Source organism: Pinus tabuliformis, chromosome 2_2 (genome assembly GCF_031772625.1).
Source record: "Pinus tabuliformis cultivar Carrire ecotype Pingquan chromosome 2_2, CPIR1, whole genome shotgun sequence".
NCBI lineage: Eukaryota > Viridiplantae > Streptophyta > Pinopsida > Pinales > Pinaceae > Pinus > Pinus tabuliformis.
Genome location: NC_142300.1, coordinates 1,111,157,804 through 1,111,301,982, shown reverse-complemented (window position 1 = coordinate 1,111,301,982; position 144,179 = coordinate 1,111,157,804). Strand labels below are relative to the sequence as shown.

At 37.9% G+C, this 144,179-nt stretch overlaps 1 protein-coding gene across 1 annotated transcript; it reads right to left on the bottom strand.

Annotated features, from left to right (window-relative positions):
- Window positions 1-59,224: 59,224 nt before the first annotated feature.
- Window positions 59,225-129,122, bottom strand: LOC149197294 (selenoprotein family protein). Its single transcript, XM_089405807.1, has 4 exons — window positions 128,767-129,122; window positions 115,399-115,457; window positions 60,106-60,287; window positions 59,225-59,682 (listed from the first exon to the last, which is right to left on the bottom strand). The coding sequence occupies exons 1-4, from the start codon at window positions 128,921-128,923 to the stop codon at window positions 59,607-59,609; spliced, it is 474 nt and encodes a 157-aa protein (XP_089261933.1). The 5' UTR covers window positions 128,924-129,122; the 3' UTR covers window positions 59,225-59,606.
- Window positions 129,123-144,179: the final 15,057 nt, after the last annotated feature.

Sequence of the window (144,179 nt, the reverse complement as noted above, 5' to 3'; positions counted from 1 at the left end):
TTGACTGGATCTATAAAATACCATGGGCAGAAAATCATCATGCCCAAAACCATGTGCAAACCCCATGCACAAAACCACAGGTAGGTCCTCCCACCATATTTGGTTCCGCCCCCATCCTTGGTTCCACACAACTATCACTGGGTACGCATAAAATAAAATAAAAAAATTTGAGGCATTGCCCCGAACTCCATGCCGCATGGAAACAATATAACCCACACCCAACAATGTGTTCCTTTCTTTGATGATAAGTATAATTTAAATGAGATATTGAATTGTATGTGAATATGTTAACATTAATTCAATTAAATTTTTAATTGAATTAATCATCTTAGATTTATTTAATTAACGTTATAGGTTGTAAATCTATATTTTCAGTCACACGTTATCTTTCTAATTCACATAATTGTGTGAATACCTGGGTTATTTAGTATATAGCTTAGTTCAATTTCTTTCTTATTTATTCTGCATATTGTAATCAGTCAACCCAACACCACTCACTCCATATATATTCCATACCACTTAACTCTCCAGTTTTTGGAGTATTTCCTTTTTTATGGGTAACTGGACCCAGTTGAACCAGTGAGAACCACCATTACAAACAAAAAAGAGTCTAATTTATAGCTCTAACTAGGTGTTCTCCCTAATTTTGATGGTCATTTTTGGCCATCTACATAACTGAGGGAGACAATATTGGCATGTTAAGATAACTCGCCGGGAGAATATATTAAAATCCATGGACACACTTTTTTTACCATTGAGAACTCAACAAATAATTACTAGCCATTATTAATGCAAGAAATAAGAAGCAATGATCATATATAAGTTACATCCCACACATGAATTCACAAAATCTTACTAAAGTAATAATGTCTATACTATTGAGAATTGCTACATTGGACCTCTATATAACAAGGATTAGATTATTTCATCAAACTTCAAGGTAGTTGTATTCCTACCTATAACAACAACTAGGATATCCCACGAGTCAAGTAGAGAACACAATAGATTGATGCATTTATCTTCGTCTGAAATTTAATATCAACATATTACAACTACCTTACCATAGTATTAAAGGCATTCATATGTTGTCGCTGAGTCTCCATTCTTCATCCTAAGATTATACAAATTTTTCCTTAGGAAAAATTTGTTCACTGGAGACTTAGATTGATACAAAGTCCCTAACTTGTCCCATAAAGACTCTGTCATAGCTTCCCCTGATACATTTAACAATACTAAACCTAAGAGACACATTCATATTGTGCTCTTCACCTTCTAATCTAAATTCACTCAGTCTTCTGTTGACATTCTTGTTGGTGTCATACCTGGATCTACAATGATCCAGTATTGATCTCTATCCACCAACAAATCCTCCATCTTGAGCTTCCACAGCTCAAAACTTTCTCCATTGAATTTATCAATCTCTATATTTACATTATTCGCCATTTCCTTTCACTGCAAGAATCGATCCCACTGATTGTTGAGAATTCAATAGGGCAATGAATATGTCAATTCTCTTAACTTGATAACTGCTTGAGTTAACGTTTTACTTATTATCTTTGTTCTTTATTATTCCAATGTGAAATACATCAAACAACTACCAAAATAGTAAGAACACTGACTCAATATATAAGCTGCAAGACAGGGCCAAAACCTCTCCTCTTGAGGGGAAAAACCGAAAATCTCTTCTTTATTTTTCATATCTTTCAATTGATGAATACCATGACCTAGACTCAGACAAATACCCTCCAAGATCAAATCTCCCATGGCCTCTTGCTGCAATCTCTTTGACCTCCCAGTAGTTATGAAATTTTGCTGCCTAGCAACTGTTGCAACTATTGATGCTTCTCTAGGAGACTTCAATCTCCCTCTAATAGTCTTCCTCTTGAATTCGCTTGCCTTGAGTTGAGTCCTAGGGCTATTAATATTCCATAAGAGACCTTCGCTTTCCTTCCCTTCTCTTTTTCTTCAGAAATCGAACCACCATAGATCCCAACGCAGAAACCCTAACTTTGATATTCCCAGAAGAATAGAATAGACCTAGAAACACTTCGACTTCTTCTTCTTCTGATTATTCACATAAGAGATGAGTGGCTGACTGATACAAATGGAGGACGAGTTACTCTTATATAAAGGCTTATTCAAGGTTATACGTGGATCTTCATGTAGGTTGACTTGACAGCTCATTAGGTCGATTTATCTTGGACGTATTTTGACACTTTAAAGACAAAATAATTTTTTCTTTACAATTTACAATGTGCCCATAGGGTCTTAAATATATGACAATGAATCTTATGCCTAGGAAAAACACTAAAAGCGCTCAATGGGTTCTTGACCTATAAAATAAAATAACTTGAGCATGAAACCCATGCTCCAATAATAATAATAATTTCTTTTCCATTTTATGTTTACAGGAATACATTTCATACTTATGAAGACCGAACCTAGTTACACATTTTTCAATACTCCCTCTTAACTAGGGAGGTATTCATAAGAGGGACATGGTAATTCTCAATATGAAGAGATCTCATAAGAATATTCGTATTGGTAACCCATCTGTCTAGCATCATATTAACCAGCATTGGCACATAGCAAGGCCTTGACTAACAACTCTATCTCTCCGCAAGATCAAAGCACAATGTTGGCAAGACCAATGATGTTTAGACACCATCATCATTGTCTCCCAAGGTACAAACCCCACTCGGGTGTTCACATAGAATGACCTCCCATTAGACTATTCTTATCTTGGGTAGATAATCCTCAAATAATATCAGTCAATGACTACTCTTGTCTTGAATTCCCTACCACATTCTAAAAGAGTATTGAATTCTAGATAGTTACCCAATCCTCCATTCTTTCTTCCCAAGTGAAGACAAGAATGTAGTGTCTATCTCTCCCTCTCAATTAGGGAGGAAAAATCTACTAAACCAAGTTTTCCTCTTAAGCATACAAGCTTCTTGTTTGGAAGTAGTTTTGTCAATATGTCAGCTACATGTTCATCAGTGGGGATATACCATAGCTGCAACACACCATTTTGTACTAGCTCTCAAATATAGTGATATGTGTTGTTGATGTGCTTTTCTTTCCATGGAATATTGGATCCTCAGACAAACGAATACAACTAGTGTTATCATAAAGTATCATTGTAGGGTTCATCGGTTCTTCAAACAAGTCGGATAGTAGATTCCTTAACCATACTGCTTCTCTGCTTACTTCACATGCTACAACATATTCAGCCTCAGCACTACTCAAAGCAATGGTGCCTTTCTTTCTGCTCATCCATGAGACCTTGGAGGGTCCTAAACTAAAACATCCTCTCATAGTGCTTCTTACACTGCCTTCCCAGTCATAATCTATATAACCAATCAATTGGACATCATTCCTTCTATCATATTTCAGACAATAGTTGATGGTTCCTCACAGATATGTTAGAATATGCTTTGTTGTTTTCCAATGATCATGTTTCGGCTCCAATTGGAATTAACTGAGTACATTTACTGCAAAACATATGTTTGGTCGAGTATTCACCAAGTACATTAATGAGCCAACAAGTTGTCTATACCTAGAAGGATCCACATGGATTGATTCAGAAATCCTTAGTCTCTTTAATTTTTTGACCATTGGAGTGGTCATAGCTTTATAGTCCATCATGTTGAACTTCTTTAGAACCTTGATCACATACTTTCCTTGACCCAAATAGATTTCATCCAGTTCTTGCCAGACTTATTGTCCCAAATAGTGATGCATCAGCCCAAGATCCTTCATGTCAAATTTTGCTACCATTTTCTTTTTACATTCTTCCATTCGACCTCCTACACCTGTCAATAGAATATCATCTACATACAAAAGAATAATTACAAGTTCATTATTTACAACCTTAATATAAAGGTTCGAGTCAGCAGAACTTTTTGTGAAGCCTATTATTTATAGGTATGCATCCATTCTAGCATACCATGCCCTTGGTGCTTGCTTTAGGTCATATAATTCTTTCTTCCATCTGAAGACATATGCCTTCCTATCTTTGACTTTGAATCCCAAGGGTTTTTCTATCTAGACTTATTCATCTATATTTCCATTTAGAAACGTGGTCTTGACATCGATTTGGTGGATGTCCCATCCCTTCGATGTTGCCAGAGAGATTAATGATCGAATCATTGCATATCTTTTTGTTGGAACAAATGTTTCTTCATAGTCGATGCCTTCAAGTTGAGAGAACCCTCTAGTCAAAAATATTTCTTTATACTTATCTATACTTCCATTAGTTGCATGCTTGATCTTATAGATCCACTTAGAAGTAACCAAATATTTGTCTTCGGGCCTAGGTATGATCTCCCAAACTCCATTCTTCATTATATATTGGTACTCTTCATTCATGGAATCCTTCCATTCTCAGTGTTCTACAGCCTCTTCAAAGGTGGATGGTTCTTATTTATTTTGTAAGGTATGTAGCATACCTAGAATATTTCTTGGGTCTCTTAATTTCTCTAAATAACCCTTCCGTTGCCCCATGACCTTCTACATCAAGTAGTATGGATTTCGACCAATTAGGTATTTTCCTTGTTTCGGGAATGACCACATGTTGAACAGGTTCACTTGTCCCTTCTTCTTCATGGTGTGATCCTTCTCCTTCCTTGTCAACTTCCTCTTCAAATATTGGAAGTTCTTCATCATCAGAGTCTATGGAAAGTTATTTTGACTTCTTGAATGATATACTCTCATCAAATATGACACTAGGACTAACTTCAACGTGATATCCATATTTCATATAGATTCTATAGGCCTTTGATGAGTTACTATACCCAACAAATATTCCCTTCATACCAGAAGGATCTAACTTCTTTCTTTTGTCCTTTGGTATATGAATATATACAAGACACCCAAATATTCGGAGATGATTTATAGATGGCTTCTTCCCAATGAACACGTCTTCCCGAGTCTTTTTATCTAGAGATCTGTGAGGACATCGATTTTGAATGTAGGTCACTTTCTTTGTTGCCTCTCCCCACATAAACTTAGGTAGATCTTGATCGTGTAACATTTCTTTTACACTTTCTTCAATGGATATGTTTTTTCTTTCTGCAACTCCATTTTGTTCGGGATTGTATGGGATTATCAGATCCCTCTTAATCCCAAACTCCTTACAGAAGTCTATAATCTCTTTGGATGTATATTCTCCTCCATTATCAGATCTCAGTATCTTGACTCTTCTTTCTATAAGGTTCTCTACTTCAGCCTTGAATTCCTGAAATTTGTAAATACTTCATCCTTGGTTTTCATTAATTAAACCCAGGTTTTTCTTAAATGATCATTTATGAATGTGACATAGTATAAATTTCCTCCAAGTGATTTTGGATTCATAGGGCCACACACATCAAAGTGAATGAGATCCAAGATTTCTTTTGACCACGAAGCACTGCTTCCAAATGGTCCCTTGGTATTCTTTCCCAATGCAAATCCCTTGCAAACACCTTCATGATCCTCCTTCAAATTCGGTGTTCCATCTACTATGGAGTTTAAAATTGGAAGTATTTTAAAATGTAGATGAAAAAACCTTCAATGCCAAATTTCACATGGACTAATCTCAATGTGAACTAGGGCTTGGTTTACAGGATATATTAATTTGTAAAGCCTTCGTTATCAAATACTAATAACTTGAGCTTGATCTATGCTTGATTATTTTCCCCAAACAACTACATTTCCATTAATGAAGGCTACTCTATCTCCTTTATCTTCTAAACTTGAAATAGAAAGTGAATTTTTATGCAAACCTGGAAAAAATAGAATGTTGTTGATGTGGATGTTGCTTCCATCATCGAGTTTTATGGAAGTTGATCCAATTCCCTTCACCAAATAGCTTTTGTTGTCTCCAAGTTCCACAAAGTAAGCGTATTTTCCTTTAGATAAGGCCTTCAATTGGTTGGAGTTACCAGTGATGTGCCTTGATGCACCACTATCAATTACCCATATATCTTCGTCTTGGAATGTACCAGAGAGAGCCGAGAACAAACCTTCATCTCTTTCATTGATTGGTTATTTCTTTGAAGAGAATAAGAAACTATCTTGATGAACTTCTTCATTCTGGATTTTAGACATCTGTGGTTTATATTTTCTGAGTTAGTAACCGGAGAACCCACAGTAATACCCATATTCTGTCAACGTTTCAAATCCCAACAGGGATCCATCATCAGGACTATTTTTGAATGTTGATAGTAGAAGAGCTAAATTGCGAGATTTAAAACATTGTATTTTGAAACGTTGATAGAATATGGGTATTACTATGGATTCTCCGGTTACTAACTCAGAGAACTTCTTCATTGTAGAGGAGATCTTCATGATTCCCTTAGAGAACCAAAGGTCTGATACCATGTTGAGAATTCAATAGGGAAATGAATATGTTAATTCTCTTAACTTGATAGCTGCTTGTGTTACCTTTTTACTTATTAAATTTGTTCTTTATTATTTCAGTGTGCAATAAATCAAACAACTACTAAAACAGTAAGAGTAGTGATACAGTATATAGGTTGCAAGCTAGGGCCAAAACTCCTCTTGAGGAGAAAACCCAAAAATATCTTCTTTATCTTTTAGATATTTCAATTAATCAATACCGTGACCTAGACTCAGTCAAATACCCTCCAAGATCAAGTCTCCCACCGCCTCCTGCTGCAATCTCTTCGACCCCCTAGTAGATCCGAAATTCTGCTCCCTAGCAATTGTTGTTGCTTCCTTAGGAGACTTCGATCTCCCTCTAATAGTCTTCCTCTTGACTTCACTTACCTTGACTTGAGTTCTAGGGCTAGTAAAATGCCCTAAGATACCTTTGCTTGCCTTCCCTTTTCTTCTGATTCAAAAATCAAACCACCAGAGATCCCAGCGCAAAAACCCTAACTTCGATGTTCCCAGAAGAATAGAATAGGCCTAGAAACACTTCGACTTCCTATTCTTCGCGCTTCCTTCTTCAAATTTTCATCTTCGCATAAGAGATGAGTGAGTGAGTGATCCAAATGGAGGACGCTTTCCTCTTATATATAGGGTTCTTCAAGGTTGGACGTGGCTCTTCATGTAGGACGACTTGAAAACTCATTAGGCTGACTTGATCTTGGAGGTATTTTGACACTTTAAAGACAAAATAAATTTTTCTTTACAATTTACAATGTGCCCATAGGGTCTTCAATATATGAAAATAAATATTATGCCTAGGACAAACCCTAGAAACACTCAATGGGTGCTTGACCTATAAAATAAAAGAACTTCAGCATGAAACCCATGCTCCAATTATAATAATAATTTCTCTTTCATTTCATATTTACAAGAATACATTTCATACTTATGAAGATCGAACCTAGTTACATGTTTTTCAACACAAATCTCCCATTGTAACATGGTCTACCACAAGCCTGAGCAAAAACCCCTCAACAAAAACGATGTCCCATTGAAGTTGAAATTGCTCTGATACCAAATGTAAGTTTTAACCCTATAAAGAAATTACCTGTAGAACGAATCCTTAAAACAAAAAAAATATACAATGGCGAGAACATAAAAAAATATACACAGAGATTTTTCCATGGATCCCAAAACCGGGAATATCAGATTGAATTTTCACTATATTCCTTTAAATGTTACAATACATATATATACATGTCAAAGTATTCATAAACCCCCAATCCATTAGCCCTGGATTAGAACATAACCGTAGTTCCCTTGACTGGATCTACAAAATACCATGGGAGGAAAACCATCATGCCCAAAACCATGTGCAAACCCCATGCACAAAACCATGGGTAGGTACGCCCACCATAATTGGGTTTGCCCCTCATCCTTGGGTCCACCCAACTATTATTGGGTCCGCATAAAATTTAAAAAAAATCTGGGGCGTTGCCCCAAACTCCATGATGAATGGAAAGAATATAATACACACAAAGCAATGTGTTCCTTTCTTTTATGATAAGTATAAGTTAAATGAGATGTGTAAATTGTATTTGAATCTGTTAACATTAATTAAATTAACTATTTAATTGAATTAATCATCTTATATTGCTTTAATTAACATTACAAGTTGTAAATCTATATTTTCAATCACACTTTATCTTTCTAATTCACATAATTGTGTGAATACCCAGGTTATTTGGTATATAGCTTAGTTCAATTTCTTTTTTATTTATTCTACATATTGTAATTAGTCAACCCAACTTCACTCACTCCATATATCTTCCATACCACTTAAGCCTCCATTTGTTGGAATAATTCCATTTTTATGGGTAATTGGACCTAGTTGAACAAGTGAGAACCATCGTTCCAAACAAAAAAAAGTCTAATTTATGGCTCTAACCAGGTGGTCTCCCTAATGTTAATGAAGGTAATTTTTGGCCATCAACATAACCGAGGGAGACAATATTGGCATGTTAAGATAACTTACTGGGAGAATATATTGAAATCCATGGACACACTTTTTTTACCATTGAGCACTCAACAAATAATTACTATCCATTCTTAATGCAAGAAATAAGAAGCAATGATCATATATAAGTTAAAACCCACACATGAATTCAAAAAATCTTACTTAAGTAATAATGTTTATACTATTGAGAATCGCTACATTGGACCTCTATATAACAAGCCGAGAAATGAATTATCTTTGAGAGAAGATGTTAAAATGACCATAGTGCAATCATCATCCCACATTATGACATATTGTTGGGTAGGATAAAGGGTAATGTCTATAGATATTTATATGTTTTCACTAAGACATACAAAATAGTGGTTCATTTGTGGAAGCCCATAAGAACAACAAGGAAAAACAAAGTTTTGTTAAAAAAATGTTTAAAAATAACACAATAGTGAGTTGTTGGAACAAAAATAATGGTCTCCATAGATGAATAGCATCATATGGGCATGGTCATCAAAGGTAGGATGAAAAGGAGAGATAATAAAAGTAAATTGGAAGGGAATTGAGGAAAATGAGGTACAATGAGAACAATTTGAATAAATTTGGGGAGTGATAATGATGTCAACAAACGAAGCTTTATTTGAACGAAGAACTAAAAACCTCTACACTTGTCATTTTTTAATGCCTTATATCCTATAAGAACTCATAAATTAGTAGTTAGTTTTAATTAATACTTGTTGCTTCATGTAAATATTGAATGTTGATTGCTCTCTTCTCTTTTGGGATACAATTTTTGTCAATATATTTTCCACAATTAAAACAAGTTATAGTGTTTTTAGCTAAGGTGAGGAAGCTGGTAAAAATAACTAACTCATGGTCATAATTTTGTTTATATGGAACCTTATTGTACATTGCCTCAAATATTTGTGAAAAAGGTACAACTCTGGAATGAAATGATTGATATACTTGTTTTTACTTTATTATGTCTCTTTAATCGTAATATATTTAGCAATGTATGTTATTATGATGTTATTCATACAAAAAAAAAATGACAATTATACATGAATCTTGGATTTAGATATTTTATACACATTAGAAAATAAATTCAAAATATTGAAATCAAAATATGCATTGTAACAATTCAGTATTAACACTTTTGGAATCAAAATTTATAATTTCATAATTGGAACTCACAATTTTGGGATCAAAATTGATACTTTTGAATTTCAAAATTCACACTTTCAAAATTGAAATTCATAATGTTGGTATCAGAGCTACACACACCAATAGCCTTATTTTATGTGACCATGTTGGCCATCTTCGAGAAGTATTGTTCTACAACAACAAAAGCTAAATCATTATGATTTTTTTTTCATGGGGATCCTAAGAGAAAATCCTCATTAATAGACTCTCAAGTCCTATTAGAATTAATAGATGTGTACACAAACTTGAATGATTGAAATACTGAAGTATAATTTCTTGATGAAGATTGAATAAAGGCTAAAAGAATAAGAATCCTCACAAGTAATTATCTTGTATTAGAAATTCATGCTTGCAATTGAATTTCCAACATGGTATTAGAGCTAGGCTATAGGGAAGTGAAATCTCTTGCCCTAGTTCAAGTCACAAGAAGCCTTATGATGGACCTAAAAAGCTCTAAAGGTTAAATCTCCATAGATCTCAAACCCAAGTTCTTTGTCTATGGTCAAGGTCATTTAGAAGCATATTCGAGTTTTGATGCAGAGATAATAACACATCTCTGTGATAATAATATTGGAGAAAAGTTTTGTGACATTAACCCTATGGAAAGGCAGTGAATCCTTGTGAGAAGAAATACCATCAAGCTTGGCATCCATGTGACAGAGTTCACTCAAACATTTTTTCAAACACTTTGATGGCACACTCAAACAAAACTCAAATTCAGAGTTACAAGGCAGATCTGAAGTTATAAGGTTTGTATTATAGCCACCCAATTAATGGTATCAAATGTAATATTTCCTTCGTGCAACCATGGGAAGGACTCCATACAAATTTGTGGCTTATGGTATCTGCAACTGTAAATCTAACCAATAAACTTGCATGGCAACTCAAAGAGAAAACAAACTAGCACCCAGTAGTATATTGGCTCTAATGGATAAGCATTGTCTTGGGAAGCAGCAGACCCTTTGAATGTATTTATATATTTCAAGGGCCAGATTTAGCCCCATTGCCTACCAAATTTAGCGTTAAAAGGTTAAACTTGTGACTGAAAAGAAAGAATACAAGTGCCTTGTTTTTTGTCTTGGGTACATGGAGTCCAATGTGCGAAAAGAAGGGAGTTTGTGTAGTAAAAGGAAGGTGCTCTAGGCATACCTCTAAAGGTAAAATAAACCCTATTTCTAGATCTCTAAAGAACTCAGAAAATCTCACCAACAATCATTATAAAAGAGACATGAAATGAAGGACATAGAAGTTAATAAAAATAACTAAATAAGAACATGAATTGACTACACAAGAATGAGGACCTGCATAAGAGTTTTGAGTCCAATTTGAACAATTTAAAAGCTTGAAGAAACCAAATTTCCATTTTGTTGCTTTGTTGCTCAGCCTTTTGTTGTGGCCCTAGCAGATCAATGTCTCCTTGATGCGACCCTAGTAGATCATTGTCTTGGTGCTCAAACAATCAAGGTTTATGTTGACCAAGAACTGTAGGGGAAGTCTCACCACGACTCTGTAGTGATTCAAATCAAGAATCGATGGTTTGGTCGTGAGGGAAGGAGAACAAAGGGGGAATGAAGATTATGGCACGAAAGAAGCCTTGGTGGAAGATAAAAATAATATGTATAATATATTATATATAATTATTCTTATATATTATATATAATATAGCCTAGGTGAAGAGGTAGCCTACCAAAAGGAAGTCGAATAAACTATCAACTTTTATTCACGTAGGAGGAGTCAAAATGCTTCACAAAGGTCAAGAAAAATGTCATTTTTTTTAGTTTTGGCAGTGAAAATTCCTTTTGTTCACCGCAATTCCGACGACCTATTTCTAAGAAGTCAGAGTTATGACGAAGTACTTCTAGACCATCGCAATCAAGATGAAAGATACTATTCATCGCAATTTTGACTCCTACGAAAGGTTGTCGGAATTGGGATGACCTAGAAATAGTCTGTCGCAATTCTGACTGCCTGGAAATAGGACAACGGAATTGTGACAAACATGGGAACTTTCTCACTGCCAAAACTAAAAAAAAAAAAATACATTTTTCTTGACCTTTGTGATAGTATGGGCCATATCATTAGACTATGTCGTCGAAATTTAGTCCTATAAGTAGTAGTGCCAAAAATTTGGGGCTCAAACTTTAAGATGGAATATCTCCTCAACCATGAGGAGCCACAAGGCATACCACCTACCATTAGAAACAACATGGCGATTATTATCAAATGATGGTGGTCTAGCATGCATTCTCAAAATCATATTCCATAACAAGAGTGGGGAAAATGGGGGTTTCTTCTAGTTTCTAGTGGAGTTAACATTGATGACAACTAATTTTCAACACTTTCAATAGCCCATAAACCTCTACTGAGTTATTTGTGAGTTTGCCTAGCACCAAGCTATACTCTATTTAAAATTTTCCCACTAGGGTTAAGAATAACTCCTCATGTTCCTGCTCCTGCCACCCCTATAAAATTATATATATATATATTTTTTTTTCTCGGTAAAAGACTAAGCTATTATATTATGTACAGGATTCAAAAATACATCATGGTGAAACAAGAGAGAGTCAGGCTCTGGGTATGTCACCCGAGAGCAGAAGAGGCATCCAAAAACTAGCCCACGTAGGGGCGCCAGACACAAAAGCCAGGCTTCCATAAGAGCATGCCCACGCAGGGGCACCAACCATCTCGTCCCGCGCAGGGGACACCGACCTTACCCAGATCATTAACACAAAATTGAACATGGACATTAAACCAGACACGAAAGAGACCAGAAGCATTGTTACTTTAACAGAGGCAAAAAACAAATAGCAGAAGACCAAACAGAAAGCCATAGAAACCTTGTGTGCGGGGGTCATCAGTCGTCCATTTGTACCTCCTCTACCTGGCACCAGCCATAGGCCTCTCTTTCAACCGCAGTGGGAAAGGTGTCTTCCTCCTCGCTAGTTCCCGGCTTCTGATCTGGCTTGCGTTGCATTACGTTTTCCAGGTCTGAGGCCGACCCTTTAACCTCTTGCTCCTCAGCAGCTTCAGAGGCCGCTGCTCCATGCTTCTGATTGTCATTCGTCCCCTGCCCCTGTTCATCCAGGGCGTCCTCATCTTCCCGGGCATTTTCTATGAACAGGACTGAGACATGCGCACTGATCCTCGGATTGTTCATGGCGCTGCTGAAATTGAAGATAGCCGAACCAAAGGCAGGCAAGGCATTCGATCTAGAAGCCCCTACATCCATGAATTGGCTGGAGTGGAGAGGGTTGGCGCCAGTGGAGCGAGCAATGTTGTAGAAGTGCCTCGGAGGCTAAGCATGCGCTGCCGAGGTCTCACCATTCTCGTGGGAGGCAGGGGAAAGAAATTCCAACAGACAACAGGGTAGTCCAGACCCCCTACAACCAGACTTCCTGCAACCAACGCCGACTGAGGAATGAACCAGACAGACGGAGAAGAAATCCCGACAGAGACGGAGAGGCCAGGCAACTGCCATACCACAAACATTCTCTGATCCCACGCATCGATACCTCTTATGACTTCACCGTCTCTGCTTTGGAGCGCCCCCGCCATAACTGCTGTCGTCGCCTGAGCCAAATTACCTCGCGGAGCATTTACTCTCGCCTGCCAATCCACCTTATACCATCTGCTCTCGCTGGCTGTATTACCTACGGCTGCCACGTGATGGCCACGGGCCGGCAGGTGGCCATCCTTCGTCGCCTGTCCCATCTTAGTTATCACCCGCATCCGGGGAAAATTATATATATTAAACTATACTTATATTTCAAATTATTTATCAATTGCAAAATTTATTAAAATTACTTTATTCTTGACTGGAAAATGTGACTTTTTGCTTTTATTTTCAATTTTAATTTAATTTATTTCATTTTTTATTTTTATTTATTTTAAATATGGTATATATTCATATTTAATTCACTTTATAAACATAACGTATATTGTTTTAGTATTATTTATTGTAAATGATAATTTTATTAATAATTTTATTATAAAAATGAAATATTTTGAATATTTATTTTTTAAATTAAAAATTTGGAAAAAAAAAAATTATATATATAGAGAGAGAGAGAGAATCAATATATATATATATACAGCATTAACAAAAATAGAATAAAATCAAAAAATAAAACAATAATTTAAAAAACAATAAAATATAAAATTGATTTTAAAAAATGATTATTCCAAATCAAAAATCTCAAAAACAAAACCCCCTCCCTTTCAATTTCCCCTATTCTCCTTTCTCCTCATTCCTTCTTTCCACATGGCCCACTCCATTTTCCATATCTCATCCTTCCCCTCCATACATCCATCATCACTCCCCTCTTTTTTTCATCCATGTCCCATCTTACCTCCACGCTCTCAAAATATGAGTGGCCATGTACTAATGTCCTCCACCTCATCCTACGTCATCTCACAATTCTCCCCCATCTACCAATGTAATTGGTTGGTTGGCCAAATTTGGGATATGGGGTATGGAGTGAGACAAGGCTAGGGTGGAATGGGGTTAGTGCTCCATGGAGTGGGAAAGGATGCCACATATGGAGGGGAGGGAGGGAAGGAGTGAATTTGCTTTTGGTATTTCTTTTTTAATTGTTTTTTAGTCCTTATGACTATTTATCATGTAGTAAGATTAATTTTCCTTACAGTTATAAAATTAGGATTTTTATGTATAATTTTTGCAAACATTTATCTTCATTGTGATTGTATAAGTGGAGGTGACCAAACAATTTTCCTTTATGGGGTGGCAATGTGAGGTCGCAAGAGAAATTAGGGAAGATATGGGGAAATTGCAAGGTGAAACCTAGACCAATGACATCCAGAGATAATACATGGTTTACGGTATATATTTCTGTGATAGAAATATTGCAAGTTCCATTCATGCATAATATTAAATTCCTCATGTGTTTTCGCCTTGGAGTCTTAAATTCTCTATAGCAAATTCCTTTCAAGGATCACATTGCCTAAGCCTCACATTTAGTCCCTTTTGGTTTCTCATTGAAATCATGGAGTCTAATGAAGAACATCTCAAAGAGAGAGTTATTGTCATTAGGGTACATGGTAGCTATTTCAAGGTTGTGGGTGTTTTCATTCTATATTTTTGAGGTTGAGGGAGTAAACACATAGGACAGCATCAAAACCACTTTGGAAGCTGGGATCTAGCCCTCCCAGTGTTATCGGGAATCTAGTGTCTATGCAGAGCTGCTAGTCCCACTAAGGCTGGTAGCTACCTTAGAAACAAACAAACTAAAACCACTTCCGTTTTCCTTTATAAGAAGTAGATAAGAGGGGAACAAAGGAGACCAACTGGTGGGCCCCAGTATTGTAGCAATAATGCCACAACTCCTGGAACTCCCTTCTTTAATTTTATCAACCCGGTAGTTCGTAACAAACTTGGAAGCGACGGTGCTGTATGCACAAGTACTAGCTCTTGCCGCAGCTGTCACTTGGTCAGCTGGCACAAGTCCGCTAGGGGCTCAAGCCAACTTCTATGAGCTCTTAGAAGAAGCTTTTTAACTGATGGACGAAAGCTAACTCAAAGGAAGCTAATCTACTTGCGGAAAGAAACTGAAAGCCAAAAAGAAACGCAAACCCTAGAAAACCCTAATTCTACCAACTAGTCCTACTGATGCAAAGGAAAGAATGCAAACTACGAAAAGAGATGCCATTACTTCTAGGAAGGTAAAATGCATGTGTCTAAGTTATCACTATCTGAAGAAAACATCTTTTTGTATTTTTGCTTAAGTTGTTGAAATTATCATGCATGTGCTTCTAACTAGTTTTCCACTGTGCAGGGATGGATCAAGGGATGAAATGCTTGGGGAAAGGTTGGGATGGTACAGAGAGGGTCTAAGGGATCCCTAACATTCTTTCTGAGAGTTTCACAAAGTCTGGATGCCATGCAACCGTGTTTATGAACTTCTACAGGAAGTCTGCAGGGGTTTCTACAGGAAGTTCTGTAATTCTTCTACAGGATGTTTCGTGATTGGGTTTTTGACTGGTAGGTGAGTGGGAGAGAATGCATGAATGGGTAGGGAGGTAGGGTAGGGGCCTGGAATGACCCAATGACTGAGGGATGAGGTGATGAGAGGGTGTGGAAGTCTAGCTTGCATCAAAGAAGGTTTAGGCAATGGAAAGGCAAGAAGGTAGGGTTACGTGGCAAAAGAGTAGATGGGAGATGAGGAAACAGACTTGGTGATGGAGGAGCTGATCTGGACGAGGCTTAGATGAACGAGGAGGTGATGAAGGTGCCCTGCATAGTGTTTACCTTATCAAACCAACTACGTCTTGCATACAATCAAAATATTAGATGATCTATCTAACAGTTTAATGAGATCAGTGAACAGCGACCTTATTCATGACAAAAATTACGTACAGCACGTGAACAAAACATTATCAAAGAGATATAAACGCATGACTAACTCCTACCAATCCATCCTAAACATAAAAAGCTACTTTAACCAACAAAAACAACCAAAATAACAAAGCAAGATCTAAAGAGCAGATTTTATTTTAAGAACGCAGCAACACATAAAGATAAACAAGGGAGGTATTGGGTGCTTGAGATGGGCCCAACCCCAAGAGCTACAGCCTCCCAAGAGAGATTTAGAGCTGGTGCAAAGCTTAATTCATCTTTATTAATCAAGAATGAAGAGTTACATCAAAACTGTCCACAAGGAGAGCTTGAGAATGAGCTGAAAGCAAAGCTAATCTTTTGCATACAAATCGAATTACAAAATGACTACAACAAGGCTATGAAATGACTAACTACTAGCTACTATCTACTTGGCTAACTAGCTAACATCCACTGGCTACACTGGCTAACCAAAATGAGGCCCTAAGCCTTCTTATTTATACAATTTTGAGGACCTAACAGTCCTCCTAAAAGTTAGGGACTCGGCTGCCCAAAACTTGGAGTTAACAGCAGTCCTACTTGACTTGCTTGGCTGCCCTTGTGCTGATTGATTCGGTGGCCCTTGAACTCCGAGCTGATGGTGGAGAATTCGAGGTAAGGGCCCAAAAATGAAGGGGACACCTTCCTACAAATCCTCTCCCTTGTCTTCCCACGAATTTGGCTGCCAAGTGCTCATTAAGACCTTCAATTTTGTCTCCAAATTGACCAAAAAGGCTACACAAAGCACCCATTAGACTCGTTGGCATAATGACTAACCAAATTCACTCTATTAACATAAATGTAATCAAAAACATGCAATAAACTAATGAGAATGGTGGATTAAGTCAAATTAGGAGGTTGAATGAGCCCAAATAATTGTCCATTTTTGGGGCTCATCATCACCCCCTACTGAAAGTGTTGCTCATCCTCTGAGCAACCAATCTCTCTCCTCATCTTTGATGGCCCTGGTGGCCTCCTTGGCTAAAATCTCGGCCGATTTCTCCTTTGGCTTCCCTCTTTTCAAACTTCTTGTAGAAACAGTTCGTTGGCTTCCTGTAGAAACAGTTTGCTAGCTTCCTGTAGAAACAGTCTGCTAACTTCCTGTAGAGCTGTCTTTGAGTCCATCCTTTCAATCCTTTCTCTCCAGGTGGATGTTTTCAGGCTCCGTCGTTCATAGGTGATGTATATCTTTGGGGGAGACTCCTCCTTTTGTTTAGTTGTGGCGTCCTCAATGATAATTGGCTCTTTTGACTGTGGTTGGGGTCTGCCCACTTTTATCCGTGTGCTCCTTTTTGCTTTAAAGTACATGGATGTTCACCTTTTTCACCTCCCATTTTGCTTTGGAGATGTGCTTAGGGAAGCAAGCACAGTTGCTGCCTCCCTAGCCAATATCTCGGGTGATTTCTCCTCTTGCTGCTCTTTTTCCCCGCTTCCTGTAGAAATCCCTGTGCCTGTTTTTGCCTGTTTTGCTGACTGTGTTTTCTCCTTTTGTTTTTGTGTGGTTTCTTTGGCTGTGACACTCTTCAGTTGGACTTTCCCGGCCTTCTTTGTTCTGCGCTGCATCCTCTTTTCCCTTGGTGTTTTTGTTGTTGTTTCTTCCCCTGTTTTAGGCTTAGCAATCTGGCCCGTTTCTCCTTTTCCTCTTTGTTCTTGCTGTGCCTGGATGTCTTGCGGTTTTTCACCATCGATTTTCTCACCTTTTTCAATGTGTTCTTCTTCCTCACTGCTGGATGGGGTGATATCTTTGGCCAAAACTCTGATATTGTCATCCCTAGACATGTTTTGGAAGATTTCCCATGATATGGGGACAATGTAGGTGTGCAGGGCATCTTCTACTAATAATTTGATGAGCCCATGATGGGCCATCTGGTCTGGAATCCCTTCATTCATTTTTGTCCCACATTCAACCAGTGACTGAAGAAGAAAATAGGGAATGCTGGTTTCAAGACTGCTGTGACTCAGCTCTCAGCGATCTGGTTATGAAAGGAAGAGTTTTTCTTCTACAGACAGAGGACAGAGACCAAGTTTTCTTCTCAGGGCACATTCAGATATGCAAATTTTAAAATTTTCATCCACAGGCTGGCTCTCACAGCTGCATATGCCTTCCTTATAAGAGATTTTTAGAAACAGGAAACGTGGAGAAGAATCTTGATGCAGACACAACTGAGAAACTCAGTGCAACACACAGGCAAACTTTCTATTTCCAATACACAGGCAGATTTTCACTGATTGTCCAATCCGATGCCATGTTTAATTCACCACCTTGCACAAACAAACCATGCATAGAGGAGTTTTTTTCGAGCCTACCTCGTCTGGAGCTCCAAATTCAACGAAAATTCTGGGTTTTCCTTCCGCAGAGCTGTTCTCTGCCTTTCCTGTAGACGCCTTCCTGTATGCGGCTCTCGTTTCCTGTAGAACGAAACAGTGCTCCCTGTAGAATGCGGATAAGCAGGAGGGTTCTGAAAAATGGCCGAGAAAGATTGGTTTGCTACTATGGAGGTGGTATGGAGCTTGTTGCAGCTGCAAGGACGATGATAAACTGGAAACAATGGAGGTGAGAGTTTGATTGGCTGTTTATGGAGACTTCCGTTGATGGAGGGTGAGCTGGCCAAGTGCACGTTGGCCCCATGCAGACCGTTTAAACAACCACCACTAATCACGTCCATCACATTCACCAGACTGTTTGTTCTCTGCCTGTAATCACGTCCATCAATCACGCTGGAGTTTTACTACCTGTTTCCAGTTTTCTTCCTGAGATGGCTGAGCACGCGTGTCGTATTCACCCACCGAGCGTTGTTTGAACTCGATGAGGGTGGCCAGTTAGCTGGCCACCGGTTTTTTTAATCACAACCATCTCATTGTTCACGCAGTTCTCAAATTACATTCATGCAACAAAGGAATTAGTTTCAGTCACGTACCTGGAAGTCGAACGGCTGCTTGTGAAGCTTTTTGCTGCTGCATGCTTGGATCCTTTGATTGCATGAGGGCTTGGCTGATGATTTTTTATTTCTTTTCCTTGTGCAGGTGTCCTCTGGCCGGATCTGAGCTGCATGCCATTGTTTCCACGTTCAGATCTGCACCTTCAAGCTGCTGCTGCTGCATGGTCACAAAACCAGAACTTGTTTTCGCCATTTCTCCCAAGCGGAAAAGCGGATCGATCTGAAACTTGTTGAGCATGTTTCTAACATCATTATGCATCTCCCATAGCAAAATCGTGATCAATGGATGCACGGATTTCGAGAAAAATGGAAAATGGCTGAAGATTTCAAAGCTCGATTTCTCGGAAACCGTGCATCGGAATCGGCTGAAACTTCTTGGGTAGGTTACCATCACTCACATGCATATCCCCATGAAACAGGTTTTGAAACGGATGCACGGATATGGATAAAATGCAAAAATGGCTGATGGTGATGGAGGCTGATTTCTTGGAAACCGTGCACCAGAATTGCATGGAACTGCTCACGCATGTTGCCATCAACCTTGTACAATTCCCCATAAAACGGTTTGTCAAATGGATGCATGGTTCTCAAGTTATGGCAAAAACAAATTTTGTTCTATGTCTTTTTGCTTCAAGGCACTTTGCATGTGTTTGCATGGAAGGGAAAACTGAGCTTGGGCTGTGATGCAGGTATGGATATGATGGAGGAGGAGTTGGAAGATTGCATGAGGGCTTCTGAACCCTTGAGAAAGCTACAATGTTCGCCAAACCACTTTTTGAGATCCATGTCTAGTTTCCCACAATTTCTACAGGAAGTTCCTGTAGAAGCACAATGAGAAGCACAAGGAGGTGGAAAAAATGATGGAGAAAGGCAAGGGATGGACACACAAGTGCTTGTAGGCCTAATCAATAGATTCCCACCATTAGATTCACTTTTGAAATTGGATTTGGCTCGTCCAAAGGTTCTACAGGATGTTTCCTGTAGAAATACAGAGCTTCCTGTAGAAGGCACAAGAAAAATTCCTTTAACCTTGATTTGAGTGCTCCTCCTGTCATGAAACGTCCTTCTTGCAACCTGCAATTAGCCAATGGAAATTAGTTTTATTTTTCTTTTTCTTTTTCTCTTTTTTTTTTGAAAAACAACTAGGGCGCCTCATGGAGGTTTTCACCCTAATTGCCTGCCCTGGGCGCCTCCAAGGAAGGTTTTCACCCTGGGATCTTATTCCATTTTTATTTTCTCTTTTTTCCAACCCATTGACCGCCTCATGGAGGTTTTCAATCAATGAGCCAATCTAAGGTGCCTCCAAGGAGGTTTTCACCTTAGATTTTTATTTTTCTCTTATTTTCATTTTTTTCTCTTTTTTTTTCCTTTTTTTTTTCTACCCTACCCTACTTGAAAAACAAAATCATTTTCAAGTATAAGAATACTTCCAATGGAGCCATGTGCACATCGAGATTAGAGAAAAAATGATGTGAAGGCTCGAAATTCATGCTTGGACAAGTATCCAGATCTCAGAGACCAAATGATCTGGCGTTGAAGGGATCAAACAAAGCTGAGGAAGAAAGTACTGCTGCAACTTAGTGACCTTCTGAAACCACATCTCAATATAGCTTTGATATCCTTGGTTCTTTTGCTGATCTGGATCATTCTTCATGTCACCTTCTATCATGACCTTCTGATCTTCCTCTTTTTGTTGATCTTTCTCTTGAATACATGGAAGATTTGATGGTAACCATGAGGGAACTCTCTCGATCTCTGATTCTGATCTCTTCTCTTCATCAAGTGCAGCCCATGGTTCCTTGATCTCCTCTTTTGAATCTTCTTTTGCCTGATGTGGTCCTTCAATGCTTTCAATAAGATCTCTACTTTGCAACACTCTTCCTGAGCTATGGCGAAAATCATTGAGCTCAAGAGGAGTCATTTGGACATGTTGTGTCTCAGCATTGCAATTTTGCTGAGCTACTCCAATGGACAAGTTTGGAAATGGTGGTATGGGTAGCTCAGTGGGGGTGTATATTTGAGATGGATGCGGATGGGGTTGTGGTTGGGTAGGCATTTGGGGTTGCCTTGGTGGAGGAGGAGGTGATGGTTGTGGATGAGCAGGTGGTGGAGGAAAAGAAGCGGGAGGAGTGTTGTATTGGGGCCTCCACCCCTGATGAGGTGCATTCCACTGACGCTGTGGCTGAGCATAAGAGTGAAATGATGGAGCAGCTGGTTGGGCATAATATGGATCTATGAAGGAACAAGGAGGAGGTGTGAACCAGGAAGGATGAGCAGGGGGACCCCAAGAAGGCATGAAAGTGGCTTGATAGGGGTCATAATAGGTCTCGGGTGTCCCTTGCAGTTCCTGCTGGTAAGATCTAGGTCCATGTGGCCTCCTTTGGTTCATATAATAGAGTGATTCAGTGGCTCCCTTGGCTCTTTGATATGCAGCTTTGATTCTGGGCAAGGAAGGGCACTGATCTGTAGGATGGTATTCTTCACAGATGAAACACACTTCTAGGGAGTGCATTGGACATTCGTTCCTAGGATGCTTTCTAGTGCACCTAGGACAAAAAATGGCCAAAGCCCTCTTGGCTTCTTCTTACTTCTTTTGGATCCGCAAGGTATCCAATTGCATGGCAAGAAACTGCCTCATATCACTCTTGAAATCTTCGATCTGATTTTCAAATTCATCTTTGACCAAGGTGCTGCTCCCAACGTTTCTGCTTGTAGCCATTCACTCCAGAGGAATGTTTTCTTCTTCTTCTCCCCTAGAGGTTCTTTAAATATGCCTTGATATCCACCCAGGGGTTCTTTAATCACAGCCATCGAAGAAGAGATAACGTTGGTTGTGTGAAGTAGTGGGGGGTTGTGCAATCATTTTTCTAACTTATCTCTACTCCTACAAGGCATGAAATGAAATCTTTTTGGTTGATTTTTTCTTTTTTTTACTTCTACATGCAAAACTGAAATAGATTGAACTGCAACTAACTATCTTGCTAAAATGAAAATGCGAAATTGAAATGAAAGCAGGAAAGGACTAATCTATTTTGCTCAAATGAAATTGCAGGAATGAAATGCTAGTCTATGCTTGCAGAATTGAAATGCTAATCTACGCTTGCAGAAATGAAATTGCGGAATTGAAATGCTAATCTATGAAAGCAGGAAATGAAATAAACTACTTAGCAGAAGATTGTAGTGGAAAATAGAAGAAAAGCGACAATCACCAATACTCTGACGCTTCCCCGGCAACGGCGCCAAAAAGATGGTGGGCCCCAGTATTGTAGCAATAATGCTACAACTCCTGGAACTCCCTTCTTTAATTTTATCAACCCGGTAGTTCGTAACAAACTTGGAAGCGACGGTGCTGTATGCACAAGTACTAGCTCTTGCCGCAGCTGTCACTTGGTCAGCTGGCACAAGTCCGCTAGGGGCTCAAGCCAACTTCTATGAGCTCTTAGAAGGAGCTTTTTAACTGATGGACGAAAGCTAACTCAAAGGAAGCTAATCTACTTGCGGAAAGAAACTGAAAGCCAAAAAGAAACGCAAACCCTAGAAAACCCTAATTCTACCAACTAGTCCTACTGATGCAAAGGAAAGAATGCAAACTACGAAAAGAGATGCCATTACTTCTAGGAAGGGAAAATGCATGTGTCTAAGTTATCACTATCTGAAGAAAACATTTTTTTGTATTTTTGCTTAAGTTGTTGAAATTATCATGCATGTGCTTCTAACTAGTTTTCCACTGTGCAGGGATGGATCAAGGAATGAAATGCTTTGGGAAAGGTTGGGATGGTACAGAGAGGGTCTAAGGGATCCCTAACATTCTTTCTGAGAGTTTCACAAAGTCTGGATGCCATGCAACCGTGTTTATGAACTTCTACAGGAAGTCTGCAGGGGTTTCTACAGGAAGTTCTATAATTCTTCTACAGGATGTTTCGTGATTGGGTTTTTGACTGGTAGGTGAGTGGGAGAGAATGCATGAATGGGTAGGGAGGTAGGGTAGGGGCCTGGAATGACCCAATGACTGAGGGATGAGGTGATGAGAGGGTGTGGAAGTCTAGCTTGCATCAAAGAAGGTTTAGGCAATGGAAAGGCAAGAAGGTAGGGTTACGTGGCAAAAGAGCAGATGGGAGATGAGGAAACAGACTTGGTGATGGAGGAGCTGATCTGGACGAGGCTTAGATGAACGAGGAGGTGATGAAGGTGCCCTGCATAGTGTTTACCTTATCAAACCAACTACGTCTTGCATACAATCAAAATATTAGATGATCTATCTAACAGTTTAATGAGATCAGTGAACAGCGACCTTATTCATGACAAAAATTACGTACAGCACGTGAAAAAAACATTATCAAAGAGATATAAACGCATGACTAACTCCTACCAATCCATCCTAAACATAAAAAGCTACTTTAACCAACAAAAACAACCAAAATAACAAAGCAAGATCTAAAAAGCAGATTTTATTTTAAGAACGCAGCGACACATAAAGATAAACAAGGGAGGTATTGGGCGCTTGAGATGGGCCCAACCCCAAGAGCTACAGCCTCCCAAGAGAGATTTAGAGCTGGTGCAAAGCTGAATTCATCTTTATTAATCAAGAATGAAGAGTTACATCAAAACTGTCCACAAGGAGAGCTTGAGAATGAGCTGAAAGCAAAGCTAATCTTTTGCATACAAATCGAATTACAAAATGACTACAACAAGGCTATGAAATGACTAACTACTAGCTACTATCTACTTGGCTAACTAGCTAACATCCACTGGCTACACTGGCTAACCAAAATGAGGCCCTAAGCCTTCTTATTTATACAATTTTGAGGACCCAACAGTCCTCCTAAAAGTTAGGGACTCGGCTGCCCAAAACTTGGAGTTAACAGCAGTCCTACTTGACTTGCTTGGCTGCCCTTGTGCTGATTGATTCGGTGGCCCTTGAACTCCGAGCTGATGGTGGAGAATTCGAGGTAAGGGCCCATAAATGAAGGGGACACCTTCCTACAAATCCTCTCCCTTGTCTTCCCACGAATTTGGCTGCCAAGTGCTCATTAAGACCTTCAATTTTGTCTCCAAATTGACCAAAAAGGCTACACAAAGCACCCATTAGACTTGTTGGCATAATGACTAACCAAATTCACTCTATTAACATAAATGTAATCAAAAACATGCAATAAACTAATGAGAATGGTGGATTAAGTCAAATTAGGAGGTTGAATGAGCCCAAATAATTGTCCATTTTTGGGGCTCATCACCAACCTCTGTCTTGCGCTTGGTTCCTTGCTTGATTCCTCTCCCTTCTGATAGATCTTTGCCACTCGCTTCCTCGTCTACCCAGCTTCAAAGAGCACCTGTAGAATCAAAGCAGCATAACACTATCCAAGAACAGATATCTACTATCATAAACAATATAGGACCAGATATATATTGACCACACAAATGCATATATCATCAATCATACAAGAATGTGGAGGAAAACTTGAATAGCTTTATTAATAATCAAGAATAGCGAAGAGGATTACAACCAATTGTTCTGACCCAGCGTCATCCTCTCAGCAAGAAAGCCCTTCTTCACCTCATGAAAAGCTTAGATCACCCAACACTATGATGTTACACCAAGAAATCAGCAGCAATTCCTTATAAGATACAAAATTCCAGCCTCTGGATCTCTAGGATGAGGGATCCATATATAGATGTTTGCAAGGGGGGTGAGTCAGCTTTTGAGATTTTATTAGTGTCCTCTCTCTAATAGTTCTTGATTCCACTTGGAGATTGATGATATCTTACTCATCCCTGGGCGAATGCAGAGAGGCAAGTGTCACAGGAGAAGTTTCTAGAAGATTCCATGATCCTCCACCTCACAGATTGACCCTGCCATTTGTCCACTCTCGCCCATCACACCCCATAGAAGGGCTTTTCAGTATGCATCGCACCTCCCGTGTGCATTTAGGTGGGATGCAGCACACTTTGACCATGGAGCAGGTGAGATGGTCCAGTTTTGACCAGTTCTGAGTAGTTTTTCATGGAGAACTTCTAGGAGATGTTGTAATCAGTTGACCTTGTTCTTTTAGGGATTGGAACAACACTTTTAAGGACTTAGGAGCCCTTGGTTTATGGACATTTATGATTGTGGTTGCAGTGCCCAAAAATGTCTATAACAGTTGCCCCCTAAAGCATGAGGTCGTTAATCTTTTGATGTCGGGTGAAATGCTTTATCTTGAGGATCCAAAGCTTTTTCAATCTGGAAGGCGACCTGTAATAAGATACAATACAATACATTATCTTCATAATATTTTCATGATCTAGCTGAGGCGGGTATTCCCATGCTCAGCTTTATAAATTCATTTTCATGTACATAAGACAGACAATCGTCTAAGTGCAGACTGATGATTCTGGTAGAGCCATCATCCCTTGGATTGGATGATTATCTGTGCAGCAATGATGTACATTTGATGTCTTTATTTTCCTGTATATATATCGCAGCCCGGATGGATGAAACTAGATCTGGGGTCTTCAATCTCGTTCTACTCAAAGTACAAGTCGATCCATGTGAGAGATGTTCTGGAGTCGAACATGGAAAGACATCGCCTGATTACCAGCCAATGATATAAGTTGTTAACAGGTGCAAGAGGAATCACTGATAATGATGATGACCCTTAAGGTACTACAGTACAATTCACGTGGTGTGAATAAGAGACTTGGCGTCGAACACCACGCAAAATCTTTCGGTCGAAGGCCATTGATGTAAACCTGTCACTGAAAGTGAGAAACTTGCCATTGAGGCATGAAAGCTTCAAAGTACTGAAAGGGTTGTTCCTAGATCGACTTCCTGGATAATAAGCTGGTGTCGACAAGAAGTGATCCATCATAGGATGGCCTTAGTGAATCCCACATCAATGACACGGAACAGAGCAAATGATTTTAATGGAGGTGAAAACGATCTGATTACATAAGGTTCAGGGTGGCGGTCACGAAAGGATGGAGCGTAAATGTATTGCAGTGGATGAGACACAGGTGAATTCTCTGAGCGACTTCTCTTGAACATATCGGCGACACTGACATGATGGATTGGTAGCGTTAACCCCAAATATGGATGGTGTGATGGACCAATGGTGATATGACCGGTGAACGGAACAACCCAACCCGACTCGGATGCGGAGTGAAAGTGTCATGTTCAAGAGCGACTTGCTAGCAACAAAGTTTCTTCAAGTTTTCTTCCCAATTTTTCCCCAGGCATTGCTGACCAGTACCTCTTTATTTTTTTCAAGCTTGAGGAGGATAACATATGCTTGTTCTATAATTTTCCCTTCGGGAAAACCCATGGCTATGTTTTAACGAGCCTAGTGATAGTGAAACTCGTTCTTGTCTGTATGGACAAGTTTGTCGCTATTTGGTTTTAACGAGTTTAACGACAAAGATAACTCGGTCCTTTTCAATTTTAGAGAGTCTGAAAAAGGACATAAAGAAAACTCCAATAATCCTTTTTCGTCATATAATCCCTTGAGTCCAAAAAAGTATAAAACAATACAAAAGGGATGAATTTTCGGTAATTTTACCAAGCTGAACAAAACAAGCACTCGATCTTTTTGTGTAATAATCCCTCAAGTCCAAAAAGGTTAAAATCTAAAGGAGGGATAGCACTTTCGGTCACTTTAACGAGTTGGAGAGGCCAATTTCTCAGCAATCTTTTCGTATTTTACGAGTCAGATGAAAATAGCTTAAAGGAGACTCGTTTTTTGAGGAACGAGTGATAAGTTCGAGTAGCAACTAATTCTAGGTAAGGTTTGGAATTTTCAAATCACGGAAGTGTCACAAGGATGGCTAACAGGATCACTCTTCGCAGCTTTTCCTCAAAAAGGGCAAACAATCAAATGGAGGTGAATGATCGGCCAATACAGAGTGGAGGTGATGATGAGAACACGACCAAGGCTTAAAAGGCTGATGATAATGCATTCACGATGGTTATTTACCAGAAATTGGTTCATTTTTTAATGAGCTTAAACTCTGGGGGAATGTTTGCTCATTGCTTATGTTTATTTTTTAACGAGCTTGAATTCTGCGTTAAAACTGCTCGATCCAGTCGTATAATAAGGATGTCTCATTTAAAATGGCATTTTTTCAAAGCTTTGCCCCACATCCTTTCTTTATGCAAGGTAGGAAACAACCAATCCTACGAGTTTAAAGGGTTAGAGGACCTACAAATTTAAAAAATAAATGGTCGCTCTTTGCTTGCACGCCAAAAGGTTTGCATGCCCCCGGGTATAGCGAAAAATCTCCAGGTTACCAAGGATTGTTCTATCCATACTTCAGGCAAAACACTTCCTCGGCGATGTCTACCGAAATAAACAAAGGTGAGTGGCGCAACTGGCTCCACTCACATAACTTTGACGAAGGAATCTTATTCCAGTCTAATCTCATAAACCAGTCATATATCCTTCGCGGAAACCTACCCTATACCCAAGGTTTTCCTGTTGAAACAGGCCAGGGTGCATGCCCCCTGGGTTTCAGTCATGTCCTCCGAATCACTCGTGCTCATCAGGTGGACGGACTGGGGATTGATGAGACATTCCTTGCATGAAAATACCATTCAGGGATGGTATTCGACTATTTTCTACGTGTGAACCGGGGAGCGAAAGCTGGTCTACGAGCTTGACCACTCTTCCTTCATGCGGAAAACACATTACTCTAAAGAGTGAGGAGACAATGGCTCCCATGCAATAAATATAGTCACGTCCAAGGAGTAGATTATAATCCAGGGGTCCTTGGACTACCATTACGTTCATGTGAACAGTTTTCCTTCTCAATGTTATCGGCACATTGGGGAGGATCCCTAACAATCGACTGGTTCCTTTGTCAAAGCCTGTTAGATTTCTCATTTCAGGCAAAAGCGATGGCGAACCAAGTGCTTTCCAAGCAGTTGAGGAAAGGATACTCACAAAAGCCCCTTCATCTATGATGGTACCGGCCATGACCATTCTATATATTTGAGCAATGATTCGAAATGGTACACTAGCCGGTAAACGAGGTCTGCCTAGTAGATTCCAATCGAAGGAAACAACTCGGTTGCTTGGAGGTGGGACTGAATAGGCGGTCGGATATGACTCTGACGAACTTCCTTCCTGCGGTAAAGGAACGGGTAGACTGCCCCCATGTTCATCGGAGTCTGTGCTTACGAAGAGAATTTGAACGATGTCGTTCTTGTTCTCTCCGATGACTGTATCATTTGAAGATGGACCTTCTGAAGGTAAGACCGGGTCAACTGCCGCCTCGACCTTTTGACTTTCATCTGGTGTGGATTCAGAGGGTTTATCTTCAATGATAGACGCTTCAGCCGACCACAATGGCGTGTCAGCCGAATTTTCAACTAGTGATGGACTCGGCAAGAGTTTCTTATATCCAGGAGGAAGCCGTAACGGTGAAACCGGACGGTCGTCCAAAACTCTTTTAGCCTCGTCTAAGAAGGGACAATGGTGGACGGCATGATCGCCTTCACACAGTTTACAAGGAAATTTACATTTTCCTTTTTGTCCAGGGACTTCACTTTCACTAGTTGACGGTGTATCCTCAACATGATCGTCAGAGGTTGATGACACCGGATTGTGCAAACGAGGAGACCAGTCCCTTAAGATCCGAGGGATGCAAGGACAATCTCGATGATAGTGGTCTCCTTTGCAAATGACACATGGCGATTTAGGCCTGGACGGTGCAGTGTGTGGATTTTCGCTAGACGGTGCCTAGTTGCCCCTTTTCGCCTTTGGCTCCTTCTTCTTCTTCTCTTTCTTCTTCTTCTCCTTCTTCTTCTCAATTACTTGATTTTTGGCTTTACCAGCTTCATCAAGCGAAGAGGAAGGAGGAGAGGGAGAATTGGACGAAGTAGAAGGTTGGGGGGTAACTCTGGTATCGTTTAGTTTCTGACTTGATTGTTCAGGAATCACGGTGTTCTGAACAATAGAGGTCGAGAAGAGCCATACGGGCAAGCCGATTTTTAATCCTGGAAGTGACAATGTGGCCATATGGGGTGCACCAACATCTCCCCAAGAGGAGAAAGGACTAGGATTTCCTCCAAGGGGAAATCCTTGGTTGGTGGACTCCATTTTTCTCAACCTAAGACCAATGTAGGAAAGGTGATGTTTATTCCAATTAAAATAAATTTTAGACGCTTTGACACAACTTTTTTTTTCAATTTTTAAGAGTCGAGAAAAAACAAAATATGACTCTAGTCGCCTTCGATTTTTAATGAGCTTGAAGTGAGAAGCGCTCAGATGGACCTTTTCCTTTAAGAAGTCTGAAAAGGAACGAAAGAGACTACTCTGGAAATCTAGACAGAGGGATTACCAAACCAATCGCAAAACTACAGGATACTTTTTATGGTACGGCAGTTAATCTTCCTGAATGCTGTGTTCAATGCATTGCGATCGATAGGGCAGCAGACACGACTTCCTATGGATAAAGGATAAAGCCTATTGTGGTCTCCCAATATATACTCGACGGTACGTGGGAGCACAAGTCCGTACTGGCATTTATCGTCTCAAAGTGGAGGAATCACCCAACCAGCAATGAAAACAACAGTTACCAGGCTTTACGACGCCGGAATACGTCTCTAACCTAGACTTCTAAATGTTGTGCGTTAGGTTCCAAAGCGTTTTTAGATTCATTAAATTTATTTACAGTTGATCTTGCTTAAGAAATTTGCCTTTCAGGTTCACCGCGTGATGTAGATATACAATTTTTAAAATGCAATCTAAGATGATAAACAATCATTTCAATGAAAATCCTAGCTACTAAGGAAAGAGAGACGATATTCTTTCAACATAGAGCAGAGAGCACACACTATATGCACTATCCTAAATCAAACCAACAAACAGTCTAAATGCAAATGCACATGCATGTATTTGTTTTTGGCCTTCTTAATGTGTGAATGATAAAAAGAAAGCTAAGCGCAAATCTGAATTATTTTTCAAAGCGACATTACTAACAAGTTTCTTTTCAAGACAAAATGAAGACAATGACGACACTTTGTTATTTGGAATTGAAAATTTTCTTTCGACACTTGAAAAACTATTAATTCAAATCAAATACAAGAGTAACAGTGTAATCGACTATCAAGAACAATCAGATTCTCTTTTATGACTGAAAACGACACTTGCGACACTTCCAGATCAAGAAACGATAGTTCAATTACGCTACTTCTTTGTAAAGGAGAACTGAAAATGGCTCACAATACATAAAAACATTTACAGTTCTTTGCACAATGGATGCAGAATAATGGCAAGGAAGGGGGTTTCCAATAGAGGTATACTGACTACAGACAGCAAAACTCCTGAATAAAGCTGAAAAGAGTGAAAAAACCAAAGTCTGAAGGAAAAATTATCCCTTTCTTATCAGCGCACCTGTTACACAGGGATTCCAGTATGCATCCCACCTACAGCACATGGGAAGTGTGATGCATACTGATATCCTTGAAGAGAGGGTGCAACGGTACAGTGCGAGACTTTTGATCCAGTTTTTTATCATAGTTTGCAGCACAGTTCAGGGATTTAGGCCGAGCAAGTGATAATCAGTAAATAAATCACAGGGGTAGATCTAAGGAGGTTACTAGAGCCACCACAAGGGCAATTAGAGAGCTTGTAAATCGATTGTTCCGTTCATAAACAAAACCCGGAGATAGAGTAAAGCAGCATTGATCTACTTTGCACTTGCATAGCAAATGCAGTTCGAAGGCTAGCTAGCTCGACTTCAGGCTCCGTCTATAAGTTTATAAAGCAAACAAATATAGACAAACAAACAATCTATTCGCTCCCCAGCGGAGTCACTATTTCGTTATCGGGAATCTAGTGTCTATGCAGAGCTGCTAGTCCCACTAAGTCTGGTAGCTACCTTAGAAACAAACTAACTAAAATCACTTTCGTTTTCCTTTATAAGAAGTATATAAGAGGGGAACAAAGGAGACCAACCTCTATCTTGCGCTTGGTTCCTTGCTTGATTCCTCTCCCTTCTGATATATCTTTGCCACTTGCTTCCTCGTCTACCCAGCTTCAAAGAGCACCTATAGAATCAAAGCAGCATAACACTATCCAAGAACAGAGATCTACTATCATAAACAATATAGGAACATATTTATAGTGACCACACAAATGCATATATCATCAATCATACAAGAATGTGGAGGAAAACTTGAATAGCTTTATTAATAATCAATAATAGCAAAGAGGATTACAACCAATTGTTCTGACCCAGCGTTATCCTCTCAGCAAGAAAGCCCTTCTTCACCTCATGAAAAGCTTAGATCACCCAACACTATGATGTTACACCAAGAAACCAGCAGCACTTCCTTTCAAGATACAAAATTCCAGCCTCTGGATCTATGGGATGAGGGATCCATATATAGATGTTTACAAGGGGAGTGAGTCAGCTTTTGAGATTTTATTAGTGTCCTCTCTCTGATATTTCTTGATTCCACTTGGAGATTGATGATCTCTTACTCATCCCTGGGCGAATGCAGAGAGGCAAGTGTCACAGGAGAAGTTTCTGGAAGATTCCATGATCCTCCACCTCACAGATTGACCCTGCCATTTGTCCACTCTCGCCCATCGCACCCCATATAAGGGCTTTTCAGTATGCATCACACCTCCCGTGTGCATTTAGGTGGGATGCAGCGCACTTTGACCATGGAGCAGGTGAGATGGTCCAGTTTTGACCAGTTCTGAGTAGTTTTTCATGGAGAACTTCTGGGAGATGTTGTAATCAGTTGACCTTGTTCTTTTAGGGGTTGGAACAACACTTTTAGGGACTTAGGAGCCCTTCATTTGTGGAAATTTATGATTGGGGTTGCAGTGCCCAAAAATGTCTATAACACCCAGCTTCAGAGAGGGATCTCTCTATTTAATTTAGCTTTGTTTTTATATTAATTTTAAGCTAGTTATAATTGTACTGTTTGTTTTGTTTGAAGGGTTTGATTGATTTAATGGTTATAATTCCATTGGGCCATGGAGTCTGTAAATTAAACTAGATTTTGCATCAATTTTTTGAGGAGTTATCACAGGGCAAGTTAGGTTGCACTGTTTGGATCTTTTCAGAAATTAAATGGATTGTGAAATAGCAGAAGTGTAAGTTCAGTAGAAATCAAGGAGCAACTAAGAATTCCTTGATTTGACTTCAGAGGAAAACATTAAAATTATTAACATCCATAATAGGGTGCCCTAGATAACAAATCCTATTCGCTACAGTTTATGTTAAATAATTCAGATATTCAAAATAACAGAGAAAGAAAGATAAACAAAAGAGACACATCACCATTTAGCACACCACATGAATCCTGTGAAAGGTCCTTGTATTATTGATGCTTCAATACTTTGAAAATTACAATATACAGAAGGAAATTACATTCAGAAATCAACCCTTAATACTTCAAACAGTGAAGTATTTATAATGAAAATTACAAAAAATACTTTACAAAATCGTTGTCAAACCGACATTGTATTATTAGTTTGATTACAAACAATATCATCTAATCCTGGCAGAAAAATAGGCCACGTAGGCAACTGAAAGGAACGGTGGCCCTGTTTCGATGGTTTCAGTTGTTGAGTCAACCTAAAGCAGTGTTGTGATGTTGAACTGACCATCGTGTTGGCTGCTACGCTGGAAATTATTCTGAATTATCCTTCAATCTAGTAAATCGACCAATTCTTCCCATCTGCTTTCATCTGGTATAGTCAATTTTGTTACCCTGTGGCAGATTTCATCTACCTCTGTGTATTTGGCGAAGGTTGGCTTGAAAATAAAAATGTGTTTTACTTCATTTTGTACATAGAAATCATTTGCCATGGTTTCCAAAAAGGCCTTTGTTGTGATATTGCCCTTAAGCCCACTGACCTTGATGCTTCTTCTAGCCACTTCTTTCATCTTCAGGACACAGTCTTCCTGAGTGATCAATTTGTCATTTATAACATAAATATTGGGCATTCCCTTTTGGATTAGTGCTTAAATTATGTTTGTGAACCTATTTACTTGCATATCCAAGGTTTCACACCTTTCTTCCAACTGATCAATGAGATTTATTTTTATCAAGACTTTCTTGACTTCCAAAATGGTGGCAGTTCTATCACTGATCCCTACCTCTTCAAGCTCATATTTGGACTTTGAGTTTAAGAACTTGATTATGTTAGAGGCTTTTGTGGGCATCTCTCCCAACTTTTCTCTTCCCTGCACAATAGTCTTTGTAGCCTTTTCTATCATCTCTTTCTGTTCAAATATGATATGGATAAAAGGAAAAATCTCATTCATAGAATCCAATATGTTCATCTAGATGGTTTCCTTGGCTTGGGCCAAGGTTTGACCAATTGAAGTGTCTCTCTCAACTTGTTGCAACTTCTCCAACTGTCTTTGGGATTCTGCATTTCAGTAACCCGAGTTACTTTTGCTTTGGCCTTTTGCACTTTTAGAGCTTTGAGTTGGCCCTACAAAGTCTCAATCTCCTTTGACTGCAGTGACATGTTCTCCAGTGCCTTTGTTACTTGTTCAGCACTCACAATTTGAGTGGAAGAAATGGTTGCAGTAGTTGCCCCTGCTGATGGAAGCTGAGAAATGGGTATGGAATCCAAGGGGACAATGGCCATCTTTGGACTATCTTCCTTCTCCTTTATCATTTTCTCCATCTCTGATCCATTTTCCTAATCTATATATTATGTTCTATGATCAATTTCATCATATCTGCTTTGTGTGCTTCACCTTCTTCAATATCCTTGGTCATTGGATCCTCTATCGCTGGCAACTTGAGTTGTTTTCTTAAGGCTGCAATGTCCAGGTTCTTCTTTTTTATTATCTCCTCGGTAGCATTGACATATCTAGGGTCATATCCTATTTTAATCACCAAGTCTTCCAAAGACTTGATCTTGTTACCCTTTTCCAAGGAGGACACTTTCTCCATTTTCAACTATGACTGGACATTTGCAAAAGAAACCTACAATTTAGAAAGTGACATAGTAGTGTTTGTCAAAGTGGAGGATAGCATTTCACCAGTGTTCTTGTGCATCTCCATTTGATCAATGGGATGTATGTCTTTTGTGTTGAATTCAAAAGTAGTGCTCTTGTAGTCTACTACTGATTTTGGTTGTGGAATCTGGGCCTCAAGAAAGGCCATCTGCATTTTTCCATGCTCTGTGTCAAAGACTGATAGCAACCTACTCTGTGAGCTGGAGGTCTGCTTCCAGAATTGGTTATAAGTGCTATTTTTTAGAATTTCATTCCTGAGCTTTATCTCCCTGTACCTATCAAAAACTATCTTCTCTTTTTCTGTTTGGACATTTTGTGATTCTAGCTCAGTTTCCTTGTGACCTTGTGAAGATGAAGGTTCAGTAGGAGATGTTGTGAATTTGCTAGTTGCAGGTGGTGAATCTGTGATGATGATGGTACCCTGCTCTTCAGTTTCTTTGTCCAATTCTACTATAGGAGTTAACTTTGCTCTCTTTCTATAGTTGATCCTGAATTCTTTAGCTTCACTCCCAGTTGTTAATGATGATCCTTCCTCCCTCTGTCTTTTTCTTAACTTTTCCTGAGGAATGAGAGTCTACAAACTAGAAGTAGAAACAAGTTATTCTTCAGTTTCCTGCAAGGTATTTTTTGTCCACTCCAGCTAATTGGCATACTGCTCTATTTCTGGTCTTGAAGTATGAATGTAAGGAGTGTTTTTGTTCTCCACTTTGAGCTTTGAAATGATGCCACAGGGGTCATAAGACCATGTAAAGCTCAGAATGAACTTCATTTCTTTAATCATTCTATCTGCCTCTTCACCTGATGTCCTTGTGTTGCACACAAACGGGCCCACCTGTGTCTTTATTCTAAACTATGACTTCTTCTTGGCCACTACAAAGTGGATGTCATCTGAATTCAACATCTGTCTGATGTACTCCAGGGAAAAAATCCTCATTGGGAGGTATTTGGGGAGTTTATAGGGTGCCAATTCACATCCATACACCCTAATTTCTATGTAATTTTGGTATAGATACCAATCCCCATTGTTTGCCTAATCTGTCAAGTGCGGAATTCTCTTGATTTCCTCACTGATCATGGGTTGTACTGTATTGTTCAGAATGTTCATGGTTGGATGAACCATGTCTTCAATAAATTGTTTATAAGTGAATTATTTCTTTCCTCTCACGACCAAGGGGGTCCAAAATATTATTGGTTGATGGTTTCCTATGTCATCAAGTTTATGCAATGCAAAATTGAATTTGTCTGCTTGATAATAGAGGAACATATAAACCAAAATTGAGGTGTAATTGAACACCTGTTCTGTAGGAAATTTTATGAACTGCTCATGAATATTATCAACCAAGAATTGACTGAAGTTGAACACCAAGGAGGGCTTGCTGTTTGTGGAAAATATGGAGAGGAATCCTAAAATGGGCTCATATACCCACTAATCAAAATAATATCCTAAAATGTAGGAAATCATGGATATAATCTGCTTGGCCTGATCAGGGAAAATGGAAGAAGGATATGGACGATTCTTTTTGGGTAAATGGGCATTCTTTGACAAGAAAATCTCAAAGATTCAGGCTCTAGTGGCATGGTCCAACTTTTGATAAAGCTTGGTGAGGGCTTCTAGGGAGAAAGGAGCAACATTTTCCACAGCCCGACCAGCATCATTTGGTCAATAGGCCCCGCTGTAATTGTGAGCAGAATGTCACTTGTAGGGGCAATAATGGCTCTTTGGGTAGGGACATAGCATGCTTGACATCTTCTGGTAAATTTTGGGGCTTGGAATGTCAAGGGGAAAATATAATGGTGGAGTTAGGACTCCTAGAGCCCGATTTCATTGGTTTTGTCTGTGTATTTATCTTTCAGCCAGCAATATAACTCAAGAAAATCACAGTCACATTGGGCTTCATTTATCCTATAATCCCTATCAACTAAAGGTATATGATAGAAATCTACAGAATGGGGAATTAAAGGATTGATAGGCTTATCTTGAGTCTTAGTTTTTGGAGGCATGACTGTAAAAATCTGAGAACAGGATGAATTTGCAGAGGAGCTTACCGAGCATAGTAGAATAATATACTGTCAGGTGAAAATGAAAGGGAACTGTCAGTTTTATGTCGTGATCTGGCCACGGAATTGCTCTGAGGGATCATTGTGCAGAACTGGTAATAACAGAGAAAACAGTAAAATGCAAGAGAGCGACAGAATGAGCAATAAAGAAACAAAAGAGATGGTTTCAGCAAGTTTAAAAGCAACAATGAATCGCCTCGTTGAAATGACGCAGGACTGTTAGGCCTAAACGGTTACCCGAGAGAAGTTGAATTTAATGCAGAACGGTCGTTTTGGCCAGGAGAGAATTTAATAGGCCAATGGTTATGCCATCTGGCGGGTGGAGAGTGGTGGAGGAAACGTGGTGGGGTGCGGTAGAGCGGATGAGGGAAAGTGGTTTCTGGAGGGGTTAGCGAGCAGTTTGTGGTTTTGGTGAGGGGGGTGCAAAATCATGAGGATGCAACACGTAGGGGATGATGGGGCCCGGTGGGTGAAACCTCTTTTCGGAACCACCCCCCCCCCGACGGTAAAGGCAGAATGGGGAGGGCGGGCTGAAAATGGATGAGGTTCCTTGATCATGTGTGGGATCAAATCCTGATGCTTTCAAACTGTCGCACATTAACCATAGACGACAAAGAACTTTGTCCGCTTGCGCATTTTGATTCTTACTTTTCCCAAATTAAGATAAAGGGAATATGAAACATATGAAAGATTTTAACCATAGTGTGCATATATTTTCCCTTTTTTATCATATCCTTAAAAGTTAGGATAAAAATTACATATACATATATTTGCACAAATGATGAAATCTGCCTACCCATGACTAAACTAGCATTTTTTATTTTTGTCTCTAAGGTGCACTTAGACTAGCAAATCCATTTTATTTTCTTTTATACAGAATGAAAAAACTACCTAACCTATCCCTTATTTCTCCTATTGATCCAGATTAAACAATTGGATCAATGTCATTTTCTACCTAACTAATGATTTACCCAGATTAAATTGTTGGGTAAGTCTTTATTCTCTATCTTAATTTACATAAATTTAAAGGAGTTTAATCATGATTACATTGTATGATTAAACTAAAAGCTAGTGATTGTGGCATTTTGAACAAGTTGCACACAACTTTTTATTTTTCAGTAATGAAGCAAAACTATCTATGAGTAGTGGCATTTAGACTTGCAACACTTTTAGTATTATTCCTTTTTTATTTTTCTTTCTTTTGGTGGGGTTCAATCTTTTCTTCTTTTTTCAATCTTTTTTGTTTTTTTCTTTTTCTTATTTATACCCTCTTTTCATTTTTTAATTCTTTTTTCTTTTATTTGGAAATCATTGGCAGATTGACAAGTATTTACAAAATAAGATTCCTAAGATATAATACTCAATTACCTTGAGATCCTATAAATTATAGGAGCCTAACAGTGGGAAGAGTCAAAACAACAAATTTATCAAATTCATCATTAAGATTGGTTATTCATGGTAATATGAGAACAAGTGTTACCATCACATCAGTTCTCATATTGAATTCTTAGGTATTAAAGTTTCACATCTTGACAATTTTAGATACGTACCCTCCATGATCACTAATAGGTGTTATTCTAAGGGGTAAAATATGAGAACTCTAAAACCATTTGGTTTCGAAAAACGTCTAAAGAACAAAAGCCTGGCCTCCTCTATAATAGTGATTCGTCTACAAATGAAACCATTAGCCCCTTCCTCACATTTCTTTGCAATTTGGTTCTTTCCTCATATCCTTGTTGCTTATCTCATCTCTGAAATACACATAAGCGCTATGTTAGCAATCCTCATAATACTGGTAAACCCATTGATTGCAAAACAATTGGTAGAAAATACCCTCTCCTCAAACTCGAGATCCATCACAATGAGCTCCACCCTTCAAATAATGCATGTCGGTTTCAAATCTATTATTGGTAGGCCTCCTCCATCCATGACCATTGCTTTTCAAGTCTCGTAAGTCAACAAACATAATACTAGTCTCTCTTATGTTCTTTTCCTTTTTTATTTTCAATTAGGTAAATATTTTTTCAAAACTATGGGGAACTATGAACCCATATTCCAATTTAGCAAACTTACTTGAACATTGGGAGTTGAACCCTAAAATATTTGAACTTTACACTTTCACTTCAAATATGAGAGTCTTAAGAAACCAACAATGGGATGATTAATAAGGGAGAACACACTAATGGGATAGTAATACAATGCATTTATAGCTTATTTTGAGGAATTTTTCATTACCAATATTCCCCCCCGTGATAAGTAAATGAATTTGTAGTTTCCCTCGGCACTTATAATCTAATTCCAAATTATTAACAATTGAAGATGTGTTATGCTTCAAGTCTTTGAATTTGACATTCAATGATCCACTCATGAGAATTCAATGTTGTGAAGTTTTTGTTGGCTAAAATATAAATTATAGTCCAAGAGAATGACATTAGATATTCTCTATCATTATTGTTCTATTATTATGTCACTAGTGCAATGTAATAGGACACTTAAAAATTTTAAACATTTATGTATAGATATTATTGGTTGTCGGTGATTATGACCCATTTTCTATATTAGTTTTAGGGTTTTATTTAAGTATAGTAATTGATTAGGTGTGTGTACAACATAGATTAGCTATTTAGCTAGAAACCATTGTTCACTTTAAAACTCTTTAGATCTCAAGTTTGTCCAAAGTCATATTTCCTAGTTTCAACACAAAGTTGTGAATGTGTTTTTCTCTTTTGCTCTCATTTTTAATTGTTTGTTTGTTTCAAGGGATAAATTTCTTGTGTTTCATGATGTGTTTTTTCTCTATATGTTGGGCTTAGGTCATTTTTCGAAATCAATTACATTCATACACAATGCATTATTAATCTAGTTGAAGCAAGTACTAAGGAGATTATTATTGAGGTAAACTTTACAAATCTATCACATGAAGTTCTATCATTTGTTCACTATGTTATTTAGATGTCTCGAGGCCATTTTGTTGAACTTTTATTTTCTGATTCAATATTATGTTGCAAACTAGAACACTAAAGACAAGTATTAGAGGCTTGTTATTGTCAACTAGTCCTTTCTTGTCAATGTAATGAAAATAAGCACAATTAAAGATATTTAAAAGTTATGATTAGGATTATAAGTGCAATTTGACATTTAATTCTTACCAATCTAAGAACTATAGAGTATAAATAGTGAGTTAATAGTGATTTATTTAAGATATAATATTAGCTCTCTTTCTCTAATCTTTATAAAGTTCGTGATATGATAATTGGTAGCATTTGAGGATAATTGTCCATTTTTGTTATGAGGATAAATAACTATGATTTTGAATTGTCAGAGCTTATAGCATTGATTAGATTGATGGTCTAAAATTAGTGTCAAAGTTAGATAAGGCTCAACTATAATTTTATAATCAACTACAATTCCAAATAATTCTAATCAATATATCATAATATTTAATTCATTATTCAAGTGAAGCATTAGTATTTTTTATCCAACATCATTCAGAAGACGTTTTCCACTCATCCACATCCATTATAGTTATGAATGTTCTAGTTGCCCACATCAATTCCTAGTTCTAAACTAGTTCTCCCATTCATTGTTAGGTTTTGATGTTATAGTTGCTTGCATTTGCCATCTGGTTGTCGAAGATTTGGTTGCATACATTTGTCCCCTAGTACTTCTTTCGTTTTGCATATATGCACCAAGATATTGGTTTTCCACCATGCACAAAAGGGAGCTACCATGGTGAGGATTGAGTGAAGGTTGTGTTCTAGCATCTCTATGCATGTTCTATATATCTTACTTTGAATATTTAACAATTATTTTGCTTGTGAATTCGTTCTAAGTTTAAACCTTGTTATTGAGCATTTAATGTATTCCTTTGTAAAAAAACCATGAGGTAGCAATGTTATGTATTAAAAAAGGATGAGCATCACACATGATGTTTCAAAAACTTGAATAAAACCATAGTGGGTTGCTGAAATAACAATAACATCACTACAATATTCATGTCGATAATTTACTCCATGATTTACTATCAACGCACAAGTTCCTAGTCAATGTATAGCGTGATTTTTAGGCAAGCAACATAAAATTTCTCAAGCCCAAAGTGCTTAGATTCAATAATGAAAAGAGAGGATCCACCATTGGGAAAGCTTCAATTCTCGTGAAAGTCGCTTATCTTGGAAGCCATGGGTACACCTTGAGGTAGTGGTCTAACTTGTGGTTGCACACACAAGTGAATCAAATCCCACACCCATGTCATTCCTTTTGAAAAGTCAAGTCTCACTCTAGTGTGATTGGATCATGAGTGTTGTGTTCTGTAAGGAGACCAAGGTTCAAAACTTGCAGTAGTCAAGGGTAGACACCAAAAGAAATGCAACCATGTTAAAGGTTGGTTTGGCTCATGCCAAGGGAAATTCCTAGGTGATTTTGATAGCTTAGATGTCGTTGGGTCATAATTTCTTAAATAGCAGGCTAGTCCAACAAGTCACAAACACACTAGCAAGCAAAAAAACAACAAATTTTCTTAAGTTTCACATTGCCTTAATGTTGTAATATTGGTAAATGTTGATTATATGCCTTGATAAAATTAAATTAGAAATTTCTTGTTAAACACCTTGCATTTTCTTCATATATAGTTCATATTTGCTTTTTGTTTTGCGTAATATTGACAAGGGAAGCTGGCATTGTAAAATGATCTAAAGGTGAAACTACTACAACAAGGATTGGTAATTGTAATAGATAGGATGGTATCGAGAATGGAAACAAACTGGCCTTTTTGGTGTTTCAAGCGGCAAAAATGTTGATTATACCCTTGGCAACAATGGGAATTCATCATCATTTTGGACAGAGGTTGACTTTAAATAAGGTAACATAATTGCATCTACAATTTGCAAGCATGTTTATGGCTTTGCCCTTATTATTCACTAATTATGTTCTCTACTTTCCATTTTTATGATTGATTCAACAACATGGGAGTAAGAGGGTGATAAATAACAAACAGAAATATATGCATTATTTTGTTTTTTAAATCATAAATTATTTGATTTATAACATGGAAACTATTGAAATATAGAAAATAAAAACATCCAATATTCATTTCATGTCATATTTTTGACATCTTATTATAGTTTTAAAAGCATTTTTGTGTAATTGTTTAAAATACAATGGTTTTAATAGTGGATATCATTGTGTATTTGAATTTACATCATTTTGAGATGAATTGTTGTTAATAATTTACAATCTTATCTTAAGTATGCTATTCTTATAATCCTCAATGAAGCCCTATTTCCTTATGAAATCTACTTTGGACAAGCATGTTAACACGGTACATTTATGAATCTTCATTAGATTTGGAATACTTGAAGTTTAAAACCAAATTCAAGCATACAAATTAACTCATGAAAGTAGGAATGGGCATAAAGTTGATGCTCAATGCAAAATTACAATGGTCCATAGAGAAAAGGCATTGCCAAGAGTTGTAATCGCTTGAGAAACAATGCTAATGCAATCCATCTTAATATCATTAGAATTCATTGAAGAGCATATTTTTTGAATTGGAATAAATGAACATTGATACTTTATTTTGTTGGCATATTATAATCTTCATTAATAAATACCATGTAACCAACTCTCCACTAATGCAATTAAATACATATTTATTTCTATTCACTCAAAATTTGAATATATGATATCATGATATGATAAATTTGTGAACGTTGCATTGTAGTAGATAGAAGGTTACATTTCTATTCTTCCACCTTCTTAAATGCTTATACTTGTTAGCAATATCTACTTCACAGTGTCATTCTTGTATTACAATCTATATCTACGTAACTTGTTTAGTGCATTGGCTAATGTTGATTTTACTTTAACAAACTTATTACAATGTGGTTGCTCCCATTTCTTTTTCTTCTTTTTGTTTTATTTAAATCTAAGAAAAATACATGGATTCTACCTTAGTTTGGCTCTTGGTGTATTTGATTTTTAATTTAATTTAACTTAATTTTTTCGTTTGATCTTTTTAATTTTTCAATTTTTTCATTCTTGTTTATAATTCTTTAAACGTTTCCTTTTATAATTATTTTTAATAGTTATTTTGGTAAAGTTTGTTTTGTTTTGTTTTAATGGAGGGGACAACCCCTTCCACTTGGCACATATATGAGATGCATTTTAATAGATGCTCCATCATTGTAACATATGCATAATGCATGGTAATTAACATTGGTGCAAGGAGGTGTTAACACTTTGTGGAGGTTGGAAAGAAGGGGAAATCATCATGATGCAAGATACTAGTATATCACGGTCAAAGTTGGGAATGTTATGGCCCCACAGGATACATAAGTGACCTGGAAGCAAGTACATTCCTTCTAGAAGCCGCTTGGAAGAAGAAGGTTGGACTCCTCCAATAGGTCATGCCTATGAAATTGAACTTTTTTTTACCAAATGCTTTTTCCTTTCTTGTCCATGCATCCTTATCATTGTTTGCTTTACTAGTCTTTAGTTTAGGCCACTTTTAGTTTATTTCCTTTTTGGTTAAATATTTTTGGATTTCATTCCCTTGTCCTTTAAAGCTTGCGCCTCTTACTTGAGTTCCAGGGGTCACTCTCTTTTCTTTTAAATATGTGACCCTTTGTTTGGCTAATTATCCTCGCCTCAGGGAGGTGGTTACACTCGGACATTTTTACTGATCTCTTTATGTGATATCATCTCACTGTTTTTGTTCCCTCTCAAATTAGCTCCAGTTTACCTTATTCTTCTCCACCATTAGCAATTTTGATTTTCTCCTTCTCTATGCACGTAACCTTTCTCTTAGAGCCCTCCAGACTATTTGGGAAGCATTGAGTTCAATATTCTTTTAGTCCTCATCTCCTTGGGCTTGTTTCATTGGTTACTCTTGTAACTCCTTAACTCTCACTGCGCCCCATCACTCCTACTTCACCTCTCTCCTCTTTCCAACAACCAGATGACTCTCCCTTCTCAATTGCCTTTGGATTTAAGTGGCTACTTTTGTTTAGACTCATACTTAGAGACAACGGAGCCAGGCATAGGAGACGTCATCGTGATGGGGTGAGACCATCCACCTCTAGGGCACAATCTTCGGCTAAATGTTCTACAAGGGTCTACTTTAACAACACTCCTTCAATCCAACAAGAAATAGAAAATGCTAAGAGGCCGATAGAGAGAGAGAGAGTTCATTTCAAATGAGTAGATGTTGGAACAAGTGGGCAATTGGGTACCAAATACAGGTACTAGTAGAGCCATAAATACTAAATATATGTAGACAATAAACTTAAATCGACAATTAAAGGCTAGCATGGGGAGAGTTGTAGTGACGCATTCAGAGGAGCAGCGAAAAATTATTCTCGACCTGGACAAGACTCATGAGAAAGTGAAAAAGATGGTATCCAAGGTGACAAAAATGGCCCAAGGTTTGGAAAACCTATAATTTACTTATTTAGAGGAAGACACCAACCCACCTCTTACCATACAAGTGGACATCCCGCTAAATAATTAGGCATGATCTCAACTTATATTGTCATGTTTTATTTAATTATGGGTATATTAGGCGTGACCTCAACTTGTATTGTCATGCTTTGTTTAATTTTGGGTATATAAATTTATAGAAGGGAGCCTATAGTAGGCAATCGACATTCTAGTAAGCTTTATACTCAAGACATTTTCAATTTTTATTTCAGTTAGAGTACTTTAATGGGTTAACACAGTTATGTTACTACTCTGATTTCCGAAGTGGTAGATCAGTGCATACAAAAACCTATTTTATGTAATCAATTTTTTTATCTAATCTAATATGATATATTTGCCTAGCTTATAAAATAAATTGAGAATTGAAATCAATTACATATTTTTAAATTAAAAGCACAACAAAATAAAGTAATCCCCCATTTCAATGCATAAACGATGTGCACTTGAAAAACATTTTTTTTCAAAAAATATATCCAAAATTTAGAAAAGAAAAGGTAAATTAATAAATAAATTGACCTTCAATGTAATCTCATTGTGACATATGTCCCTTTTATGTTGGAACTTTAACCAAAAGTTTTCACAATTTGATATCACTTTGCCACCAAATTTTATTTTCCATTCCATTTTCAATGCATGTTATTAGGTTCTCTTTTTAAGTAGCAATTTGTATCATAATGGAAGAAACCATTGTACACGAAACTATCATTATCACCACAATTTCGAATTAAAAAAAATAATGACAATTTATATTTTTGGGTGCAAATTGCCATCATATTACATTTTTACAACTATTCATATTTGTAATTTTATTATTTTTCAAAATCCAATAATTATTAACCAAGTTCAACGACGAAAGTTTTTTTTCCAAATTTTCTATTTATTTTAATTAAAAATAAATAAACAAAACTATCTTTATCACAGCAATTTTGAATTAAAAATAATAATAATAATTTGTATTTTTGGGTGCAAATTGTAATCATATTAAAAAATAATTGATTTTCCAAAGGAAAAACTCCATTCATACAAGTTAATTCCCTTACATGTACATCCATGTTAATATAGTATCACTTACCATTATAGTATCACTTCATTCATACAAGACAATGCCCTTACATGTACATCCATTGCAAATAGATATCAAAAACAATATTTGCTACAATTCGTCAATTCGTCACAATGGTCCTCGTGCACTAGCATAATGCCAAATGCCAAACTCATCATGTATCCCTCGCTAAATTGGGAGCCACGACTACATCCGCAATAAAGATTTAGTCTTACATCTATAATAATCGAAAAGAATATGTATTGATCAATAAAGATCCAAAGCATCAGCAATTATATAAACTTACAAAATATAACAAATAAAATAACAAGCAAATTCTGTATTTTCTACCTTCCTCTTTATTCACATTTTGGAGTGCAAGCTTTATAATTGTTATAAGCTAATACATTATTGTTGGAATAATGGAGAAATATCTAAAAGATTATCCCATAATTAGAACTACTAGTTATGCATGATTTAATTGTTTGCCTTATTTAGACTTACTTGGTTGGCAGTTTCTATATTTTAAGAATTTGTTCAACAATAATCTAATCCTATATATATAATGGTTTGCTAGCCTACTGGGTGCAATAGAGTGTTGTGGTGCAATCTCCTGAGTGAGAGATTGTCTCACCAGAGAGTCGATTCTTCTTCAAATTTCGTCTTTCATTTTTCTGTGTTGGTATCAGAGCAGAGGGTTGTTCGAGTTGAGGTTCGTAAGGCTTGTGTTGAGCGTCACTGGTGTGAGAATCGAAAGCGTGTGTAGTTGTTGTGCGACACAGTCAGGTTGGAGATACGTGAGTGTGGAGCTATGTAGTTTTCTAGTCGTCGTGCGTGGTGGAGTTTCCTAACGTGTTTTTGGAAGAGGACAAGTTTAAAGCCTATGCCTCGTTACTTGTGCATATGACCTAGAGATCGTCCTACGTATGGAAAGGAGTGTTGGAGCTATTAAGCGTGCATTAAGAGGAAAAAATTTTGAGTTTTGTCAATTGTGAAAAACTGGAAGGTATTGTTCTCTGTATTATGTAGTCGTGGAAGATTGTGAAGCAAGGATCATTACTTTTTGGATCATTATTTTTTTTTGCAATAAAATATCTCAACATTAGACGGGCATGCAATTTGAGCGATATTAAATAAGAAGGGGTTGAGAATGCCACAACCATTGTTGATATCAAAATTCGTCAACTGATGAATTGAAGTTGCTGAGAAATTAGATGCTATGAAACAACGAAGTCATATTATATGAAATTGTGAAACCTGCTACGAACTTGTGTAAACCTTGGGCTTAAAATTGTTGATTGATTTGGAAGTTGACAAAAGTTTTACTTCGAGATGGCTAATCCTCTAGCAGAATCATACCTGCATGAAGAAACCAAGTTGGATAGTTCCAATTACGTGAATTGGAAGTTTAAAATGCATACATTGATGGAGGGATAGCGAGTAGCGAGTGGTTATGAAGTGAAGCCAGAGGTGGTTGTTGGAGCTACAACTACATCAGTTCAAGAATCGGAGAAGTGAGAGACTAAGGCAAAAGTGTTGTTGTGAATGTCCGATAAAGACAACATTATATCACATATCAGAGACTACAAGACATTGAAAGAGACTTAGACTATGCTGAAGGACTTGTACGAATCGAAGAATACAAATTGACTCCTATCCTTGAAAAGTAAGCTTATGTCTATTAAAATGGAAGAAAATCAAAGCATCAGTGGCTTTATTTCAAGAATTAAGGACTTTAAAGATCAACTTCAAGATATAAGAAAAGTAGTATCTAACACTAATCTAGTCACTATAACCTTAAATGGAATGTTAGATGAGCATCAAATGTTCATCACAAGCCTTGGAGCAAGGGAGAAAGCTCCCATTTTTTATAAGTTGGCAAATATACTCATGCAGAAGGAAAAAAGATGTTGAAATCTTAAGCCTTAAAATTCTGATTTGGTGTTGATGGCAAAAGGGAAACCACCTTTCAAAAGGAAGCCTTGGGAAGGTAGCAAAGAAGGAAAGTCACCACAAGGAAAGCCACCATTTGAAAATTCACAATCAAGTATCACATCTCCAAAGGTTGATCCTAAATGTTATTATTGTGGCAAGTTTGAACACCACTCTTGAGACTACATGAAAAGAAAATATCATGAGCCCAAACATAAAAATAAGAGGCACATTGGTAATTTTGTTAATAGAGGAGAAATAGCGAATGATGGCATCAAAAACTTTAGATTCAATACTCGATTTGTTGCTTCTGGAGCCTCCATACATATGTCTTGTAATAGGCGTTGGTTTGAGAACTTTCATGAAATTTACAATGGTAGAAATATATATCTTGGAGATGATCATGCACATGAAATCAAAAGGTATAGTGATGTGTCAGTGACATCACCTAATGGTTGTGTTAAATTAATCCACAATGTGATGTATGTGCTTGGCATTAAGAAGAATCTAATCTCAATTCCTACTATAATTGATCAGGGTTTGGAGGTTGAATTTGTAAATTCACATTATGTAGTGAAAGACACGCAGGATCACTTCAAGGTCATTGCACCAATACTTAAAATTGGAGGTTTGTACAAGCTCAATGTGACAGCTAAAAGCCATCAAGCATTGGCATCCATGACAATGACAACAAAGACTCTCTGGCATCAAAGGTGTGGCAACATTATTTTTCATGATTTATTACTATTGCAAAAACAAGTTATGGTAGAAGGGCTTACAATACTTAAGAATGAATATTCGACATGTGAAAGGTGTGCATTAGGGAAGATGCAGAGGGAAGAGTTCACTACTCATATAGATAAAAAGAAAAGGGATGTTCTAGTACTAGTGCATATAGATGTATGTGTTCCTACGCAAATTGTTTCATTAGATGGAGCATATTACTTCTTGATCTTTATTGATGATTGGATGAAATATACACGGGTATACTTCATGAGAAAGAAGAGTGATGTATTTGAATATTTAAAGAATTCAAAACTATGTTTGAAAAGCAAACAGGAAAATACATCAAGATCCTTCGATTAGATCAAGGGGAGAATATATCTAAAATGAATTCATAAAGCACTGAAAATCCCATGGAAATGTAAAACAATACACGGTACCATATAGTCCATAGCAGAATGGAGTAACTGAAAGGAAGAACAAAACCCTAGTCGAATGTGCACAAAGCATGTTAAAAAGTAAAAATCTTTCCAATTCTTTTTGTGTTGAAGTTAACACTATTGTTTAACTAAAAAATAAAAATCTAACTAAAAGTTAAGAGCATAAGACTCCTTTTGAATCACTTTATGGCTATAAACCAACAGTTAGCCATCTGAGAATCTTCAGTAGCAAAGCATTTTCTCATGTTCGGAAAGAAGACAAGATGAAACTTAATGTCAAAGCCATCAAGTTTATTTTCATAGGTTATTGTTCTTATCATAAAGCTTATAAGTTGTGTGATCCATGCACTCATAAAATATTTGCAAACATAGATGTATTACTTCATGAGCTTGCAGAGGAAGGCCATAAGAATGATAAGTATGATGCATGGCATATCCCTTATGAGTATGATGATGTCATAGAGGAAGCAGAGGATAAGCAGTAATAGAAACATGATGAAGAATACATCAACATGGACACTGCTAGCAGCGATAGCACACCAAGAGGAAGAGATGATTCACCGCGAAGTAAGAGAAGAGATGAAAGCAGTGAAGTACCAAGAAGGTCATCTCATCAAACTCAACCACCAGTAAGATTTAAATAATGTCATAGAACCTTTGAATTTCAAAGAAGCTAATGAACAAAGAGAGGGGAGATGAAATGAAGGAAGAATATAACTTTATAATGAAGAATGATACTTGGGAATTGACAGAATTGCCTGAAAATAAGGTACCCATAGGATCCAAATGGTTGTTCAAACCTAAATTTAAAGTTGATGGAAGTATAGATAAATATAAGGCTAGGTTAGTTGCAAAATGATACTCCGAAAAAGGGAATTTATTATGAAGAAACTTTTACACCTGTAGCTAAGTTAAATACAATTAGATTGATGATTGCTTTAGCTACGAAACATAAATGTAAACTACATCAGCGAAATGTAAGTCTGCTTTTCTGAATGGGGAACTAAACGAAGAAGTATATCTTGTTCAACCAAAAGGGTTTGTTAAAAAGGGTCAAGGGCACCTACTTTGCAAGTTAAAGAAAGCATTATATGGATTGAAACAAGCACCAAGATCATGGTATGTGAAGATTGATTCTTTCTTTCTTCAGAAAAGTTTTATGAAAAGAAAAAGTGACCCTAAATTGTATATCAAGTCAGATCAAAAGGGGCGTGTTATTATGATTTCTCTGTATGTTGATGATCTTATTATAACAGGCAATGCTAAGTTGATTGATGAAGTTAAAGGACAACAATGGCGGGAGTTTGAAATGAAAGACCTTGGTGAATTGCATTATTGCTTAGGTCTTGAGATATGGAGAGAAGGTGGATAGACATTGGTTACACAAAGTAAGTATACCAAGGAGTTACTAAAAAGATTTAAAATGGACCAATGTAGGGAAGTATCAATACCATTAGAACAAAATGCCAAACTATGCAGTAATGATGGGACAAAAGAGGTGGATGGTACACTGCATCATTAGCTACTAGGAAGTTTAAACTATTTCTCTACAACTAGCCCAGATATAGCATATTCAGTCAACATTCTAAGTCAATTCATGGCCAAACCTCTTGAAAGCCATTGGGGTGCAACAAAGCGAGTTCTTCAGTATCTGAAAGGAACAATTAGTTTTGGTATTAAATATATTGATGACATTGATGTTGAGTTGGCAGACTACTCTGATTCAAATTGGACTGGAAATCATGATGACGGAAAATCGACTTTAGGATATCTATTTAGCCTTGGATCTGGGATTGTGGCATGGAGCAGCAAGAGGCAGTCGATTGTTTATTTGTCATCCACTAAAGTTTAGTACAAAGCTTTGTGCAGTGCTACGTGTGAAGCAATTTGGCTGAGGCAAATGCTTGAAGAGGTGGGAGAAGTACATAATACGCCAACTATTATCAAGTGTGACAATCAAAGCACCATCAAGCTAGCCAACAATCTTGTGTACCATGCAAGATAAAAACATATTGAGACACATTATCATTTTGTTAAGGAAAAAATGCAGTCCAAGGAAATTGATTTAGTTTATTGTAATATCAATGAAAATGTGGTTGACATCTTCACTAAGCCTCATGGGAAGGCAAAATTTGAAGTATGTAATATTCAGTTGGGTGTAGTGGAAAACTCATTTCTCCATTAAGGGGGGTATTGGAATAATGGAAAAATCTCTAGAAGATTCTCCCATAATTAGAACCAGTTATGTATGGTTGAATTGTTTGCCTTATTTAGACTTGGTTGGCAGTTCCTATATTCTAGGAATTTGTTCAACAATAATCTGATCTTATATATGTAATGGTTCGCTGGTCTGGTGGATGCAATAGAGTGTTGTGGTGCAGTCTCCTGAGTGAGCTATTGCCTCACCAGAGCGATGCATCCTTCTTCAAATTTCGTCTTCCATTTTTGTGTGTACTATTGCCTTGAAGAAGAAAAAAATCACTTTTGTAAAAGAAAAAAAAAATGAACATAAAATAAATATTCAAGCAAACCTATCATATTTATCAAAATATATGAATTTCATGTCAGACATGCAATTTTGGCTCCTATAAAGTTGACTTGCACCTTAAAAACTAGGTTTGTTTAAATAAATATATACAGACAACAACAAACAAATAATTAACTGCACATTATGAAAAAATTAAACATCTAGCACAAGAAACAATTCAACAAAAGCATTCGTATGGAGTGGCATTGCCTTTGCAAATGATTTCGTGTTACGATCGCAGCTAAGATGTTTGTTGTCTATAAACTCTTTTGCTCCAGAAATGTACAGAGAATGCTTCAATGTTGTTTGGAAGTAAAAGTTATTATTTTTTTAATGTATTTAAAGCCCCTTGAAATTGGCCAAGCAGTTTTTTAGATAAAGCCCAAGTTGTAAATGGCTTGAACATAAACATTATCAACCTCCAACGCTTATTTACTCAATGCTTTAACCACTTTGCAGAAAGAAAAAATAGCATTGCACGGGCAGCAATATGTTCTATTTTTAGTATGTTTCATCCACCTATCGACTCATATTGTAGCAACTATAAGAGGGGAAATCAATGGCTAACTGAAGCAGTGGGAGTATAACAATTATAGCATGAGGAACTCTTAATATTGACTCATATCTTGTGTTATATACACTGCAATCACTGATAAAGACAAGCTTGCAAAATGTGCCAAGGACGAGTGGATAGAAAGCGAAGAAGGAACCAAGGGAATGTATCATGTGTGAAATGATTGGAGGGATTAATCTCACTTAATGTGATCTTCAAGAGAAACATTTCCCGAGGTCCCCCTTTTGGGGAGACGCAAGGGGGGAGGGGGTTGGGGACGTTTCCCTAGTGTGGGGGATACGACCCCCCAAAAGCGTCCCCCCTTAAATTTGCTTGTAAACAATGATTTATGACAGGTGAAACCTAATTTTTGACCATATTGCCCTACTAATGATATGCAATTCATAGTAATGTTAAATTCTTAAAGTAAAAGTGACATTTTTTTACTTAAATTTTTAACATTACCATGAAATGACACAGGATGTTTGAGAGTGGTTCCGACCTCATTGGATTTCACATGGAGAAAGTAGAATTTTAGATCTCACTCAAAATCTAGCAGACTTACCAGTTTTTTAGGAATTCAAGATTCGATGGATTGCAATGTTTCCATTGCATTTTGTCATGTACAAGGGTATGGAATTAGTATTTAATCAAGAGCACCAAGCCCTTTGTGTACTTTAGAGTGACTTTTAAACTCATCACTCCATTGTTTTTTAGTTTTAGTTATATCAATTTACTATTTCAATCTTTAGATTTCAGTATCTATTATAGTCTATTTTGCTTAGTGCTAATTAGATTCTAGAATGATATATTTAAATTTTAAATCAATTTAGAATCTAGAATGATGAATGATGAATTTAATTTTAAATCAATGTAGATTATAGAATGGTGAATAATGAATAATGAATATGGATGAGAGTATTTCATTATTGAATCTCGTGGTCTATCGATGAATCATGTGTGTATCAATAAGGATGATGAGTATGGATCAATGTATTCCATTATATAACTCAATTATGTATGTATCATTGTATTTATGCTCTCATTATTGAATATGAATTTGAAATATATATATATATATATATTAAAAAGGAAGAAAAATTATATACCCCGACGTCGCCCCATCCCCCCGTAATTTCCCTAAAATTTGAGGGTACTCTTGTTGGGTTGTGTTATATTCTTTCCACAACTAGCCCACGTAGTTAAGGGGGGGTTGGGCAGCCCGCCCTTCGTTGCACTGAAGCGGGGTGGTCACAAGGGGTTCGAAGGGTGCAAGTAACCTCCCTCTATAGGGTCTGGGGCAGTGCCCCGGAAAATTTTGTTTTTTGGACCCTAAATTAAGTTGGGTGGACCTACCCATGGTTTTGTGCATTATTTTCGCACATGGTTTTGGACGCAATAGTTTTCGGTCCATGGTTTTGGACAAGATGGTTTTTCGGTCCATGGTATTGGATGCTTCGACATGTATAAATATGTATTGTAGCATTGAAAGGAACATAATGAAAAATCAAGCTGGTAGTCCCGGTTTTGGGATCCGAGGGAAATCTCTATGTATATGTGTTTTATGTGTTATGCTCTCGCATTGTTTATTTTCTATGTTTTAGAATTCGTATGTAGGTAATTTCTATACCGGATTAAAACCTACATTTGGTATCGGAGTTATTTTGGCTTCAAGGGGATGCCTTTGTCGCTGAGGGGTTTCGCTCGAGCCTGTGGTAGACCTTGATCAGTGGGAGATCGAAGAGATCGATTCTGGTGGTGAAAGAAGATGGCGGGCAGTGGAAAGATAGAAATCAAGAAATTTAATGATCAGAGTTTTCAGTTGTGGAAACTCAAAATGGAGGATCTGTTGGTGGATAAAGATCAATGGATCGCAGTAAATCTGGGTACTAAACCAACGAGAGTGTCCGATGAAAAATGGAAGAATTTGAATCGGAAAGCAAAAAGCACAATACGATTGTGTCTCATATTCAGTGTTGATAAATGTATCAGGGAAAGCTACGGCAAAGGCTTTGTAGGACAAGTTAAAGACTTTGTACCAATCTAAGTCTCTGGTGAATAAACTGTTCCTGCGGAAAAAGTTGTATAACCTGAGGATGAAAGATGGAGACCCGGTGGCAGAGCATCTGAACGCATTTAATATTGTGATAAGTCAGTTATTATCTGTTGATATTAAAATTTCAAATGAAGATAAGTGCATCAATTTGTTGTGTTCTCTACTAGATTTGTGGAATAGTCTAGTTATTGCAATAAGTAGCAATATAATTCCCTTGCAGTTTGATGAAATAGTCTCATCCTTGCTGACGAAGGAGATGAGACGGAAAAATATGGAGAGCCAAAATAGTGATGTCTTGTCTGTACAAGAACGGTCCCAGAACATAAACAAAAATAAGTCATCAAGTGGGAGATCTAAATCTCCAGGAAAACCTGTAAAGGTGGTGTGCTGGAAATGCAGAAAGGAAGGGCACTACAAAAGGAACTGTAAATCTAAAGCCCCTGATAAAGGAAAGGGATCTAATGATGCTCCTTTTGCATAGGCGAAAACCACCTCAGATGAAGGTGGAGATGTGTACTTGGCTTCTTCAAGTACACATGTAGATCATGAGACATGGTTGATTGACTCAAGTGCATCCTTTCACTTCACTCTCCATAGAGAGTGGTTCTACGAGTATGAGAAATATGATGGTGGTGATGTCTTCTTAGAGGATGATAGGAAAGTTAGAATCGTTGGTCGTGAAAAAATAAAGTTGAAGTTGCAAGGTGGAAGGGTTAGAACACTTCCGGGTGTTCTGCATATTCCTACATTGGCCAGAAATTTGATTTCTGTAAGCAATCTGGATGATGCAGGTGTAAAAACAGTGTTCGAGAAGGATCCCTGCAAGATGGTTCGAGGAGCACTGGTATTGATGCGGGGAGTTCGGATTAGAACTCTGTACAAGCTGCAAGGTAGCATTGTTGTTGATGGGTGCAACAGCTTTGTGGTTCCTGAAAGTGGAGCAGAAAATCTAGTGGTCTTTGGAGAAAAAACCATGCTATAGCATCAAAGGCTTGGACATATTGGAAAGAAGGACCTTCGAATACTTCATGGTAAAGATATGGTAGAAGGTATGAGTAATAGCTCTCCAGATTTTGATTTATGTGAAAATTGTGTATATGGGAAGCAGAATTGGGTGAGTTTCCCCTCTAGTGATAAGAGGGAAAAACAGATATTAGAACTTATGCACAATAATGTGTTTGGACCTGTGAAAGTTCCATCACTGGGTAAGTCTATGTACTATGTATCATTTATAGATGTCTTCCCAAGGAGTACATGGATATATTTCTTTAAGAAGAAATCTGAAGTCTTTGACAGGTTTAAAGAATTTAAGGCTCTGGTGGAAAACCAGACAGAGAAGAAGATAAAGGTGTTGAGGACAGATAACGGTGGAGAGTTTTGCAGTAAGGAATTTGAAGAATTCTGTAAGAAGTGTGGTATAGCACGACAGAAGACTACTCCATACACACTTGAGCAAAATGGAGTTGCAGAAAGAATGAACAAGACGTTGATGAAAAGGGCAAGAAGCATGCTCAGTGGTGTCAGGTTAGAACAAGAATTCTGGGCAGAGACAGTGGAGACAGCGTGTTCCCTGGTCAATAGATCACCTTCATCAGCGTTGAAAGATAAGACTCCATAAGAGGTATGGACTGGTAAGAAACCCTCTCTTTCACATCTGAAGGTATTTGGATGTGATGCATATGTACATGATCCAAATGAGAAAATAACCAAGTTGGATAGTAAATCTAAAAAGTGCATCTTTATTGGGTATAAGGATGGTTTAAAAGGTTATAAGCTCTGAAACCCAGTAACAAGGAAGGTTGTGTACAGCCGAGATGTAGTGTTCAGAGATGTGAAAGATGTCATTAAACATGAAGTCCAACCAAAGGAACCTGAGAAGATAGAGTTTGAACTTAAGTAGGAAGAATCAGACTCTATAGCAGAGGAGGAATCAGAAGATGAAGAGCCACAAACTCTCGGTGTGAGAAGATCAGTTCGAGAAAGAAGGCAGCCGAAAAGGTATAGTCCATCTACTTTCTGTTCAAATTTCATTTTATCTGTTATTGGTGATGATCCCATAACTGTGAAGGAAGCAGTAGATTCAGAGAATGGAAAACTCTGGAAAGAGGCCATGGTTGATGAAATGGCATCTTTGCACAAAAATGAGGCTTGGGATCTGGTGGAGTCATCGGCTAGAAGGAAACCCATTGGCAGCATATGGGTATTCAAGAAGAAAACAAATGCAGAAGGAATGGTGGAGAAATACAAAGCTCAGTTGGTAGCAAAAGGTTATTCCTAGGTGCCGGGAATTGATTTTGGTGATATTTTTTCTCCTATTGCCAAGGTAACTTCTATTAGATAATTTTTATCTGTTGTTGCTGCTTTTGATTTGAGGTAGAACATATGGATGTGAAGATAGCATTTCTTCACAGGGATTTGGAAGAGGAAATCTACATGAAACAACCTGAAAGCTTTGCGGTGAAGGTTAAGAAAGAAATGGTATGCAAGTTAAAGAAGTCTCTGTATGGGTTAAAACAATCACCAAGGATGTGGTATCAGAAATTTGATATATTTATACAGGGACTTGGCTTCACCAGAAGCAACGCAGATCACTGTGTATATTTTAAATTAATTGGTGACCGTGCTATTTATCTGGTCTTGTATGTGGATGATATGTTGTTGGTTGGAAATGACAAATATATTATCCAGGATTTGAAGACCCAATTGTCTTCCAAATTCGACATGAAAGATCTTGGTGCTACAAACTATATTTTGGGCATGGAAATTAAAAGAGACCGGGAAAAGATTAAGCTCTGGTTAAACCAGAAGAAGTATGTCAAAACAATACTGCAGAGGTTTAATACGCAGGATAGTAAACTGGTGAAGGTTCTTATTCATGTAGGTGTGAGGTTATTTGCTGAACAGTCTCCCAAGACACAAGAAGAGAAAGAGAACATGTCCCATGTTCCATATGCAAGTGCAGTCGGTAGCCTGATGTATGCAATGGTCTGTACTAGACCAGACATTGCACATGCAGTGGGAGTATTGAGCAGGTTTATGTCAAAACCAGGGAAGGAGCACTGGACAGCAATGAAACGAGTTTTCAGGTATTTGTGTGGCACTAGTGATTATGGTTTGTGCTACCAAGGAAGACCAGGATTGGACAAAGTGTTGGATATTCGTGGTTTTGTTGATGTAGACTAGGCTGGAGGTCTGGATCAGAGAAGATCTACATGTGGGTATGTGTTTAACTTATTTGGAGGTGTAGTCAGTTGGATGAGTAAGAAACACTCTGTAGTGGCACTATCAACTACAAAGGCAGAATACATGGCATCCACTCATGCAAGCAAGGAAGCAGATTGGTTGCAAAGATTTGTTCAAATATGGAGTTAGTACAGGGAGCTATAAGGATAGACTGTGACAGCCAAAGTGCAATTTTCTTGGCAAAGAACCCTGCATATCATTCAAAGACAAAGCACATTGGTGTTCAGTATCACTTTGTGAGGGATATGATAGAAGACAAAAAGGTGTTGGTGGTAAAGGTGGACACTTTGAAGAATACTGCAGATGCATTGACAAAATTTGTGAGCTCTGAGAAGTTCTCTTGGTGTAGAGAAACAATGGGCATTGCAGAGCTAGATAAATGACTAAGCTCTCCTGTGGCCCCCTGTGAAAAGAAAACAACAAGTGGGAGAATGTTGGGTTGTGTTATATTCTTTTCACAACTAGCCTGCGTAGTTAACCGGGGGGTTAAAGGAGGGGCGGGGCCCCCCTTCGTCGCGCCGATTGCATAGCGAGGGGGTCACAGGGGGTTTGAGGGGTGTAGGTAACCCCCCTCTATGGGGTCTAGGGCAGCAACCCGGAAAATTTTGCTTTTTGGACCCTATATTAGGTTTCGGTCCATGGTTTTGGACGCGATGGTTTTCGGTCCATGGTTTTGGATGCAATGGTTTTTTGGTCCATGGTATTGGATGCTTTGGCATGTATAAATATGTATTGTAACATTGAAAGAAACATAATGAAAAATCAAACTAGTAGTCTCGGTTATGGGATCTAGGAAAAATCTCTGTGTATATGTGTTTTATGTGTTATGCTCTCGCATTGTTTATTTTCTGTGTTTTAGAATTCGTATGCATGTAATTTCTGTACGGGGTTAAAACCTACAACTCCCACACGTCCCCCTTGTGCGTCTCCCCGCATCCACATTTCCCCGTCCCAGAGTCTTGGTGGAACATTGCTCTATAACCAACGACTGGTGATTATATTTCAAAATCTTAGTTTGAAGTGTATATGTTGGATAATGTACAACATACTTGTGAGTTTGAAATACAGAGAAAAATTAGATACCTTAATTTTAAACCTGAACTAGTAATGTAGAAGATTTTGTTATTATAAAATAAAAATAACATTCCCTGACATCATAGTGAAGTTCTGCATGAAAGTTACACCAACGGAAAATATAGACAATGCGTCAGTTGAATCAGATTTTCTGATTCAAATTGATTTAACACTAAAAGGTATAAGATCTCACAGAAAATATAGACAATGCATCAGTTGAATCAGATTTTCCAATTCAAATTGATTTAGCAATAAAAGGTACAAAATCTCACAGAAAAGTTGCAAAATTATGAGAAAATTCCAAGGAAAAGATTAACTTTTAAATTTGAAAAACCAACCTTCCTTACTCAAATCAAACTAAAATAAATATTGGTTTCAAAAGTTAGAGAACAACTAAAGTATTTAATGAAGATATTAATCAAGAAAAAGAATGTTACAATAAAACTCCATAGTCATGACAAGGGTTAACACTCAGACCAGTGAACTTGTCAACATTACTCTGAGCAAAGATAATTGTAATCTATTAGATATCCTCGAGGGCATATGATGAACTATGACAGTGGACTACTATAAGATAACGTACAGACAACTACAAAAATAAGCAAATTCTCAGTCATGACCATCTAATAACCCGTGGATAAATCAGCAACAAACTATTCAGGGTTGTCACCATTCCATACATTACAATGAACAATTCTCTTACTCGCGGCCATCTAATAAACCGTGGATGAATCAACGACAAACTATGCTAAATTTCAGGAATATTTACTTACAGTTGTATATTTATGCCTATCCTATCAAACATGTTTGTGATTATCTATAGTGAACATCCTGAGCGTAACAACTGCAGTCTCAAGGAATCAACAACAGCATAACCTGCCTTTGGCAAAAATGTTTGCCAAAACAATTTCTCAGTAGCTCAATAGAAACTGCGATGCAAATCAGCATTTTCAATTTACAAAGTATCGAGATTAATTACATAGTTGGTGTCACTAAATCATACACTCCAAAATAACGGAGATCACAACCAATAGCAGTCGCGAACATTCCCATTGAGAATGGCATGGAAAAGTATACATTAAGTTTATACACTGTTGGTTTATTTTGCATGGCTGACATCTACACTTTGTAAATTGTAACACTGCCCTAGGAATGGCATGAGTGGCCATATTTGCATTCATTAGTGTTGCATGCTCCACAAGGCTTGATAATCCAGAGGCGGTATGGAATGTACACCTCCATAAACTAAGTATCCACGAGTGTTGCATGCTCCATAAGGCTTGATAATCGAGAGGGGCGTAGGGTATGTACACCTCCATAGACTAAACAGTGATATCACTGGGCAGAAGAATTCCTTGTCCCACAGACAAGGAGGTCTCATACATCAATTTGGTGTTTGGCCGGGATGCGACCTTAAAAATAGATTATTGTTATTAATATTATCATCAAGCGGAGCTGATCTATTGCTGTCTATGTGATCTCCTTATGGCCATTAGCCTGATTGACCTGTTATCAAGGACAAGCTTTACCATGCAGAACTCACAAATGGTGAGAGCAAGATTGCAACATACTGGAATATTTAACTAACCTTGTCTGGATAGCCCCTTTGGTTGAGAGTCTAGGCTCTTGTTAATATTACTGGAATCCAGAGACATGAACAATATGCAGATATCAACGTCATCAACTATGATTATAACGACTGTCACTGGATTTTGAAATCCATGAAATGGTTTATTTAAATTCAGCTATAGGTCAGTATATACAGATGAAACTGATATTGAGACTGTCATTTAACTGTCAAAGACAGCTAACAAATGATGTGTCACCTTAATCAAGTCTGTATTACCACTATTGATAAATTACCTTCCGATCAGGTGATTTCAATCTCATCCACACCAAAATTTCTACTTTATCATGTGATGCAATATGTTCAAGCTTAGATGGCATACCCAGTCAATCTTGAGCAGTTTCAACTTTTATTTCCCTTGGGCTGATCTTACAGTCCACTGTGAAATACTTACATGCTTTTTTAAACATAGATCTAAGCCTCATTTTAATGATCAGAGGAATTGAAATCTGTGGAAAGGCTGTCTTTCTTACTCTCCTCAACCACCAAACTTTTGAAGAGTATTGCAACATGTGTCGAATGTGTTCAAGAGAGAATATAAAAGTGGAACTATCAATCCATCAACACTGAACAGTCTAGGAAGAGCATGCTGCAGTCAAACATCACAAATCTAAAATGCCACATTTCAAGTTCAAAATAACCAAGTTCTAGTGTCATAATGTCTCTGAAGGAATCCATATGAAAAATTTTCCACATGCATACCAATTGCATACTTGTTAAGGAAAGAAGGAACATATTAGGGTTCCCTTCTGAAAGGGAGCATTCTATGGCTCTAATACAGTGCCATGGCCACATCAGATATGAGGCAATTGATAGTCCATGACTATCCTTCAGTTTGAAATAGAGACTCAATTTAAATCAAATTCATTATACAAAAGGCATCCATACGACTAGGAAGGAACTGGGCCTACTAGATACCTTGAAGACTAAAAGCAATTTGATCCTATGTTTTATGATGATCACCCAACACCATTAGCTTGTTACTGCTTTTGCCTTGACCTTTTCCTTCAAGAACTGACATATATGTTCTCTCTTCCAGTTATCAATCCTGCATACAGGGACAATTAAGAGCAGTCCAATTAGTAGAAAAAATCATAAAATATTGACTTCGGTGTGAATCATCATGAGAATCATGGAATTGACGATTCCCCTTTATTTAATATGCTATGACAGCTTTACATCAATTGTGGATATGAAGTATAAATAAGCCTTTTCTTTAGCAAGAATAATAGAATTATAGGAATCATAAAACAATCAGAATGCTAAAACCAATAACAGGAACTGCATTTATCAGTGTCACGTATTTTTGCAGCTTTAAATGATGTTGTAATGTGTTCACTAAAACACAAATCAGGGTGCCCATTAAAACAAAAATTGCCAATGCTGCTGGTCAGACGAAATTTGAGACTATTAAAATTTGAACAGACCATATTTTTCCAATATCAGAAATTGAGTGGGTAACATAAATAACCTGATAGTTTCCTTGTGATTTCCATCTTCATCCAACATCACAAGTTTTGGGGGTGAGGAATAAACATATTGAACATGCACAGAAGGAAAATCATCTTGTTCTTCCTCAATAAATGAGAGGACATCTGGATAAAACACCAGCTTTCTCATGCATACTTCCAAAATTGCACCAGCATAAGTAACCTGCATGAAGTGGACAAAATATTAATCTAATTAAATCAAAATAACATGTGAACAAATGGCAAAGCAATTTCCAGCTGGACAAGAAAGAAAAGCTAAGTTACATGGTACAGAGAAACAAAAACGCAAATCTGAAATGGGAACACACTGGAAACGTGACACCCAAAAATCAGGAAACAGGGAAACGTGATATATATATATATATATCTCCTGAAACTTTGAAAGAAAGCATTTAAGTTTTAAGTTTTAACATTATAATTTAGAATACAGATACAGACTCATGAATAAATGGGCAAGTGTCAAGGCCCAACACCCAAGAAAATCATGCTACAAAAAAAATACCTACATATCATTGAAACCATTGCCTATATTGGGATCTTCATCATCAATATTGCCCTCAAAGCATTAAAATAAGATAGAAAATTCAAAAATCTTAACATGTCAAATCCAGATTTTAATTGGGTGATACAGTTTTACTAGGGACATGGACTCAAGATGGAAGAGTTCAACAATCAATGCCCCACTAACATCAAGGTACATAGAGGGCTTGGCACTCTTGATTAAATGCTAGTTCCACACCCTTCTTCCACTGAGGTTGCAACCACTCTCAAACATCTTGAAACAATTAATGGTAATGTTAAAAATTTAAGTAACCATTAACTACATAACATATCCTTAACGTTGTCATTAATTATATAGCATTAATAGGGTCCTAGGGTTGAATATTAAGCTGCCCCACTCAAACTATTGTTTTTTTAAACTAATTTGTGTATGGCCCACATGCGCATGTTTCAGGTGCAGGATTCCATACCTAAATGCAGCTGGTACAGTGGGGGGGGAGGCATGTTTCCTGCAACTTAGAAGTGTAACATATGGGGTCAATGACAAGAAAAATTGTTCACTATTTAATTTTATGAGTTCATTTTTTCCAATTTTTCATATCTTGGTTACAACAAGAACTGACAAATGTATTTCAGAAAGGAGAAGCAATATCATCCAGGGGACAAAGCCCAGTAGAGGTTCACCAGAGTTTTGCAGATCTCATATGCAATTGAATTGACTCTACATCAAAGATAGCTTTGCATATTACAAATGATTTGAACACTTTCAATTTTGATACCTTGAAATGTGTAATTTTAGCATTGTTTTCAACTGATAATAATTAATGAGCAATTTTGACCCCCTACACAATAGTTGTCCACCTGCTTTGCTCATAAACTAAGTCACATGACACGAGGACACGGGACATGGAGGATACAAAATATGAGTATCCAACAAATGACGCGCAGGACACATTATATATTATATACTTAAAAATATAATATATATTAAAAAATAAAAAATAGTGTATTACACACAAAATATGAAATATATAAAACATTTACATGATGATGATACAAATTCAATCACACAACTAATGCATATAACCAAAATAGCATCGAGTGCAATCCATCTCTGAACCAAAAATACATCAACAAAGAGGCCCTAAATGGCCTGTATAGTCCAAAAAGAATCATGCTACAACAAATAACTAGTACTACATATCATCAAAATCAGTGCCTATATTGGGATCCTCATCATCAATATCACCCTCTAAGCATAAATATAAGATAGGAAAAACTTAACATGTCAAATCGAGATTTTGTTTGAGTGATGGGTACATTTTTACTAGGTTCATGACAAAGGAGTTCCACAATCAATGCCACCAACAGCAAGGTACATAGAGGGCCTGGTCCTCTTATTTAAATGCTAGTTCCATACCCTCATACATGAAAAACTCCAATGGAAACGTTGTAATTCCCCCAATCCTAAAATCTTGAAAAATGTTGAGTTTGTTAGATTTTGAGTGGGATCCAAAATTCTACTTTCTCCATATGAAATCCAATAAAGTCAAAAACCCCTTTCAAGCATCCCAAGTCAATTAATGGTAATGTTAAAAATTTAAGTATCATTCTTTTACTTTAAGAATTTAACATTACCATTCATAGCATTAGTAGGGCCCGAAACATATCCACTTCCCAACACTTGGAATCCCTTCTAACATTGCTTAATTGCCCTTAGCTGCACTCCAAAACCTTTGAAAGCTCCAAAACTGAAACTGAAATGCATTAGAATGAGGCAATAAATGGATTTTAGGATGTTTTTTCACTGGAAACGTCCAAATTTCAAGACACTAGTAGGGCTCATGCCTGACACCAATCATACTCATGTCCTACAAACAGGACACGAGTCAAACACTTGTCAGACATGTGTCACCCACGTGTCAACAAGACACGAGCAGGAGGGGAGGATGTGTCCTATGACTTAGCTCATAAATAATGGCATCAGTAAATCACTTTTACATAACTAATATGGCACTACTTATATCAGAAATTTTGAAGACTAGTCTATAATATATGATAATCAGTATGCATATTGTTGAACTTACAATGAGAATTTGGTTAACTAGTACTATGTATCGATTGGACTTGTATCATAAAATTAGTCTTAAAAATCAGATATAATATGTCTTCATATTATCTGTGGTGTGGAGTTGGTTCCACTAATAACTCCATTTCCTTGTATCCATTTATTGGGAAAAGGTTTGGCGATGCCCATTATACAGCTTGAATGAACATTGGCACTATCTTGTGGTAAAAGGAAAAGCACAACCAGACTATCATGCTTAACAGCCCAACTTAACAATGCAGCACCTAATAGATGAGATTTCAAAGAGACAAAAACAACATCTTTCTAAAACCAAAAGATAATGGGATGTTAAATCCAGGACAAAAGACTAAGATCTAGAGGAAGGCAACTCCAAAACCTGAGAGCCTTGTTTTAGCCTAGATGAGCATAGGGCCCTAGACAGAAAGTGTTAATGTTTTCGGTAGCATTGGGAGTATTCTCCCATGTGGGGCATGTGGGCTAAGTGATGGGGCTTTGCACCCATAGACCCATGGTATAAACCCATAGTATTGCACCATTTGGAAATGTATAAGTACAAGGGTGAGTGATTCATTCCTGTGCCTTGGCAAGAGAGTTGAGAGGGCTGAGCAGGACCAAGTAGACTGAGCAACGCACAAAAACGTGTAGGGGCACAAAACATTGAGAGAGAGATTCTCTCAAGTAAGCAAGAGATTTGCATGAGTAATATTGTAGGTTTGTTGTGAGTGAGATACTCAGTTGTGTCAGGTCTGAGGAAAGAGCGTGGAGCAACAAAGGAGATCCAGATCTGGTGTGTGTGTGTTATGAATATAATTCATATAAAAATAAATAATAAATATAACTATAAATATAATAATAAATAATAAGTAATTAACTAATGGTTAATTAGTTAGTAATGAAAAGGTGTGTCTTAGAGACATGACCGTTCATGGAAGGACACCTGCCTCGGGTATATAAGCAGGCCCTCATTCTCATTTGTAATCATCCTACATCAATTCTTTTATACAATATACAATTTACAATTATTGTCCTACAATGGATGTCTTTGTCTTCGAAGTATTTTAAATATTTCCATTGCGTATACGACTTTTGGTCGTTACATTGGTATCAGAGCCACATTCTCTGATTCTGGCCTTTGGCTATTAAAGTCCTCATCAACTTTGTTGTCGTGCAATTGAAGCATTTCACTATAGAGTTGGAGATTCTCCATTCTGCTGGATTCGTCGCTAGGCTTTTGGCCATTAAAAAAAATCAAATATATAAAAAAATAGTATATATATTAGAAAAAAAAAAGGAAAAAAAATATATTAGAACAAAGAAAAAAAAAATCACACTAAGTTTAAAAAAAAAAAAAAGAGAATACCTAAACGACCTGCACAAAGAAAAATCGTTGATCGTCGGCAACCTCCGCGACAAATCGACCAACACCATTGCAGCGGCCAACGTGCTCCAAACTGTGGCGCTTTCTTTCCTTAGCCGCAGCCGATCCGGATCACCAAATCCACTACCGTCATCCCTACCCCGTCGCCCCACCCTATCCTGCACCTTTGTCGACTGAAGCAACAAAACTTCTAGCTTGTTGGCTTTAATGTGAAAATACACAAGGTATTTTGTAATAATAATTTATTATATATAAAAATGTACAAGTGATGTGAATGTTACAATGAGGAGCCGCATATATATCTAGGTCGGTGTCCTTTCGTGATTGGGCATGTCTTTTAGACATGACTTTTCACTTAACTTAATGACTATTTAACATAATCATCATTTCATTATTTATTATTTGTATTTATTTATGTTTATTTAATTTTATACAATTTATGTTCATAACATTGCCCCTTCCTTCAAAAGCTTTGTCCTAAAAGCTATATCGCTAGCAATTGTCTTCATCTTGCGATTGTCATCTCGACATATGGAACTCGCTGTCACTGGTAGCTCAACTTGTATAACACAATATGGTTATATTATAACTATATTAGTTATATTGTAACTATTATAATTCAACCCTCACGAAATCCCTTCCGAAGCGCTGCGGAGACTTGTCATTTGGACCACATTATCAATCGTTTACTGTAGACATAATGGAGCGGCAGCAGGGACATGAGGATAGCGAGCAGGGATTGGCACGACGCACGACGGAATTGCTGATAGGAAGTAGGGGTTTGCCCACGATTTGTCTGAAAGTGGTCTGTCCACAGTAGTCTGGCGGAGGTCGTCTCCTATAACATGTGTAATGTATTTCTCCATAGTATCACTTCCAAGAAAATCTAAACTTCAATCTCTTTTCGTCTCAGCTTTCTGCGACCCCTTTTGAGAAGTTCCGCCGTAATAATTAAACCGAATTGAACGTGAGATGGTTCGAATTCGACTCCCTCGAGAACAAGTTCCACCATTCCAACAATATCTTTGACTATGTCCAATTGTTCCAGCTTCTTCTTCAAAAACTTTAAAGCTCCATAATCTTTAGCCTTAACTATGGCTTCAATTAATTCGAACCCGCTGTCAAGTGCTTTACCAATACAAATCGCCCCTCCGTGTGGGGAAGAAACTAGATGTTCATCATAACGGGAAATGCAGAGTATTACAACTTTCACAAGAACGTCCACGTAATTGTAAAATCGAAGAAAAGTGAGGTTCCTCCACATCCACGCCGCTTTCAGGATCGCCGTCCCGTTGTGGAGATCTTCATTTATGATTTTATCCCTCGAATTGTGGCGCCCTAACAATTTGAGAGTAATTTGGATGACACAAGGAAGTATTGTTGTTCCCTTGTTCAGAAGTGGAAAATCGATATTGATATGGTGATTAAACATCTGATAGTAAATTTTCAAGACCATACTCTGGATTTTCAAATACTTGGATTTTCCAAGATCAGACAGAATATGTACAAACGCCACTATTGAGTTTTCAGGAATTGTCTCCAAATCCCTCAGTCTGAAGCCGACGATATCGACTATCTTGGCCACTTCTCTGCAAACTTCCCTGCTTTCTTCACTTAAAGAGTAGGAACACTGTAGCTGTGTATCGACCACCATGAACAAGTATTTGTATCCCTGGATTAACGAAAACAAATCCCTGTTCGATTCCCCGTACTCGCAATAAAGACGGATCAGGTTGAGCTTCTGCCACAACACCTTCCAATCCACCTCTTCCTTCTTTTCGTGTTTCACCAAAGCCCTGTCAATCTTCTCTCCCTCGCGCTCTCGCTTTATCAAATCCAACACACCATTCTTCACATCCATCCGTACGTGATCATACACAAGCTCACGGAAGCAGAGCAACGCAACTTCTCTGAGACTGGGCAGCACAACACCCATTTTTCCGCCCACGAAGTAGCGATCCAAATGAGAGAACATGTGTGACATGTATTGGACCATAAGCTTGTAATTTTCCCAAAGTTTCTCAAATTCCCTACAAATGAACTCACCACCCTGTTGTTTACTCAATGCTGGTAAAACCACCAAAGATATGTATAATTCAAACGACTTCCTGTACATTTCGTACTAGCATTGATGGTGGTCATGAGGGTGCTTTTGGGAACACAGTTGGAAAATAGTCATATAAACCTTCATACAATCTCCTACTCTTTTTCTCAAGTTTCCCACACCTCTGGAGATCAAAGCCCATCCTTCCTCAAAAAAATCATAAATCTGCCACAAAATAATATGTTCACGAACAATATCATTTCTTTAGGCCCAAGCTCTGACCTCTTTAAAGTTGCCATGAAACTTCAATTGATAAGGTACTCTTTGAAATTGTTGGGGAGACTGAATGCCACTGGCAATCGTTAATTGCCCTAATTGTCGTTCTGATAGCCTTTGATACGGTGGAGAGAGGGAGCGAACTCGACGTTGCCCAAATTGGACACCAAGAGTAATTGGTTCTTTACGAGGAGTAATTGGATCACTAGTAAGCTAGAGGTCAATTCTGAGAGATTGCAAAAATCTTCTACTAATATCAATGTTGGTGTGTTTTAATAGCACTTTATTCTTGTATTCCTCGTTGTCAGCGAATTTAACTATAAATTCTTCCTCACTAGTTGGGTTGGTCAAGTTTAACAAATTCATTTAAGGGAACATGTTGCACAACTTCAAATGTTTGAAGGTCATCTTCATCATTATCATCATCATCATCTTCATAGTCATCTTTGTTTTTAAGATCATCTTCATTCTCATCATAATTTGAAATTGACATAACCTCTTTCTGATCTTTTGCAGAAAGTGGTGGTTTTTCATCAAAAATATTTCCTTCTTTTTCATATATTCCCAATTGATTTGGATTTTGAGTGGTCTTCTTCTCTAGTTTTCATATACCCACTTTGACTATCCTTCTTATCACAATCGTTGTTAACATCATCTTCATCTTCATGTGAACCTTCTTCATTATGATCAAGTTTATCTTCTCCAATATTAAATGTAATGTTTTACACATTATTCTCATCATTTTGGTCATGGTTTTCTTCCTCATTGTTGTGATATTGTTCATCTTCTTGTCTCTCAAGATAGTTCTTATCCGCCTCATCTTCATCTTCATTATCATCAGGATCATCATCTTGATCTGTATCATTTTCATATTCATCATTATCATCATTTTGATCGAAATCTTCTTCTTTTGGTTCCTCCTGTTTCATTTCTTCACCATCACTATCGTCTTCCTCTGCATAACTTTTCTTTAGACATGTTGTAACTTCTGCACATGATTTTTCTAATCACTGAAATACTTCTTGAATTTTACTAAACTGCTCAATAAATTCAGGGCGAAAACTTAACGACATATTGTGTGGTGAACAACGTTCAAGGACTGGCATGGTTATATTGTGTGGCATGGCTCTGATACCACTAAAGCAACAAAACTTATAGCTTGTTGGCTTTAATGTGAAAATATACAAGATGTATTTTGTAATAATAATTTATTATATATAAAAATGTATGAGTTATGTTGAATGTTACAATGAAGACCCGCATATATATCTAAGCCAGTGTCCTTTCGTGAGTGAGCATGTCTTTTAGACACGCCTTTTCACTTAATGACTATTTAACATAATCATCATTTCATTATTTATATTTATTTATGTTTATTTATTTTATACAATTTATGTTCGTAACATCGACCCATCCACCCTTCCGTCGAGCCCTATCATTGCCTGTCCACCTGTTCCACCAAAAAGTCGCCAAACTCTCCAAAATTTGTCCACCCTGTGCATCTCCCCTGCTCTATTGTTGTACCACCTGCTACTCGACCTCATCCACGCCTCTCATTTCTTCCTGGTACCTCGTACCTGTCAACCGACACGTCCCAGATTCCACCTCCTCGATGTGCCACCATTTCTCTGCTCCCTCCTGCACCGCCCCGCTATTCTTTGTTTAGTCTCCCCTCTACCTTGCTCTACTACCATCGTCGTCCAACTGGAAACATGGTACAATACAGCCACGACCACTGCTTCATGCCGCCAAAGCTCATCCTCCCTTCATCTTCCCTCTCACCAATCAACACAAAGCCATCGATTCAGTCATTCAACGCCTTAGTTGACCGCAACCCATCTTCAGTCTATCACCGTTGTTCCCTGTTTTGCACTGCCCGAATCGGTCAGTGTTTATTCACGTGGTCAAAACTACGTCATACGGTGTGACCAGTCGGGTCACCAAGTCGCCTTTTGGATTATATTACTTAGTTATAAAGTTTTGTCCAAAGTCATATAATTAAATTAGTTATATAATTTAGTTAATTTAACTATTTAAAATATATATATATATAATAATATTGTTATATATATATATATATATATATATATATATTAAAAAAAACCGCTTGGGGTAGCTCAATGGGCAATGGCTGTGGAAATGAAGTCTCACCAAATCGAAAGTCTTGGGTTCAAATCTTGTGTTATCCCCCCAATCGGAGTGAGAAGTCGGACATGATGAATATGTAGTCCTACCAAGCTTACAAAAAAAAATACCTAAAATTATAAAAAGTTTAAAGATTAAGTGAAATAGTACGAATTTTGGTGAACATAGTCAAGGATTATTCGACGAAAAACATGGGGTCCAAGTCAGAACTGAAAGAAGAACTATTTTCCTACAAGGGTGTTTTAATCACACATCACAAGTTAATTACATTAAGAACGACTATCCGAGGGAAAAAAGTTAATATCGCTATTAGTACAAGCAACAACGAAAATTACATAAACATTAATCTAGCGAAACAACTGCTAATTTCAGATGCCAACGTAGGCCAAACAACAGATCTTTTTGGATAGAAATATGAAATTAATTATTTACAAATAACAATAGATCATTATGAGTACATAGCCCAATTTGGTGTTGTAAAAATGTATGACATGAAGGTTGACATAATTCGTGGTCAACCTTGGTTTAGAGAATTGGGTGTGTTCATATTAAACATAGAGGAAAAAAATTGATGTTTTCTTATAAGGGAAAGATGATCACATTTCGAGACATGACAATATAGTCAAAATCGATAATGTCATCATCAAAAAAATTTAAAGATGTCACGAAATTGATACCTAAAAGGAATCAAAACTCAATATCGAAGAAGCAAAAAGAGCTCGAGGAGGCTATATCCAATAGAAACAAAGAAAAATCACGTTTAAAAGATCATATCCAGAAACTTCTTGCAGAAGTCAAAAAGTGTAAAACTAAGAAGCACAAGTTAGAACAAAAAAAAAAAGGTTTGACAAAAAATTCAACGAAAGTCTATTAGATAAAGAAGAGGAAAATTTATGCTTAAAAGACCTTAACAAAAAATTATTAGAACAAATGAAGTGTTTAAAAAGCGAGAAGCTTGAATGCCAAAATAAAGTTGACTCAGCAAATGAGGAATGCTTACGTCTCAAAAATCATAACCAAAATATACTCAAACAAATTAAAAAACTTAAGGATGATAAGAAATCATTAACGAACAGGTTTGAAGAAATTGCCACAAGGGAAGCATCAAAATCTCTATATGTAGTAGTCCAAGTTGGGAAAGAAGAAACAAACACCGATTCCAATAATCTCATAGTTCAGGGAAATCCAAATCCTATTGAAGTGAAGACGCATGCAGAAGTTGCAGTTCAAAGGATGGGCATTCCAAATGATGATTCAGTCACCAACTCAACAACAACAACGCCTGAAGGAAATCGGAAAACAACCACTAACATGATCAGGGAAAGTACAACCAAAAGAACTATGTATCGACATCTGAATCACAAGAGCAGACTTTCCAATCAATCTACGTACCAGTATCACTAAGAAAATAAACAAGAAGTTTATGTTCCCAAGAATACTAAAGATTGCAGAATCCAGTCGCACGATAACTATTCATCACAAAATTTGATTCCACAGAAGATCAATCTAGGATGGTCCAATCCGTTCTCAGTACGATAATTTTGTCTACCATTCAGAGTATCATATTGTCTTGTATCAACGAAGATGAAAGTTCAAAGATGAGAAGATGTTCTCGGTAAGCTTTAAGGACAAAGCTTCTTGAAGAGAGAGGCAATGTTATGAATATAATTCATATAAAAATAAATAATAAATATAAATATAATAATAAATAATAAGTAATTAACGAATGGTTAGTTAGTTAGTAATGAAGAGGCATGTCTTAGAGATATGATTGTTCATGAAAGGGCACTTGCCTCGGGTATATAAGCAGGCCATCTTTCTCAATTGTTTATCCTACATAAATTATTTTATACAATATACAATTTACATTTATTGTCCTACAATGGATATCTTTGTCTTCGAAGTATTTTAAATATTTCCGTTGGGTATACGACTTTTGGTCATTGCAGTGCGTGTGTGTGCACAGGGTCTAGTGCCCCAAATATAACATGGTATCAGAGCAATATCTTTGAGAAGGGTAGTTGGATCTAAGATTTGCACAGGTCACAACTCTAAGAGGGAATTGTAGGAACTATTGCAAGTAGCAACAGTGTTTTGAAGAATCATGCAAAGAGAGTTGGCTAAGTATGGCAAACTACTTATATGGGTTATGAAGGCCAAGATTCGCAGGATTAGGAGGGAGTTAGCAGGCTCACAGGTAGTCAACAGGCTCAAAGGAAGACAACCTTCAAGTTCAAGAAGTCATGATACAAGATGACCATTCAGGATGCTCATGAGTGGGAGGCTTCTAGGAGCAGGATGTCTTCAAAGAAGGGTCTATTATGAATATAATTCATATAAAAATAAAAAATATAAATATTATTATAATAATAATAATTATTTAACTAAAGGTTAGTTAGTTAGTGATGAAGAGGCATGTCTTAGAGACATGACCATTCATGAAAAGGCACCTACCTAGTGTATATAAGCAGGCCCTCATTCTCATTTGTAATCATCTCATATTTTATATCAATTCTCATATACAATTACTACTTGTCCTACGATGGATTCTTACATATTTCAGTCCTTCTGAATTATTCTGCTACGTATATGAACTTTGTTCGTTACATTAGTATCAGAGCATTCCTCTGCGTATACGAACCTTGTTCGTTACATTGGTATCAGAGCCACGTTGGCAAATCCCGGCCTTCGGCCATCAACTTGTCGTCGCAACTAAAGTGTTTCACTACACGAGTTGGAGTTTCTCCATTTTCAGTCAGGCCCTTGGCCACTTACAAAGAATAGAAACAAAAAAAACAAAAAAAAAATGGAAAAAAATTATAAAAGAAAAGAGTCAAAAAAAAGAATTATTTAATTTTAAAAAAGGCCTTTGGCCATTGATATTTCAATGATTCTAGTAAAAAAAAATAGTCTGATGTAAATTTTGAAGGAGAACATTCATATATATAAAAAGGTTCTACATTATTGATAAAAAGTGCATGATAAAGTCAAAAGGGAATCTTTCCAAATATCTTTAAAACTATACATAAGAGAAGGAAGAGTAGATAAGATTATCTTGATTCTTCATTAAGTGGTTTACAAGCTCGTGGTTTTAACAACCCATGGTAATTGCCCATGGTATTTTCAAGGTAAAAAAAACAAAAGGAATACAAAATCTCTTTATGTGAATGGTAAGTTTTACTTTTTACGTGAAGAAAATTAACCGAGTCAAAGCACATAAGTGGACATATATTTTATATTATACCCCAAAGAGGTGAATAGCCACATTTCACTAGGGTTGTAACTTAAAAAAAAAAACAAACAAACAAACAAACAAACAAAACAAAATAAAGTTATAAAAAAAAGGAAGAGTTTAAGGAAAAAAACAATTGTTGAGAATTAAAAACATATTATTATTATTATAGAGATAGGAAAAAGGCTACCCTCAAACCTTAATCTCATCTCGATAAAGGCAATATGGAGCCAATTAATGAACACAAAAGAATGGATTATAATCCAGAAACCAAGGAAGGAAAATTTTTCTATAAAAGTACTCCAATTGCATATTGTAAATTAATTATATCAAAAAAGAATATCCAAGGAAAGGGAATTAATATCGCTATCAGCACAAGTGACAAGAAAAATTACGTCAATGTTAATTTGGCAAATCAACTATTACTTCCAGAGTCAAGAATTGGAAAAATAACAAATAGTTTTGGCCAAAAAAAGTATGAAATTAATGATTTACAAGTAATAATTGACCACTATGAATGCATCTCTCAATTCCGAGTCGTAATTATGTTTAACCTAAGATTGCATAATTTTTGGTCAACCTTGGTTAAAAGAATTGGGTACATTCATGCTAAACTTAGAAAAATAAAATTTGATGTTTCCTTATAAGAAAAAAATAATCACAATCCAAGAAGTGACAAAGAAGTCAAAGTCAAGATTGTCTTCATCAAAAAACTTTAAGGATATTTCAAAATTGATGCTACAAGAGAATCAAGAAACAATATCAAAGAAATAGAAGGAGCTTGAAGAAGTCATCTCTAGTAAAGATAGAAATTTCGCGCTTCAAAGATCACAGTGAAAAACTACTTGAACAAGTCAAGAAAGCTAAGGCCAACAAGAAGGAACTCAGGCAGCACTTATCAGAACAAGAAGAAAATTTACATTTCAAAACCTTAATCAAACATTAGTACAACAAATCAAAAATTTAAAAGATGGGGAGGAGACTAAAAATAAAGTCAACAATCCAAAAATCGAAGAGCTTTTACGTCTAAGGAATCATAACCAAACCCTTATTACGCAAATAAAGAAACTTAAAAGTGACAAGAAGTCGCTATATGACAAGTTAGAAGAACTTACTTAAGAAGAAGTATTAAAGTCTCTAGTTGTAACAGTCCAAGTTGAAGATAAGGGAACGAATATTGATCCATTCAATATCACAATTAAAGAAGCAGATAAACCTACTGAAGTGAAGATGTACGCATAAGTTGTAGTTCAAACGCCAGAGAATTCAAGTCAAGATTCTACAAGCAACCCAACAACAACAATACCTGAAATAAATCAGGAAACTGCCACGTACCAGTGTCACTTAGACATAAACAACAAATTTATATTCGCAAGAACAAAGTTTGTAGAATCCAGTCTGATGATAACAATTCATTGCAAATTTCCAGTGACTGGAAGATTTCACAAAGGATTAATCTATGATGGTCAAATCCATTTCGATTCGACAATTTTATTTATCGCTCCAAGGATCATATCGTCTTGTAAAAACGAAGATGACAGTTTCGCGATGAGCAGAAAAAGAGGTCCAACCTTTCATCAGTAAACTTTGAGGACAAACTTTTTTGAAGAGAGGGACAATGTTATGAATATAATTCATATAAAAAATAATAAATATAAATATAAATATTATAATAATAAATAATAAATTAACTAATGGTTAGTTAGTTAGCAGTGAAGAGGCATGTCTTAGAGAAATGACCATTCATGAAAGGGCACCTGCCTAGGGTATATAAGCAGGCCCTCATTCTCATTTGTAATCATTTCATATCTTATATCAATTCTCATATACAATTACTACTTGTCCTACAATGGATACTTACATATTTCAATTCTTTTGAATTATTTTGTTGTGTATACGAACTTTGTTCATTACATTGGTAGTAGAGCATTCCTCTGCGTATACGAACCTTGTTCGTTACAGGGTCCCTGTAATACAACAGTGATTGCTTTAGTTTCATATGGGGCAACTACGGTAGCGGATCAAGGGTGGAAATGTGTTCCAAGTTCAAAGGCAAAGCCACTTCCAAATGGTGTTGCGAGAATACATCCCTTGCTAAGAGGGAGTGTTGATGTTTTGGGTAGCATCAAGAGTATTCTCACATGTGGTGCAAGTGGGCTAAGTGATGAGGCTTTGTACCCATAGACCGATGGTATAGATCAATGGTATTGCACCCTTTGTAAAAGTACAAGGGTGAGTTACTCATCCTTGTGGCTTGACAAGAAAGCTAACAGAGTCGATCAAGGCCAAGGGGGTCAGGCAGGGCACAAAGGCATGTAAGGTCATGAGACATTGAGAGAAAGATTCTCTCAAGTAAGCAAGAGATCTGCACGAGTAATATTGCAAACTTGTTGTAAATGAGATACTCAATGACCTTGGGTCCGAGGAAAGAGCATGAAGCAGCAAAGGAGATCCAAATCAACCAGATTGAGGACGGATCTAGCGCTTGATCTGCTACATCAGATCCAAGGTAATTGTTGTATGTGTAATTTCCTTGAGGGCCATTATCTCAATAAGGTAGCCCGAGTAGGTTCTAAAAAGAATTTAATGAAGAATTGTTGTTTGGACAAAACTTTTGTGTAATATGTTTATTGTGCATGATCTAATTGTTGATTTTATAAGTTCTGATGTGCATAATTTGTTTCTGGTTAGGCAAATCAATGTGTTTCAATTAACTAGTTGGGTTAAAGTTGATTTGAGACTGTTACCAAATCTGGTGTGTGTGTGTGCATTAAGTCTCGTGCCCAAAATCTAACAAAAAGTTCATAATTAATAGCTCCTTTTAGCCTAGATGTACTTAGATGGTGATTCACACACAAAATATTAGTCTCCTCATTTATAAAAAGACCTTAAGTTAGGCAATTCATCATTTTTTGTAGTTTAAAAAACAATGAGAACCAAAGATGGATAAGATAAGTATATAATGTACCCATGAGATGTTGACCAGTTCAATTGTGATAGATTTAGTCACCATTAGATCTTAGGTTCAAATTTCATGGGGAGGGGTTGAGCATGCGAGCCAACTGTGGGGGATAGAAGTGTCCCATGGGGCATCCAACCTTGATTGAGCCTCACATAATCCTGGTGACAACATCCCACACTTCGGTGGATTGAATTATGCATTGGACCTAGCCTAGGCTCAACCTAGATCTGAAAATTAAAAATAAATTAAGATAAGGATTGGAATGTTCAACAAATGACCAAAAAAAAGATAATGAGATGAAAAGAATACATCACCATCAGGTCTTAGGTTCAAATTTCATGGGGAGAGGTTGAGCATGCGAGCTAATTGTGGGCGATAAAAATTGTCCCATGGGGCATCCAGCCTTGATTGAGCCTCTTACAATCCTGGTGGCAGCATCCCACACTTGGGTTGATTGTTTTTCCATCAAAATGTGGGTTGTACCTAGCCTAGGCTTAGCCTAGATCTGACAATTAAAAATAAATAAAGAAGACAAGTATTTTAATGTCCAACAAATGACCAAAAATAAGTTAATGAGACTTAAAAAATACATCAAATAAAAATAAAAATAAAAAGAGTACAATGTGAGTGCAAAAACATCTCCTAGATCAAATAAGTTGGTTGTTTGGAACAGTGAGTGCCTGGGTATGTGACCGTCAAAAAGTGATCTGTTGTGGAGGTTGTCTAGCCATAATTTTGTTAAGAATCTAAGGCAACTAGAGTTAATGAGATTCTTCTTGCATGATAACTATTTGAGAGGTATTTAACTTTTTGCTTATTAGCATATTCTTTAGTGTGCCTTCCTTAGTTCATCAAATAGCTACCAAAACAAAGAGACAAGAACACAAAGTGTTGGCATTCTGCCAGGGCCAAAACCTCTCCCTCTTGGAGAGGAAAACCCGCACAAAATTCTTCTTATAGAGATTCCAATTGACAAACACCAAGACCATGACCCTTGACTTCTAATGCCACTCCAAGGCCAAGACAACAATCCTTTTCTTTGTCACTATTGAGATAATCATCATCATAGCCATGTTACAAAGTTCAATTCCCTCACTGAGGTCATTGCACCTTCACCTTCATCATGATCATTATTGTTTCCTTTTTGTTAGATCTTCATTGAGCTCTTATTTCTGCGATTTTCATAATTTTGTCTTCATCAAATTGAGACCAAGTTTGTGACTTCAACCAAATTGTATGTCATGCCAAGTCCCGTTACTGTAGGCTCTATTCATCACAATTGATGAGATCATTGAGATCCTTTTTGCCACCCTTAAGTCGAAATTGTAACCATGATTATATGTGAGATTACTTAGTGAATGCGTTCAGATATCTACGTCATCACTTACTTAAATCATTCGATGTGCTTTTCCATGTGCTTATAGATCCAATGTATTACTCATTGAAGAACAATGATCTAAAAGTTGTGTATATGCCGAGAGTGTCTAGCTTCATCCACAATTACAGGTACTGCAATTTATGTGATTGTGTTGGAGAGTTCGAGACTGTAATTGCATTGAGATCCTGATCATAGGCATAGAGTATCATTCTCCTTCATCGAGACAGTGTATCATTCTTCTTTACCGAGACAACATATCATTCTCCTTCACCGAGATAGAGTATCCACTGAGCACCGAGACAGAGAATTCACCAAGCACGAAACAAAGCATTCATCGAGATAGTGAGATTATAGTAACGTTGTTATATTTCGTTGTGTTGAGATTCTCTAAGAGTTCAATCTTCTTCTTTTTTCAACGTTTATCTTTAGTATTATATATATAGTGATCATGTCTTCCATATCAAGACGACATTACAGTAGATCGTTGTGACACCAATTTTAAGCAGACTTGACATCTGTAAGTGCTTTGAGGCCGACATGATCTTTCTCATTGTTTAGTTGGCAGACTTCTTCTTTGGAGGATTGTGCTTGTCTTGGAGGGCTACTTGACACTAGGTTTACCCATATTCATTACATACATGCTCAAGAAGAGCTCTTTAACATGATCTTGACTCTTTAACTTTTCTAGACCTATAGAATGAGCAAGAAACTCATTTGTATAATTTACAAAAATAATATTTCTTTTTCTTGATAGGTACAAGATCAAAATTACATTTACAAATACCGAACCTAGTTACACTTTTCTTCAACAAATTTATCCACTGGTGGATCATTTGAATGCTTGGGGATGAGTAACCTACAATCTTGGGGATGAGAAAAATACAATCCATGAGATCTGGAGCGGCCACTCTGCTTATTATGAGCACAGTGTTGACCTGAGAGTTGAGGTCTCACAATTGGGAGCTCGATGGGTCATCTAGAAGATGCCAAGTATCCCCCTACCACTTGTTGCCTCAATACGTCGAGACAACCTTGAAATACAAAGTGATCTCCTCAGAAACCTCTACTTTATGCTATATCATAGAGTTTAGGTTCAAGTGAGGCAATGATGAAGTTCGATTCAAATCCAAATTTGGCGACGAGGTTCGGATAAGGCTCGCCATTAGGTTTGTCAATATACACATTTCAAATTCTCAATATATATATATATATATGTAATATACAATGTTCCACCAAGACTCCAGGATAAGGGGAGGCAGATGCAGGGAGACGCACAGGGTAGGCGTGTAGGAGTGCCCTCAAATTTTAGGGATATTTGGTGGGACGAGGAGACATCGAGGTGTGTGTGTGTCTATATATATATGTTGACGGTGTTGGACCCACCAACATGTCAGGGGATCTCCCCAGTAAGAAGTCCCAACTAGACCTTAGACAGTTTGGTGTAGGAGTCCCAGCAGTGGGTCGTACGGTATCGCTTTGACCGCAATTGCGTGCAAAGGTAAGTAAGATGTCCTTGTTGGCAGCAAGGGTGTGACATGCGCAGCAAGCCAAGGAAGGTGCATGAATGGTTCTAACACACAAAAGGTGGAGTGAGTGCGCCCCTTGGAAACCTGTGTAAACATGCAGCTTGGAAGGGAACACACGAGCAAAGATGCATCACGAACTGGAAGGCAAGCGAACCAACAATCCAAAGTGATGGTTAAACCAACAGCACATCTCAATAAGATTCATACATACATATACAGAAAGAGTCTATACATACATGCGTAAGCAAACAGATACATATATCATTAGAGTAACCAAGTTAACTGAAATACAATAACAACATACGCATGAAACATGTTGACTCTGTTATATTAAGAAGTGAGAGTTCCAATCATACCGTACAACCATGACCAACCACTAGTCTCAATAACGGAACCTTACAGTCACTACCGCCTGCTCCTCCAAAGAGATGTACTAGCTCTGCACTGTGGAGAAGCCTAGGCTCGTTACAATGCTCTCCAAGCTCTCTAAGATACTCCTATCGAAAGCTTGGCTGCCCAAAAGCCTGTACAACGAGTTATGACTGTTCACCTACCCTCATGACTCTTCAACTACTTTATGACTGTTACATTCAACTATCGACACTTGGACTTCCACTTTACAAGATGTTACATTCAATCTGCACATGTACCCATGTGAGACAAAATGGCTTGAGAAAGCCATGCAAGACATCACTAAGACTCGGACAACTGTGGGAAGACCAACTCTTCGACATCCTCATGATGGTCAACGGTGGCGAACTGATGCCAAGCTTGGTAGTCCGCGATGGTGTCTGTGTACTCTGTGGTGACATCTTTCTGGAAACAAACTCTTGCCTCTGTTGCATCCAGGTACACTGATTTGGCTCCTCTGTCCAACTCGTCTGATAACATGTGCATCATTGTCTTGAGTGCAACCGGACCAGCAACATACTGATGCATAGTGTCTGTGTTGATCGCCAAGTCTGCGCTGGTGGCTATGCGCATCAACTCGTCAAAGTACGTGTCTAGCTCCAGTCGGACTTGATTCTTTGTCTTTGCCTCAGTGAGTGTCCCAATAGATGGGATCGCATATGCACGCACAACAATATCCATGCTTCTAAACACCCGTGCATGGGAAGCCTGCAAATTGGTGATGAGCTCTAGGAGTTCCTCATAGTTCTGGATCTGACTCCGAATGCGCGCCTTCAACTCAATCGCCTTGGGCTTCATCAACTTGGGCAAGTGTAACAGGGCTCCCTTGTATCTCATTGTCCATGTTTGCATATGGTCGACAGTAATATGCAGGTTTGACAAGATATGTGCTCTCCTAGCACAGCACTGCTGCTAACTGTTGAGATGGACAACTGCCTTATGCACGGTACCAAATCTAGAATACAACATCCGCATGATTATCTCAAGGGACAATACTTCATCCAGTATCGCCTTCTTCAACTCTGCTCTAGCGGATGTTGTAACCTATTCTCCTCCCTGCTTGGTCGTCTATAACTCCTTAGCCATTCGCTCGTTCTCTGCTATCAAGAAGCGAACACTTGAGCTAGTGGCTTCGGCATATGCTCTAGTAGCATCGGCCAATGTTGTTGGACGTTTGCACACATCATATACGATCACTCGTTCATCAAACTGCGTAGGAGATGTGTGGACATTCGAAGTAGCCACTCTACACGATTGCACAACTCTATGTTGCGACTCGTCGAATGGTATGTTGTGCATCTTTGTTCCGGATTGTCTCCAACAATCTCAGTATCTCCTTGGTCGCTCAGGACTTGCTCGGATTCATGAGGTCAATGTCTGTTCTAACTCTAGTTGCTCCATCTCAGTATCCATCCGCTCAAGTATCTGTTCAATCTCTTGAGAAAAGTCCTGCTCCTGTGACTGCTCACCCTGTCTGCTTTGTGCCAACTGCTCGAATGATTCTACCACCTGTATGGGCACAGTTTCATCAATCTATGCATGTTGCTCCTCCTGATGTGTTTGTCCCTGTTGCGCTTCTTTCTCCCGTCTGCGCAACTCTTGTTCTTCCCAGAGTTGCTGCTTCAACTCTTGCAACTCCTTCACTGTTTCCTCCATCCTCTGTTTATCTCTCTACCTTTGCGCATTTCTCTTGTCGTGTTGTCGCCTTAATCTCCAAAGTTTCTTTCTCCACAAGTGGGTTTGCTTTGAACTTGCAGCTTTGTTCTGCCTCTACGCTATCAACAATATTTCTCTTGTCTTTGTCACGTGCAGGTATATTACCCTTTGTCACTGTTGATGATGGTGCTCTCCAAGATGTTGCTTCGTGCTGCTTTGCTAACCATTCCACAGCTATGACGACTAGTTCATTGGGCCTAGAAAAATTGGGACAATATCTCCATGGGTCTTCCTCAGCCTAATGACACGCCCCGTGGATCCAAGGAAATTGCACTCTTGCACAGTGATCCTTTACAAAGCAATGCAGGTCGTACGGATTGAAGCTTTTGGTGCCAAAAGTAAATCTTTTGAACTCTTTTGTCTCGGCATCAGCATGCTTGAGATTATGTATCTCGTACAACTCGATTCGCAATGGAAGAGTGGGCCAGGGTGCCTTCTTCCGATGTAGTCTCGCTGACAGTCCTGCAGAGATGTGGTATGACACTTCTTGCATGACGAGCTTGTCCATGGCAAATTTCAGTCAGACATGCAGAGGCTTCTCTGTGTTGTACGTCCGTATGGATGTGCCAAAAGGTGAGGCATACCAATCTGCTATGTCGATTAGTGCCTCCATTGTTGCCTTTGATTTGCAAGGTGGATCCTGCGCAAATATCATCTTGTACACCGGGGTGACAAAATGGTCTGACAACTGTGTGATGACTCCACGAAAGTTGCCTTCGGAAAACAGTTTCCAGTAAGTATGCATAGAGGTTTCCGCTAATGTCCATGCCCACTTCAAGCCTGGGAATCGCTGACTGGCACAAATTGCATCCAGAATGTATGCGGACATGTAGATTTATGCTTGCTGACCTTTGGGTTGTTGTCAGGCTCCTTTCACCTGTTCCTTTAGCGCGTGGGCCAACATGTCGGACCAGTTGCACGCTTTGCCTTCACTGGCCAGTTGGTCCAACGCGATCACCCAACTCCGCAAGAAGGTCTCCATGCTCTCTTGGTTATATAAGCGGCAGGCAAAGATGACCAAGTACTGATATGCCTTTTATAGTATCTTTGTCTTGTAAACCTAGTTGGATGTCATCCTGAATTTGGTTGGTTCCTTCACCCAGCTCTTCAAGATATCCCTGGAGTTTGCATTGTTGCTGGGTATGCTAAATGGTGTCTCCATTATGATCACTAGCTTCGGCAAGCGGTACATCTATTGATAGCCCTGGGCCCCAAAGGTAGCAATTTTTGTCCCGCTGACATTGCTTAACACCATCGTCTCAGGATCAGTGTGGGAGACAATCCAATGTATCATGTCTGCGCAGGGAAACGCAAAATATCTGCATGCAATCCGGTACAAGCCAGACTTGTGGATATTCACATAGACCCTGCGGTCTTCCAGATCTTCCGAAAATATTCCTGAGAACATATCATTGATATCCTGCCATTTCATCTTGATGTCTTTGTCTATGAGCAAATTGGTGTCTGTGTAAATCAGCAAACTCATAGACACTTGCTCAACTGCATCTCCAATTGCATTTCCGTCGGTGTCCTTTGACCCTGCTCTCTTGGAGGCCATTAAACCTGAACCGCTGAGAGACGGATGAACACTTGCTATACATGGAGACATGGCGACATGCATTGCAAGCAATTTGTCAGTTGAAAACAAAGCAAACTTGAGGACTGACATGCAACATACCCGAGAGACTGATGGCAAGGATTGCGCAATTTTCAATAGGAGGTCGGGAAGCTGACTTGCAGAACTGCACAAAAGGCAGTACGAACTGTCGAGAGGTTGGTTGACTGTTGGAATTGCGCAATGCGTAATCCACGCTGCCTATTGGGTGTTGGGATTGCGCAATGCGCAATTTCAGTTAGCAAGGTATGTAAGCCCAGGGACTGCATTGCGCGATTTTCTGGGCCAGCAGAGCACTGCCTCTCAGAATTGTGTAAACCAAGCCTGGAGGACAGTGTCTGGCCAGTTTTGCGCATTTTCTGGGAGGAAGGAAGAGCCTTCCCTCTCAGAAATGCGCAATGTTGTCCGGGCAAGGCAGGGCCCAGGCCAAGGTTGCCTAGACAAGCCAACAGGTGGCTGAAAACATTTGAAGATCTGAATACATGGCAAAATTGAGTGTAAACGAGAGTGAATGATCATGCATTAAAACAGGGAATGCAAGATTTAGAAAAGGGGAAAACATGCATGTGTGTGAAACGGGTCGCCGAATCGGCGACCGTCAATGCAAAAACAATGTCATGCATGCAACAGCAGTGAGATGCAAACGAAAACTGAAACGGTGCTTGTACAGGCTAACATGCATGCAAACGACAGGAAGCGTTCACAGAAATCAAGCAGACAACACTCACACAAGCCAAAACACAAAAAGCGACAGAAATGCTGCAAAAGACAAGTAAAGCGGACTTACCCGGAAATCGCTGAGTTGAATGTGCTGAAGACTCCTATATGTGTTGTGGGATGTCAGAGCTCCAAGATCGATGTCAAGAATGAGCTCTGTAGTGTCGAATAAGTAAGTTTGAGGCTCATGACGCGCATGCCACAAATCTATGAAAAAGCAACTCTTGGAGGGATGTTTCTAAAACGATCTTTGCATGTAACCTCCAGCTGCTAAAAATAGGTCCCTAAAATCTAGGGATGTTTTTTGCATGTTGTTTTTTGTTATTTCATGAAAAGTAGCCCGTGCATGCAAATCAAGTTTGTTGGGTCCCGGAGGGAACCAGTCAACCTAAAGGCACATGCAACAGCCTGCAAGACTGGGAAAGGGATTTGCGCATATTCTGGGTTGAGTTGGGTTGGTTGTCCCTGAGGGATTCGCAATTTCTGGGATCAGCAGGTGACTGCTTCCCAGAATTGCACAATTTTTGGGCTAAGCTACAGTGCTGGGCTAGATTGTGCAGTTTTCTCTGGGAAGCCTGTGTGACTGTTGTGCGCAATTTTGGACCCCAGCAGGCTGCCCAGCAGATTTGCGCAATTTCTACAGGGAAGGTTGGTTCCCCTCCAGAATTACGCAATTTTTTGAGGGAGCTGCTCAGCCAGCAAATAGTTTAAGTCCGGAATGGCAACATGTGAAGGGAGTGAAGCAAACTGACATGCACAAGCTGGCAAGCAACTGAAAAACAAATGAAGCCTATGTACTTGACAGTGCAAGACACGCTGCTAAGATGGTTGGCAGGGAGGCTCCAGACGAAGCTAAGGAAAGATTTTGCAGGGTGGTTGTAGCCACTATATATATATATATATATATAATGAAAGCATAAATATATTGATCCATACAAAATTGAATTAAATAATGAAATACATTGATCCATATTCATCATTCATATCGATACATACATAATTCGTACTCATCATTCATCCATACACCATGAGATTCAATAAGGAAATACATTGATTCATCATTCTAGAATCTATATTGATTTAAAGATTAAATTTAGCATTCATAATTATAGGATGTAAATTGACTTAAAATTTAAATTCGTCATTCATCATTCTAGAATCCAATTACTACTAAAAATAGTCTATAGTAGATACCAATGTTATCGAAACCAAACCAATGATCAAACCGGAAAAACCTATGAACCAAGAACTGTTCGGAAACAAACCAGAATCAATAAAAAAGCAGACTAAAAATTGGTCGACCAAAAACACCTAACATATTCAAATTTTAAAGAAAAACATGTATATTCTTGTGCATATATATGAATCCAAACCCTTTATACACAAATACGCAAAAGCTCTCATTTATATAGCATGTAAGAGTGCACATAACCAAAATAGTATTGAGTGCAATCCGTCTCTGAACCAAAAATACATCAACAAACAGGCTCTAGATGGCCTCTAGCATCCAAAAAAATCATGCTACAACAATGCCTCCATATCATCAAAATCATTACCTATATTGGGATCTTCGTCATCAATCTCACCCTCTAAGCATTAAATAAGATAGAAAAAACATAGCATGTCAAGTCAAGATATTGTTTGAGTGATGGGTACATTTTTAGTAGGGTCATGATACAGGAGTTCGACAATCAATGCCACTAAAATCAAGGTACATCGAGGGCTTGGTGCTCTTGATCAAATACTAGTTCTATAACCTCGTACATGACAAAATCCAATGGAAACATTGCAATCCCCCCAATCCTGAAATCTTGAAAAACTGTTAAGTTTGTTAGATTTTGAGTGAGATCTAAAATTCTACTTTCTCTATATGAAATCTAATGAGATCGTAACCACTCTGAAATATGTCGAGTCATTTCATGGTAATGTTAAAAATTTAAGTAAAAGAATGAAAATGAAAGACTTTTAATTTAAGAATTTAACATTACCATGAATTGCATAGCAATAATAGGGCCATAGGGGAAACGTTTCCCCCTGAGTCTCCCCAAAAGAGGGACATGGGTAAACGTTTCCCCAAGCGTCCCCCCGCCCCAAGTGTGTGGAAAGCATTGGGTATGTGCACCCACCCTGGGGGACGCATCCCCCAAGAACACTAATAATATATGAGATATGAGATTTGTTAATTTATAATATATATTAGATCTGAGATTTTGGAACCCAAACCCAGATCCGTAACCCAAATCCCTGCAGTTTTATTTTCTATTTTAGACTTGTAACTTGCTTGTTCAGGGTTATTGATAATTTTCACTAGTGCACAAAATTCATAGACTTCAGCTTATGAAACTGCACATGAAATTGTCGTAGCAATCACAGGTCTGATAAGAAAAATCTTAAAGACAAAACATGTTGACGCCATGGACAAATGATGTTTAACTAGCTTTGACGGCAATTTTGTCAATCAAAATGTGTGTCATGGGATGTGTATGATTTATACCTGTAACCTAGATCCATGCAATTTTATTTTTAAACTGTAACCTACTTGCCCAAGGTTTTTTCTTGTGCTACTTGGCCTCATTTTATTGAATAATCTTGGCTTTGCTCTGTGGGGCAGTAGTCGCAATTATTAGGATCATAGAGCACGAGAGTTTTTCGTTGGAAGAGAAAGTGTTTCTTTTCCTACACCTAACACAAGATACAAAAGGAAACCAAACTGAACGCAGAGATAAAATGCACAAGTAGACATAAACCAACCTTGAATGAAGCTAAATGAACTTGAACAGATTTTTTAACGTTCACTGAATTTTTAACCCTAAGGTTCAGGTTCGGGAAACCCTATGGCCTTTGTATGTGGTAGAAAGTCCTAGATCTATGTTCTAAAACCTCCCTCGTTAAGAGAACAAAGCAGCGATAATTGGTGCACCAAAAGAATGTGGACATTAATATGCTAAAGTCCCAAAAAAGACAGAGAAATCTCCTACTGCTATTGCAATAGAAAGGACATCCAAAGACAAAATGCTCTTAGGTCTCGAGCACCTCTACGTGTGATACAGGTTACAACAAACAGTCTCTTTGGCCGCAGTGCATGATGGTTAGTCTCACTCCAAGAGGGATCCCATACATCTAGACCGTGCTCAAGGGAGTATCAAAAGGGGGAAAGAGGGTCTAGTAAGATGGAAGCAAATTGGGGTAGACAAGAAGCCTCAAAGAATCGATTTTGTGCATGCTAACCAACTCATAGTCTCATAATGCCTATTAGGAGGATCTTGAAGATGCCAATATCTCAAAGTTGTCGAAAAAAGGGCCACATGTGTCTTGAAATGCTTTCTAAATTCCACAAAACAACAAAAGACTTTCAAAGAGCAATGTTGAGCCTCCTCAATAATGGCCCTAGGCATAAAGATGTGATCAATAACCTAACACTCCATGTGGAAACTTGTTTGTACATGGACCTTGAAAGATCTCATCTCAAGCTCCTGTTAATTTCCTAACCCTGACAACTGGCAATTTATTCCTAGCAAATTTCCTTGCAATAAAACAATTACTATGCAAAACTATTGAATAACAGAACAAATAGGATTTTAACAATTATAACAACGAAAGCAAAATTAAACACCAATAGCATAATCACATGCTTGGTGAACACCATGCTTGAGGAATTTGGCTCGAAGCCTTCCACAACCACTGCTTTTCTCATGCTCATGACCCTCAATACCCCCCTGATATTACTGTCGAATAAGAGGTGGCAAGAGAAGGGAAGACGATGATGTTGGAAGGGACATGTGCTAGGATATCACATAGGGTCATAGTATTGGAGAACAGAGTGATGGGATCTAGGTCCAATGGGAGAGAGGTGTGCTTAGGGAAAAGGATCCACCAAAAGGTCTTGGGTGTTTAAGAATCTAGGGCAAAATAGTTAAGATAGGATTCTTCTAGCAATGATAACAATTTGTGAAGCACTTTTACTTTTCTTGTTAGCTTGATCTTCTTCTTATTATTAGTGTATGTTCTTTTACTTCATCAAACTACTACCAAAATACAAAAGACAAGAACACAAGATGTTGGCTCTCTGCTAGGGTAAAACCTCTCTCTCTTAAAGAGGAAAACCCTTTCTCAAATCTCTTATTGAAGCTTCTATTGATAAATGCCAAACCTTAGACCCTTTACAAGAATATCCTCCAGCACAAGTCAGTCCTTGTCCTTCTTCTTCCAGCTCTTCGTCCTCCTTCTTCCGACACTTCGTCCTCCTTCTTTTGGCACTTCGTTCTTCTTCCAGCAACTGAGACTAGTTCTAGATATGCTAGCTCTAGAAGAGATATTTCTCTTTTATCCTTAGTGGACTCTTTCACATATGAGGAGTCTCTTATCTCTTACCCAACCGAGCTCTTTCTTGAAATATAGTTGCAAGTCTGATATGACAGCAATGCAGCCCTATTTCTTCACACGTGTGAGGGGATTCCTTAGGTGAATGTCCTCTTTCTTCTTCACTTGAGTGAGCTCCTTCTTCGCTTGAGTGAGAGGCCTTATAGGCTTATTTATCTAGCCCAAACAACGATATATATATGACTGTAGTAGAGGGTTGCTATGACAGCAGAGAGACACTCTATACCTTTGCACGAGTGGTTGTAGTTGACCTTAGAACAGTCCTCTAAGGCTCGATATGCTTTCTTTCTTTCTTCGCTGCACTGGAGGCTCCTTCCTTCGCTTCTTTTTCACCCTTAACTTGACCTTCTATCTTGCTGATTTCAGAGGTGATGATCCTTGTCGTTGGAGGAGTGGACAGCCTCTATATATAGAGGTATGTTCCTCTTTTAGGCCAACTTGAGGCCGACTTTTCATTTACATTTCGGATTGCTTCTTTTAGTGATGTCGTTGCTTGGAGGAGACTTGTGACTTTGCTTGGAAGGATATCTTTGACTCTAATACATATATATACATGGTGTAACATGCCCTTAAGGGTCTTCAATATATTTTTTGACTCTTTAACTTTCCTATAACACTTTGACATGTGCTAGACCTATCCAATGAGCAAGAAACTCATTGATATAAATAACAAAAATAATATTTATGTTTCTTTTATAAATACAAAGCTCAAAATTACATTTATGAAGACCGATCCTAGATACACTTTCTTCAACACTCCCTCTTAACTAGGGAGGTATTCATAAATCATTACAAGGTGTTTGGCCATTTTCAATCTTGAAGAATTCACATAAGAGAAACTAAATTGGCAATCCATCTGTTATAGCATCATAGTAACCAACATTGTTTCCATAGCAAGGCCTTGACTAATAGCTCTATCTCTTATTAGATCAGAGCACAATGCTGGCAAGACCAATGATTGTAGACACCTTCATCATTGTCTCTTAAGGCACATACCCACCCAGCTGTTCACTAAGTATGACCTTCTAGGACTATTCTTGTCTTGGGTTCCCAGCGCTCAAAGAATATCCGTCCTCTTGCCTACTCTTATCTCGGATGCCCTACACATCCTCAAACAGCATGCCAGATGATTACCCAATCCTCCATTCTTTCTTCCAAAGTGAAGACAAGAATGTTGTGTCTATCTCTTCCTCTTAATTGTGGAAGGTATGCCCAAGTTTCCTCTGACAAGGAACTTGCTCAAGCTCCCTTGTAATTAGGAACTTGTTGGAACTCCCTCTTAGCTAGGGACTTGTCCATTCATCAACGACTTCTTCTCCATGAGTCCTTCAGCTGTTGGATCTCCTTCTCCCTTTTATGTCATGAAGTTTTGTTGAGCTTCTTCTTTGTAGGGAATCAGCCATCGATCACTTCCCTTCCTAGTCTGTCATGTCATTTCTTCCTTTGTGGAAAGTGGTCTTCTTGAGATACATCAAGATCTTTCATCATCTGGCTACTCCTTTGTCATTTGATTATATTTTGGAATGTGTATCATATGGATGCTTAGTTATGCATGTCTTTTCCCATACTTCAATTTAGTAGCCCTTCTTGACTTCATCCTGATATTACTTCATCAAATAGTGCTTTGCTGGATGGCCTTCCATCATGACATCTTTGTAGACTTGAATTAGTTATCTGCATCTTAATATCTCCAAGGCCTTCATGGGTGTCAAGGGTCCTTTGATCTTTTTCTTTATCAGAGTTGCCATGCCTTCTTTCAGGAGATGTCTTTGATGGATCTTGTCAGATAATGATTCTTTGTGACCATGGTGTTCTTACATCTTTGATCTCTTTCTTCATCTACTTCTTCATAGATTGTTTAGTCAACCATCTCATACTCCTTATGAGGGTACTTCTTCATGTTGACCTTCATTGGTTTGTAATCCATGTTTTCGAGCATGTCATTGGTGAAAGAGATCCTTTTATACTTGATCGTGTTTAGACCTATTCCCGTGATTTAATAATGCATATGATGACATGTCTAAATATTGAAGCATACATACCTCATCTTGATTCTTCTTTTGATCATCTCAGCTTCTTTTGTTGGTCCTTCTTCATTGAGATTTCCTCAATTTTCTTGCTTCATCTTTTCTTGCCTGCATATCATCCTTTCTTTGAATCCCATGAATGGAACTCCTATTGAGAGATCTGCTCTTATTTATGAACCTTCTTTTGAAGATTCTGTCAAAGGATCTTGAAGACCTTCATCTTGCAAATGCTTCTTCCTTTTTGATGATGGAGGCTTTCTAAGATTTAATAATGATCAATTTTCTTTCATCATGGATGAGGTCCTTTAATAGGTATATTCTTTCTACATGAATATCTTGAGTTATATCTACATCATGCTCCTATGATACTCAAAACATTAAAAGAAGACTTATGTAAAGAAGTTGACTTAGTCATAATAGAGATTAGGAGGATCTTCCTTCTTCTGCTTCTTGTCTTCTTCTTTCACTTCTTAAGTTATGTGAGCTTCTTCTCTTTTTCTCTTGTTGTTGTCCTTCTTAAGCTTGGGACAGTCCCTTTTGCAGTGTCCATATTCTTGATAGCCAACGCATTCGACTTTAGACATATCTTTGTTGCTTGTTCTTCGTGGACCAAATTTGCCAAATTTTCCCTTTCTCTTGGCCATGGTAGCAAATGCTTGCTCTTTTGATCTCGCATCATCCTTGGCTTTGAGTCTAGTCTCCTCAATTTTGCATAGAGACCAAAGTTCATTTAGTGGGGTAGCTTCCTTCTTGTCATATATGCTTGATGTGAAGTTGCCCCAATCCTCAAGTAGAGCATTGAGTAGCACAGTTGCCATTTCTTTGTCAGAAATGACTTCTCCTAGTTCTTGAAGTTGATCTCTCATCTCAAAGATCTTCATGAAGTAGGGAGTTATTCCTTCCTTTGATATCTTCATTTTGTACAAATCATTACGTAGAGATATCACTTCTCCAGTTGTGCTTACCGAGAATAGCTCTATTAGTTTATCATAGATTTCTTTTGATGTTTCAAATTTGGAGACATAAGGAATGAGAGAGTCCTTGATAGATTCTATTAGAATCCTTTGAGCTCTTGTCTCATCCTTATTGTACTTTGCTAAGGCTTGAGTTTGTTCCTTAGCAGGGATAGTGATATTCCCTTTGATGAGGTCTAGAAGTTCATTCTCCTTGAGAAGTAAATCAATCCTCTTCTTCCATGCAAGGAAGTTAGTGGTCCCAACCAATTTGTTGCTTTCCTTGCAAAAAGACATTGAGGTATGTTCAGGAGGGGACATATATATACTTACTTGATAGAGTTTGTGATGTAGTAGTCTTGCTTTCTTCTTGAAGACTAGATGGCTTGCCTTCTTGGATCTTGAAATTGCTTCCTTCAAATAGACTTGCTTAATGATGAGGTTTGCTTGGAGAGAAGGACTTGACTTGTAGTGCTTTTTCCCTTGAAGATGGTGTAGATTGATGTAGGTCCTTCTTTGATTGGATCTCCTTGTAGGTGCTTTTATATGAAAGGCTTCTCTTCTTGCTTTGTAGTCTTCCTTGATGGGCAGGGGATGGTAGACCTTCTTGTCCTTGATGTATTTGAGACTTCTTGTCTTGATGCTTCAACCTTGTAGATGTTCTTGAGATGTCCTTCCTTGATGTGTCACCTTATGAGTGTTCTTGAGATGCCCTTTCCTTGATGTGTCACCTTAGCTCTGAAACCATGTTGAAGAATATAGGGCAAAGTAGTTATGATAGGATTCTTCTAGAAATGATAACAATTTGTGAAGCACTTTTACTTTTCTTGTTAGCTTGATCTTCTTCTTATTATTAGTTTATGTTCTTTTACTTCATTAAACTACTACCAAAATACAAAAGACAAGAACACAAGATGTTGGCTCTTTGCCAAGGCAAAACCTCTCTCTCTTAGAGAGGAAAACCCCTTCTCAAATTTCTCTTATTGAAGCTTCTATTGATAAATGCCAAACCCTAGACCCTTGACAAGAATATCCTCCAAGCACAAGTCAAGTCTTTGTCCTTCTTGTTTTGACACTTCGTCCTCCTTCTGACACTTCGTCCTCCTTTTGGCACTTCATTCTTCTTCCAACAACTGATACTGGTTCTAGACATGCTAACTCTAGAAGAGATATTCCTCTTTTATCCTTAGTGGACTCTTTCACATATGAGGAGTCCCTTATCTCTTACCCAACCGAGCTCTTTCTTGAGATATAGTTGCAAGGCTAATATGAAAGCAGTGCAGCCCTATTTCTTGGGTTGCGAGGGGATTCCTTAGGTGAATGTCCTCTTTCTTCTTCGCTTGAGTGAGCTCCTTCTTCGCTTGAGTGAGAGGCCTTACAGGCCTATTTATCTAGCCCAAACAACAATATATATATGATTGTAGTAGAGGGTTGCTATGACAGCAGAGAGAACCTCTATATCTTCGCATGAGTGGTTGTATTTGACCTTAGAACACTCCTGTAAGGCTGGTATACTTTCTTTCTTTCTTTGTTGCACTAGAGGCTCCTTCCTTCGCTTCTTTTTCACCCTTAACTCATCCTTCTATCTTGTTGATTTCAAAGGTGATGATCCTTGTCGTTGGAGGAGTGGACAGCCTCTATATATAGAGGTTTATTCCTCTTTTAGGCCGACTTGTAGACATGAGGCCGACTTATCATTTACACTTCAGATTGCTTCTTTTAGTCATGTCGTTGCTTGGAGGAGACTTGTGACTTAGTTTGGAGGGATATCTTTGACTCTAATACATATATATCCATGGTGTAACATGCCCTTAAGGGTCTTCAATATTTCTTTTGACTCTTTGACTTTCCTATAGCACTTTGACATGTGCTAGACCTATCCAATGAGCAAGAAACTCATTGATATAAATAACAAAAATAATATTTATTTTTCTTTTATAAATACAAAGATCAAAATTACATTTATGAAGACCGATCCTAGTTACACTTTCTTCAACATTGGGAGAGTGGCAGAGGACCTTACATAAATCTCATCACCTTAGGGAAAGGAAAAGCCAACTTTTTACAATAGAAGAGGTAATGCTATGATTTCCTAAGTAGTGGATAGGAGGGATAATAATTGAAGGGAAAACAAAGGTGCTTATGGTGAAAATTGCACTCTTCATCATACCATCAATTCATGACATAATAGCCAAGCGATGGAGCAAGAGATAAACCCTAGTGCCATGAGAGAGATTCATGAGGAGACCCCCGAAGCATTGTGGAGAGAACACCCGTATTTGGTTGAAGTTGTTTCGAGGGGTGAAAAGTGGGAGAGGGGGGCAAGCCACTAGCAAAGGCAGGAGGCATATGCATTGAAAAAACTCACAATCAAAGAGGTAGCCTATGGGTGGTAGGGAGGGGCTTTGAAGTGAAAAGCGAGGAGAACGTGATCTATAAGAGCGAAAGGGGGAGGGATGGGGGTTAATGAGTGGAGAATACCGTACAGGAGTTCCCTATGGACCAAGAAATAGTCATCTACACGAGCTCCACCAAAATCGAGGAAACAAGTGAAGTTGCTAGAGTACAATCAATAGGTCACAAGATTCACCCAAGTGCAAAAGTTGCATCCAATAAGGATTGATACGTCTAAATGCATCTTCTTAAGTCTTGTGTAATTCCATGGCACCTAGATCGATCTCCTAAAGGAAAAGAGCATCTTCTTAAGTCTTGTGTAATTCCATGGCACCTAGATCGATCTCCTAAAGGAAAAGAGCATCTTCAAATCCGTCATGAAGTAAGATCTACGATGACCCGGTCTGAGCATAGAAATCCCCTAAAAGCGTAACAATGCCTTGAGTGGAATAATGAAAAATATCCATGTACATGTCAAGAAATGAGTCACCATTATATTCCAATGTATGGTCGAAAGATGTCGAAAGCAACATACTACAATGTAGGAGTTGTTGACCACTGAAATGTACTTGAACATTCAATGACTCCATGCCCATGGATATGTCAGAGTTCTTCTTCTCATTCTTCTATATTATACTCAGATTTCGCAAGCCCTGCAAGGATGTTGTAAAGTGATGCTAGTGTGATGAATTGAATCATGTAACAGGCCTAGGTAACTTGGGACATTGTCATCAAATGAGTTTATTCTAGGAAGTTTTTTTACTTGGTTAAGTATTAGTACTTTTTAGCACTTATTAATTGATTGAATTTTTCCTTCCAAGTTATATGTAGGTTTTAACCATATACAGAAATTCCTTGTAAATGAATTCTTGAAACAAAAAATATACAATGGCGAGAACATAAAACAAATATACACAAAGATTTTCCCATGGATTTACAACACATGTCGAAGCATTTATAAACCCCAATCTACTAACCCTGGATTAAAACATAATCATAGTTCTCTTGACCAGATCTACAAAATACCATGGGCAAATAACTATCATATGCAAAACCACCCAGAACCCCAAAAAATATATTTTGGGGCTAGTCATGGAAAGAATATAACATTCTCCCACTTCTTGTTTGCTTTCTACACAGGGAGCCACAAGAGTGCATAGTCATTGATCCAAAGCTGCAAGGCCCATTGTTTCTCTACACCAAGAAAACTTCTCAGTGCTCATGGATTTCGTCAATGCATCTGCAACATTCTTCGAAGTGTCCACCTTTACCAGCAACACCTTTTAGTCTTCAACCATATCCCTCACAAATTGATACTGAACATCAATGTGCTTTGTCTTTGAATGATAAGCAGGGTTCTTTGCCAAGAAAATTGCAATTTGACTGTCACAATCTATCCTTATAGCTCAGTGTACCAACCCCATACTTAAACACAATCTCTACAACCAAACTATTTCCTCGCTTGCATGAGTGGTTGCCATGTATTCAGCCTTTGTAGTTGAAAGTGCCACTACAAACTGTCTCTTGCTCATCCAACTCACTGCTCCTCCAAATAGGTTAAACACATACCAACTTGTAGACCTTCTTCGATCTAAATGTCCAACCCAGTCTGCATCAACAAAGCCACGAATGTCCAAAACTCTGTCCAATCCTGGTCTCCCATGGTAGCACAAACCATAATCACTAATGCCACACAAATACCTAAAAACCAGCTTCATTGTTGTCCAATGCTCCTTCACTGGTTTTGACATAAACCTACGCAATACTCCCACTATACGTGCAATGTCTGGTCTGGTGCAAACCATTGCATACATTAAGCTACCAATTGCACTCGCATATGGAACACGGGACATGTCCTCTTCCTCTTCTTATGTCTTGGGACATTGTTCAGCAGATAAATTTACACCTACAGGAATAGGAACCTTCACCGGATTATTATCCTGCATATTAAACCTCTGCAATATTGTCTCAACATACTTCCTCTGGTTTAACCAAAGCTTCCTCTTTGTCCAATCTCGTTTAATTTTCATGCCCAAAATATAGTTCGCGGCACCAAGATCCTCCATGTCGAATTTAGAGGACAATTGGGTCTTCAAATCCTAGATAATTTTTTTGTCATTCCAATTAGCAATATATCATTCACATAAAAGACCAAATAAATAACACGGTAACCAATTAATTTAAAATACACAAAGTAATCTGCTTTGCTCCTAGTGAAGTCAAGTCCCCGTATATATGTATCAAATTTCTAATAGCACATCCTTGACCACTGTTTTAACCCATATAGAGACTTTTTTAACCTACATACCAGTTCTTTCTTACCCTTCACTACAAAGCCTTCAGGTTGCTTCATGTAGGTCTCTTCTTCTAGATCCCCGTGAAGAAATGTTGTCTTCGCATCCATTTGTTCTACTTCAAAATCAAAAGCAGTAACAACAAATAAAACTAATCTAATAAAAGCTAACTTGGCAATAGGAGAAAAGATATCACCAAAATCAATTCCCAACACCTGGGAATAATCTTTTGCTACCAATCGAGCTTTGTATTTCTCCACCTTGCCTTCTGCATTCATCTTCTTCTTAAACACTCATTTGTTACCAATGGGTTTCCTTCCAGTTGGCAACTCCACCAAATCCCAAGTCTCATTTTTATCCAAAGATATCATTTCTTCAATCATGGCCTCTTTCCAGAGTTTGACACCCTCTGAATCCACTGCCTCCCTGAAAGTTTTGGGATCATCATCAGTAATAGAAAAAGAAAAATTTGAACAGAAAGCAGATTGACTATACCTCTCTGGTTGTCTTCTCTCTCAAACTGATCTTCTCAAAACTAGAGTTTGTGGCTCTTCATCTTTTGATTCTTTTCTGTTGTAGAATCTGATTCTTCCCCATTCAGTTCAAACTCTATCTTTTCAGGTTCTTTTGGTAGGACTTCATGTTTAATAACATCCTTCACCTCTCTAAACACCACATCTCGGTTGTACACAACTTTCCTTGTTTCTGGGTTGCAAAGCTTATAACCTTTTAAACCATCCTTATACCCAATAAAGTTGCAAAGCTTATGACCTTTTAAACCATCCTTATACCCAATAAAGTTGCACCTTTCAGGTTTACTATCCAGCTTGTTTTTTTCTCCTTTGGAACATGTATATATGCATCACAGCCAAATACCCTCAAGATGTGAAAGATAGGGTTTCATACCAGTCCAAACCTCATGTGGAGTCTTATCCCCCAACATTGATGAAGGTGATTTGTTAAACAGGTAACATGCAGTATCAATTGTCTCTACCCAGAATTCTTGTCCTAACCCAACACCATTGAGCATGCTTCTTGTCTTTTCCATCAACGTCCTGTTCATTTTTTTTGCAACTCCATTTTGCTGAGATGTGTATGGAGTAGTCTTTTGCCATGCTATACCACACTTCTTACAAAACTCCTCAAATTCCTTCTTGCAAAACTCTCTACCATTATTTGTCTTCAACACCTTAATCTTTTTCTCTATCTAATTTTTCACCAAAGCCTTAAATTCTTTAAACTTGTCAAAGACTTCAGCTTTCTTCCTGAGGAAATATATCCATGTATTCCTCAAGAAGTCATCTATAAATGAGACATAATACACATACTTACCCAGTGATGGAACCGACACAGGTCCAAACACATCACTGTGCACAAGCTCTAATATCCCTTTCACGCTCTTAGCACTAGAGGGGAAACTCACCCGACTCTGCTTCCCATATACACAATTTTCACAGAAATCAAAATCTAAAGAGCAATTTGACATACCTTCTACCATACCATTACCATGCAGTATTCGAAGGCCCTTCTCTCCAATATGTCCAACCTTTGGTGCCATAGCATGGTCTTTTCTCCAGAGACAACTAGATTTTTTGCTCCACTTTCAGGAACCACAGAACTGTTGCACCCATCAATAACAGTGCTACCCAGAAGCTTGTACAGAGTTCCAATCCGAACTCCCCGCATCAATACCATTGCTCCATGAACCATCTTGCAAGTATCTTTCTCGAACACTGTTTTTACCCCTGCATCATCCATCTTGCTTACAGAAAACAAATTTCTAGCCAATGCAAGAATATGCAGAACACCAAGAAGTGTTATAATCCTTCCACCTTGCAACTTCAACTTGACTTTTTTGCATCCAATGATGTTAGCCTTCCTATCAACCCCTAAAAAGACATCACTACCATCATATTTCTCATACTTGTAAAACCACTTCCTATGGGGAGTGAAGTGAAAAGATACACTTGAGTCAATCAACCATACCTCATGATCTACATGTGTACTTAAAAAAGAAGCCAAGTACACATCCCCACCTTCATCTGAGGTGGTTTTTGTCTCTACACAAGGAGTATCATCAGATCACTTTCCTTTCTTAAGAGCTTTAGATCTACAATCCTTTTTGTAGTGCCCTTCTTTTCCGCATTTCCAGCGCACCTTTACAGATTTTCCTGGAGATTTACATCTCCCGTTAGATTTAAATCTCCCACTCGAGGACTTGTTTTTGTTTTGGGACCATTCTCGTACAAACAAGGCACCTCTATTCTGACTCTCCATATCTTTCTATCTCATCTCCTCTAACAACAAGGATGAGACTATTTCATCAAACTTCAAGGTAGTTGTATTGCTACCTATTGCAACAACTAGACTATCCCACGAATTTGGTAGAGAACACAGCAAATTGATGCACTTATCTTCATCTAAAAATTTTATATCAACAAATAACCACTAGCTTACCACAATATTAAGGGCGTTCGGATGATCTGTCACCGAGTCTCCATCCTTCATCCTGAGGTTATACAGTTTTTTTCCGCAGGAACAAGTTGTTCACTAGATCCTTAGATTGGTACAAAGTCCCTAGTCCCACAAACATTTCGTCATAGCTTACCCTGATACATTCAACAATACTGAATCTGAGAGACACAATCGTATTATGCTCTTCACCCTCTGATCTAACTTCACCCAGTCTTTTGCCAACATTCTCGTTGGTGTCGTGCCTGGATCTACAACAATCCACTGATCTTGGTCCACCAACAGATCCTCCATCTTGAGCTTCCACAGCTCAAAACTCTGACCATTAAATTTCTCGATCTCTATCTTTCCACTGTTCACCATTTTCTTTCACCACAAGAATCGATCTCATAGATCTCCCGAGAAAAACCCCTCAGCAACAAAGGTGTCCTCTTGAAGCCAAAACGACTCTGATACCAAATGTAGGTTTTAACCCTGTGTAAAAATTACCTGCAAAAGAATTCTTAAACCAGAAAAATATACAATGGCGAGAACTTAAGACAAATATACACAGAGTTTTTCCCGTGGATCCCAAAATCGGGACTACCAGATTGATTTTTCATTATATTCCTTTCAATGTTACCATACATATATACAAATCGAAGCATTCATAAACCCCAATCCATTAACCCTGGACTAGAACATAATCGTAGTTCCTTGACCGGATCTACAAAATACCATGGGAAAAAAACCATCATGCCCAAAACCATGCGCAAAACTACCCAGTAATTTTTTTCCCGGGCAAAACATTTATTTTGTGGCCAATTGTGGAAAGAATATAGCACATACCCAACATTCCCCAAAGTCGGAGTGCGGTTTGATGGCAAGGCCTTGGGTCAAAAAAATTCGCGGAATTTGACTAAGTCTAAATAGGATCTTTTAATAATTAAAAAAATTCTCGCACAACGGGATTTTTTAATTATTTTCTATGTAATGATGTAAATAAGTGGTCCTCAGAAATGTCCGAGGCATGTGACTACTCAATATTCATTCTTAGAGACTGAACATTATCCTAGGACCCACTTTATGGGTCAAAAAACGACTTAGAGTCCTTCAAAATCCAATTTCTCTAATGTCAATGGCAAAAATGAGAAAAAAATCAATAATTGGAAAAATTTACAAGTTTTTCCAAAGTCAAAGAAAGTCAAACAGGTGAGATGGGAGATCGAGGGGAAGCAAATGATGATGCGGCAGCCATGTGGGGCTCACCAAACAAAGCACAACAAGTCAAAGTCAAATGCCAAATAAGCAAGTCAAAGGGGCATCACGTTGAAGTTTTGAAGGCCCATGAATTTCTGAAGATGAAATTTTACTTTAATTTGGGATATGATGTTGTCTAAAGTTTAAACTTCAAAGAAATGAGAGGGGAAATGACAACAACCATTCCCTCCACCTTATATCAATGCATGGTTTACAAAAAGGATTTACGCACATGCAATAAAGAAAAAGGAATCCACACAGGAAGAAAAGAAATCAATGTATTGCATACAAGATCTCATTGAAGATTAATTGAGAAAATCATGGAGTATGGTCTCCACCTACTCCAACAAAGATTTGCACTTGTACGCACATATTCTCCTCCTCAACACTTACGCACAGCAGCGACACACGGTGATCTAGCATCTACGCAAAGCCAGTTTGGGGTTTGTAAATGCAGTGGTGTCTTCACAAGATTTGGGGTTGAGATTCACATAGAATTTGCTCTCTTTTTCACCCACCAATGTTTACACTTGGCATACACAGCAAGGAAATTCGTTTTTGCACATGGGAAAAAGAAGGAAAATGTTACCACTTACCAAATTCATTTTTACACTTGGTTGAAGGCTCTCCACTTAACAAATTCGAATCTCCTTGTGATTTCCACCATTCTCCACTTGGCATTGGGGTTTTACATTGATATCTTCTCCAGTTTCTCTATAAATTGAGCCATTGAGCTCATTATGTATCTTTGAAACGAGCTATTGGGCTTAAGGAGACTCTGTTGAATTGTTTACTCATTTTCATATAATAAAAAAGACTTTGGGATATTATATTGATGGTGATCTCCTTCTCTCCTTGAGGTGATGTTGTTTTTATGTATGTGTTTTACTTTCTATATGCAATTTGGATTATGTTAGCTATCATCTTACCATTCATTTTGGATTAATATATGAAAACTATCTTGTGTTTATTTTTTAGAAGAGAAATACTCTTAGAGTTAGAAGCACAAGATGATTTTAGGAGGAATCTCTAGGCTTTTCACCTATGGTACTATTTCACTCCTTTATGAATGCTAATATCTATTTCCAAGTGTGTGGAAAATTCTTTTAAAGTTTGTTGAATGATTGCTTGGGCGTGGGAGAACTCTCCAATAGACTAATTCACTCTTAAGCTCAAAGATTAAAGGACCCAATCGATTTGCCTCAAGGATCTCATCAAACAAAGTTGAAAAGTGGAGTTTCTTTTCCTCTAACCTACTAAGATCATATAAGCTTAAATTCAATATTTTTCCTAATCAATATCTTGTGCTTTCAAGGATTTTATTTGCTATCTAGAGTGTGATTTTAACTAAACAAGTATGGAGTATGAAACAAACAAAGTTCGTATACGCAATGGACTACTTCAGAAGATCTGAAATATATAAACATCCTTGATAGGACAATAATATATTATAAAAGAATATTTGAATACAAGTAAGACAATTGAGTTACAAATGAGGGTCTGCTTTATATAACTAGGCAGGTACCCTTTCATGAATGGTCATGTCCTTAGGGACATGCCTCTTGATTAACTAATTACTATTTAATTAACTATTCCTTATTATTATTATATTTATACTTTATTCATAACATTGCCTTCCTCATCAAAACGCTTTGTCCTCGAAGCTTATTGTTGACAAGGCATATTATCTAATTCTTTTTCTTTTAATCTTTTCGCATCTTTCGCAACTCTTCAAATTCTTGGAGTTGTCATCTTTGTCGATACAAGATGATAGGATATTTTAAGAGATAAACAAAACTATTGCACTGAAAAGGGATCTGACCATCCTAAATCAATATTCTATGGATTCTGCGATTACTAAAAACTTGAAATGGATTTTTATCACAAGATTGAATTATGGTGACATCGACGTTCTTGTGAACATAAGTCACTTGTTTCTGGTTGAGATATATGCTTTTATAATTTGAATGGCAATACGAAGTTCTTGTGATGTGATCTCTCAATTTCTTTGTGGTAATTTTGTGGTTTATTGAAGGAATCTGATTTTTTCAGGTATAAAAGACGCTTAATTAATTGTGAAATATTCACTTGAAATTTCCACTGCTTGAACTGCAACTTCTGAGTACATCTTCGCTTCAACTGGTTTATCCTCTTCTTGAATTGTGATATTGACTAGATCAGTATTCGTTCCCTTATCTTCAACTTGAACTGTTACGACTGGGGATTTCGATACTTCTTCTTGAGTAAGTTGTTCTAACTTGTCTTTTAGCGACTTTTTGTCACTTTTAAGCTTCTTTATTTGCGTAAGAAGGTTTTGATTATGATTCCTTAGACGTGAAAGTTCTTCGTTTTCTGAATTGTTGACTTTAGCCTTAATATCCTTCTCTTCATCTTTTAAACTTTTGATTTGTTCTAATAAATTTTTATTAAGGTTCTTTAAACGTAAATTTTCCTCTTCTTGTTCAAAATAGGTGCTTCTTGAGTTGCTTCATTGTGACCTTAGTCTTCTTGACTTCTGCAATTAATTTCTCAATGTGGTCCTTGAGGCGAGAAATTTCTTCGTCCTTTTCCATTACTTCTATGTAATGCATATCCACAAGATCTTCATATTCTTGTTGTAGCGCTTTCTTGTTTTGTCGAAGTTTGGTTATTTTGTCTTTCTCTTGATCTTCCAATTGCACTTCTCAGTACACTGGATTACATCGTTTTGTAGGAGTGATGATTGGCATTCCACTTGCAATTTGGATTCCATTTCTTTGTTTCCTTATTAAAATTTGCATGCTGTCACTTAAATATTGCCATTAATTGTCCTATATCTCTTGTGATTGATTATTTTTGTGCATCACTTAGATATTCGACTAAGGGAAAAGTTTTGTAACATTTTCTGCAAACCACATTTTGATTTCGGAATGACCCTTGACAATTAGAATATCCCTCTGAACAAAACAGACATTTTGAAAAAAAACCACTGCTTCTTGTGGATGCCATCTTTTTTTCACTTATTTTATCTTCTTGACTTATTGTAGACTTTTTGAAATAACTTGTAATTTAAAAATATATATATATATATATATATATATATATATATTAGATTATATAAAGGTTATAGATATATAAAGGTTATATATATATATATATATATATATATATAACCTTTATATAATCTAATATTAACCCAACTTAATATGTAACCTTTTTTTAATGTTTAATGTGAATTGATATGATGGAAAATTGGTACGTCAATAGGGAACCCGTACGCAGCGTTTGACTGAAGATAGAACGACAATGATATTCATCATGGTTTTAGGCACAAAGAACGATAATGATTTGACACCGATGGAACAAGGTCACAACAAGGAAATAAGACAACAAGACAAGACGCGGGGGACAGTAAGGACGGTGTGTTGGTCAGGAAGTTGAGGGAATAGTATAGTTGACTTTGGACAGGTGGGGTCGATTTGGAATTTAACAAATGGTACCAATGGTTGGTTCTTGATATAGAGAAGTCGTGGGCGGTACTGACACAACAACTAAATGACAGGATTGGATGGCAGTAGTGGTGGTAAGAGGGTTTTGGAGCAACAACTATTGATGGTGATAAGAAGTGGAAGACAGGGAGCGAAAGGTGTGGCTGGCGGAGGAACCAGGGATTGGAGTCGACAGAAGCTCTGTTGTTGGAGTGGTCAACAGTGAAAGGACGCGATGTATGACGTGGAATCAGTGGCAATTGATGGTTGTGCCTTTATAATGTGGCTATAGTACAAGTGCAAAGTCAGGTAGCGGCGGTCAGGATTACGTCAAGAGCATGCCAGCGGTGTCTTTGGTTGTGGAACCCTGCAGCGACTGTGCGGCGGCCACAGGTGCAAAGTCGGGATTGCGTTGAGCATGCTAGCAGTGTCTTTGGTTGTGGAACCCTACTATGACTGTGCAGCAACAGGAGAATCAAGCATGAACGACGGCTGCTTTGTTGGAGTTGCAGGTTTGTTTCGCCACTTCTCGCTCTCTCTTTTTTTGTATGTATTTTATTTTTAACTTCTTCTTCTTTTCTTTTTTAATATATTTGATTTTTTTCTAATATTTCTTTTTTTTATGTAATGTTTTTAATTTTTTTACTAACTCTTTTTTTCTAATTTTTTTTTTGCAATATATATATATATATATATATATATATATATATTTACTTTTTTTTATTTTATTGTTTTGGTTATATATTTTTTCTTCTTTTAATTTTAATGGCTGAAGGTCTAGCGAAACGAAGAAGAGGAGAAACACCAAATTCTGAGCGAAACATTTCAATTATACAGCAACAAAGTTGACGAAATGTTGATGGCCAAAGGCCTAGATCGAAGAACACGACTCTATGTAGCGGTTGAGCAGCCAAATGATCGAACTGCTCTAATACCAAATGAAACGAACAATGTTTGTATACGCAGCAGACTACAAAAGATCTGAAATATATAAACATCCATGATAGGACAATAATATATTATAAAAGAATATTTGAATACAAGTGAGATAATTGAGTTACAAATGACGGTTTGCTTTATATACTTAGGCAGGTACCCTTTCATGAATAATCATGTCCTTAGGGACATGCCTTTTGATTAACTAATTACTATTTAATTAACTATTCCTTATTATTATTATATTTATATTTTATTCATAACAAAGTTCTACTTGCATGTTTTGATCTAGTTCATGTACACTAATTGTAGATTATTATTTCCCTTCTTGCATGCCTTTTCCCACTCATTTTTGGATCTGTTTTGCAGCTTCTTTTAGCAGATTTGTAAACCGATTTTGGTGGCAGATTTAAAGGAGGAGCCATTTCAAATTATAACACATCTTTTGCAGGACCTTTGGCATTCATTTGGCAGCCTTTTAAAAAGCCCGTGGGCTTCTTTGGAGGCAGATTTTGAGCAAGATCTTAAGTTGATACCAAGGCTGCCTCATTCCTCGACAAGGCCATAGGCTTTAGGGGCTCCTTCTCTCTTCTCCAAGCATAGTTTTCCACATTCTTCAAAGCTGATTTTATTGTTGCAAAACAGTCCATATATTTTTCAGATTTGAGGAATCATTTTTGTAACTCAAGTGCCAAGTTTTGGCCTTCTTAAAGAGGAGGAGACATTGTTCTTATAAGTGGTTATTGTGTAAGGTCTCCTTTGGCTTCATTGGTAACCTTTGAAAAGGTTTCTCTCATTATACTATCACCCTATTATCTAATAAAAGGATTAACTTTCTTGTGAGGGAGTTTGGGATTTTTTCCCATGGTATTTCTCCTCCCCATTTGGAGAGAGGACTTTTGCTTGTGGGTGGACTAATCATCTTAGTTTAGTTTTGTTTATCTCATTTGCTAAGCTCACTCATGCATGATTAGTTTTCTAACATAGCACTCATATCCATTTTCCATTTAGCATAATTTTGACATTGGTTTATGTTTGCTATTCCAAATTTTAGAGTACTCGTATAGTGCAATCCGTTTATAACATATGCAATATTTATTTGTTGGGCAAGCAAGTATTTCATATTTATTTCGAAGACTTAGACCATTTGTATTCATCCATTTATTTGGTTATATAAGATTCTTGAATACATTGTTTCAATACTTTTGTCAACTCGTGTTTATGTGGCATTTTGATTACTGATGATCATCTCTTGAAGTATTCCTTATGCCATTTCATTTGGAGCAATTTGGCATCTATTTTACTTGCAAGCAATCTATTTGGAACTTATGGAACCACATTGGGTTAATTGTTTCACTTTTCACTTCCATTTGAAGATATTGGTATTGTTTACTTAAGCATTGTCTATAATTCTCAAGCACCAATTATTTTTTGGAAGCAACAATATTCACTCAAGCATCTCACTTAGGCACATTCACATGCTAATTGGTATTTCTAAAATTAATCTCCAACTTAAGTTGGTTGTATAGACATTAGGGACCTCCACCCGTATTGACTCCTCACTTTGAGATCCGGAGTTCAGGCGAGGGTGAGATCTAGGGACCGGAGTTGAATTGAAACTTGTTTTAAAAGATTACTAATAAAATAAACCAAGAACACCTCTACATCACAACTTTATTTTGCTTCCAATACAATTCTCATGCATATGCTATCTTGAATTATTTGAGTCTTATTTGCAAATATCATTTCTTTCTCAAGTAGCATTTGTTTCATTTAGCAAGTATAGACATTAGGGACCTCCACCCGTATTGACTCCTCACTTTGAGATCCGGATTTCAGGCGAGGGTGAGATCTGGGGACCGGAGTTGAATTGAAACTTGTTTTAAAAGATTACTAATAAAATAAACCAAGAACAACTCTACATCACAACTTTATTTTGCTTCCAATACAATTCTCATGCATATGCTATCTTGAATTATTTGAGTCTTATTTCCAAATATCATCTCTTTCTCAAGTAGCATTTGTTTCATTTAATTTAGCAAGTATTGTGGATCTTTACTTTTGCAATCTTTACTTCATTTGCAATTTCACTCTCATGTACTTGTTATTTTGGTGGTTATTTAGCTCATGATTATTTAATGTCATTATCTTGTGTTACTTGAGCACTCTCTTTACATGTACTATTTTCTTTATAATTGCAAGTGATGTTTATATGCTTATCTTGGTCTAACATTTGCTTTGCAGGATTATTCATCAATGTATCTTGAATTTCATTTTGAGCAAGCACTGGTCTATACTTTGAATATATCATTTAATATTGCTCATATATTTGTGTGCTTGTTTACATCTTGGATTGAATCATCTTTGATAAGTAACTCCTACTAACTTTAGTCTCCTATGACCTCACATTTCCTTCATTAACCTTCTTTAGGGACCACACCCCTTACCTTAACTAGGAGAGAGCTTTAATGGAGAGTTGGGATTAGCTGACAGACCCTTCTCTTAGTTTGCCACCAAGATCACACATTTTGGGGTTGAGGATTTTTCCCACACTAAACTAGGTGTGCAAGCGAGGAGGCAACAGGCGTCTTGTGGAGAGGAGGCATCACTACAAATATGGATCCATATGAACCTAGCATGGTCATCAGAAGCAACCATAGAAACAATATCTTGAAGGAAGTCACAACAATAGAAGTAAATCCACCTAAACCTAAACATTGTCGTCATGTCATGTCATCTACTTGTTAGACAAAATCCAATGATAACCCTTAATGGTAAGAGGTGTTTATTTGGAGCTCACATGGTTCTTAGTAAGAAAGAGGAGATACCAAGTCCCAAGGGCATCAGAAAGTGTCCCTAAAAAGTTCCAGAAGGTTTCCTTGCAATGCAATTCCAACAAGCTAAGGATATAAAATGAGAGTCATCTTTACCCCCTATTGGATGGTGAGACCATCTCAAGGGAGGAGTCTGGCATAATTGCTCTCAGATCACAGATGACTACCCATTTGCCCACCTTCCAAATTGCTATGACCAAATTCTATAATGTTTAGGCTCCCCAACTTGTGATTTTGTGAGGTCTACATCTAAGAAGACCCTAGGGAGAGAGGAGAGTTATTTCTTGGCCCGAAGGGCTCAAAGCCAATCATCTATGTTCCAGAAGAGGAAAAATAGGGTGGAGTGGACATGTAACCAAGCTTTCTCAAAGTCAATGCCCTATAGATCCATGGTGTCATGGATAAAGGAGGTAGTTACTTGCATCGCGTTCGGAATCAGAAATGTGAGCTTGCATACCCTAAGATTTAAATCATTGGTGCATTTATGTCACTCTTTGATGATCTTTATTTGAACAACCTTCTCATCCTCAGCAAAGAGGAGGCTCATATTCTCACTCATAACCTATGGCCACAATTCAATTTTTCATTTGAACCAACAAGGGTTTGAATTAAAGATTTAGGAAGGGATAAATATAGTATCACAAAAATTGAAGAGGTTACTATCGAAGAACTTGAAGAGAAAATTTGCATGAAGGTTGAGGAAGCCCTAAAATACTAATGACGCAAAATAAAAGTTGCAATCTAGAAATGAAGAAGGATGTACGAATTTGATAGATGGGATCACATTGCAAATACAAAAGGAGAAAGAAAACAAAATTCAAGAAGGACACTAAAAGATACTTGAAAAGGTTGAACTCCATCTGGAGGATGTACATGTCAAATATGATGGTATCATCTCAAAGGCTAAAGTAATCCAAGACCAAGCAAAGAGGATAGAGAATGGCATTGTCTTTGAAAAGAATATGTATGACATAGGTGAGCATAATGAAGGGAAGCCATTCAAGGTGAAACCATGTCAACACCCTCATTACCAAGAAAGTTCACTAAAGACAAGAAGATTGACATCAACATTACCAAGGAAGATAGAATAATCAACAATGTCTGCGGTACAAGGTATCAAAAAGGTAATATTTGACAGGATATTATCAAAGACCAAGAACTACACCAAATTGTCAAGGTTACAACAATAATACATGGAATCAAAGGAAAGAAAATTATGCATCAACCAATGATCAAGAATTAATATTGAAAAGAATTGAATTTGGAAAAATGGATCATCATCAGTGGCAGGCAACAAGAGAGTAGGAATACGAGGAAATCCTATTATTTGATGTCATCACATATAAAACCACTGCAATGGTTTGAGGACAAAGCTTTTCAAAGGAGGATGCTATGTTATGACACAAGGGGATATACATATATATATATATATATAGTCTATGTAAAAGTGGTTAGCCTAATGAAGGCACCACATGTACAATGGGCGAGAATAGATATATATACAAGATCACATAATCATTATAAACAAAGGAACATGTGGTTTGGATTTATGAATGTATAAGGGTATTTGGAGGAGATTCTCCTATTGTTTAAGGAATTGTATAACTCATCTATCTGATCTATTTAGTTGTGCTCCACACTCACATATTATGTACATTGTGTGAACATAGGGCTCTCTCTCTCTCTCCCCCCTTATATATATATATATATATATAACAGTGATTAGATAAAGAGACCACAAATACAATGTGTTAGAATAAATATATATAGAAGATAATATAGTCATCACGAACAGAGGGACATGCAATTTGGATATTTGAATATATTGAGGTATTTAGAGATGGTTCTATTGTTTAAGGAGTTATTGCGTAGCTCATCTATCTTATCTATTTAGGAGTTGTACTCACATTCAAATATTATGTACATTGTGTCAACTCTGATTAATTTGGTTATCTAAAGTATCTGTTGCATAAAAATTCCCTTTGGTAATGTATTCCCTGTTGCATGGAAATAAATAAATAATCAAGATTGTGAATGCATACCCTTGGTGATTCCTTCCAATATGATGAGAAGAGAAAGGCTGCAATATGAAACTTGGTTTAACCTCTGTTGTTAGACTCTTAAGAAAGAACAGTAGCTTCTAGTTTGAAATAAATAAATAATCATATATATATATATATATATATATATAAAGAAAGAGAGAGAGAGAGAGAGAAGTTAAAAGTCTGTGTAATAGTGATTAGCCTAATAAAGGGGCCACATGTGCAATGGGTGAGAAGATAATATAGTCATACGAACAGAGGGGCACGCAATTTGGATATCTGAATGTAATGAGGTATTTGGAGAAGGTTCTATTGTTTAAGAAGTTATTGTGTAGCTCATACATCTTATCTTTTTAGGAGTTGTGCTCAAATTCACATATTATGTACATTGTGTCTACTCTAATTTATTCAGTTATATAAAGCAATGTTGCAGTTATCGTTATCAAGATCATATCGGCAAGGGGAAAAAATCGGGAAAAAATCGGAAAAAATCGTAAAAATTGGGAAATAATCGGGAAAAAATCATAAAATACAAAAATATTCATTTTTTCAATTTTTTTAATATCTAAAGCATCTACAACATAAAATAAATACATTGACACATAAATATGATAAAAGAACTAATATATAAGATGTGTAATATCATTTCTAATGCTACATTACACATAACAGTGAATCATGTCCTGAATAGTGAGTCCTGGCTCCTGAGTCCCAACTCAGCCTCAAAATATCAACAAAAAATATAATAATGTATCTCATATCATGAGCCATAATGTCATATACAATGAAATGAACCAAATAACTAATACTACTGATTTCCTCTGCCCCTCTTGCGAGAAAATGCAATAGTTTTCTCTTTCCCTCTAGATGTAGATGTCGGTGGAGTTGGCAGTGGACTCTGTTGTCCTCTAGAAGCTGAAGAACTAGGAGTAGGAGCTACAGGAGGTAGACCACGTCCTCTACTAGTAGTAGGGGTAGCCCAGGTAGGTGGTGTCACCTCCTCCTTTTGTTGCTCCTCCTCCTCCTCCTCCCCCTCTACGCCTTCCACTACCTCCTGCTCTAACCAATCATTGGCAGACTCCATGAGAGGCCTCTCGGCCTCAACCCTCCATGCAGCAGTGGTGTCAATCCCATCCAATGAGATGGCCTCCATATCAGGTATCCTCTCAAGTTGTCTCACCCACAATCGAAGATTGTAGTAGACGTAGACCATGTCATTAAGTCGTTGGAACTCCAACCTGTACAAAGATCATGAAATAATAATAATAATAAAATATTGTTTAATGAATTCAAAAAATTAATTGGAAATTTGCAATATTATAAGTTTTAAGTTTAACCTGTTGCGCTTCTTGGTGTGTATTTTTTCAAATACCCTCTAGTTGCACTCGCATCCTGAGGAGCTCCATGTTTGGATGAGGATTCGAATGGCAAACTTTTGCAGATGGGGTATCCTAGCACCATACATTCTCCAGCATGCATCTACAACAAAATTACAAATAAAATTTTAAATAAACATAAGAAAAAAAATGAAATTTGAAAGTTGAAGCGAAGTATGAAGTTATGAACTTGAAGAGAAAATGAAATTTGAAACAAACTAAAAAGTTCCTGACATTTTAGTCATCCTATCAATCATAGCCATCTCAAAGCCAAATGTGCCACCTGCCATCCTGTATGTCTCCATTTCTTTGGAGATTTTTGTACGTTCTACTGGAGATCACACCATCCTCTGAACATAGGTTAAGAATCCATTCATGATCTCAGCATCAAATACGAACCCACATGGGTAAGAAAATGCGGGGTTCAGGTAGATCCCTGCAGCATGAATGGGTCGATGGAGTGTGTTGTTCCATCGTTTATCAATCACTTCCCATAGGAGGACTTGTTTCTGAAACCCCTCATCTCCCTTATCATCATAGTAGGCCCGAATGGATGCTTTGCCCCTGTCCATGGCCTCATACAAATAGCCCATTGAGGGCTTCTCACCATCAACTAATCGAAAAACCTTTACCAAAAGTTCAGTAACGGTGCACACCTCCTGCACTCCCGCCCAGAAGTCTTCCTGGTATGAAACTAATCTGCATATGGCCTCTCCCTCTGGTTTGCGCTCATTGTCAAAGCACGTCACTCCTCTGAAAGAAACATTCTCTTCACATCCCACATAGAATCCAAAAGGGATTGAAGAGATATGAAACTGGTGGCAAACCGTGTAATGGCGGGGAGCACCAACTCTTTGTTGTCGGTGAATTTTCTCATCAAGCTAAGCACAAATGTATGATTATATATAAATTTTGTAATGATTTTTTATGAGTCGACAATATCTTTGACAAAGGAGATTTTTCCTATGTCCTCCAACATCAAATCAATACAATGTGCAGCGCAAAGTGTCCAAAATAAAGTAGGACGCCTCTCCATAAGCATCCTACCAGCATCAACATAATTTGCCGCATTGTCCGTTATGACTTGGACAACATGTTCTGCACCCACCTCCAAAATAAACACATCCAGCAAATCACATAAAGTTTTTGCATCTTTGATATGTGAAGATGTATCAATAGATTTCATAAACATTATCCCCTTGGGACAACTAACCAAGAAGTTTAGAAGGGTTCTCCCCTTTTGGTCGGTCCAACCATCTGACATCACAATGCATCCTGTTTGTTCCCATGATGCCCTAAACTCCTCCAATCTTTTGGTGCAGTCAATCTTTTCATTTTGAAAAATCTGGCCTCTAAAGTCATCATAAGAAAGGATTTTGTACCCTGGGCCAATAGTTGCAATAGCATCAACAGCAGGCTAGAAAAATGGATTATTCCTTGCAACACTGAAAAGAATATCACTCCAAAGGAGAAATTTGACCAACAACTTGTCAGCTTGTTCTTTCTCAGTTTTTTAAGCATTGAAGTGATAGATGGTTGTGAACCAAGCGTGGTTCTAGGAACAAAAAATGATGAGGCAGCTACCAGGTTGGTTGTAGATATTGATGTTGAAGTAGAACTAGTGCCACTTCCTTGTTCACCTGCGCCTAACACCCTCTTTGCTAGTTGTTTCTTCATTTCTGCTTTGGCCTCTCTCTCGTGCTCTAATTCTTCCAATGATCTCATGGCTCTTCGGATGATTTCTAGATTTGTATTTGTGCAAGGCCCTACATCAAATATAGGGATTTGTGCAAGATGATACTTCAACCTATAAAACTCCTCTGGCATATGATGTCCACACAACTTGCGACTCAAGTTTATTCTAGCAAACCCTCCATTAGGTTCACCAAATTCCCACAGAGGGTCCAATTTCCTTGGCATGTTTGTAACTTGGTTGAACTCTTGACTCTTGAGTTTTAAATTTGTAAGATAAAATTTGAACTTTGAACTTTGAAGTTGAACGGTGAACCTATGGCAAAATAAGGATTGCAAGTTACAAAAATAAATAAAAAATTACATACATGAGTAACATGACAAAACATATTGAATTTTTGACAATTTAACAAACAAAAACACCATCAAATCAACTCAAAAATATTTGATAAACAATGGGTTATCCAAACCCAACCAAAAACAAAAACAAAAACAAAACACATAAATTTGGTGCCCATACCGGTTTGCCAGAGAAAATTGATCCTCTCCTCCTCAGCTCTCAATCCACCAGGGTTTTTGAGTTGTTTTTCTCCTCCTCAGCTCCCAATCGACCAAGGCTTTTCTCCTAGGTCACTCCCAATCCATGTTATTGTCGTTGTCTGTCTAAATGAATTAAAAAAAAAATCGTTTTTTGAGTTATAAACCCACTGTCCGCCGCCCCAGTGATAAACACTGATCGAACCGCAATTATTTCGTTTTTATCATGATATTTTCAATTTATCGCAATTTTTTTGGAAAAAAAAGTTGTGAACCAAAAAAAAAACAACAACAACACATAAAAATCAAGCTTTATTATCGCGAAAGTTTAAAAATCGCGATTTTCACATCACTGATATAAAGCAGCGATGCGAAAATTATGATAAAATCGCGATTTTATTATTTTAACGCGATTTTTTCAAAACAACGATAAAATCAGCCGATTTTTACGCATATTTTGTTTTGGCGATTTTTTCCGAAAAAATCGCTATTTTTTAAATTATCGTGATAATATCGTTTTTATCGCGATCGGATGTGTTTTTATCGTCGAGCCGATGGACAGCGTATTTAAACACCAAAAAAACGGATTTTTTTTATTCATTTCATCAGACAGCGGCAGCGATGGATTGGGAGTGATCTTGGAGAAAAATCTTGGTCGATTAGGCGCTGATTGGAGGAGAAAGCGACTCAAAACCCCCGGTGGATTGAGAACTGAGGAGAAGAGGATCAATTTTCTCCGGCAAACCGGTATGGGCACCAAATTTATGTGTTTTGTTTTGGTTTTTTTTTTGGGTTTGGATAACGCATTGGTTTATCAAATATTTTTGAGTTGATTTGATGGTGTTTTTGTTTGTTAAATTGTTAAAAATTCAATGTGTTTTGTCATGTTACTCATGTATGAATTTTTTTTAATTTTTGTAACTTGCAATCCTTATTTTGCCATAGGTTCACCATTCAACTTCAAAGTTCAAACTTCATCTTACAAATTTAAAACTCAAGAGTCAAGAGTTCAACCAAGTTACAAACATGCCAAGGAAATTGAACCCTCTGTGGGAATTTGGTGAACCTGATGGAGGGTTTGATAAAATAAACTTGTCTTGAAAGTTGTGTGTGGCAACATATGTCGGGGAGGTTTATAGATTGAAGTATCACCTTGCACAAATCCATGGATTTGATGTAGGGCCTTGCTCAAATACAAATTCGGAAATCATCCAAAGAGCCATGAGATCATTGGAAAATTTAGAGCACAATAGAGAGGCCAAAGCAGAAATGAAAAAGCAACTAGCAAAGACAGTGTTAGGCTCAGGTGAACAAGGAAGTGGCACTAGTTCTACTTCAGCATCAATATCTACAACCAACCCGGTAACTGCCTCATCATTTTTTGTTCCTAGAACCACGCCTAGTTCACAACCATCTATCACTTCAATACTTAAAAAAACTGAGAAAGAACAAGCTGACAAGTTGTTGGCCAAATTTCTCCTTTGGAGTGATATTCCTTTCAGCGTTGCAAGGAATAATCCATTTTTCCAGCCTGTTGTTGATGCTATTGCAAATGTTGACCCAGGGTACAAAAACCCTTCTTCAAAATGAAAAGGTTGACTACACCAAAATATTGGAGGAGTTTAGGGCATTATGGGCACAAACAAGGTGCACTATGATGTCAGATGGTTGGTTAGTTGTCCCAAAGGGAAAATGTTTATAAAATCTATTGATGCATCTTCACATATCAAATATGCAAAAACTTTGTGTGATTCGCTGAATGTGTTTATTTTGGAGGTGGGTGCAGAACATGTTGTCCAAGTCATAATGGGCAATGCTGCAAATTATGTTATTGCTGGCAGGATACTTATGGAGAGGCATCCTACTTTATTTTGGACACCTTGTGCTGCACATTGTATTGATTTGATGCTGGAGAACATAGGGAAAATTTCATTCGTCAAAAATATTGTTGACTCATCAAAAAGCATTACAAAATTTATATATAATCATACATCTGTGCTTAGCTTGATGAGAAAAATCACCAACAACAAAGAGTTGGTGCGCCCCGCCATTACACGATTTGCCACCAATTTCATATCTCTTCAATCCCTCTTGAATTCTATGTGGGATGTGAAGAAAATGTTTCTTTCAGACGAGTGGCGTGCTTTGTCAATGAGTCGCAAACCAGAGGGAGAGGCCATATGCAGATTAGTTTCATACCAGGAAGACTTCTGAGCGAGAATGCAGGAAGTGTGCACCGTTATTGAACCTTTGGTAAAGGTTCTTCGATTAGTTGATGATGAGAAGCCTACAATGGGCTATTTGTATGAGGCCATGGACAGGGCCAAATAATCCATTCGAGCCTACTATGATGATAAGGGAGATGAGGAGTTTCAAAAACAACTCCTCCTATGGGAAGTGATTGATGAACGATGGAACAACACACTCCATCGTCTCATTCATGCTGCAGGGATCTACCTGAACCCCGCATTTTCTTACCCATGTGGGTTCGTATTTGATGTTGAGATCACGGATGGATTCTTAACCTGTGTTCAAAGGATGATGCGATCTCCAACAAAACGTACAAAAATCTCCAAAGAAATGGAGACATACAGAATGACAGGTGACACATTTGGCTTTGAGATGGTTGTGACTGATAGGACGACTAGAATGCCAAGTATTTTTTAGTTTGTTTCAAATTTCATTGTCTCTTCAAGCTCCTAACTTCATACTTTGATTCAACTTTCAAATTTCATTTTTTTCTTATGTTTATTTAAAATTTAATTTGTAATTTTGTTGTAGATGCATGCTAGAGAATGTATGGTGCTAGGGTACTCCATCTGCAAAAGTTTGCCATTCGAATCCTTAGCCAAACATGGAGCTCCTCAGGATGCGAGCGCAACTGGAGTGTATTTGAAAAAATACACAACAAGAAACGCAACAAGTTAAACTTAAAACTTAAAATATTGCAAATTTCCAATTAATTTTTTGAATTCATTAAACAATATTTTTTTATAATTATCATTTCATGATCTTTGTACAGGTTGGAGTTCCGGCGACTTAATGACATGGTCTACGTCTACTACAATCTTCGATTGTGGGTGAGGCAACTTGAGAAGATCCCTGATATGGAGGCCATCTCATTGGATGGGATTGACACCACTACTGCATGGAGGGTTTGAGGTCGAGAGGCCTCTCATGGAGTCTATCAATGATTGATTAGAGCAGGAGGTAGTGGAAGGCATAGAGGAGGAGGAGGAGGAGAAGGAAGTGACACCACCTACCCAGGCTACCCCTGCCACCAGTAAAGGACGTGGTCTACCTCCTGTAGCTCCTACTCCTAGTTCTTCAGCTTCTAGAGCACAGCAGAGTCCACTGCCAACCCCACCAGCATCTACATCTAGAGGGAAAGGGAAAACTATTGCATTTTCTCCCAAGAGAGGCAAAGGAAATCAGTAGTATTAGACTTTAGTTATTTGGTTCATTTCATTGTATATGACATTATGACTCATGATATGAGATACATTATTACATTTTTTGTTGATATTTTGAAGCTGAGTTGGGACTCAGGACATGATTCACTGTTATGTGTGATGTAGCACTAGAAATGATATTACACATTTTATATATTAGTTCTTTTATCATATTTATGTGTCAAATTGTCAATGTATTTATTTTATGTTGTAAATGCTTTAGATATTAAGAAATTGAAAAAAAAATGAATATTTTTGTAGTTTACGATTTTTTCCCGATTTTTTCGATTTTTCCCCTCGCCGATAATATCTCGATAACAATAACTGCAACATTGATATAAGTATTGGTTACATAAAAATCCACATTGGTAATGTGTTCCCCATTGCATGGCAATAAATTAATGATCAAGATCGTGAATGCATATTCTTGGTGATTCCTTCCAATATGATGAGAAGAGATAGGTTGCACAATGAAACTTGGTTTAACCTCTTATGTTAGACTCTTATGAAATAACAGTAGCATCCAGTTTGCAATTAATAAATAAACAAGATCAGGAATGCATATCCTTGGTGATTTCCTTCCAATAAAATGAGAAGAGACAAGTTGGAATATAAAACTAGGTTTAACCTCTGCCGATGGTATCTTAGACTCTTAAGAAAGAACAGTAGCTTCCAATTTCTGGAAAATAAACTAGGGCATCAACCATGGAACTCCTTCCTAGTCGTTTAGATTCTATGTTGGAATTGTACTCTTGGGGCTGGATTTGACAAGAGTCTCTAAATTAGTGGACCGATGATTGGCCTAAGTTATGCACAAGTTGGGTTTGTATGTAATATAATGTGGACGGTTAAGCCATGACACCTGCAAGCCCATGATTATTCATATTGATTGTATCAGAACTGGAACATTTTCAACATACTTATAATGCAAAGTCCTGGACAGTCAACCTAGACAATGTACAGATCAGTAGAATCAAATTGGTAAAGGATCAGATAACTGAAGCAGTCTAATAGGTTATAAGTAGAAAATAATGTGTATAACAAATACCATGGAAACCAACCTTATAAAATACTATACAACTATGAGTGTAGTATGAACCTGCAATTTACTATATCAGTGCTTTTAAAACACAGAATGTTGCCATGGCAAAGAAGTTACAACACAAAGAAATGAATTTATTCACCATACCTTGCTGATTGAATCTTCTGATTCTTGCACACAACATTTTTTGCAGTCCGATACTAGCTCTGCCATAAGAAACATCTAAAATTGATCAATCAGTGCTAGAAATACAGTGAAACAGATTCCCAGCCTCTGCATATATCAAAAAGCAGTACACTTGACATGTCCTAGGCATAAAACTTTATTTTCAAAACATATGTTCAAATAGCTCTTTTAATTTAGGTTCCATGTTTCTAACACTCTTACAATGTTGTTTCAAAGTTCCAACATTAAAATTGATCAATCAGTTCTAGAAATACCATGAAACAGCTTACCAGCCTCTACATCTATCAAATAGTAACACACTTGCACGTCCTAGGTATAGAACTTTATTTTCAAAGCATATGTACAGATAACCCTTAAGAGATGTTCCATATTTCTAACATTCTTACAATGCTGCTTCTGAGTTCCAACAACTGAATGAACATTTGATGAAGAACAACGATATCAAAAATGACCTTGTAACTGGCAATGTCTTTCCATTGTCATTATAAACATAAAGACCATATCATTCAAAACACATTTGTTTTAATTTGAGACATATTTTCCGGATCCATCCCATTTGATTTATTTATTTTGGGTTCTCGATAAGAAATCATTTCCCCAAACTGTACAAATTCTGATGACTTTCTTCATTGTCATTATACATTCTTATGTTTTCTCTCAAATATTTTCAAATCCCCTACCTGTCATATTTTTTCCCTCCTGATAAAATGTCAAATGAGCCCAAATCAGGCCTTATTAGCCGCTTGGTACGCATTTTTAGGGAACACGTGTCCTGAAATCGGGACATGATGGACACGATTTCGGGATTCACGTGCCCATCGAATCCCACAATTCAAGACACGATCACAGAACACGTGTCCTATCAAATCATGTCCGATTCATGGGATTTGGGGCACGAGAGACCTTTTGGACAAATTTGGTTTCTTAGCCTCTAAGCATTAAAGAGTAGCATGTCAAGTCAAGATTTTGTTTGAGTGATGGATACATTTTTAATAGAGTCATGATACAGGAGTTTGACAACCAATGCCACCAGCATCAAAGTACATAGAGAGATTAGTGCTCTTTATTAAATATTAGTTCCTTACCCTCGTACATGACAAAATCCAATGGAAACGTTGCAATCTCCGCAATCCTAATATCCTAAAAAATTGTCAAGTCTGCTGGCTTTTGAGTGAAATCTAAAATTCTACTTTCTCCGTATGAAATCCAATGAGGTTGGAACTACTCTCAGACATCTTGAGTCATTTCATGGTAATGTTAAAAATTTAAATAAAAGGATGGAATGAAAAATTAAGGACCTTGAAATACATAGCAATAACAGGACCATAGGCTTGAATATTAGGCTGGGGACTATATTAGGTTGGCCTAGGGGAGAATTAGAAGTGGGCCAACCAAATGAAAAAATAAAAAAAGGCATTTTTTTTTAGGCTGGCCTAGGAAGGTACAAACTACACAAAACCAGTGCTGAACCGACCAGTTTGGTGGAATCGTAGTTTTAAAAACCGGAATCAGTGACCGGACCGGTCCACCTAATAAACTGAGTTTCAAACCGGAACTGGTCAGATCTCAATGAACTAGTTTTTAAAAAAATACATTAAATAATTAATTTTTAATGAAAAAACTATTTTTAAGATTTAAAACCATGATTCCAAGCAAATAGAAACAAAATATGTGAAGTTTTCTCATTTCTATACCATCTAAAGGTGAATATATCAAAATGGCACCGAGTGCAATACATATCATCAACAAAATACATAAGCAATGAGGCTCTAAATGGCCTATAAAGTCCAAAAACAATGCTACAAGTGTAAAAATTTCTGTTTTCCCACCCCGGTTTTCAGTTTCACCTTATTTCTCCCATATAGTTAAATGTTCATTCTCATATCCATACATTTAACACTGAAAAAATAAATAAATAAATAAAAATAAAAATAAAAAATAAAAATAAAAATAAAAATTTGCTAAAAACGCAAATTCTGGAAATTTTACAGAATGCTGGAAAATGCAAAAATAAAAATCAGCAGGTACAAACAGCCATTTAACACATTTGAACACAGTGATTTTTGGTCAATGTGACCCTGGAAAAACCCCCTACAACTCTTGGGGAAAACCAGTTTGAGAGCTCTTCTTTATTTCTGGAAAATGCCTTTTACAGTGAGAAATATTCAGCAAAAATCAGAAAACAAATTTACAACTTATCTCGATTTCTGAGCCTCACAACCCACTGGACATTTCCAAACAACAACACAATGTTGTACAGCTATTGTACAGACGGCTGTACGGGCTGTACGGACGATATGGACGGACTGTACAGACCTCGATTTTTGTGCAGAAAATCAGCTGCCTCGATTTCTGTGCAAAAATCTGCCTTTTACTGTTTGTTCATTCAACTGTACGGATTTGCTTAACTGTTGCCTTGGTATGTGTGCCAAGTTGCTGCCTCCTTCTCCTCCCTGTCAAGAAATCTCCCTTGCTCTCTTGCGCTCTCTCTCTCAATCTATTCATGAAAGAATGAATGATCTTTTCCTCCTTTTCCTCCCTTAATCCAACCCTAAGTGACTTTTGGGTGATCCCTAAATCCAATGGCTGAAATAGATTGAGATCTAGGGCTGAGATTAAATGCACATTTAAATCTCACTTTCTATTTTTTAATTCACCCCACTTTAATAAAGACCCACTTAGTCATTTATTTCCAAAGTCACTTTTCCTTTCTAATTTTTCATTGACTTTATAAAAGTCACTTTAAAATTGGACTTTAGTAACTTTATCACTTAAAGTCACTTTTAAATTAGATTTGACTTCATAAAAATTATAAAGTCACTTTAGGAGAAAAATTAAATTCTTTTGAACACTTTTCCCTTGGCCAAAGATCAAAGCCTAAGGGAACCATCGGTCCTCCGGTACCAAATTTCAACACTCCCTTTTACCAAGGAAGGTGTTCATCACCACACCCATCTTGTCTCTGAAGTAGTCATGCTTGCCCCGTGGTAAGGCTTTGGTAAGAATATCTGCAACCTGCTCATCAGTGGGAATATACTCAAGCTTCACAGCTCCTTTCTGAACACAGTCTCTGATGAAATGATATTTGATCCCGATATGCTTTGACCTGTCATGAAACACTGGATTCTCCGTGAGTTTAATGCAACTCTGATTATCACAGTAAATCACTGAAGGTCTCAACGGCTGACCAAATAAGCCAAACAACATCTTGCGAAGCCAGATGGCCTCACAACTAGCTACACTGGCTGCCATATACTCTGCTTCCGTTGAACTCAATGCTACTGACTGTTGCTTCCGGCTGAACCATGACACTACTGCCGAACCCAACCCAAAACAGCACCCTGAAGTGCTCTTCCTATTAGAAGAACAACCTGCCCAATCAGAATCAGTGTAACCTGCCAATCTCACTCCATCCCCCTGCCTATAGTCCAGACCATAATCCACTGTCCCCTGCAAGTACCGCAAAATGTGTTTTGCAGCCACCCAGTAAACATTCCTAGGTTCACACATAAACTGACTCATCGTGTTGACTGCAAAACAAATGTCTGGTCTAGTGTTGACCAAATACATCAAGGAACCAGTTAGCTGCCTATACAATGTGGGATCCACCAACTCAGAATGCGAAGCATGAAACTTCTTCCAGTTGGTGATCATCGGTGTTGACATGGGTCTACAATCCTCCATGTGGAATCTACCAAGGATGTCCACAATATACTTCCCCTGCCCAAGGAAGAAATGCCCCTCCTCCTGCCACACCTCCAAACCCAAAAAGTAATGCATCAAGCCGATGTCCTTCATCTCAAACTCCGCCGCAAGATCTCTCTTGCAGTGCTCTATGAATCTCTCTGCACCTGTAATGACCAAGTCATCCACATACAGCACCAAAATGAGAGGCTCCTCACCTATCACAATAAAGTAATGGTTCGAATCTGCCTCACTCTTTGTGAAACCCAACCCCTGCAAGTATGTATCTATCCTGGAGTACCAAGCTCTGGGAGCTTGCTTCAGGCCATAAAGGGCCTTCTTCAGTCTGCACACATGGGACTCCTTCCCATGCACCTCAAAGCCCTATGGTTGCTCAAGGTACACCTCCTCCTGTATGAAGCCATTGAGAAATGCAGTCTTCACATCCATCTGGTGGATCTTCCAACCCATCTCTGCTGCTATCGATATAATGGAGCGAATCGAAGTATATCGAGCCACGGGAGCGAAGGTCTCCTCATAATCAACTCCCTCTACCTGGGAGAACCCTCTAGCCACAAACCTCGCTTTGAATTTCTCAATGCTGCCATCTGCAGCATGCTTTACCTTGTAAATCCATCTGGAAGTAACCACGGATTTGCCCTCAGGCCTCGGCACCACCTCCCAAACATCATTCTTCATGATAGAAGAATACTCCTCCTGCATGGCCTCTCTCCAGACCTGCTGGTTAGCTGCCTCCTCATAGCTAGAAGGCTCAGAGTCAAGGATGCTGGTAACCATTGCCATATAGCTGCAAAACCTCTCAAGTGGTCTACTCTCTCTGACCGGCCTCTTCGGCTCAGCAACAGATGTGGCATCTCTCAAGGTGTCCTGAAGCCACTTGGGCTTCCTCTTCCCTGAGCGCACTTCTCCCACTGGAGAATGAAACTCCTCCTCCTCATCATCATCAAGGGCCTGAACTCCTGACTGTTTGTCTGCTGTCCTCCTACCTGCACCTGAACCTGTAGAAGCTAAGGTATCGTGTGAACTGTCCATCAGTGGACTCCCTAGTGAACTGCTCTGTGAACTGCTCTGCATGTTGCCTGGAGCACCACCCCTCTGGCTCAGTGAGCCACTGCTCACTAACGGACCTGACATCCTCATAGATGTACCTCCAGATCCTCTTGATCCCTGCCCACTAGATCCCTGCGACTGACTCAACTGCTGCTGAGGGTCTGGTTGATCCAGATACTCTAACTCCCGTGATCTCCTAAAGGCCCTGTCCTCCTCGAACTTCACATCCCGTCTAACAACAACACTCCTCTGTGCAGGAATGTAAATCCGAAAGGCCTTTGAGGTCTCACTGTAGCCCACAAAGATACCCTTCTGTACGGTGGGCTCTAGTTTGGTCCTCTTCTCCTTGGGTATGTAGGAATATGTGATGCACCCAAAGATACGAAGATGACCAATATCAGGCTTCTTCCCAGAAAAAGCCTCCTCCGAAGTCATGTGCCCCAAGGCACGATGCGGACTCCTGTTCTGCAAATAAACTGCAGTGTTGCAGGCCTCTGCCCACAAGAACAATGGCAACCCCTGATCATGTAACATGGCTTTGGCAGCCCCTACGATGGATCTGTTCTTCCTCTCCGCAACCCCATTCTGCTGGGGGTTGTAAGGAACAGTGAACTCCCTCCTAATGCCTGCCTCCACGCAATAGTCAACAAACTCTCCAAGGGTGTACTCTCCCCCATTGTCCGACCTCAGAGACTTGATCTTCCGACCTGTCTGTGTCTCCACAAGAGCTCTAAACTCCTGAAACCATTTGAAGACCTCACTCTTGGTCTTCAAGTTATAAATCCAGGTCCTCTTGGAGTGATCGTCAATGAATAAAACATAGTACTCATATCCACTCAAGGAAACATGAGACATCCGACCGCTCACATCAGAATGAATCAAATCAAGTATCCCAGTCGCTCTGCTGTCACTACTGGGAAAAGGGGATTTGGCAAACTTGCCCATCGCACATCCTCTGCAAGTATCAAAGTGATCAGTACTGAAATCTGGCACACTTGTAGTGATCTCCCGCAATGTCCTCAAGGCTCCATGATACATATGTCCCATCCTGCGGTGCCAAATCTCACACAGCTCAGAACTACTAGCTCTGTTGTCGGTACTACTGCTCAATGCCACAAGGGACTACAATGCAAACTTGTACACCTTTGCATGGCATACACCTATCACTCTAGCTGAATCAACTGGAGTGCCCCTGGGATACATCAACACCTGTCCTCCCCTAAACAGTACCTCATATCCTCTGTCCTCCAAAGCTGAAACGGATATGAGGTTCTTCCTCATGCCTGGCACATAAAGAACGTCTAACACCTTCAAGGGAGGTTTGGACTCCCTCTGAAATGTCAGTGTCCCCACCCCGACTGCTCTGACAACTCTGTCATCACCGAGTACTACCTCAATATCAGTGCCACTCTCTGAAAGCTCTGAGAAGTACTCCCGGACTCCTGTCATGTGATGTGAAGCCCCACTGTCCACATACCAGATACCCGAAGATGCTCCACCAATCGAGGGAAAAGCATGCTCCCTCTGAACCTGCGTGGCAGGTGATCCTGCACTAGAGGACTCATATGCAATGAACCCAAACTCCCGGTCAAAACAAATTACAAAGTCCTCAACCTCTGCTGAAGCTGCCACGCTCTGGTTCTTCCCCTTCTTCTTCTTCTTCTCCGGACACAACTGCATAGTGTCCCATCTTTTGACAATTCCAACACTTCACCTTGGAATAGTCCTTCTGTGTGTTACCCTGTTTACCTTTACCTTTGCCTTTGCCCCCACCATTGCTTGTGGAAGCCTGCTTCTTCCCTTTGCCTTTCTTGCCTCCTACCGACAGTGCTACATCCTCATCCTGCTCAACTGGCTTGGCTGCCCCAAGCTGACCTTTCCTGATCTCTGTCTGAATGCAATCATCCCAAAACCTCTCCCATGTGGGAAGGGTCTCACATGCACAAACCCCATCAGCAAAGTTCATCCATGAACGGGGGAGGCCATTCACTGCAATCCGCACCAACTCAGTGGGTGGAATGTCCTCTCCAACTGCTGCCAACTCATCTCTCACATTAGTAATCTTTGTGAGATATCTAGCTGCACTATCATTACCCATCTTAATAGTCTTCAGCTTCTCCTTCAAGACCATTTTCCAGTTCTCATTGGTACTCTGGTAGAGATTGGACAATGTTGTCCACATCTCATGGGCATTGCTCTTTCCTCTCACATGAGAAATGCAATGGTCTTTGACTCCGTCTAGAATCAGTCTCTTACCCTTGTTGTTCTTTTTATTATACTCAGCCAACTGAGTAACATCAGTAGGCACAACAACAGGATTCTATGTGGTATGCACCATGATATCCCAGACTTCTGCCTCCTCAAAGATACTCTGCGTTCTCTCCTTCCAAACGCTGTAATTTGTATGCCCATCCAGCCTATCCTCCACCCTCAATCCCAATGACATCCTGCTGTCCTAAAACTGAAAAATAGCACTGCTGTAGTAAAGATAAAAACTGTTGTTTGTGAAAAATCAGCTTGCTGGAATTTTCTGAGTGAAAAATCAGCAGGCTGTAATTTTCCTCCTTGCTGTCCCAAACTGCCTTTCAGCACTCAAGCTCTGATACCATGTAAAAATTTCTGTTTTCCCACCCCGGTTTTCAGTTTCACCTTATTTCTCCCATATAGTTAAATGCCCATTCCCATATCCATACATTTAACACAAAAAAAAAAAAAAAATGTCCGAAAACAAATTTTGGAAATTTTACAGAATGCTGGAAAATGCAGAAATAAAAATCAGCAGGTACAAACAGCCATTTAACACATTTGAACACAGTGATTTTTGGTCAATGTGACCCTGGAAAAACCCCCTACAACTCTTTGGGGAAAACTAGTTTGAGAGCTCTTCTTTATTTCTGGAAAATGCCTTTTACAGTGAGAAATATTCAGCAAAAATCAGCAAGCAAATTTACAACTTATCTCGATTTTTGAGCCTCACAACCCACTGGAAATTTCCAAACAGAAACACAATGTTGTACGGCTACTGTACGGGCGGCTGTACGGACGGTACGGACTGACTGTACAGACCTTGATTTTTGTGCAGAAAATCAGCTGCCTCGATTTTTGTGCAAAAATCTGCCTTTTACTATTTATTCATTCAATTGTACGAATTTGCTTAACTATTGCCTTGGCATGTGTGCCAAGCTGCTGCCTCCTTCTCCTCCCTGTCCAGAAATCTCCCTTTCTCTCTTGCTCTCTCTCTCTCAATCTGTTCATGAAAGAATGAATGATCTTTTCCTCCTTTTCCTCCCTTAATCCAACCCTAAGTGACTTTTGGGTGATCCCTAAATCCAATGGCTGAAATAGATTGAGATCTAGGGCTGAGATTAAATGCACATTTAAATCTCACTTTCTATTTTTTAATTCACCCCACTTTAATAAAGACCCACTTAGTCATTTATTTTCAAAGTCACTTTTCCTTTCTAATTTTTCATTGACTTTATAAAAGTCACTTTAAAATTAGACTTTAGTAACTTTATCACTTAAAGTCACTTTTAAATTAGATTTGACTTTATAAAAATTATAAAGTCACTTTAGGAGAAAAATTAAATTCTTTTGGACACTTTTCCCTAGGCCAAAGATCAAAGCCTAAGGGAACCACCTGTCCTCCGGTACCAGATTTCAACAACAAGCTATGAGGCCATTGGCCTACTACAAGACTACAAGTATAGACTCTACACATGATCAATCATCAAATTCATCACCACTACTAGACACATGATCATCATCATCATCAGGAGCTACATAGACATCATCTAGTTCAAAGTCTGAGGATGCCTCAACCTCATCTGCAACCTCAGTAGCACTGTCACCAATAACAATAGAAGTGGACCTAATGGAAGCACGAGTTGGTCGAGTTGCACGACTAGTGCCTTCCATTGGTTGTTTGTCTTTTCTTGATGCGGCTATTAATCCTGGTTTTGATGGCACCACCAAATCTGCTTCATCCCCTTCTAATGCCATGTCAATATCAAAATCAGCATCAAACACAGGATCTTCAGTCTCCTCCACCCATTCTGATGTTGGATCAATATCATCCAACACAATGGGATCTAGATCAGATGTTTTGTTCATCATTTGGTTCCACCTTAGTCGAAGGTTGTATTGCACGAAGACAAGATTATTTAACCATTTTTGTCTCTTCTTCGTGTGTATGCGCTCAAAAACAGACCAATTGCACTCACAACCTGAAACATAGCAAGTTTCACTGAGGACTCTAATTGCAAACTTTTGCAATTGAGGACATTGGCCACCAATGACTCCCACCAATGTGTTGCAAAGAAAAAGACATTAATTAGTAACTTAGTTCATTTCATTACTTATTTACAAATTACACGTATTTATAGATAATTTGAATTGTAAATTCTGTAAACAATTTAACTTGAAAATAAAAACAAATTGAAAATTGGAGTTGCTTACCTAGTTGATCCACATCTCTTGTCATCTTTGCCAAGTTTTTGCCAAAGGTACCAGCTGCCATACTGAAAAGAGTTTGTCTATGTATTTCCAACTGGCCTGCATGGATAGGGACCAAGCGCTCCAAGCAATCAATCAATCCAACTTTGACCTCCCCATCCTGCAGATCTCCTAGTCTTTATGATGATACTTGGGGTTCAAAAAATCCCAATTAGATGTATAGGATGATGGAGTTGAATATTCCATCTGTTATCAATGATCTCCCATATACGGCCATATTTAGCTAGCCCATCCTTGTAAGTTGTCTGTATCTACTCCTTTTCCTGATCCATAGCCTCATAAATGTAGCCATGGCCAGTTTTTTCCCATACACCATTCTTAGCACCTTCACAAAAGGCTCAGTAGTTTTCACAAGCTCTGCAAACCTTTTCCGAAAATAATTGTCAAACATTTTCTTTTTGGTGTCTTTGCCATTTTGTCTATGAGCCCACCGAGACTCGGCCCAATCATCAGAATAAAACATTTTCTGCAGCTTTTTCTGTTGAGCATTGAGACATTGCAACGTGAGGAAGTGAGTTGCAAATCTCGTAACTGCAGGACTAACAGCTCTTTGCCCCCAGTGCTTTTCCTCATTAGGCTTAATACCCATGAGTGGTTGTAAATGTATTTTGTAATGCACTTGGCATGCTCTAAAATGTTTTTTACCCACTCCACTTCGCCTATGTCCTCAAGCATGAGTTCTATGCAATGAGAAGCACATGGAGTCCAAAATATGGTCCTATATTTGGACTCAAGCATGTTTCCAGCAAGAACATAGTTTGAGGCATTATCTGTGATGACCTGCACAACATTCTGCGCCCCCACTTCCTGAATAATGTCATCCAAAAGCTTAAATAGAAGGGTTGCATCCTTCACTTTATCAGATGCATCAACTGATCTCAAAAACATGGTTCCCTGAGGGCAAGAAACAAGGAAATTAATGATAGTGCAATTTTTTCCATCGGTCCATCCATCTAACATGATGGAACAACCTATTTTGAGTTATGAATCTCTATATCCAGTTAAATAATCGTCAATGGAGGAAATTTATTTTTGCAAAAGAGCTCCCCTCAAGTCATGCATACTAGGGCCTTTGAAGCCCATTCCTGCAACTATAACGGAGTCCTACATAGCTTGGTAATAAGGTAAGCGAGTAGCATTAAATGGGATATTTGCATCATACCGCCATTTAGCAATGTATTGATAAGAAGTTTTTTTGCATTGTTTTTTCCAATGTTGATCCAAATTGGGTTGACGACTTGGCTAGGAGGAAGTAGGATTAGAAGAGGCAATGGTTGCAGAGGATGAGAAATAGCTCTGGATGTTTGTTCTCTTTGTTCCTTTTGACTATTGGCCAAGAGAAGGAGGAACATAGTGAAAGGGGTCATTGGTGGAAAGGATAGAAGAGGAGTCTTGAATCTCATAATCATCATACCCACTCTCTTTCATGGCTCCTAATAATTCCCTCTTCCTTGCAATGTAATCTTGGTTGGCCTTCTCCCTAGCCTTATTCTCCTCAAAATTTTCAAACTTGGAAAGGTATTCTGCCCTAATAGGACCTAACACTTCATTTGGTGCTTCACATTGCGTTACTTGGCCTCTTATCCCAACCAAGTGTTGTTTCAATTTGAGAATACCCCCACCTCCAATAGATTTATGGAAAAATTTGCATATAATTTTTCCATCAATCAAATCACAATGAGCCCATGCACTGTCCTTGGCTTTTGGAGCCATGTTGGCTTGAAATAATTAAAATTTGCAAAGAAATCTGCCATTTAAAAAAAATTACAGCTAAGAAAAATGGAAAACCAAAGCTAAATTTAGGAAAAAAATGCACATGTAACCTACAAAATTTGATAACATAGAACTAGAAATTTGATAGCATAGAACACAAAAAATGTAATACATCAACAGCAGAGAAATGAGGAATTTTCAAGTGAAAATCCTTACTTGGAAATGCAAACTAGCTTCCTTAGCCTCCTCTTGAAGATGCCAACTCCACTGACAACTCTAAACTATCTCCAAAATAGCTCAAACTCCAACTCCAAGCCTCCAAGATGACTACTCCAACAAAAAATCAACACTCTACAAGCTCCAAATCAAACTCACAAAAACTCCAAATGAGATTTGTAAGACGGATGAGAAAGGTAAGCTCCTTTTAAAGGCTTGGAGAGGGTGTTTTTGGAGGGAAGCAACCCTTATTTTCCCTCCAAAACACCTTGGAACCTTCGTAAATTGCGTTGTGTGGGTCCTCCACAACCTTGGCAGTGAACCGACCGGTTTAAGACGGAACTGGCCAATTTGACCATATATCGGTTGATTTTGTCCTAAATTGGCTGGTTAGCACCGGTTTATGTGACTTTTTGGGCGAGGAGTTGCGTTAAACCTGGTTTTTCTACTGCTTTGACCCAGTCGGCCAACGAACCAATTGGTTTTTAAAGCATTGGGTGGAATAGGTTGGTTCAGTATTGAACCGGCCAATTCCAGTTCGGACCGGTTTTGGGCCAAAAATGACAGGACCGGCCAATTCCACCGGTTTTGGTCTAGTTCTGATAACATTGGGCCTTACCATAGTGAAAAGTGCCCTGGAGGTTGTAATATATGGCTCCCAAGCAGTCAATGGTCAATAAATACTACCAAGAGAACATGGGTGCCAAATAACTTATAAGCATAAAGAATTATGTTTAACCCCTAGGGTTCACTAGCCTATGCTCTAGGTGCATATTGAACTGTGGACATTCCAATAAACAAGGGGCATTTGTTCCCATCCATGCGCATGAAGCATAGGTTAGATGATCTGCTCCAATGTCTCTTTGTTTGTTTTGTGTTTTTTTTTAGGTGACTAGGTTGAGCCTAGGTCAATGCTAACTCGTTTATTGGATGGAAGAAGACTGGTCCACCCACAATGGGATGCTTATCACCAGGATTGGGCAAGACTTGGTCGAGTTCGGACACCGCTTGGGAAGTTTAATTCCCCCAAAGTGGCTTCAATCCTCAATCCTCCCCATGAGGTTTGAACCTGCGACCTGGTGAGCGTTAAACCTTGCGCAAACCGACTAGTCTACACCTCATGGGTGATCTGCTCCAATGTTTCGCATCAAGGGGAAAGGGGGCAACCTATTGTTGCTCCCATGTTATCCCTGGAACTGCATAATCAATAGAAGGGGCTGGATCTTTCTCACAAAGTTCTAGATCGGGCTTTGTAGGGCCTTCCCCCGTGCCTCTGCTTATGCCGGCTAAACCATTTATGTTACTGAACCAAATTCGAAATCTCCTGAGGAAAACCATACTCTGACTACAGATCCTGAGATTCCTAACCCAATGCTTACTTTGGCTACGAGGTATCTCATTTTCCCCACAGATCTCTGACCCGGCCCAAGGTGCCAATCCCAATTCTTTCGGGGCTAAAAACTAAGGAATTCCCAGTCGAAGTTCCCCCTAATTTATTTACCAGGCTACGAACAATAAATAGAAACATGACGAACCCTTAAACTTCAAAATGTTAACCAGTTTGTACTTTTTTCTAAACTGATTTGATGTGCCTTGTAGAAAATTTGGTAATTTGTCAAGTAAAATGCCTGCATAGTACAGAAGTTCCGGCTAATATTCATTTTAAAAGTTGAATCAACTTTTCTTTGAGGAAAAAAAAGGAAGAATTAGCTAATAGGCCGCTATTAGCCCCTAATTTTTTAGGCAAGCCACTGAATGAAAATTCATAAAACTAAATTAACGTTATTGTGCACTGCCATACCTATATCCAATTCATAGTTTGGTATATTTACTTTTCGCTCGAAACTGTATCAGAAAAAGTCCTAAACACACTCTAATGGCTTTCCTACTATTTGCCACAGACATCTTTAAATACCCCCTACACTACTTACAGGATAATCTTCGGCAAATATATTTAATAATTGCAGATGAAATTATTGATTTTAATCATGAACACTTGATTTACCGATCCCTTGGGGTTTTATGAATTTTTAGCAAAAACGAATCTGCCTCACTGTGATCACAGGTTCAATTCCCGTGGAGGTAACGTTTTTAAAGACATGAAGAAGAGAATGAAAGTAGATTACTGACCTTCGTCCTTAACGTATTCGGCCAGTGCCTGACAGTCTGAACAGAGAGCGAGACCTGTGAAGCCGAGATCTTCGCATGTTTTGGTACTCGGCTGCTCTGACCTTGCCACCTGGATGACTAAAAGCAATATGAAACAGGAATACCATGCCCTCGCCATTAAATCTTCTGTGATTCGAAGTTTTGCATCACCCGATTTCTGAAATTGGCTCCCTATAAGAATACAGTGCTCAAGTCAATCACCAGTCCGCGTTTTCTTTTAAATAAAAATAGAGGTAGACGTCGGTGTGAGCGCAGAGTGACTGCACTCTTTTCGAGGCAGGAAAAGGAGAGGAGGTGAACACAGTCAAAAGCCGTAAAGATTATAGTGGTTGTGAAATGTTTTTTTAAATAAATATATTTAAGGGTTTGTTGAGTAGTTTAATTTATAGAGTTAAACGGTTTTAATTTTGTTAAAGTTATTTATGTATTTAAAAATGTATTTTAAGTAATAAAAGATTATATTTTTTTTGTTGAAATTGTATAGTTATTTTGTTTGAAAATGTTATTTTATCTGTAAGTTAAATTATATTGTTTTTAATAGTTTTCTTTTCATGAGACATGTTTTAAAGTTTAAAAACTTTGAAAATGAAATTCACTAAAGTACGTATCTTCTTTTACAAATATGGAAAAAATGATTCATAAAGATTGTATTTCCTATTCTTTTTTACATTTTTTTGTTAGTCTCTGCACACTATAACATTTGCCTCGCAGTTAAAGTCCATTGACTATCGACTATTTTGCCGATTTTTCACAATTTTAACCAAAATTTCGAAAAAATGTTGAATATTTCTATTATTTTGTAAATTCAAAAATCATTTTCTAATTTCTGGACATCTTATTTCTAATTTTTCATTGGTTGAGGGAGGCTTGATGTGACATTATTCCCCTAGTGGAGGGCAATTTATTTTTGTTATTTATCAGTGCTTAACAAATTATTTTAAAATCAAAAAAGACTAATTATGTGAGTGGTTATTTTGTCGGTGAGTACTCTAACACTATTATGCATGTCAATGTTATTGCTCTGCCCAATGATGCCAAAATTGATGGGGTTGCAGGTCCCTTACATAGGGTGGGGGGGCGGCTAACTGCTACTATTTTGTTATGTGGAGAAAGGATGTGTGTGAAGTGTAGGAAAAAGGGTGTGTTGTGGAGTTTGTTAAAAAGCATAGACTATAATGAGTCAAGCGTTCTTCCTTTGCATTCCACACAAGGTTAATTTAAGATGCAGAGTCGAGGCATGGACAAAAAAAGTTTAATTTGTGATATGCAGAGGAAGGAGAAAGGTTGTGGGGGAAGTGCGGTCGAAAGAGTGTGCAAAGAAATTGGGTGTGGGTAAGTCTGTTAAGGAGCAAGGACTATATCAAGTCAAACTTTCTTCCTTCGCAACACATAAAGCTAATTTAGTATGCGGACTTGAGGCATGGACAAAAAAGGCTAGTTTTGTGAGTGGTGATTTCGTCAATGAGTGTTTTTAGACTATTATGTCTGAAATTGTTATTGTTGTACCCAATGATGCCAGAGTTGATGAGGTTTCCAAGTGATATACATAAGTAGGGGGTGAGAAAGGTACTGAAGAAATATGTGGATGTAGCTTTAAAATATTAATTTAATATGAAACTGTTATGATATTATAGTGCGGAAAAAGGGTGTGCGGGAAGTGCGAGAGAAATTGTGTACGGGGGAGTTTGTTAAAAAGCAGGGACTATATCGAGTCATCCACATAAGGCTAATTCAATATGTAGAGTCAAGGCATGAACAAAAAAGGCCAATTTTTTGATACGCAAAGGAAGGAGAAAGATTGTGGGTTAAGTGCGGCAAAAAGGGTGTGCGGAGAAATTAGGTGTGGGGGAGTTTGTTAAGGAGCAGGGACTATATTGGGTCATGCTTTCTTCCCTTGCAGGGCACATAAAGCTAATTTAGTATGCGGAGTCGAGGCATGGACAAAAAAGGCTAATTTTTTGAGGAGTCATTTCTTTAGTGAGTGTTATGACATTGTTATGCCTAAGATTGCTACTGCTTTGTCTAATGATGCCAAAGCTGAGTGTAAAGTTGCGAAAGAAGTTTTTAGAGCACTAACATTGACACTGAAACTATCATAACTATTGCTAGTGCATTTTTCTCTTATTTCATTTTAAACTTTTTTCCATCTTAAACTTTTACAGATTTAGTTTTGCGGGAGAACAGGTGCATAAAGTCGTGAATCTGTGTGGAATGAAGGATTGTGTGGAGGTAAGGAAGTGCAGTGAAGCACCTTCATGCTTGGATAAGGATTATATGAGAATATGTGAGAACGTGCAACTTCTTAACTTGCGGTTACCTATTTTGTTTGATATATGCAAACAGTTGCATATAACATATTCGAAGGAGATTGTGTAAGTCATGGAGTGGCAAGACTTTCAAAGGAGGAAGTATCCCTAGAGAATTCCCTAGGAGACATTGAGGCTGCAACATGTTTCTGAACGAGAGTTTCAAAGGCTATTGAAAACTTTACATTTGCTATTGCTTGTCAAGAGTGGAACAGTGGTGCTTTTATTCACAATTTTATGCAATATTAAGTGAAGTGTCTTTTTTGTGCAGAAGAACAGTTGTGCGGAGCAGGAAACAAAAATATTGTTCGACAATGTTTCTTATGTCTGCATACAATTTTGTATATCTTCCTCTATACAACATTACATATCACAGAATACATAAAAATATAGCAAAAAAAAGCACAGAGTTGTATAATGTAATAATAATCAAATGACAATAAATAGAACAAAAATGCACGTCTTAGCAAAATTATCATTGTTTTTAACTATTTCTACTTGTGTTCATTTTCCCTACTCCAACGATCTGAGTTAAATCAAATATATAAAAATAAGATGAAAAAAATGTTCTAATTTCATAGCACGAAAAAAATTCAAAAGTAATAGCTACACAACAGTAACATATATTGTATAAACATTTTTAGCACTCTCATATTATCCATCTTTTGAACTTTGCATCTCATTGCTATAGGGTTGTAACGTATATTGTCTAAACGCTCTAAGTACTCGCAAATAGAAGATAGCATTGTTTACCTGACAAAAATGTTTTTGCATCCCAATATCAAATAGGACACGTTAACATTAAAACACAAAGCTTACATTTTGTGTCTAGTTTATACTTTGTCTTTTATTATTTCAAAATAAAATATTTTGTGCATTCAAACTATGGAAATAATTTCTTACATCAAGTAAAATGACAAATAAAGTGTAGGATTTAAATTGAATTACAAGTTTATGCCAACGACCAAAGTGTCATTATTAGTCTGTGCCTCGCTAGGGACTATATCAATGGCCTCGTGGTCAAATTCTGTTGACTATTAGTTATTGTTATTATTACTACTTAATGGCTAAAACATATCATGAAAATTTGAAACCTAATATGACGATTCTAATTACTACTTCTTTTATTTTTTATTATTAGTAGTAGTAGTCGTTGCCTCACCAAGGACTACAACACTTGCTTCATGGTTAAAGTGTGTTGACTCTCCATTATTTTGTATAGTTTCTTATTATTGCAGTTTTTTAATTTGCAGGTGCATTGATCGAAGTTCATTGATTATCGATCATTTTGTAGAGTTTTTGCAATTTTAACCATAGTTTCAGGAAAATGTTGAATATTCCTATTTCCCTATAAATTCAAAATTCATTTTAAAATTATGAGAATCTTGTGTTCTAATTTTCCATTGTTTGAGCGATACTTGTCTTTACTTACTATATAATATGTATGTTGAAAATTGAAGAGTAATGTGACAATTGTAACTATTAATTATAGTTATGTTGTTCGTAAGAGCATTGGCCAGGTGTTTGTCATGCAGATTTTTTAACATATATGTTGTGAATGCATGTTCGATTACTTTTCAAGGGAGTTGGTTACAAATAGATTTCTTGTCCGGGTTGTGTAGAAAATCTGTGATAGGTTAACCCGATAATGCAATATAAATCAAAGCAGAATACTATAACCTACTTCTACTATCAATTTGTGGAAGCTTAAAGATCGAGTTGAACAATATAACCAGAAGAAGAAGAACCAATGACACAATACACATGAAGATACTTTGGGGAAAGTCTCAGATAAAAACCCCACACTATTGTATTATCATACATGGTGGAAATACATAGGAATTATACAAAGCCTTAGCTCTCACAGCTAGCCAGCTCTCAGTACAATCCTCACAGATGCTCACAAGCAATCTTGGCTTCTCTCCAGCCTTCCTCTTTGCTCTCCAAGCTCCTATTTCCTTGCATTGTTCCTTGTGGATGATTAGCCTCTTACCAAGTGGAAAAACAAGCCTTCAAAACTGCGCAATCCTCGAGGATGAATCCTTGACTGCATGCATGAGATTTCTCCATGAGAAAACACATGCAACTGATAATACACTGTCCTTGAACATTAATCTCAACTGGGTCTTTCTCAAAATAGACATGCATGAGTTTCTGATGAGGGAATCTTCAGTTAACTGGAGTAGCACTAGTTGAGTGCATTAATGCATCAACTGACTCTTAACTCACTATTAGTTCCTCAAACAGTTTGGAACTAATTTAACTGGACTTAACTCAATAAACTGAGTTAACTAATTACAACTCAAATATAACTCAATCTTATCTCCTTAATTTAAGGGATAACTCTTGCATGACTTCAGAAAGACTTCTAACTTGAATTTCTCTAACTAATTAATTTAAAATTAATTAATTAATTATTTCCAAGTAGTTGTTAAGAATAAATTCGATTTTAATTCACAATTTAATTCAAGGACAAATTAAATTGGAATATTCTTGTTGTCATATTTCAACACTCCCTCTCAACAAGAAAGGGATTATCTGCCACCCTGATCCTGTCTTTATGGAACTCGAATTTACACTTTGACAATGCGTTTGTCAAAATGTCAACATCTTCCTCCTCTGTCGAAATATACTGCAGCAACATGATCCTCCTTGCTACACGGTCTATGAGATGATGATACTGGATGTCGATGTGCTTGGACCTATCATGAAATACTGGATTCTCAGAGAGTTTGATACAAATATGATTATCACAATAGATCACAGTTGGATCCATCCTCTGATCAAACAAACCAACTAGGATTTTCCGCATCCAGATGGCCTCACATGTTGCCTGACTTGCAGCCATGTATTTTGCCTCTACCGAGCTGAGTGCAACCGACCTCTGTTTCCTGTTATACCAAGAAACTGCCGCTAACCTAAGGTTGAAAATCCCTCCTGATGTGCTCTTCCGATCTAATGGACTCCCTGCCCAATCTGCACCAGTGAAGCCCTATAGCTTCACTCCCTCTGTCCGTCTGTACCATAATCCATACTGAGATGTGCCTCTAAGGTATCTCAATACATGCTTTGTCGTTTTCCAAAACATCTTGGTAGGTTGAACTATCAGTTGAATCAGTTGGTTCACCGCATAGCACAAATTTGATCATGTGTTCATTAAGTACATCAGTGAACCCACAAGCTGCCTGTACACAGTAGCCTCTACCACTTCTCTTGAAGTAGCAACCTCCTTCCTCCAGTTACCTGCTAGAGGATTTTGCATGGGCTTGCACTTCTCCATGTGGAATCTCCTGAGTATCTCGTTGGCATACTTGCCCTGAGATGCAAACAAATCCCCATCCTTCTGCCACACTTCCATGCCAAGGAAGTAATGCATGAGACCCATGTCTTTCATCTCGAATTCTCTTGCAAGGTCCTCCTTGCAAGACACGATCAACTCATCATCACTAGTCAATATGAGATCATCAACATAAGGTGCGATGATCAACAACTTACCTTTCACCATGATGTGGTACAGGTTCGCATCCGCTTCACTCTTTGTGAAGCCCAACACAGTGAAGTAGTTGTCTATCTTGGTGTACCAAGCACGAGGTGCTTGCTTCAGCCCGTCCAATGCTCCCTTGAGTCGGCACACATGTGACTCGTGATCGAAGGTCTCAAAACCTTCTGGCTGCTCTATGTACACCTCTTCCTTAATCTGGCCATTGAGGAATGCAATCTTCACATCCATCTGATGGATCTTCCAACCCATCTGTGCTGATAGTGCCAACATAGATCTGATAGATGAGTACCTTGCGATAGGAGCAAAAGTCTCATCATAGTCAACCCCCTCTACCTGTGAAAAGCCATGGGCAATAAATCTTGCCTTATGCTTCTCCACATTATCATCAACAGCTTTCTTTACCTTGTAAAGCCAACGGTAACTCACAACTGATTTGTTCTCTGATCTCGGAACCATGTCCCAAACATTGTTACGGACTATGGAGTCATACTCCTCCACCATAACATCAACCCAAATCAGTTATTGCATTGCTTCCTCAAAGGAAGATGGCTCGTTCTCAACGCATTCCCCAGCAAGGGCCATGTATCCAGTGTACCTCTCAAGTGACCTCCTCTGTCTGCACTGAGAAGATGGTGCTCCCACATTCTCTCTCACATCCTCCAACAATTTTTCAGCTTCTCTTGTGCGCTTCCATCCATCTCTGGAAGACTATGCTTGAGTGGATGTCTCCACTCCTGGAACCTCTGCATGCGGTTGCTCTGCATCAGTTTGAGGCTCCTCCTCCTTAGGAACCAACATTTCCTCCACAGCCTGTAGTTGGAGCTCCCTCTCAAGGGAAACTCGCATGGCCTTCTGCTCATCAAACTTGAGATCTCTGCAAACCACTGTCCTCCGACTAGTAGGCAAGTACACCTGATAGTTTTGAGGTGTATCAGTGTACCCCACAAATATCCCCAACTCTGTTGTCGGCTCAAGCTTCTTTCGTGCATCCTTTGTCACATGGCAATATACTGATGAGTCAAATACCCTGAAGTGACCCACATCTGGTCTCTTACCGGAGAAAGCTTCCTCTAGTGTCTTCATCAAAAGTATGTGATGCGAGCTTCTATTCTGCAAATAGACCGTTGTGTTGCATGCCTCAGCCCACAAGTGAAGTGGTAGGCCTTGGTCATGCAGCATTGCCCGTGTTGCCCCTACAATAGTTCTGTTCTTCCTCTCAGCCACCCCATTCTGTTGTGGGTTATGAGGTGTCGTCAACTCTCGTTTAATTCCTTCCGCTGCATAGAATTCCTTAAACTCCTGAGAGACATATTCTCCACCGTTGTCACTTCTCAAGGCCTTGGTCTTCTTCCCTGACTCTTTCTCGACCAAAGCTTTGAACTCACAAAACTTTGTGAAAGTCTGGTCCTTCTTCTGCATGAAATAAATCCAGCATTTATGAGAACAGTCATCAATGAAAATCACATAATACCTTTGCTTCGTTGTGGATGCTGTCAAGAATGGTCCACACAAATCAGTATAAACTCATTCTAAGATAGCCTCTGCTCGATTGTCTCGATCATGAAAGGAAGACTTGGTGTACTTTCCCAAGGTACAACCTTTGCATGTGTCAACTTGCTCAAGTTTACCTTTGGGAAGTCCTGTAGATATCTGTTGCATTATCTTCAAAGCCCCATGATGCAAATGGCCCAACTGCTTATGCCACTACTCGCCAATGTCTTGGCTTTGCACCAATTTTTCTTTCGTACTCAATGTTGCACAATCATCTACCTCTAGTGTATAGAGATTCTTCACCCGAATCCCTATCCTCTTGGTTTGACCCGTGGCTATGTGTCTTAGGAATGCCTTTCCTTTACTGAAGACAACATCGTAGCCTTTGTCCTCCAACATCACAATTGATACAAAGTTCTTCTTTAGTCCAGGTACATACATCACATTTGTTAAGGTGAGAGGAGCTCCATGCTCCCTCTGAAAAGCAACCATGCCCACTCCTGAAACACTATACCTTCCATTGTCACCCATCTCTATGCGCATCTTGAGGTCTTTCTCCTCCAAGTCGCTGATTTTTTTTTTATCACCGGTCATGTGGAATGAGGCTCCACTATCAAGATACCAGACACAACCCATCATCGATGACACCATGCATGCGATGAGGGTAAAGTCCATTTCGAACTGAGAGGCTAATGCCTCACCTTCCAATCCTTCCGAGGATCCCTTCTTGGACTTCTTCAATGGGCAATTAGTCGCATAATGTCCCATCTTGTGACAATTAAAGCATCTTACTTTAGACATGTCACCCTTCTTCCCTCCATGAGAATTCGATTTGAAATGGGAAGCCTTCCCTTTCCCTTTCCTTGCCTTACTTGCTAAGGCTAGATTTTCTTCATCATCATTCTTGGATGAAGAACCATCTCGTGTGCTCCTCCTAATCTCCTCCTGCATAAGATTCGACCACAGTCGTTCCCAATTCGGTAGTTTCTCCCTTCTATTCACAGAGTCCTGGTAGCTATTCCAACTCTTTGGAAGGGCAAGGAGAGTGAGGCTCACCATATCATCGTTGACAGTAGTTATTCCCACACTTCCGAGCTCATCTCTGCAAGTGGCGAGCTTGTTAAGATATGTGGAAATAGTATCACCCTTCTCCATCTTGATTCTTTGAAGCTTATCCTTGAGTGCCAATTTCCTTTGGTCGCTATTGTTCTGGTAGAGTTCCTTCAATTTCTTCCGCATTGAAAATGGAGTATCCTTCCCATGGTGACTCGAGACGATATGGTCTCGAACCCCCTCAAGGATGATCTGTCTCGTCTTTGCCACACACTTCTTCCACTCAACCAACTCTTGTGCCTTAATTGAAGCTAGCTTTGGGATTTGTTGATCAATAAATTCCTTTAATCCATTGTCTTCTAATACAACCTCCATTCTATCTTTCCATGCTATGTAATTTGAGCTACCTTCCAAGGCATACTCGAGTCTCAAGCCATAGAACGCCATTGGCCAACCTTGAAGTATGATATGAATTTTTTTTGCACTTGTAACCCCAAACTTCAAACTTCGAATTCTCTTCTTAGTATATTGTTCACAACTCTGATACCATGTAGAAATCTGTGATAGGTTAACACAATAATGCAATCTAAATCAAAGCAGAATACTATAGCCTACTTCTATTATCAATTTGCAGAAGCTTGAAGATCGAGCTAAACAATATAACCATAAGAAGAAGAATCAATGGCACAATACACATGAAAATACTTTGGGGAAAGTCTCAGATAAAAAACCCACACTATTGTATTATCATACATGGTGGAAATACTTAGGAATTATACAAAGCCTTAGTTCTCACGGCTAGCCAGCTCTCAATACAATCCTCACAGATGCTCACAAGCAATCTTGGCTTCTCTCCAGCCTTCCTCTTTGCCCTCCATGCTCCTATTTCCTTGTGTTGTTCCTTGTGGACGATTAGCCTATTACCAAGTGGAAAAACAAGCCTTCAAAACTGCGCAATCCTCAAGGATGAACCTGTGACTGCATGCATGAGTTTTCTCCACGAGAAAACACATGCAACTGATAGTACACTATCCTTGAACATTAATCTCAACTGGGTCTTTCTCATAATAGACATGCATGAGTTTCTGATGAGGGAATCTTCAGTTAACTGGAGTAGCACTAGTTGAGAGCATTAATGCATCAATTGACTGTTAACTCACTATTTGTTCCTCAAACAGTTTGGAACTAATTTAACTGGACTTAACTCAGTAAATTGAGTTAACTAATTACAACCCAAATATAACTCAATCTTATCTCCTTAATTTAAGGGATAACTCTTGCATGACTTCAGAAAGACTTCTAACTTGAATCTCTCCAACTAATTAATTTAAAATTAATTAATTAATTAATTCCAAGTAGTTGTTAAGACTAAATTCACATTTTAATTCAAGGACAAATTATATTGGAATATTCTTGTTGCCATATTTCAACAGGTTGCACGGTGATTGCTCTGGTAGTTGCATAGCGTGAGTGGTTTTCTCTGCAAGCTCCTTTCAACGAAGGTGCAAAATGTGTAGCATTTTGTTAGGTAAACATTGCATCATTTCTTCTATATGCAAGTACTTAGAGCGTTTATACAATATATGTTACAACCCTATAGCAATGAGGTGCAGAGTTTAAAAAGTGGATAATATGAGAGTGCTAAAAACAATTATACAATATACGTCATTGTAATGTAGTTGTTACGTCTGAATTATTTTCATGCTGTGAAATTATAACCTTTTCTTCCTTTTATTTCTACATATTTGCTCTAATTCATATCATCAAAGCAGAGAAAATGAACATAAGTAAAACAGATGCAGTTAAAGACAATGATAACTTTGTTAAAAGGTGTGTTTCGGTTCTATCTATTATCATTTGATTATTATTATATTATACAACTCTCTTTTTATGCTATATTTTTAATGTACTATAACTAAAAACAAGGCTTTTTCAATTTTCAAGAAACATATAACACTTAGAGATTGAGATCCATGACAACAATTACAAGGCAAAAGGTATTTTGAATATTTCTATAAAACATTTGTGCATTTTTACATTTGTTAATTTTTTCAGTTTAATATATGTAACGAGGAGCTATAAATTAGAATGAGTCGAAATTAAAATTTATTTAGTATTTTACCCATATGCATAAATATCAAATTTTATCTAGTAATCATGAACTTGATATTAGAATATACGTTAGCAATGACTTTGCACTATCTGGTTCTATCTTCATGAGTCAGATCTTACTTAGTATCAATTATAATGTGCTTTAAGCGGTGATTTGAATGCATTATTTATGAACAGGCAAAAAATATCGGATTTGGATGATGTGACAGTAGACATGGACAAAGAAGTAGAGATGGTGATCAACACTATTACAGAAGCAGATATCGTAGGAGACAAAACGAAAGGAACATAAATCAAGGAAGAAACAAAAGCAAAAAGGTAGCTCTGTCCATGTTTAGTTAATTGTATATCAAATTTATTTTTTGTTTTCTTGAATTAATTTCAATTCAATGCTCACGACTAAGCAAAAAGGGTTCAAGTCTATGCCATTATTGATCGAAGATATCAGTAGAAACATAAATGGAAACATTTTCCATGGCATTGTCTTAGTTACATATCGAACATTTTTTGACAAAGCAAATAAGACAAAAGCAATACTTTGTGCATTGACAGATAAGAAAGTCGAAATGACAATAATATTTTTTGCGCCAACACAATTTATCGAATAACATGAGGAAAAACTTATTTCAAATGCTAATGTTTATATTATAAATTTTGAAATAATTTGAAAGCATAGATACGATATTGGTGATTGTGAGAAAATTATTTGTCTAAATAAGTTTAGCATTGTAGAAAACATTTGTCTTGTTTCCGTAGAGTACCAATTCTTTCTAAATATGACGATTGCAAATCTATCCAGTAGTCAAGATTCGTTTCCAGTTGGCACAATTGGTGCCATTGCAATTTCAGCAACACAAACAAGAATGCAATGTGTATTATAAATCAAAGACAAAAATGCAAAATGGGACAAGACAATAGTAAACTTTGATTTATTTTAATGTTTCAATGCTACAAAGTTATTGTTTGTCTCTTGTATGGTTTGCATGTATTGTTTTGTGACCTGGATTAGATCATTATGTTGTTTCTCATCCATCTTGATGCTTTCAGAGTGGAAAAGGTGGAGGAAACAACTCATGAGACCGTTTTTATTGACAAGACCCAGTTTGGAAAAATAGGCTCTGAAACCTTCTAGGAGTGTTTTGAAGCATGAAACGACGTTTTTTGGGGGTAAAACTTTGTGACTGTAGCACACATATTTTTTTTCTTATTCTAGACACAAAGACCTTTCCAATAGCACAATAATCGTGTCAACCAGAGTCTGTATACAAAAGTTATGATATTTAGAATTTGGCCTTCCTATTTTCACCACCATAATTAGAGAGGATGCCACTGCAGTCTCCATTATTCATGGAAAATGGGCTACTCATGTGATTATGATGTAGAAGACCCTAAACGAGTCTATATTGTAACTTTGGTTAAGATTTGAGGTAGTAAAAGCTAACCACTAGTAGGCTATTGCGTTGTGTTATAATCGAGCGACTACGAGGAAAATATATTTCATTCTTTCAAGTACATTTTTTCCATAGATAAGTAAAAATAGCCAAGAGGTATAGGAGGTAAAGCACACAGAGAGGATTTGTGCACTGTAGCATCCCATGGGCCACATGTCATACTTTTTTGTACTCATAGCCATACTTCCATTCAGAGAATGAGAGCAGAGCAACCTCACTTTCCAGTTGGTTTTTTCTCCCGAAAGGGTTTCCTAGAGCATATCTTGTGTCAAATGTGTGCGTGAGATTTTATTTTTTTGTTCTCTATTTTCTGCATAATTTTAATTTGCATGCATGTACTATAAATAGTAGATCTACAGATCCATAATCTAATAAAACTACAATAGTCTATAATTTAATATTTTAAATATAATTGTATTATATATATTGTGACAAACTATCTAGTTGAATATCCACGATATTTTACAAATCATATTGGTATTAGAGCGGGTTTCTTTTGGTGTATTGTGGAGATTTGTAGGGAATCTTAGATTGGTTAGGCCAAAAGTCATAAAACCCTAATCATGGCTTAAAAATCTGTGAATAACCCTCGTGATCTTGCAGAGGAGATGTTTTCGCGGTTGGAACAACAAGTCATTGATATAAATCGTAATGTAAATCTCCTCATGTCTACCTTAAGCAATAAGCTTGGGATATTTGGAGAAGTTGGGGGTTCAAATGGAAAGAAAAAATTAAAAGGGGGATTAGGAGATCAAGAAGAAATGGAGAACCAACCGAAGAAAGAACCCATAAAAGATCAACCCAGATTTAAGTGTTCATCAAATTGAGAAAGAACATAATATTTCATTTGCACAGTTGAAATCAAAGGGTCATTCCCTGACTTAGTGGGAAAGCCACACAGAGACATTAAGGTTGGAGGGGGAGTCTCTACTGACTAAGTGGGAGGAATTTAAAGGCCTCATTAAGTCACAGTTTTACCTTATTGGGTATGTAGAGGACCAGTGGACCTAGTGGCACTACTTTAAGGAAAAGTCGAGGCAAAGTGTGCAGGATTACACCATGGAGTTTAGAAAGATGGCCATAATGTTGGGTATCTCCCCAAATAACCCATATGTACTCTTCAAGTATTTGGGAGGTCTACACTTCCATATGCGGGAGAAAGTGATGTTGTTTAGGCTAAAATTAGTGGACGAGGCTTGTGTATAGGCACAATACCTTGAGAACATAGGCATGAAGAGAGCGCAATCAAGTGGATCAAAGAAGAAGGAGCAACATGACGCTTCTAATGAGGGGATGAAGAAACAAAAAGGGGGAAAAGATAAAAAGACGACAACCATAACACACTAGTGCAAAGATATCAACAACCACTGCAACATTGACGGCCATACACAGGAGAAGTGTTAGAAGTTGCATCTAGAGTTAAACTCGAAGAATAAAAAGAAATACAATAAGAAGAAGAATCTCATGGTCACTTATTTGAGCAACCAAGTTGAAAGCAACTTAGACATGGACGAGAATATTGTTTATACATAGTGCAAAAGGAGGTGAATCTGAGTAGCCTTCAACAACAAGAAGAGAAAGAAATGACCAAAATCTTCCATATAAGATACAGGTCAAGAAGACAAATATTGATGTTATGTTTGATTGAAGATCATAGGCGAATCTCATTGCAACAAAGTGTGGAGAAATCCAATAGGGTGGACAGTTAATTGATTTCTCTTATTATGGCATTATATTGTGATGTTTAATTATTAGTTTTCTTCTTTCAATTTATCTTATTCTTATCATCAAGGCTAATGCCAACCAATAAACAGAAGAGGGCACAAGATGTAGGCATGCAACCAGGGAAAAACCCCTTGGTAGGGGAAAACCCAATCAAGAACTCTTCCTTCGTTTAGTAGATTCAATACAAAGTTGAGATGACCAAGACCCTTATGATCTAGAATAAATATGCCCTCCATGTTATGAAACCAGCTCACAAAAAGATAGAAAAGAGAGATCCACGCCTTAGAATTCAGCCCCTTCGAGGGGGCAACCTCCTTTACATTACATAAATGAACAATTCTTGGATGATACAAATGAAAATACCTCCTTTCTATATATAGGAGTCTAAGTGGTCCCAATACAATCAAAGCCTACATAACGATAATATTGTAGGGCACAACAATAACAATAGTGGGCTTCTATGTGGCACAATAGTAACAATATGGGCACTACATGGGTACATCAATATAAATAAGGGGTATAAGTACAATAGTAATGGGGTAATCACTAGTATTATAGGGACCCAACATGCCCCTCTCCTTCAAAAAAGTGTTGTCCTCAACGCTTGAGTAGTTCAGGATACTTCTGCATAAAATTTTCATCCTCCCATGTGGAATCTTCAGCGGATAAGTTCTTCCACTTGATAAGATACTCTGAAATTGATCGATTTCGTAGCTGTCGAGTTCTTGTTTCTATAACTGCTTCCGGTTCCAATATAATTTTTCCTTCTTCGTCAAGTTCTGGCAATATTGTTTGAACTGGGAGCTTGTCGCCTATAACCTTCTTTAAGCATGAAACATGGAAAACTGGGTGCAATCGAGAAGCTGCAGGAAGCTCCAATTTGTATGCCATAGTACCAATATTTTGCAACACCTTGTACGGACCATAATACTTTGGTGATAATTTATTATCCTTCTTAGCTTGCTTGAGGGACATTTGCTTATATGGTTGTAGCCGTAGGAATACCCAATCACCTACATCAAAACTTCTTTCACTGCGATGTTGATCTGCTTGTTGTTTCATTCTATTCTGTGCCAACACAAGGTTATCCTTTAAGAGTTGGAGGACTTGTTGTTGATGTTCGATGTGATGTTCCACTGCCTGAACCTTAGAATTTTCTCTTAAATATGATGTGATGGATGGTGGTTGATACCCATAAAGTGCCATAAATGGGGTCATTTTTGTTGCTGTATGAAAGGAAGTGTTATACCACCATTCAGCCAGAGGCAACCATTTGACCCATTGTGTTTGTTTATCAGATACAAAGCAACGAAGATATCCTTCCAAACATTTGTTTACTATCTCAGTTTGCCCATCAGATTGAGGATGATAAGATGAGCTATGAGCTAACTGAGTACCAAGACAAGAAAATAATTCTGTCCAAAAATTTCCAGTGAAAATGGGATCTCTGTCACTTACAATAATCTTTGGGTTTCCATGTAGCTTTTGAATTGTTTCCATAAATGCAGTAGAAACTGTACTGGCTTTAAATGGATGTGATAATGCACAAAAGTGTGCATACTTGGTAAGTCTGTCAACTACCACCATGATGACACTCTTTCCCTCAGACTTGGGTAAACCTGTGATAAAATCCATTGAAACCTCCTCCCAACGTTGGCTTGGAATGGATAAAGGTTGTAATAGACCCGGTGTCTTAATTGTTTCAACTTTATTTTGTTGGCAAACCAAACATTC

Coding starts and splice junctions, on each gene's coding strand:
- LOC149197294 (XM_089405807.1), bottom strand. CDS start 128,923: ATGGCGAGGGCATGGTATTCCTGTTTCATATTGCTTTTAGTCATCCAG. Junction 115,458..128,766: donor CGAATACGTTAAGGACGAAG/GTCAGTAATCTA, acceptor TTCTTATGGCAG/AGCTAGTATCGGACTGCAAA. Junction 60,288..115,398: donor CAGAAGATTCAATCAGCAAG/GTATGGTGAATA, acceptor CACTTCATGCAG/GTTACTTATGCTGGTGCAAT.